Here is a 121,896-nt window from a genome sequence, read left to right as displayed (position 1 = left end):
GGCCACTGAGATGTTTAGTAGTGGAGCCTTTGCATTGAGTCCGTCTGTCCTCAGAATTTGTGCCACCAACCAAGAGATGGTTTGCCATTAGGCCTGAGTTGGTTTTGTGTGCTTTTGTTTGTTTATTTGAAATGAAATACAGAGGGGACTTCGGCCATTTTATGAATCTTGTATCTGGGAAAAGGAGTTTCTTCTACTCTTTTTTTAGCTCTTTTTTTTCTTTTTTCTATTTAAAAAATATAGCCCTGGCTGGTGTGGCTCAGTGGATTGAGTACCAGCTTGGGAACCAAAAGGCCACTGGTTCAATTCCCAGTCAGGGCACATGCCTGGGCTGTGGGCTGGGTCTCCAGTTGGGGGCATGAAAGAGGCACCTGGTCGAGGTTTCTCTGGCACATGGATGTTTCTCTTCCTCTCTTATTCCCTCCCTTCCTCTGTCTGTAAAAATAAATAAATAACATCTTTTAAAAATCCATAGTGCTTATTTACACAGAGTTTAAAATTCTCACATAAAATGTGAAAGATACTGACATGAAGAACAAGAGATTATGCATAAGCACAAAATTTTTTTGACGTAGTATATTACACTCTGATTACCTAAAGTTTATGAATTAGTCAAGTTCACAAATACATACACCCAAATGGAGTAAAGGAAAAAAGCTGCAAGGGAATAAAATTGGTCCATAAATTGTGTACTTTTAGTTATTTTTTTTTAATCCGTACCTGAGGATACGTTTATTTATTGGGAAGGGAGAGACAGCAACAGACACTGATTAGTTGTTTCCTGTATGCGCCCCTACTGGGGATCGAACCTGCAACCTAGGTATGTGTCCCAACTGGGAATTGAACCCACAACCTTTTGGTGTATGGGATGATGCTCCAACTAACTGAGCAAGCCAACCATGGCAGAATCACCTTCTTTTTTAAAGGTGAACAATATGAGGTCTGTCCAAAGAAAGTCCGACCATTGTTAACATAATGAGAACAGTTCGTAACCTGGCAGCCAGGGACTGGACTGGAATGTACATGTGTGAACAATGACGACTTCACAGTACAAGCCCTTAAGTGAGCATGTGTACCGTGTGGTCAACACATTCAAAATGTCTGAGAGAGTACAGCAACAGATCTGCATCCAATTTTGCATTCAGCTTGAACATTCCTCCATGGAAACTATTTGGATGATTCAGAAGACCCCAGATATGGGCAACTGGTGATTGGCAGCTTCATCATGACAACATACCTGCTCATTCATCACATCTCATGCAGAGTTTTTCTGGTGAAACATCCAATCACCCAGGTGACTCAGCCCCCCTACAGCCCAGATTTGACACCCTGTGACTTCTGGCTTTTCCCAAAACTAAAATCACCTTTGAAAGAGAAGAGATTTCAGACTGTCGATGAAATTCAGGAAAACAAAACAGGACAGGGCAGCTGATGACAATTGGGAGAACTGTGTGAGGGCCCAGCATGCCTACTTTGAAGGGGACTGAGGCAGTATACACAATGTTTCTTGTATCTTCTTCAGTCAACATCTCTATTTTTCATATCACATGGCTGGATACCTTCTGGACAGACCTTGTATTTCATCCTGTGTGTCACATTTTGCTTATCCAAACTATGAACATTTGCCCTCATGTTTTCTTCTGAGTTTTGTAGTTTTACAAAACTCAGGTTTAGGCCTTTGATGCACTGCAAGTTAACTTTTGCATGTAGTGTGAGGTGAGGGTCTAATTTCATTTTCTTGCATGTAGCCATCCAATTTTCTCACCATTGGTTGAAAAAGACTGGTAATGATTTTGGCAGCCTTATCACAAATTAGTTGCCCATAGGTGTACGGGTTTATTTCGGAACTTTCCATTCTATTCCCTGTGTCAGTGTCACCACTGTCATGGTTACCCTTGCTTTACAGATAAAAATTTACAGAAATTTTGATGAGGAATTGGATATATAAATACCTCCCAGACAATTCCAGTTGACTACAGAGGCATAACGGATAGCTTCGCAGTAGAGAAGCCTGGGGGATACTCTCTTAATCAAGTCATCAGAGCAATAGAGGTGAAATCATGAGCCTCTGGATTTCATGAAATTGGAAACAACACAGAATGAAGAACATCAACCAAACCCAAACTGAGGGACATTTCTGTAAAACAGCTGGCTTGTAATCTTCAACGTTTTCAGTGCGGTGAAAATTAAAGATGGGAACCATTCCAGACTGGAGAAGACTGGAAACTTGACCTAATGCAATGAATGATTCTGATCTGGAAACTTTGGTATAAGGGACCTTACAGGGGTAACAAGAAAATCTTGAATGGAGTCTGAGCATAGTTTTAATGTTATTGTGATTAACATTTAAGAGAATATACTTGCCTGTAGGAAACACAAAGATTTTTGAGTAATGGGCATGTCAGCAACATACTGCTGTCATACAGTTCAAGAAAAGAGAAAGTTTGCCGTGGCCAGGCAGCTCAGTTAGTTAGAGCATCAGTCATCTCAACATGCCAAGGTTGTGCACATGGAGGAATCAAACCAAGGAATGTGTAATGGAACAACAGCAACAAAAATCTGTGTTTATCACTATCTAAAAATTAATAAACTTTAAAAATTAAAAAAAAGTTCTTTGTACTGTACTTGCAACTTTTTGTTTGATGTTATTTCAAAATAAAAACTTTTAAAAAGTGATGTAACCATTATATATAAAATGTCCATTTTTATAATGTGCTCTTTTCAATTATTCAATTTGGGGGGATTTTCAAATGATTATTTTTAGTCTGATGACATGGAGGACTTTCCAGGGAAATACACTGGTTCTTATAAACCAGCATTTATTTTGGGTGTGAAAAGATGTGTTTCTAAAAATAAAATAGGTGTATGGTATATAACATTATTTTAGATGTTATTTGAGCAAACAAGTTGGAATATTACTGCCCTCTCCATGGCTCTGGGCATATGAAGTAGCTTTCTGAACTCCTCCAGTGCATTTTTCTCTGCTCTTCTCTAGAAAACACGTTGTACTTTGGAAGAGGGAGTGGTAGTACTCCAGGGTCTGATTCCTGGGTTCCAAAACCTGACTGATACTAGCTAGCCAGTAAACCTCTCTCTGCCTCGATATCCTTATCTGCAGGAACGTAGGTGTACTTAGCACAAGGCACCAAAAGGGATAGCACAAGTGCTCCACAAACACCAGCTATTATCATTATTTCTGGGCTCTTAGAGGGCACGCTCCACGTCATACTTATATTTTATTCTCACTATTTCTCTCCTAGACAGCTTATCAGGTTATCTTTTCTCCAGTCTTTTTTCTGATCCATCACTCATATGGTTGCAGTTGTTATTTTTCTAATCCAGCTATTTTTTTTTAGATTTTATTTATTTATCTTTAGAGGGGAAGGGAAAGAGAGAAGGAGAGAAATATCAATGTATGGTTGCCTCTCGTGCATCCCATGCTGGGAACTGGCCTGCAACCCAGGCATGTGCCCTGACTGGGAATCGAACCTCAATTCTTTGGTTCGCAGGTCCACGCTTAATCCACTGAGCTACACCAGCCAGGCTAATCCAGCTATTTTCAACCTTTTTCATCTCATGACACTCAAAAACTAATTACTAAAATTCTGTGGAACATCAAAATATTTTTTGCCCATCTGACAAAAAAATAAGTGTAATTTTCACTCATTCACACCAGATGGCTATTGTTTGTTGTGTTGGCTGTTGTCATTTTTTGGACAATCTAAGGGAAAAGAGGTATTAAAAGTTCTTGCGGCACACCAGATGAAAATCCCTGTCATAATCTGGAAGTCTCATCATGTCATTCTCTCTGTTCAAGCTGGTTTCCCACTGTTTACAGGATAAAGTCAAAATTTACTGCCACAACCATGTAACTTCTCTGCTACCATTCTGTGGACTTAAGGACAATCTCACCAAGCATGCTTTCGCACGTGAATGCCTTTGTTCCAGTTGTTTCTGTGTGTCAGAAATGTCCTTTCTTCCCTTCACATTCCATATATTAAAAAAAATTAATATATGTTTAGAGGAAACTGTAGTGTTCATTAAATTAGCAGCTTCATTGCCCTTTAGGGTCCCTCCCTGTCTTCACTTAAGGAGATGTCGGAGTGCTTGAGGAGGGAAAACTTGTAAGAATTGATGGAAATCAGAGAACAGGCCTTGGGAATCCTGGAGTGTGGTCACAGTCCAGAGTTTGGTCAGCTGGGAGGCGGAAGCCACAAAGGTCAGGAGTGACTGGGCCTCTGGCCTCTGTTCAGCTCGGCTCAGTTGCCTCTGCTTTCTGAGCCTCAGCACCAGCCACCCTACTGCTGGGCCCCCAAGGCCTCGGCTGCATTCCGTTCGTTCTTAAAACTTGGTCTCAAAATCTCACCAGACTTTCTTACAATTAGTTCAGCTACTGTTCTGAGGTCTTAGAGCATTATGTTCGTAACTCCCTAACAGCCATTCATACTTTAATAATTTAAAGCCTTTCTGCTTCTCTCTGGGCCATCCATTCATCAAATATTTATTGAACAATATTTAGATAACAGGCTCTGCTCCTGTGGACACAGGTCAAGACTAAGTTCTCAGGTAACTTATGTGGATGATAAATAAGAAAAATACCAGATCGTGGCGAGGGAATGCTACCTAGGCAATGTCGAGTGTGATTAGTCGTTCAAGATTGTTCCGTCAGGGAAGGCTTTTCTTAAGTACCTTTAAGCTATGAATTTGAAAGCGCCTAATGACAACCAGAGGGAAAGAGCTGCAGGTCTCCGGGGCCGCCGGAGAAAGGGCCCCGAGGCTCGTATAAGCTGGTGTGGCTGGAGCCACGAGGGGCAGGAAGGTGTGTGTAGACGAAGTCTCGGATGGCTGTCACCTGTGGCTGTGCACAAAGGCCGACGCGACCGCGTGGAGCGGAAGGTCGGAGGGCGAGCGATGCAGGTGAAGATTCCCATCCTGCGAGCGGGTCGTCCGCCAGCGCTGACAACCTCAACGGGCTTTCCCTTCCGAACTTCTCACACCAGCCCTTTTCTCTCCGGCGGCGGCCACCGGCGACAGAAAACCTCCATGCAGTTGTTGACCGCAGAACGATGTGACACAGGAACCCGGAGAGAGACAGTCACGCAGAGGCCGAGATGAGGTAGTTGACAGGAGAGCGGACAGCGCGAACGAGCAGGCAAGGCAGGTAGACGTACAGGCCCGTGCGCCAAACCCCCGCGCGAGGATTGCGCATGCGTGAGTGCGCGCCCACGTCGGTTAGGGCGCTGGTCCGAGAAGAGGCGGGGCCGGACGGCTGCGCCGGAAGAAGGTTGGTTGGGCGGGGCCGGGGAAAGGTGGTGGCGGCTGCGCGCGCGCGCGCGCGGGTGCGAACGGGGAACGCCGCGAGGGCTGGGGCAGGTCAGGCGGTGGGGACCACGGACGGTGACTATGGCCGCGGCAGCGGGCGGCGGCGGTCCTGGGACGGCGGCGGGCGCCGCGGGTGCGGGAGGCGCGGCGGTGGCTGTAGGCTTGGCGGTTTATCGGCGGAAGGAAGGGGGCCCGGCCAGCAAGTTTTGGGAGAGCCCGGAGACCGTATCCCAGCTGGATTCTGTGCGGGTCTGGCTTGGCAAGCACTACAAGAAGGTGGGTTCACGCGCCTGTGGGGCCCCGGAGGTCACGCGACTGGGGCCAGGGCGGCTACTGGCCTCGCGGGCCCCGGGTCTCCCCTCCCCCCCGCGCGCCACGAGGGACAACAAAGGCCGGCACCCGGCTCGCCACGCCCCCGCGGTCTGCTCGCGGAGCCCGCGCGCCTCGGGCTCCGCGGGGACCCTAGGGCCAGGCTCCCGGGGGCCCACGCATCACTAGCGAAGCACCTACTGACCCCAGTGCGCAGGAACAGTAGATCTCTGCAACCAGGAGGGTGCGAATCTTTGTCTTTTGTTAGATGCGTTAGATGTGTGAACAATGGTTATTAAAAACTGTCTGAGCCAGTGTGGAAAAGCAGCTTCTTTTTGTTTGGAGATTAGTCTTCAAAGTCAAGTGAGGTAACTAAGGTCCTTCTACCTGTTGTTGATATGCTAGAGAACGGATCTGGACAATTGTGTTCGGCAGGTTGGTTAGTATATTCACTTACAGTATTGATGAGAACTAATATTAAAAATACACAGTTTACAGAATTTTAGGTTACATGTAGTGAGAGCACAAGACTTAATGTTCGCTATACCTGTGTGTTTGTCAGTGAGGCCTTCCCTGAGAACCCCATTTCATATCATCTTCTTCGCACACTTTTTGAAAAAAAATTTATTTGTCCTACCTTTGGGATGTAAGTTACGCAGAGTCAGCGATATTGAAAGAGTGGCTTAACCCCGTGATTAGAACAAATGCTCACCTTCCCCTTACTGTAAATATTTAGGAATGTCTCCCTTAGAAAGTGTAACGAAGCAGACTGCCAAAAAATACTCCCTCTGTCCCCAAATTTCCGGAACACCTTTTTCAGATCTGGACTTCCTCATTGAAGACCATAGCAGTGGGGGAAGAATCTCGTCAGGCCTGTTCAGTACAGTGTGTCCTTGAGCATGATTGGTACTCATGGCCTCTCCTTTAGTAGTTGCTTAGTAAATGGGTGCTGAATGAACGAAAAGATAGTCTAGGAGTCTGCTTAGTTGAGGTGTGTGGTGCAGTGAGGTGTTTTGAAGTTGTTAGGCATGGGCAGGGATCTCGGGGTTTTTTTTTTTTTTTTTTTTGACATCACACAGTGGTACTTCCAGAAATGACAATTTCTTATCTGAAGTTGTAGGAAGTGAGAGACAGTATAATTACAGTATATTTTTAGGTGCTTTGGTTTTTTTTTCTTTGATGAAATTTTAGAGTCACATTTAGGATTCACTATTGCTCTTTCACATAGTGATAAACTGGTCACTTTTTTGTTTTGTATGTACTTAAATAGGGCTTATGGAAGTGGCTCAGGGAGTGGAATATATATTATGAAAGTATTGGTTATTTTTTTATCACGTGCCCTTTAGACAGTGTCTTGGGTCTTAAGTTCAGTCTGGCTTCCCCCATCCCCAGTTTTACTCAGATATAGTTAACTTATAATATTGTATTGCTTCATCAATGTAGCCTTAATGAAGAAAAATACCCAGGAGTGAGTAATACTCCTTTAGGTTATTGTTTTGTGATTCCCAAAGGACTGTTCAAATCACATATCAAGGGAAGGAAAAAATATTTCCACCTCTCTAAATTCTGCATCTGGTCCCAGGTTTTTTTTGGCACTTTAAAAAAAGATTTTATTTATTTATCTTTAGAAGGGAAGGGAAGGTGAGAGGGAGAGAAATATCAATGTATGGTTGCCTCTCATGCATCCCCTGCTGGGAAATGGCTTGCAACCCAGGCATGTGTCTTGACTGGGAATCAAACTGAGATCCTCTGGTTTGCAGGCCCGTGGTCAATCCACTGAGCTACACCAGCCAGGGCATGTTCAGTGGATAACCCCTCAGAGATTTGTTTGGGTGGGTGCGGAAATGGCAGTGAGGCTGAGTGAGGGTTCATCCCAGTGTGGGGAGACCACTAGGTTATTAACATTGACCCGTGTCCCTCAGGTCTTAAAGACAAAGTCAAAGTTAGGTTTGACTGCTCAGGGTTTCGTTTTTGTAAATTTTCCTTTTTTTTTGATTTCAGAAAGAAAAACATAGATTTGTTCTACTAACTTATGTTTTCTTGTATGTGCCCTGACCTGAGATGGACCCTCAACCTTGGTGTATAAGGTCAATGCTTTAACCAACTGGGCTGTTGGGCCAGAGCTGTCACAGTTTCTTAAAGCCATAGTACATTTCTTGGGTTTACTCAGATTCAGAATTGACTTTGTAGCCAAAATTCTATCAGTTTCTGAGAGTGGTATTGGAGTGGTGAAAGCATTGGCCAGAGGTTCTTTGCTTCTTTCGTACACACTGTATCCTGTACACATGGACGGATTTTAATGAAAAATTTTTAATTACATTTAATACTGTAGTTTCAAATTGATCTCAGCAACTATGTGAAATAAACATGACATCGATGGTCCCCTTTTTATTGATGGGTCTCTCTATGCATCCAGTGAATAATTGAGCATCCACCACGTCCAGGCATTTAAGATGTAACTCACATAAATCCTCACAATATTCCTGAATGATAGACATTATTTACTTCATTTTACACAGGAGAGGAACCTGAGGCTCCAGATTTAAGTAATTTCTCTGATACTGCAGTTAGGAGTGGCAGATTTGGCATTCACTGAATCCTGCCTTGCCTGGCTCCAAATCCCTCCACACCCACCCCCTCCTTTTTTTCCCCTACACCTGTCTCTCTTTAAGGAACTCACACTTTGTGGGAAAGATAGGCATAGACACCTACTTGTAAAACCCAGGTGATTGTAAATTAAAAGAACTTCCTTCTATTTTTGTTTTCTAAATGCCCTTGGTAGGTGTTCAGTAAATATTTGTTCAGTGAATGAACAGATTAAACCAGTCTAGGAGCCTATTCATTTAGGCTTCGTAGATAAATTTGGCTTAGCAAAACAGAGGAGAGAGTGCAGACCTCTTGATTGGGATGAGCTTCAGCTAGGCCAGAGGAGTCCAGAGGAAGTGACCACTTTAGAGACCAGGCAGCTAAAGCCTGGAGAGGTTAACTGCTTGCCTGACATTGCACTTTAGGTCTGGTAGCAGTGTGGAAGCTTGTTCATCTACCTAAGTTCCTGTCTTTGTATTGTTTACATGTCTTTCAACTTAACTTTGGTAGAGGTGAGCACTGTATTTCTGTCCACAGTTTCCGAGTGGTTGTCCAGTTATAAAACTTCACAGGTCTCACATACCTTGGAGGTGAAGTGTATCTGTAAGCCATCAACATTTCAGAAGTTTCTTCCTGAATTTTTGCTAATTCCTGATATAAGATTTGAGAATGATTTAGATTTAAGGATGATCACTAAAATAGAATATTATCTAAAAAAGAATTTAAATGCCCTTTACATGAATTATTTAACAGATTAAGACAGTTCTTTTTTATGGGACATTTGTTGCAATAGGATTGTTTAGGGACAAGTTAAACTTTATAATTTATTGTCACAGGGAATATAAAGCAGGTTTATTGATAAAATTTTAAACATGTCTTCCAAAGTTTCTTAACCAAAGTACTTTGAGACTAAAACACTCTTGTTGTCAAATAAAACATGATGTTGAGCTTTTTTTGATGAAACGATGAAATGTTTGACTGAAATAGTCTATATAATCATTAATTTCTTTTTTCATAATCAGGAGTCAGTATTTTGAAAGCTGTTAAGAACTTTTTGTTCTGAGCCTCACCCTGATTGGTGAGGCTCAGTTAGCTGGGCTGTGTCCTGCAAAGCTGAAGGTCGCCGGTTCCATTCCCGGTCAGGGTACATGCCCGGGTTGTGGGTTCGGTCCCTGGTCAGGGTGTGAACAAGAGGCAACTGATAGGTATTTCCCTCTCTTACATCAGTGTTTCCCTCCCTCTCTTTCTCCCTCTCCATAAAAAAAAGCTTTAAAAAAAAAAAAAAGAATGAAGCAGACTGACAGTGGGATATATGGCGAAAGTACCATAACCCCTCACATTTCCACAGTCCATGTCTAAGGACTCTCGTTTGATTCGAGCAACAGTCCGGTGGGAGATGGTCTGACTCCCCACTTACAAGTGGAAAATTAGAATGTGGGAATCAAGCGAACTGTTTAAGGACACCACTGATTAGCAACCAAGAGTGTTGAACTTATGTCTTTCAGCCAAATGTAATGCTCATTCCACTGTCCCATACTGGTAACCAAGTTCATTTCTACTGCTTCCAGAGATATGCCATAGAACAGTGATTTTTAATTTTTTTCCATCTCATGGCATGCATAAACTAATTACGAAAATTCTGACCCTGGCTGGTATGGCTTAGTGAATTGAGTGTGGCCTGTGAACCAAGGGGTTGCTGATTCAATTCCCAGTCAGGGCACAGGCCTGGGTTGTGGGCCAGGCCCCCAGTGGGGGGCGTGCAAGAGGCAACCACACACTGATGTTTCTCTCCCTCTCTTCCTCCTCTTCCCCTCTCTCTGAAAATAAATTTAAAAAATCATTAAGAAAAAATTGTGCAGCATACCAAAAAGTGTGTTTTTTGCCAATGTGGTGAAAAACAGGTGTATGTTTCATTCCCTCGCACCAGATGGCCAATGTTATGTTGGCTGTGTCACTTTTCTGATTTGACCATCTCGGGAAGGAGGTCCGTGCCCCTGACTAGTTGTCAGGTAGCGCGTTTTACAGGTTCGTGGCGTCCGGCCAGCAGCCCGGGGCTTTGCAGGACAGCCTGCTTCGCTCTTGTTGGTTAAGTAGAATGTCACTGTTTCTCAGTTTTTAAAAGTTGATTTAAAATCATTTGAAAGTCACACATTGACTGTCTTTTGAGTGGGTATCAGATGTAGTTAGCAGTAGCATGTTAATCTGTTTTGTTTTGTTTTTTTAAGGGAAAAAAAATTTTAAATTGTATCTATTTATCTTTAGAGAGGAAGGGAAGGAGAGAAGGAGAGAAACATCAATGTGTGGTTGCCTCTCCTGCGTCCCCTGCTGGGAACTGAACTGCAACCCAGGCATGTGCCCTGACTCGGAATCGAACCGTGATCGTGTGGTTCGCAGGCCTGTGCTCAATCCACTGAGCTGTACCAGCCAGGGCTAATCTCAGTTTTTTTTAAGAAAAAGATTTTAGTTATTGTAGAGAGGGGGAAGGGAGGAGGAGAGAGAAAAACATCAGTGTGTGAGAGATACATCCATCGATTGCCTCTCGCATGCCCCCCCTACTGGGGTCTGGCCCGCCACCCAGCCACGTGCCCTGACCGAGAATCTAACTTGTGACCTCTCGGTTCACAGGTTCAGTCCACTGAGCTACACCAGCCAGGGCTCAGATTTCATGTATGAATTAAATATCACCTCTTACATACATTTTTGTGCTTGATTATTTTTGTGGGTCATTTGGAAAAAATTAATCAGAGTAAAATATTTTATCATTTCAAAATGGATTTGAAAGTATCTAAGGTAATTGTCTCTGGGCTTTCAATTTAAAAATATTTAGTTTTTTGTTTTTTGTGAAGCTGAAGAGAGTATCAATGTTTTTGAAACTGAGAGGTTTGTTCACACAAAACCTTTCTCATTCTAAACCTTTTCTCATACACTGAATGAAACATGTATAGTAGTGAAGTTTACAATGTCTACAAAGATACGTGTATATACATCTCAAGGATTAAAAATGACGTTTTGCCCGGAGGGTTGATTTGTCTTTAGTTGAACAGCCTTCCTCCAAGTTGGTGTCTTTTTTCAGTTTTAGGAGTTGGCATTATTTTTGTTATCTATAGGTATCTGGAAAAGTTATAGTTATTAATTTTTCATATTCTTTACCATATGCAAAAAACTTGCGGTTTTTAAAATATGACCCCTTTGGGAATCCTGCACTTATTAAAGGTAGCAAAGTTATCTTGTGGGTACGTCCAAAAATCATTCTTAGCTGTGGGCCACAGAGAAATAGGCAGCAGGTGGGATTTTACCAACTTCTGGTTGAGAAGACTGCATGTAAAATATTTCAACAAAATTCGGGCCAGCCTTCAGCAAAGTTAACCACGCACTAGCTGCTTCGTTTAGAGTCGAAAGCCAATGCACCTGAACAGACCAAAACTTGAGAAGATGCTAACTAAGCTTTAAGAAGAATTGTGGTGTGTTACGCTCTCTCTTTGGCAGTAGCACAGATTGAGAGCTATTCAGCTTCATGTGTAGTAATGGTAGACTGTGAAGCCAATATTTTGCCATATATAAATAACTTAAAAATCATTTATTGTGAGAGAAACTTAACATATTACTCTGGAAATGTTGAGCGGTCCTGGGAAAGAGGGTTTCTCCAGGAGGAAAGTTTAGTTTTTTTCTTGTCTTTCGTGAAACTGAAGAAAGTATAGAATTTGTCCTGTTCAGAATTGGAGATTTTAAAAAAATATATTGAATGTTGATTTCTTACAGTGATAGTGAATATTTAATACCAAGTTCAACTTTTACATTTAATTCAGCTCCTAATTCATGCTTTCCCTGCCACGGTACCTGTTACCTCTCTCTGCTGTAGAGCAAGCTTGCTCTCTGCCACTGGTTTGGCCTTTCGACGCCCTCATCCTCTGTTTGGGTAACTTTTCACATGTATTGTTTTAAAACAGTTTTTTTATTGTGGTAAAACCCGTAAATTTACTGTCTTAATTAACAATTTGAAGTGCTGGTGTGTGTATTTTTTTCAGTGCATAAAGACAACCACTATTTTATGCTCAAAACTTAATGCCATAAAACTATTTTATCATGCTTAAAGTTCAGTGTGTCAGGAATTGGAAGGGACACAGTGGGGACAGTTGTCTCTGCTTAGTGATGTCTGGGCCCTCAACTGGGGAGACTTGATGGCTGGGGTAGTTGGACAGCTGTGGGCCGGGAGTAACTGGAACCGTCTTTACTGATGTGTCCGGTGGTTGCGTTGTCAGTCTGCTGGGACATCAGCTAGGGCTCGCGGCCATAGCATCTCCATGTCACCCGGGCTTCATCAGAGGATGGTGGGGTCAGGGTGATTGGACTCCTTCCTTATAGTTCAGGGCTCCAAAGGTGAGTATCCCAAAAGAGCTACGTGGAAGCTGTCGGACCTTTTTTGACTTACTTTCAGAAGTCACATGGCATCACTTCTGCATCCTGTTGGTTACAAGTAAGTCACTAAGGATGCTGCTGATTCAGTAGAAGGGGGCATAGACCCCACCTCTTGATGAGAGGAGTGTGGACCTGCTTTAAAAACAATAGTTTGCTCTCTGGCCACAGAATAGTTACATTCATCCCACATAACAAAATAGACTGGCCAGTAGGCCTCATCCTGTTGCAGCATCAGACTCTAGTCAAGGTCCAGAATCTTACCATCTGAGGTCCAGGTGCGATGAGCTGGGTTGTTGGATCTCTTAGGTGTGGTATTTGTTATTCTGAAGATCTGTTAACTAAAGAGACTGGTGTCTGTTCTCCCTGCCACCCCTGGTATTTGTCTTTGTAAACTCGACAGCAGGTTTGCGCATCTCAGGCATTTATAAATCTGTCCCTGTTTAGTAGGTACGAGGAAGGACGGTGATGTTCTCCCGAATGATTGTCCTCGTTTTTGAGCCCCTGCCTTTATCTTGCAGTATGTCCATGCGGACGCGCCCACCAATAAAACGCTGGCGGGGCTGGTGGTGCAGCTTCTCCAGTTCCAGGAAGATACCTTTGGGAAGCATGTCGCCAACCCGGCCTTCACCAAGCTCCCTGTGAGTACATCACCCTTTAGCTGTAGAACATCATACTGTGCTTTAACGGCATCTTCACCGCTAAATACTTGAGCGTTTATTTCCTATTCTCTTATGAACTCCAGGACTTGAGTGTTTATTCCCTTGTTTCTTGTGGTTTAGAATTGTCAAATTGGGAACTGGTTGAAGTTTTCATCATTTAAAACACTGTAATATAATACATATAGATTGTATTTTACCAGTCTATAACACTTAGGATAAAATTTGCACATAATATTATAATTTTATTTTTTAAATATTTTATTTATTTATTTTTAGACACGGGAAGGGAGGGAGAGAAACATCAATATGTGGTTGTCTTTCATGTGCCACGTACTGGAGACCTGACCTGCAACCCGGGCACGTGCCCTAACTGGGAATCAAACCAGTGACCCTTTGATTTTCAGGCCAACATTGAATCCACTGAATCACACCAGCTAAGGCAATAAAGAATTTTATATAATGTGATTTACATTATATTGGTATTAAATAACTCATGGCTTAGTGCCCGCGGGACCAAATGAACTTCTCTTCCTCTCAAAGCAGTGCATAGCATTTTCCCAGGTGAAAGGGGTTGATGTAGTATGTAGTGGAGGGAAACACGGGTGGGTAAGAGAGGATACAGTGAAGAATGTTTTAGTGAAACATGGAAGCTGTTTGCATTAAAACTTTTTGTGTGTGAATAATTAGTGCTAGTGTAGGAGTTCACTGTTTGGGCTGTTTTTTTTTTTTTTAATCAAAGTGCAACTTTAATTCTGTAAATCATACTGGATATTAAAAAGCTAGTTCAACATTGGGTATGTTCTGTCTGAAGCTAACTGAGAAGTTGTAAAAATTTGGGAAAAAGTATATTGTAAGGCTAAAAATAATATGTGGGCAAACCTAAATATGAATTCAAACAGAAAAAATAGCATTTCGGGAGGGAGGTGGGGAGCAAGGGGCGGGGGAGGCTGGGATGGGGAAAATAGACAAAAAACTGTACTTGAAAAATAACTAAATAAAATTAATTTAAAAAAAAGAAAAAATAGCATTTTTACCTTCATCACATGTATAAAATTCTTGTGGTTTTTCTCTTTACAACCCCTTTAAGGTTTGGTGCATAGCGTACATAGCGTAAATGTAATTGTGATAACGCGATAGAGCCGGATCGAGTTCTGCCTTTTTACAAAGATCATGAGCATCTGTATCTGAAAACCTCGAAGCTCTAAGAGCCTGGCGGACTCTGGAATGGTCAAGTCAGAGTCTAATGTAGCCGAAGATTCTAAACGTGTTCGTGAGATGTTCAGAATTTTGAGTTGTCATTACATCTAAGAAAATCAATCATTTAATGCACAGCCCGTCTTTTTTACAGTACTGCCAGTCTGTAAACTTCAGAGAGGGAGACTGTTTTGGGAACATGGGACTAGAAAGAGGAGCCTAAGAGGATGTGTGCTGGCCGTTGGCTTTCTCAGTGTGTAGCCCAGAGCTCTGATGCGGTGGAGCTCAGGCAGCCGTTAAGTGACGGGGTTGGGCATTGGCTTTGTGCAGCAGTGACTTCTTTCCATTTTTAAAGCTTCTTATTGTAATGTGTACACAAAATGAATAAAACTGACATCATTACAGAGAGCACTCGTTTAACCACGACCCAGGTAAGAAGTAGGACATTCCCAACTGTCCGTAAACTCATGTGTCCCTTCCACTGGGCCTGTGTGCCAGGCAGCGGGCCTGTGGGGCCACCGTGGAGCAGGGCTGTGGAACGCCCAGTGACTGCTGTTAACAGCGGGTCTGTAGTCCCAGTCACACCACGGAGGGGGGGGGGGTGTCACATGGCCAGGGAGGAACCTCAGCTCACTGGAATTGTAGTTCTTATTTATTAGGGTGATGTTTTTATTTTGTAATTTCTTTCTTTTTCTTTTTTAAAAGACTTTATTTGTTTTTAGAGACGGGGGCGGGGGGGGGAGGAAAGAGAGGGAGAGAAACATCAGTGTGTGGTTGGCTCTTGCTTGCCCCCCACTGGGGACCTGGCCCAAACCCAGGCCTATGCCCTGACTGGGAATTGAACTCGTGACCCTTTGTTTCACAGTCTGGCGCTCCATCCACTGAGCCACAGCAGCCAGGGCTATTTTTATGTTTTTTCTTAACTTCTGTAACTTTTCTCCCTCCAGTCTTACTGAGGTATAATTGATACACAACAAATAATATACATATTTAAAATACGATGAACTCAAGGTAATGAACATTTTGACCTCCCCAAAGTATCTTTGTAATCCACTTCTCTTGTACCCATGTCCCCTGGCAACCGTGGACACTACAGATTTTACAATTTCAACAAATTTATGTAAATGGAATCACAGTATTATAATCTTGTTTTCCTTGCTGCTTTAACTCAGCATCCCAATTCTGAGGCACCTGTCATCTGTGTTGTTCCATGTGTCAGTAGTTTGTCCCCTTCTATTGTTGAGTAGTGTCCCACTGCGCGGGTGAGCCACCTGCTGTGTGGTGGGAACCTGGGCCTTTCTCAGTTTTGCGGTAAAGCCTCCATCAGCGTTAACATACACGTCTTTCTGGGGATGTCGTTCCTGCTGAGCGGATATACCTAGGGGCAGAATGTGTGGGTGGTAGAGTTGGTAACATTTAACTTTTTAAGAAATTGCTAAAGTGTTTCTAGGTTTTTATATCATTTTATGTACCATCTAGCAGTGTATGAGAGTCCCAATCCTTTTGCATTCTCAATCCTTGGTGTAATCAGTATAATTTTACTCATCCTGATGGTTATGAAGTGGAATCTTATCCCACTTTTAATTTACAGTTTTACAATGACTGATGATGTTAAGCATCTCCATGTGGTTATTGACTGTGAGTCGCCTATTCAAATAACTTCATCTTTTGTGAGTTGCCTATTCAAATAACTGGTCCCCAAGACCACCCCACATTTGGAGATTGGCCGGAAGGCTGCAGGGACTCAGTGCACAGTTGTACTCGTGACTGAGGTTTGCTGCAGCTGTGCGGTGAGCATCGGTGCTGTGGGACCACAGGGAGAAGGACGCAGGTGTGGGCTGGAGGAACCCGTGCAGCGCCCCCACGAGAGCCACACGGTGAAGGTGTGGCGGCGCGTACACAGCGTTGCTGCCCATGGGGGCCCGTCAGAGACTCACCCAAGGCTTTGTGGGAAGCTGGTCCATTTTGCCTGGTGCACATGAAAATTTCAGACTCCCAGAAGGAAAGCAGGAATTCATCATAACCACAGTGTTTGCGCAGTCTGGACACAGTGGCCACCCTTCTGTCTGTTAACTTTTGATGAGCAGTACTCTGAGGGTCAGATTCCCAGACGCCAGCCAAGGCCAAATTGGTAGGCAGGCCTTACTGGGGATATTAATCTGAGGCCTGCTGCGTTAATTCTTTCCTGCAGTTTTTTTAAAAATAAAATTTTAAAATTCTTTTTTTTTTTAAAGATTTTTTTTTAGGGGGAAGGGAGGGAGAAAGAGGGGAGAGAGACATCAGTGTGTGGCTGCCTCTCATGTGGCCCCCACCAGGGATCCAGCCCGCAACTCAGACATGCGCCCTGACCGAGAATCGAACCAGCAACCCCCTCCGCTGATTCACAGCCTGTGCTCAATCCACTGAGCCACACCAGCCAGGGCTAAAAATTCTTTTTAAAAAAAATGGATTTTATTTATAGAGGGGAAGGAAGGGAGAAGGGGAAAGAAACATTGGTTGGCTGTTGCTTGCACAACCCCACCTGGGGACCTGGCCCACAACCCAGGCAGGTGCCCTGATGGGGTGGCACTGGCTTCCGCTGCCGGACGACGCCCAGCCCACTCTGGTACACAAGTCAGGGCAGCTCTTTCTAATGATTTCCTCTCTTTCTAATGATTGTCTTCTTAAAAGTGTATATTTTTTTAATTTGTTGATTTTAGAGAACGTGAGAGATTGATTCGTTGTTCCCCTTATTTGCGCGTTCATTGGTTGATTCTTGAATGTACCCTGACCAGGGATTGAACCCCTAACTTTGCTGTGTCAGGGTGATGCTCTAACCACCTGAGCTACCCAGCCAGGGTTTATGATTTTCTTGATATGTTTTCTTTACTCTGGTTGACTTTATTATTAAGAATACGGTATCTATAACGTACAGACAAAATCTGCGCTAATTGACTGTTGATGTTTTCCGTAAGGCTCCTTGTCAACATTAGGCCAGTGGTAGTTTAGTTCAGGGGAAGTAAAAGTTCAAGTGCAGATTTTCAACTGTGCTGAGCAGGGGAGGGGGGTTGGTGCCCCTGACCCATGCATTGTTCTGAGGTCAGCTGGATTGTAATTTCCCTTACTAATAACATTGTGAACTGTGTCTAGAAAGCACTGTTTTAAGCTCGAAAGCAGTTAACACGCACAAAGAAACTTGTGAAATATTTGACTGTCATCATACTTGTGAGATAACAGGGTTCTGGAGTCGAGTGTTTTCCCCCCCACAGATTGTTTTTGAGGTGTGACGGCGACTGAATCCGGGTGAACTGCGTTTCTCGGGCACGCTCAGTTTCTGCTCCGTCGTCCATGCCTCACGTTTGCTGATGCAGAGGTCGGAACGTGGCATCGTGTGTGTGTGTGTGTGTGTGTGTGTGTGTGTGTGTCCCTGTGTGTGTCCGCACGCACACGTGTGTGTGCTCGACTCACACCAAAACACCGCCCCCTCCTATAACAACTGCTCGCACTGCTACTTGTCATTAATTAATACATCAGAAAAATACTGGCACTAATTTAAAGCAGTTTTAAGCTTTGCACTTACATGTGGCTTTTCTAGGTCTTGTTCTGCTCAGCAGAGTCTTAGGTGGGCTATAAATAGGATGAGACCGCTTGCATGGGTCCAGAACAGGATTAGATCGAATTTCCAGTTTAGCTGCCAGGGATAGAACAGCTTATCAAAGGCAATGTGGTCACACAGCCTGGAATAGAAGCAGCCTGTCCGAGCTGTCCCTAACCCCCGGAGTCTCTAACTGAGGTCTGGAAGGGTCAGGTTTCGGTGCCCTGTTGTCCTTTAGTTTTTTTAATGCTAATCAAGAGGAATTTACCCACACCAATCTGTGCTTCTGCTTCAGAGAGCTGTTGAGAATGAGCCAGTCTGGTGCCAGAGCAAAGGCCCTGGGGGGGCCTTCGGGTGGGGTAGAGTGAGGAAATATAGTCAGGGCCCAGTGGGTGTCCCTGAGGCTCTTCGGTCTGCCTTCAGCACATCGTCCCTAGACTCTGGTCCATTACTTTTTTTTTTTTTTTTTAAATCGGGGTGGGTCTGATACTGAGCTTGTCCCGAGGATCGGAATCCCAAATCCATTTTTAAGCAAGCTCTAAGAGTCCTTGAATTATGGTGAGCAGCCCTCTTTACTTTTCACTCTGCCCCATCTTTGAGGATGCTTTTCTTGTCTCACTGTACCGTGCGGTGCCCGCGACAGGTGCACGAATCTCCCCCTTTTGTTCAGATCTTACCACTGGGAAAGTGAAGGCTGCAGTTTTCTACTTTTCATTCATGACTGGTCCCTTTAGTGGTTGATAGAAGTTAGTCTTAAGCCTGTATGTGATAATGATTTAATTTCTCAAATTTAATATCTGTCTAAAAATTAACCTTAATCTTAAGCTATATGTACCAATATTTTATTGTTCTGGTCTGTTCAGTATATTTCTCAGCATAGCTCTGACTTTGTAAATTATTTTAGTACACTTGAAGTATTGAGAAAATTTTTATTGATTACCTGCATCAGGCACTCTGCTGAATACTAGTGTCAAAGATTCGAGTAAGACACTGTTCTGTCCTCAAGGAGTTCACGTTACAGATAAACCGACAACTTAGTCATTTCAGCGCTGTGCTGTGTTTGTGCAGTAGTGATGTGCATACGTGGTGGTGTCAGAGAACCTGTGAGACCGAGCGGGGGTTCAGGAGAGGCCCAGGGGAGAACGAGGTCTCGTTCTGTCCTAGTAAGTACCTACCTAGCGTGCTGTTCTGATTTTAGAGGTGAATGCTGCAGAATTGTGGATTGTGCATTTTCTCATGTCGTGAATAAGAATTGCATCCGTATATATATTTGTTTAGGAATATGTAATCAGGGTTTGTGGTGTACTGGACAGAATAAATTAGGAACTCAGAACCTGTGTGTTTGAGAAACAACAGGATAACCAGGCTGGAAAAGCTCTTTTTAAAAATTTATTTATTTATTTATTTTTAGAGAGAGGGGAAGGGAAGGAGAAAGGGAGAGAAACATCAATGTGTGGTTATCTCTCGTGCGCCCCCTCTTGGGGGCACAACTTGGCTCACAACCCAGGCATGTTCCCTGAGCTGGGAATCGAACAGGTGACCCACTGGCTCATAGGCCCTCACTCAATCCACTGAGCCACACCAGCCAGGGTGATAAGTTTTGTGGGGTTTGTTTGTTTGTTTGTTTGTTTGTTTGTTTGTTTTTAATGCATGCTGATAATGACAGCTGTCACAATACATTCTAACAAAATTATTTTGAATGAAGTTAGAACTAAGCACTACTAGAGCCATCGTACAGGAAAAACTAAATGAACTTTTGGGCCAACCCAATATTTTTCAGAGTAGTTTTCAAAGAGAAAAATGCATGATGTATTTCTTGGGAATCGAAGTACCCGTTGAGCTAAAGCCAGCTCTACATGATGTATTTCTAACACTTCATCTTTTAGCACATTTGATGATGGGCTCATAATTAAATTTTCCTCCCATATTGTAGAAATCATTCGGCATTTGATTTATTTGAGGTCTTATGATTTATTTACAATCTGTGATGTGCGTATCTTAAGTTGTGCAGATTTTAGCTTTACGTTTATATATAGTTAAATATAGTGCTACATTGTTTGAGTGGTCATTAAAATATAGTCAAAATTGAGTTACAGTTTTTGATAATTTAAAGTTGAGACCCTGGTTGGTGTGGGTTCAGGGCTGGCCTGTGAACTGCAAGGTCACTGGTTCGATTCCCAGTCAGGGCACATACCTAGGTTGCCAGCTAGGTCCCTAGTTGGGGGTATGCAAGAGACAGCTGATATGGATGTTTCTCTCCCTTTCTTTTTCCCTTCTTCTCTCTCTAAGAAGTAAACAAAATCTTAAAAAAGTAAATAAACTCAGGAAACCAGATTTGAAAAATTTTTAATGCATACTAATATTTCTTATTCTATAGGGAAACCATATTGTTGGAAATTTGTTACTGAAATTTTGTTTTAAGAATCAAATTTTATACTTACCAGTGGAGTTTGTTATATATCAATATTTTAAAGAGTAATATGTTAATTGAACTTGGAAAGAAATTTTTTATCTATTTTTTAGAAAAATTTTTTATACCTCATTTGTTTCAGAAAGTACTTAAGGAGTTATTTATATCTTTGAGTTTATAGCTTAGAGTTCAGAAATAAGTAATTTTGTCAGAACTTTTATTTTTCTCATGTGTAACTTTTATCATTTTTAGGCAAAATGTTTCATGGATTTCAAAGCTGGAGGCACCTTGTGTCATGTCCTTGGGGCTGCTTACAAGTATAAAAATGAACAGGGATGGTAAGTTTCAATTTATTTACATGTTTTGAGGTAATATAGAAGTTATTTCATGTTGAATCCTGTTCCTTCTTTGTACGGTGTTAGAAAATTCTATAGATGTATTATGATCAACATGCAAATTAGTTGTCTTTGGTTTAGAGCCCTCATTTACTTTGTGCCGACACCCAAGAAAAATGCGAAACCACCGTGGTGTTTCCTGAGCAGGCGGTTTCTCAGACGCGGTTGTGGAGGGACAGTAGATGCGTGTGCGTTGTCAGCAGATTAGAAGGCAGGCACACTGTGAAGCGCATGTGTATTGTGAACTGCCAGTGCGCTGAAAGATAGAACTTTAATGTTCATTTGAGCTAGGCCTTCAGAATACGAGCCATCCAGTCGGCCTCCTCGGGCCAGAGGGGAGAGGGGTCAGGCTCAGAGGGTTCGGATTCTTGCCAGGGCAGAGCTGGAGCGGGGAGGAGAGTCCCTGCTCTGGTACCTACAGTTCTGCTTCTCCCTTCATTCCCCCTTTTCCTTTCCCTCCTCCCTCCGTCCCTCTGGCAGTAGCTTTCACACTGTAGGGATCACTTGGAGTCCTTATTAAAAATACAAACTACCAGGCCTCACGGACATGTCGTCAGCTGCTGAGAATTGGAGTTTTCCAAGGGCGCTCCATCTAAGTGGTCCTTACGCGTCACGTGGAGATGCGCTGGTCAGTCAGGTTGTCATTCTAGCACAAAGGTGGTTTAGATAGTTTAACTTCGGAAGAATTACTCATTTTAATAGTGTATTTAAAATATTTCTTCTGCTAGTCCTCCAGCTTACTTATTTTAAATATTTTATTATTTTTATTTTTAGAGAGAGGGAGAGAAACATCAATGTGTGGTTGCCTTTCACATGGTCCCCACTGGGGACCGGGCCCACAGCCCAGGCATGTGCCCTGACTGGGACTCGAACTTCGACCCTCAGCTTTTTTATTTAAAAATATAATATAGCAAGGGGCCAAACCAATTTACTTAGCCCAGAGATGCACACCCAGTGGAGTATAGTTTTTGGTTTGCCTGATAGACCTCCCTCCCCTTGTGTGCTGCCTGTTTCTAGGCTCTGATTATCTCTGTGCTGCAGGACCCCTCTGGCGGTGCTAGACCCCCCCTTCTGGTGGCCGTCTGCAGGCTTTTCTAGTTTGCCTCTTGCACCAGAGCCCCTCCCGTCGAGGTCCACTGGGGTCACTTCCCACATCGCGGTCCTTCTCTACCATTGCCTGCTCTTGGCCTTGCCCCAGTTCAGGGCGCTTTTGTTTTTCGTTTTAGAAGTTTGCCTTCCTAGAATCACACCAGATGGTGTGAAACTTATTCTCTGGGATTCATAGTTGATTATTTGTATTCAGACTGTTTTCTATACATAGCTGAGGATGCAAAGAGAACATCACTAAATATATTTACAAGGGGCTGCAAAATTGAGCAACATAGTTATTGAAGGTCCTTTCGACAGTCAGTATCATGTATTGAAAGGTTGCTGCAAAACCTTGCCCAGCAGATGCCAGAGGAGAGCAAAGCAGAAGTCTCACCATTATTGAGAGCTCACATTTAGTCCCAGTGACGCCTGGGACGGCGCTCACGCAGCAGAGCCCCCGGGCTGCCGTCGTGCATTTCTAGCTTGATAACTTCATCTGTAAATATCTCACTGTGTGTTTACTTTCAAAAAGGATTTTTAGAACATAATAGTGCTATTATCACAACTAGGAAAATTATCATTAATTTACAAATATTATTAAATATCCACTCAGTGTTGAAGTTTCCCTGATGTCATGAATGGTTTCTGTTTTGTTCACCTCAGCTCTCAGCCAAGATTTATACATTGCATTTGGTTGATATGACGCTTAAGTCTCTCTAAACAAATTTATAGTTTTCTCATCTCTCTTTGTCCTTGCAAGTTATTTTTGCAACACTGGTTGCCTTTTAGAATTGTCTTTGTTTTGACTTAACTTTGCTGTTATGTCCAAGGGGATATTGTTTAACGTAGTCCAGTAACATGGGTAGATCCAAGGCTGAGTTTGATTCAAGTTCAGGTTTGTTTTTGTTGTTTTGTTTTTGGCAGCAGCACTGTGCAGCAGTACTTTTCACTCTGCATAGTTTCCTCCTAACAACAGACTCTAACTTTGTTTATATCAGTTAGCCTCTGCTACAGGTTGTTCCTTATATGTCGTTCTCCCTAAAGTCACAGAACCTACCAGCAGCGTTGAGCGCAGACCTAGTGCAGACCTCGCAGACTGCTGCGTTTCTCCACTGGGAGGTGTGTCCTGTTGGGTGTCTGTCTGTCTGTCTGTGGTGCGTGGCCCTCAGCGCGCAGCGCCTCAAGTCACCCTGCTGTGACAGCTCTGTCACGTGGGGGTGTTCCTATTCGGACAAAACCAGATGGTAGACATTCCATTGTGTAGGTACAGGTCCTTACTGTTGCTTAGATGATATCTTATGGAACACTGTTATTCCTTCTTCATTTATTAGCTGGGATATTTTTCTGAAGAGAAACTTGATTAACAGTTGGAAAGGCAGAACAAATTCCTGATTTTTTTCTCTAGTAATGGATTTATTTAGCTCTTAATATTCAGATCAATCCAAGCTGCCCTGTTTAAATTTCTGTGCTGCTTTCAGAGCGTCCCTCAGATCTGCAAGAGAGATGCCTCCCTTCAGACCCATTATCTGCGTCAGCTACGTAGGGAGCCGTTTCTCTGAACAGTGAGCGGACTGTGGGAGCAGTTCTGTAAGCGATGCATTTATGGACCCAGCTCTTCTGTTATCAGAAGCCTGCGGGAGAGTGACCTTGTGTTGCGGAAGGGGGGTTAATTGTGGCGGAAGACTGTGGCACGCTTTCAGCTGTCAGCTGTCAGAGGGTGTTTCTGGTAGTCAGCTGTAGCCTGCCGTCCTGCCAGTCGGGAAATGGGGTGCAGTGTCTCCCCTACCACCCCCTCCTCAGGGATTAGGGAAGGAGCATCCTCAGAAACGGAAGAGTGGGATCGAAGGTTACGTGTCCCGAGGTTATGTCTGCATGGTTCGCTGGGACAGGTTTTGTCTCCTCTGTAAATGCCATTTTTAATGCTGGAGCTGGTTCTATTTTAAATTACTTCCGTCTGTGCTTTAGTGGACACTTGGCTTAATTTTTTAATTGGAATTATTTTGGGAAGCATTTCAGTCTTAGCTCATTAATGAAAAAGTCATAATAAATATTAAAACTCAGTCATAATAAATACTAATTTATTGAGTGGTTTGCTTTATGAAGACACACATTTCTACTAGTCGCTAAGACTGCTTAAGGAAAAACGTGAAGCCCAGGCCTTGCCCTCGACCTAACAAGCTAGAGTGGTGAGTGTGCGCAGGGCGTGTTGGGAGCCTGAAGGGAGACAGTCGCTGCGTAGAGGAAGTGCCTTGTGGACTGATTCCGCACGGGAATCAGTCCCGTGGATTTCATGTTTCATGGATCCGCTGAGTTGGTGGTGGCATCCTGGAGAGTTTAGAAAGAGGTTGGCAGTGCGGGGAGCATCTCCAGTGTAAAACCTGGGAGTTCGGAGCGTGCACTCAGGACTTAGACTGCTAGTGCGTGGTGGTAGTGATTTAAAAAATAGTATAACTCTCCTAACGTTTATTGACCAGTTACTTACAGCATAAACACTGTGCTAAGCTCTTAATGTATATTTCTCATTTAACCTTCATAGAATTTCACAGTGGGCCACTGTCTCATGAAGAAGTGGATTCTTGGATTAGAAAGCCACTCCACACTACATAAATAAGAATCGGGTCAGGGTCCGGGCCCAGTGCAGTTCCACTCCGCAGCCCACACTCTCAGTCATTAAACTGTGCTTTTCCCCCAGAATTAAAATAGAACAGAAGCAGAGCAAGTGCTGAACAAAAAGTATGGAGATCCCCGGCCGGGTGGCTTAGTTGTTTGGACCGTAGTCCTGTACACCAGAAAGGTGGTGGGTTCACTCCCCAGTCAGGGCACATACCTGGTTGTGGGCTCAGCCCTGGGTTGGGGCAGGCCTAGGAGTCAGCTGGTCAATGTTTCTCTCTCACAGATCCTCCCCACCCCCGCCAGATCAACAAAACCCTCTCCTTGGCTGGGGGTTTAAAAAGATGCTTAGAAAAAGCAGTCAAATATATAAACACGTAACTGTATGAAAGCAACTAATAATAGGTGAAGACAGCAAAATGTTATGCTTGTGTACTTACGGAAACAGGCATTGGGGGAAGATTTCAAGAGAAGATAACGAGATGAATTTCACCACATTAGGACAGTAGCGGCCTCAGAGAACATGGGCACTGTTGCATTTGAACAGATGACTTGTAAGCACACACAGAGTTGATGGACTGCTGGTACTTGAAGGGTGGTATAGCAGTTTACTGCCTTTGGTTGGGCTGACTGATTTTTTATATGATGTAAAACACCTTCGATTTAAGGAATATGGGATGGAACAGATACTTCATTTTGACTGGAGTGAATCTTAATGTCTTAAAATTTAGTCTTTTAGGAGTTAACGTTGCTTCCTATTACTGTTGAGAGAATATATATTTTTTAAGATTTTATTTATTTATTTTTAAAGAGGAAGGGAAGGAGAGAAGGAGAGAAACATCAATGTATGGTTGCCTCTCGTGCGTCCCCTGCTGGGAACTGAACCGCAACCCAGGCATGTGCCCTGACTCGGAATTGAACCGCGATCGTGTGATTTGCAGGCCCGCGCTCAGTCCACTGAGCTACACCAGCCAGGGAGAATATACTTTTCAATTCCCAAATCTGTCCAACTCCTTTGCATTGAATGCCACGGTCAAGTTCACTGTTGTTTAAGGTGGGAGACATTAATTATTTTTTGTCTTTAAGGCGGAGGTTTGATCTACAGAACCCATCCCGAATGGATCGCAATGTTGAGATGTTTATGAATATTGAAAAAACATTGGTGCAGGTAACTGGGAAAGTTAAATTGTTACAAATTTTTTCCTTGGATATACTTCCAGTTCTAAGAAAAGTTTTCTAAAGTCCATTGTTCTGTTATTTTTATGGGTTTTGGAAGGATTAGAGGCATAAAGTATGACTAACCTGTCATTTATAGAATATTGACCTTAAACTTTTTAAAAAAGATTTTTATTTATTTATTTTTGGAGAGAGAGGAGGGGAGGGAGAGAGAAGGGGGAACATTGATGTATGAGAGAAACATCCATCGGTTGCCTCTCATGCATCCCCAACTGGGCATCCAGCCTACAATTCAGATATTTGCCCTGACCAGGTGGGAATTGAACCTGCAGCCTTTAGATTCACAGGCCAGCACTCAGTTCACTGAGCCATACCAGCCAGGGCATTGACCTTGAACTTCTGGTGAAATGATCTGTAATATTTTTCTTTATTAATTTCACCAAACCCATTATTTGAATCTCTTACATTTAATATAAATACTGTCTCATCCTACTAGTTGCTTGTTTATACCGTGAGTTTTTTGGGATATGTTTTATGGTTGTGCCATAAATATAGATTTTATTTCCCCAATTAGATTATAACCTAGAGGAGAGAACACTAAATTTTCTTCTTTTCTTTCCTAATATTGGTATTTTTATTGATTGGTAATTTATATTGATCATTGAATTAATCTTCCGGAGGTGAGACAGCTGGTAAAAATTTAGCCAGGTATTTCATTAACTGAATGCCTAAAACTTGTCCCATGAACCGTTAGCTAGAGAAATAATGGAGCATTTTTGTTTGTTGGTTGAGTTTTGGTGACGGGTTGGGGGTTAACGCACTTTTTTTTTAAAAAAATTATTTCCATGATAATATTTGCCATTTTTATTCATTTCTTTTTCAAACATGCCTTTTCTTTCTTATCAGCTTTACTTAGGATTTCAAGTCCTTCATATATGTCTTACATTATTTTAAACCCATATATTTTATGTCTTTTGTTCTTAATACACATATTTTAATCACCACTATATGTAAGATCAGAAATGGGGGGAAAAGAGCTATAATCCACAGTCTTTATATTTTAAGTAATTTACATCATGAGCCAAAATGAGTACATGCCTCCCCTGAGCCAACGGAAGATATAGTGAAAACACTACAATGACTGTTAAGGTGAGTTCAGGTGAAATTGAGCAGGGTAATTAATATGTCCGTTTGGTACCTTAATGAAAAAGGTGATTTAACTTTTTTTTTCATTCACATTTTTCCATCACCATTTATCCCCCCTGCACTCTCTTTCATCTTTACCTGCCCTTCTCCCACTTTGATGATTTCTTGGGTCATAAATCTCAGCATCTTTTTGCCCAGCTATGCCTGACGGCAGAAAAGAGTTTTGGTGATGTCATTAGCCTCTGAACACCTAAGTTTTATGTTGACAATAAGACTTTTACATTCTTTTATATACCAGAGTGCATCTTCCCATTTTGAACAGTTGCAAATTTGAGTGCAAAACTTTTGCCATTAGATTGATGTATAAATAATGTGACATTATTTCAAAACTAAGAGAATTAAAAATCTGTTTCTTCTTTCTCAGAGCAATTGTCTGACCAGACCCAACATCTACCTCATGCCAGACATTGATCTGAAGCTGGCTAACAAATTGAAAGATATCATCAAACGACATCAGGTAATAGACGCGATCGCTTCAGAAACATCGTGTAGTGGTAAACGTCTGGTCAGACTCAGCTGTAGTGTCTTTTGTGATATCAGTTTATATCTGTGTTTAATGAAAGTTCTTTCTCTCTGGGTTCTAGGATGCCGGTTTGTTCTCTCTCCCCGCCCCTCCAGCTGTGAGCCTGGAGCAGCACACTCCCCCCCCCGCATTATTGAGATCTCCTGACTTACTCTTGTGTCAGTTTAGGTGTATTGTGCGGTGACTCAGTACCATGTATGTCCCAGAGCAGCATGTAGTGAAGTCATTGGGACAGAGTCGCCATGGCCTCATTGGGAAATGCACTCGTGTAGACTAAGACACCAGTCGGTGTGTTCTGTATCACCATGACCACAAAGTCATGTAGTGGGAGTTGGTGACACAGTTGTTGGTAGGAGATCAGATATTACTTCAAATAAACCTGGTCTTCCTTTTATTATAAGTGTTATGATGTTTGTGGCTTTTTAAAAAAGTGACTTGCAACCTGACTGGTGTGGCTCAGTGGATTGAGCGCCGGCCTGCAAACTGACAGGTTTGCTGGTTCAATTCCCAGTCAGGGCACATGCTTGGGTTGTGGGCCAGGTCCCCAGTTGGGGGTGTGTGAGAGGCAGCTGATTGAAAAAAAAAAAAAAACAGAAAAATTTAAGAAGTAACTTAGAAATTCTGTTTTCCCATAAGCTCACTACTATCTTAATTCACATGTACCAGCACTGTCTTCCAACGTCCCCACCTCTTTCCTGTAATTTTAGGTTGAGACCTTAGTCAGTTGGCTGCCATAGGTTTGTGACTACCTGGGTCTGAACTGCAGGCGACCTGTGTCACATACACTTGCTGAGGAGACCCGTGGAGAAGATGATTTTCTGAAATAATAGCATCTGAGTGACCATTTTATCGGTCCTTAAAATTAAATGAAAAGCCTCATTAAATATCTTTATTTTTTCTGCTGCAAGAGAGATCGCCAGCTAAATTACGTTTTAGCATTTAGTAAAATATCTTCCAACTTTCGAAAGCAAAGGTTTCTAGTACTGCTTACAATCAGAGACATAGTAGTTTATGTATCTCTATAAAACATTCCTACCAAAGAGCAAGGTAATATCACTGTGTTTTCGTATTAGCAGTGTGAAATCCAGTTCCCCATTTCACTAGCATTATGCGTGAACCAGTCACTTCCCCTTCTTTTCTCTTTGGGACTGTTTGTTGGCGTTGCTGTCCAGGTAGCTTTGTTACACGACAGAGGGCAGAAACAGAACAAATTAGCCCACGGGTTTTTGCCATCAAGCTGAAATTACTCACTGCTACCAAGTGATCCTGGACAAAGTTGGTATATTTTCTCGCAGTTTATACTGGACATTGAGTTGCTGTAGTTCGTAAGTAATCTGACTTTAGGGCTTGTTTTCTAGGAATGACTCCAGAGGTCTGTAAGGGTCCTCTGGTTCCATAGGTTCTCAGAGAGGAGACCTTGGAAGCTAATAATAGTGCTGCTGTTGAATGTTCTCGGTCAGCCTCCACTCAGGCATTAAAATGCATTAATAACCACACTGATTGCGCTCTTACTGTGCATCTGTCACCATTGTTAGCTCGCTGCATCTGTTAACTTAGTCCTAACAAAATTCCTGTGCAGTGGGTATTACTTGTTACCACTCTGTTTCACAGAAGACATTGAAATGCCAAAAAATTCTGCAGATACAGAAGGGTACAGCTGAGTGTAAACCCAGGCCTGTCTGACGTCTCTAAGATGCTGGAGGCCTGAACGTCATGCTGCTCTGTCTCCTCGCACATGAAGTGCTGCGTCCCCTTTCCAGCCTTTTTTGTGGCTATTCGGAAGGGTGCTCAGACGCTTCTGGTGATGGAGAATGTCTTGCCCTGTTTGGTAGCTAATTCACCTTAATGTAGCCTTAAATTTTAGAATTTTCCTCCAGCTGAAAAGAGCATTATTATATTTTTCTAATGTTAATGATTAATAAATGCTCAGGGTTGATGGCAAAATTCAGGAAATTGGTAAAGGTGCTCTTTGCACCTGATTTTAAGACGTCTCATAATGCTTATGGTCTGCAGGTGGCGCACTTCTGTGTTTACCTGGCGTCCAAGTCGCGTTCTGGGCCTACACTGTGCTGCGTTCTAGCTGAAACTTCAGCGTTTGTATCATCCACTTTTCTAACATAACTTAGAACAACAGTAACATACACGGGTGGGGCAGAAGTAGGTTTATGGTTGTCTGTGTGTGAAACACAGAATTTGTTCTCGTGTCACGTGTTAAATATTGTCTTATTTTCCATACAAACAACTGTAAACCTGTGTTTGCCTTACCCTGTGTACATGCTAGGGCCAAGCCAGCGTCCATTCTGTACGTACGTAGCCTCAGTTATGTATGTTCACGGCCATGAACCTGCATTGCGTCACTTCATATACTCATGATAATTCATGGTGACTGTAGTAACTTCAAGAATTAGAAGTATTCATATTACTGATGAGGTTAACTAGAGACAATTAGCTAAGGGCACTTGGGTTATTTTCCTACAGAACAATGTAACTTTCTGTAGATAATTTTTGTTTGCTCTTTTTTTTTTAATTTTATTTTTTATTTAATTATTTTTCAAGTACAGTTTTCTGTCTTTTACTCCCATCCCAGCCCACCCCCCCTTGTTTGCTCTTATAATCCCTATCTCTTTCCTTGACTAAAAAGAATAAAAATGTTGTAGTCTTAAAATAATACTTTAAATATGTGAGTGAAACAGTATCTCTATAATTCTTAGGCATTTTGCACCTTGCATCTTACAGTTTGTTGGCCATGGGCTTTATTTTTACATTATTTGTTTATTGCTTCTCAGGGGACATTTACCGACGAGAAGTCAAAAGCTTCCCACCACATTTATCCGTATCCTGCCTCCCAAGAAGATGGTAAGTTAGTTTTTGGTCGTGGACTGATAAACTTATCCTTCACTGGATAAGAGAAGGATTTTAAATTGTATCAGCAGAGATTTGAACAATATAACCACCTGTTTTAGAGAGAGAGAGTTGCAAGTATTAAAATCACAGGTCATTTAAATTTATGATTTTATTAAAATCAGGCTCTGTAAACTAATTTCTTGATGTCCAACTTTCTAATCATTAGACTTCTATTTCTTTGCTGGTTATTATTATCTGGATGTTAAGTCTTGGCATGCCTTGTGTTTTAACTTATTTAAGGTTTGCCATGTTCTTCTGTTCTGAAAATTAAGAAACATGGCAAGATGGAGGAGCATCTCTGGTGAGGACCGGCCTTCTGGCTCTGGTCGAAACAGGGCCCCTCCGGTGTGAGTTGGGAGAACTGATGATGGCTTAGCTTCTGACCTTCAGCCTCGCTCTCCTGTTGGTTTAGTCCGCAGCTACAGGTCACTAGACCTGTGGCAACTTTCATTCTTTCAGAGGTTGGAAAGTTGGGAAACAAAATGTGAATTATTAATGCATCAAGTGAATCACTTTAGTTTGAGGAAGTTCTCCTGTAGAGAGGTCAGTTCTGTTAAGCACAGCATATGCTTTTAGGATATTTATATAAGAAGCCAAATTATATCATATTTGAGCTGATGATTACCTTGTGCTGAGTTTTTCTTACCAGTCTGGGTATGCTAGAAGTCAGTAACAAAGATTAGCAGACACTTTTCCATATCCTTGAAAATTAAGAAATACATTGCTGTAGCCCTGACTGGTGTGCCTTGGGTGGTTGGGCATCATCCCGCAAATCGAAAGGTCGCCGGTTCAGCTCTGGTCAGGGTGCAGCCTGGGTTGTGGGCCTGGTCCTCAGTGTGGCTGTGTGAGAGGCGGCCGGCCAACGCTTCTCCCGCTCTTTCTCCCTCTCTCTAAGAATAAAAAATAATAAGTTTTTTTAAAAAGAAAGAAATATATTGCCATATAATCCATGGATCAGAGAAAAAATTACAGTGGAAATGGGGAATCTTTGGATATGAATAATTATGAAATTAATAAATTGTAAGAAAATTAACTTTTTAGAATGCAGCTGATGCTATAGCCAGAGGGTAATTTACATCTTTAAGTGTGTATATTAGGGAAGAAGGAAGACTGAGAAATCTTTGGTCCACACATCTTTCTCAAGAAATTAGAAAAATAACATCAAATTAAAGCTAAAGAATAAAGGAAATAAATATGAGCAAACATTAATGAACTACAAAATATACAACAGCAAGGTCTCAGCAGTATCAAGTGGTTCTGAGAAAGACTTATAGAAGACTAATAAATTGTGCTGCAAACAAGTAAGAGATAAGGAAGACTGTTCAAATAGTGTCAGAAGTAGAAGGGGGACATTGCTGAATTCCACAGATACTGAGAACAATGATAAGAGGTTAAGTTGGCTTGTTGGGTTGGTTGCTTGCTTGCTCGTTTGTATGTTTGGTGTCAAATCAGTCATGAAGCTTTACACCTAACTTTTCTTCTAAGAGTTTTATAGTTTTAGCTATTATATTTAGGTCTTCTTGTCATTAATTGTGATAGCTGAAAGTTGATTTTACTTGTACAGTCAGAATTTTAGCTCTGTGATTGTTACGCGTTTCTATATAAAGTGAGAAACCTCACCCTGCCTTTAGTGTTTCTGGTTTTGGCCTGTTAGGTAGTAGCCGCTGGTTGCCACTAGGGGGAGGTGGTGGATAGCTGTGTATGTTGGAATACTGATTCTGTTGCTGGCTTAACTCTCTAATAAGGTTTCTCTAATAAAGCTGATGTAAATGCTTAGATTGTGAACTTTTTGAAAATAATTGCCTTTTACAAAAGGTTTGAACTGCAGTTGTTACATCTTAGCTACTTAGTAATTCCTTATTCACGTGGGGTTTTTTTGTTTGTTTAGTACAACCTAGTTTACTGGTGTTTGCTTGGTACTGTTACCAGAAGTTGAAGTAATCATTAGGAGATAGCATTTAAATTTAATTTTTAACATATTGAAGGTTATTTTTAAATTAAAATCCTGTGGGATTTTCCTTAGAATAAATGGCAGTCAGGTAAATGAGAGTTTGCTTTGGGTAAGTGTGTAGACGGTAACAGTACCAGCCATGGCTCATTAAAAATCATGTCGTAAAACCCTTGAAAGAACAATAGACTTTTTGTGAGGATTAGTTAAAATTTAAATTAAAAGGTGGTGCTTAATCAATCTTAAGATACTAGTAAGAGTAATTTGAGTTTGGCATACCAGAAGCAGGTACCAAATAAGAAAAGCAGAGAGGGTGATGTGTTAGAAACTTGGAGAAAGAACAAATGGTAAATGAAGTTGGGCTTTTTGTCTTGAGATAGTAGGAGATGAGGGCAGGTGGGTGAGAGGACTGAGTCCACATTTAAAGAGCTTTATTTTTATTTGGTGGATGAACAGAAAGAAGACAGTATTGATCATTTTTTGTGAAGAGGAAAATTCACCTGCAAGCTGATTTCTGAGATGTTTACTGTAAGGCAGGGGTGTCAAACTCTTTTTCACCAGGGACCACATCAGCCTCATGGTTGCCTTCAAAGGGTCAAATATAATTTTAGGACTGTGTACATGTAACTGCTCCTTAACTAGGGGCAGGGAACGCGGTGCTGCTGCCGGTTAGAAACAAGGTGAATGGCTGGGTAAAACAAGGCGGAGGGCCGGACTTGGCCTGCAGGCAGATTTGCCACCTGTGCTGTAAGGAGACTGGTCAGAGGCCCACTGGAAAGCTCTGGATTAAATTGCTGAGTGAAAATTTTATCATTGGATGGGATAAATCCATATACTTGGAGAATAAAGGATCTTAGTCAAATGCAAGCCAATGTGGTCCATATCTTAAAATTCAGGGGAAAGTAAGGAAAGGAAAGCATTTCAAATGCAAGAGGCAGGCAGTGGAATTGGCCTACAGAGTGAGGCTGAGACAAGGCATTTGGATTTGCCAAGAAATAATGGATAACTTCTGATAATGAAATTCCGGTAATTTGCAAGAGAGAGCAAGTTGGTGGAAGATAACCATTATCTCAGAAAGTATGGCAAAGAAAAGAAGGTGGAAGGGGACCTCCCAGCAGGGGCCCTAGGCTTTGTCTTTCCGGTGATGTCTTTATAGTGTATTTCTGGGCAGAGCAGAAGTAAATTGAAGCTCATAATATATGAGTTGAAACCTGGAAGGGATATAGGGGATTGGTGTAAGATCATGGGTTGAATTTTGGTTTTAGCAGAAAGAATTTGTACTTTCTCCGAGATGAAAAAGAAAATTAAAAAATTGAGATATTAATTAGAAGAAGAAGACTACATTGTACTCAAAATAAATAAGGTAGATGAATGTTAAGTGTTTGAGGCTTATCTGTTCTTTATTGTTGTTCATCTGACTGGGTCATTTCAGGTGACAGCCTCTCACTTTGCTAATTCTTTCTCCTGATCTGGTCTGATGTTGAATCCTCTAGTGAAGTTTTTAGTTCGGTTGTTACCAGTTCCAGAGTTTCTATTCAGTTTCTTTTTAGTAGTTTCTAACTCTTTGTTGGTATTCTCATGTTGCTCGTGCATTTTTCTGACTTTGATTAGTTCTATTTTGTAGTGCATTGAGTCTCTTTTAAATGATTATTTTGCGTTGTTGGGCAGTCCTTAGATCTTTGATTTTGTTTGTTTTTGTTTTTTTAGGGTTGGTATTTGAGATTTATATTATTTCCCTGGGTCATTTCTCCATTTCTCTTAGTGCATCTTCTTTTCCGATGTGTTTTGTGCATTTGCAAAAACAGCCACCTCTCCCAGTTTTTATGGCCTGGCTTGAGATTCGAGGCATCTCTCAAATGTCTTCCTAGGATGCAGCTTTCAGGACTTGAGTGTATAATTTCCCAGTTAGAGAGGTTCGCTGCTCTTTCTTTCGAGAGCTTATCTCCTGCTCTCTCCAGTGTCTGCTGCTGAAGCACAAGTTCTCTGTTGGAGCGAGCTGCCAAACTCTTCTTCTGGTCTCTGCCTCCATAGTGTGCTGGTTCCCCATCAGCACTCTGAGTCCGTTGAGACAGAAATCTGCCCCTTAGGCAGCCACCCAAAAGGCCAGAGAAGGGGATGCACGTTCTACTCCTTGATTTCCTCCCATGGGAGGAGTTGGGATCTGGGTGCTTTGTCCTGGCTGCAGCAAGCTGAGCCGGGCTCTGTCCTGGGCCCTCCTGGTTTGCTGGTTCTGCGGAAGCTGCCGGGCACCCTTTTGTCCTCCGTGTTCCCCAGACGTCAGAACTAAGCCAGTTCCAGCAGTGCTCCAAGTCAGAGGAGACCAGTCAGTCCCTCACTCAGCCCTCTGAAAGGTCGGGTCTCCTGTTATCCAGCCCAGTAGGTGTCAGACGGTATCTCCTGTGGTTTTGGTTTACGTGTCCCTAGTTACTTAGTCCAAGTGTCTTTCCATGTGCTCTTTGGCCGTTTGTGAATCTTTGGAGAAATAACCTGTTCAGATCCTTTTCTCACTTTTTAGTTGTATTATTTGCCTTTTCATTGTTGTAAAAGTTACTTCTCTGTTTTAACTTTGGGCTAATTTTGACTCAGAATTGTGAGGGTTTTTATTGGTTCTGTGATCATCTCTGGGAAGAGCATGATTCACATTTCTAACCTTTAGTTACTATCTGCTGCTGCAAAGATTTTCAGGGGCAGGCAGGGCCTCAGTCTCTATCACAATCAGCTGTAGAAAGGAGGGACATTTTCATCCTTACCTCCTAAAGCCGCACGACCTTTGAGGTCGACTTCATGCCCACAGGCAGCTCTTACACGTTGGACAGCCAGTATATTTTAAACAGATTGTGTTCTGGCAGGTCCCCAGCCTTGCTCTCACTTTTCCCTTGGCCATTTTGGGGTGCAGGTTAAGGAACAGGGCCTGGTTCTTCCTTTACATGTTCGGGATAGTAAGATATAGTAAGTTGAGCAGCTGCATGCTGGACAGGGAGCTCAGGCAAGTGGACGTCGTGACGTCAGCCAGTGAAGGGGCTGATTCATGTTGAAATAAATGGTCAGTGAAAAGCCAGTTTCATTTAGCTGACTTCTCTTAGTTAAGTTTTGCTGTTTTTTGGGTTTCAAGGGACTTCATTAGGTCCCTCTTCGGATCAAATGTAATAAGCTAACTCTAGGCTGTCAGAGAAATACATCGTAACAAATGTAGTGTTACCTAAGCGTGAGTCAAGTCAGTAGGAGTCATCCGGCTGCATGAGTCTGCGCCTGTCTTAGGTGAGGAACCTTGAAAATGAAAATACCTGTCTTGATCATGTTGCTTACAGTCTGGTTGGGAGGGCTAAATTAACCAGCCATTAGAGAATGAGTAGCAAATAGTGTTGTGGGTAAAAGCTTAGATGCAGTGCCATAAAGCACTGCTGGATGCCAGAGAAGGACCTGCAGGAAGAGGAGGATCGACGGGACTCGAATCGAGGCGCTGAGGCCTGACTTCCACCTCAAAAGGTACGAGGTGACCTCGAAGCCTCAGACGAAGGGGTGGGTCCTGCAGAGGAAACTCCGCAGCGAAGACACAGCGATGGCGATCGGGTGGGAGTGGGGGCAGGGTGGGGGGCGGGGAGTGTCCTGCTGCACCTGACAGTGGTTTTGCCGAGAGTAATAGCTGATAGGCCTGGAATCTGTTCAGTCTGAGTCCATGGCTGGAAAACTTCCCCTTCACAGGTGGTAGATCACAGTCATGAGGAAACTCTGGGTGGGGCATTTCAGCAAGCGAAATCTTTGAGTAGAGGTTAAGTCTAAGTAATAGCTTGTTTATTTATTTTTGTCAGCTTGACTAACGTGTTTTCTTTTCCCTTTCAGAAGAATGGCTGAGGCCGGTGATGAGGAGAGACAAGCAGGTGCTGGTGCACTGGGGGCTCTACCCGGACAGGTAAGGTCGGCCCTGACACCCGGCAGAGAGGTGGTGTCCCTGTGAGCCAGGGTCCCTGTTATTGATCTCACCGAGTTGAGTCTTTTATCAGCTGTCTTCTTAAGTTACGGAATTCATATAGTCACATGGCTTTATCTTAATAAACTGGTGTGTTTGCTGTTCCGGAAAATTCTGGCCCTTTCGTAGTCTCATGCCTGCCCAGGGCACGTGGGAACCAGGACGAGCTTCCAGGTACCAAGCTCTTTTGACCCTCGGGGGAGCTGCTCTGGCTCCCATCTCCCTGTCGTCTTGTCGCGGGTGGGGGCCTGCCTCGTGGGGTCTCATGGCGAACCGGTCTTCTTTCACCTGGACCCACGTCCACTTCTCGGCTTCCCACGTTACTGGAAGTAAATCCCATTTCAGTAGTTTAATAAAAACTATTTTAATACATATTTCTAAGAGATAGGGACTCATTTTTGAAAAGAGAAGTAAGCATTCCATTGTCAAATATTAAAAAAATTAGCTAAGTTTTTTAATACCAAATATCCATTTGATTGATATTTCTTAGAAGTCAACCACAGTTTGTGATTAGTTGATATATTTGTTGCTTTTTAGTTTGTAGGTTCTCTCCCTACCCCCCACCCCCGACCCTGCAGTGCATTATCTAAGAAACTCGGTCCTTTGCCCTGCAGTTTACCAGAGTGTGCATTTTTTTGTGGCATATTTGTGTTTCTCTGCTCTCTGTATCCCCTTTGACTTGGGGTTGGATCTGGGGGCGGCGAGAACCCACTCCAGGGGGAGGGGGCGCCGCCCTGGTATGGCTCTGCGTCAGGGCGCACGGGGTGGGGGGGGCCTGGGGGGGGCTGCGTTTGCCTTACTCTGTTGGAGGAACCTGCTTTTTCATGCAGGTTCTTTTAAAGAAGGAAATATGTATTTATATACGTTCAGAATTTTAAGAGTATACACACAATCTTTGTACGTTTAATTAGAACTAAATCTGGTCAGCTTGATAACCTCTTTTAAACCCCAATTGAATACTTTAAATGAACAGGGTTTCTTTGAGTTTTTTTTTAAATAGTAATATTTAAATAAAATGATTTTTGTAAGACATTTCTACTCTTGAGGCTTCAAGTAGTCCTTGGCACTATTAAAACCTTTTAGTATTATAGGAACTATTATAGAAAATCAATTTGTCCTTTGAAATATTTAAATGGAAACTTAAGTTTATGATAACAAGCTACATGAGTAAAAGGTTGAAGTAAAATTTTTAAAAAGATTTGTTTATTTATTTATTTTTAGAGGAGAAGGGAGGGAAAAACAGGGAGAGAAACGTCAATGTGTGGTTGCCTCTTGTATGTCCCCTACCGGGGACCTGGCCCGAGACCCAGGCATGTGCCCTGACTGGGAACTGAACCGATGACTCTGGTTCGCAGGCTGGCGCTCAATCTACTGAGCCACACCAGCCTGTTTTATAATGTCCCCTAAGACATGTCAGCCTGTTTGCTAACCTTTTCTTCATGTGGCACAGAAGATGTGATGTAATCTCTGGCTCGAGTCTTGTTTTTCCCGGGGGCCTTTCTGGTTCACTTACTAACTGTAGTTTGTGCTTTTGTTCATGTAATGTTTTCTACTCCAGACTTTTGAAGAATGTAAGCTTACCAGTTTTTTTACCATTGTAATCTTTAGCTGATATGATTAATTTATTGGCAGAGGGACTGTTTTTCTCTTGATCATATTTAAGTGTTCCTGGCAAACTTACCGGAGTGCCGTTACTAGATTTGTAGAGCTCCAATTGTTCCAAACACTTCTGCACTGACTTTCGAGTAGTGGCCACAGGAAGCCCAGGCTTGTTGCCATCCATGTATTTCATTTAGAGGTCTCTACCCGCTGGTGTAATAGCACTGACAAAGCTGTGATTTGGTGTGTGATTTCTTGCTTACTTCAAAACCATGGAAAGATTCCTGTTGGTGAGTTGGACCTCACTGCCGAGAACCCTTGAGCTAAAAGGTGTGAAGACTCGAGGGAGTGAGCTATATGGATGTCCAGCTGGGGAGAAGCATGTTTAAAGGGCATGACGTGGCCACTGCCTGCCCTGTTTACAGAAGGGAGGCCGTCAGAACCCCAGAAAGTGGCTGGAATATACTGAGCAAGAGGACAGTGCTTGCACCCCGAGGCCGTGGCAGGCCACTGTGGGGGTTTTGACTTTCACTCTGAGTTAGGTTTCGGGCAGTGGAGCAGTGTGAACTTGGTTTTCAAAAGGCCCGCTCTGGTTGCCACGTGAAAAGTAGACTCTCGGGCTTCGGGTGGAGACAGAAGGATGATAAGTAGCTAGATTCTGGACACATTTTGAAGGTGGGGGGCTGGTGGAAGTTGTGGATGGTTTCGTTACAGGATGTGAGTGAGAATGAAGTCAAGATTGCAACCAGAATTTTGGCCAAAACAACTGGAAAGCTAGAGCTGGCATTTACTGGGGTGGGGGTGATTGGTTAGAGCAGGAGGCCCCAGCCCCCAGCCAGCCATGGACTGGTAATGGTTCATGGCCAGTTATGAATCTGGCCTGTTACGAACCAGGCCACACAGTCGGAGGTGAGTGGCAGGCTGGTGAGTGGAGCTAAGCTTGCATTACCACCTCAGCTCCACCTCCTATCTCCCTGCCACCCCCATCTGTAGAGAAATTTCTTCCAGGAAACTCATCCCTGGTGCGAGAAAGGTTGGGGCCCGCTGGGCTAGAGCACAGTGGTGGGGGTAGGGCGGCGTTACTGTGTGTGGTGAGTTTTGAGTGTGTGAGATGTCAAAGCCTCTGACACTTGCACGAGGAGTGTGAATAGACGGCTGGGTTCATGAGTCTGGCATTCAGGGGAGGCAGACACGAGGTGGTGAGTGGTCGGTTCCTGTTTGGAGCCTCGGGGCTGCAGGAGGGCACCGTGAGCGTGAGCGGCTGAGAAGGTGGGTGCTCCACAGACGGAACCGGGGGTCCTCCAGTGTCGGTGAGGTTTGGGAGAGGAGCAGCAGCTGCCAGTGGAGACTGAGCAGAGACTGGGGACACAGGCGTGCCAGGCTGATAGCACCGGTCAGAGGCCAGGTGAGGGAAGTGCTCGGAGGGGAGGGTGGCACCTTGTGAAAGTCCTGTGCGCAGTCCAGAGCCTGCCTTCTGCTGACCGGCGTGGGGGTTGCCCTAGGTCGCTGCGGGCGGCAGCCCCCGGCAGAGTGGTGGGGACAGCAGTGTGGGGGCAGTTGCTGTTACAGGATCCTGGTGGTCTCCCTGAAATGCATTTTTATGTTTTGATCAAAGTCTTTTTAGTGAATGAATTTCATGTCTAATTGATTTTTCCTCTTTTCATTTCCTTTGTAGCTACGATACTTGGGTCCATAGTAATGATGTTGATGCGGAAATTGAAGATCCACCAATTCCAGAAAAGCCATGGAAGGTGAAAGATTCTTTTTAAAAAAATTCTTTCAGTGTGGAAATAATTTTGAAAGTGTAAGAATAATACAGAAAGTACTACTTTACACTTTTCTTCCAGATTTCTGTTAATAATTTCAGGAAATTAATTCTTAAAACAGTATTAATTGCCTGCTACAGGGCCCATATTCCATTTTCACTTTTCGTCTCAGCGATACAGTGGGTTTTCCTGCGTTTTCCCATCCGAGGTTCCACGCAGGGTCGCCCACCGCTGTTGGTTGGCAGGGCTCGTCAGTCTGCTGTGGTCTGGGGTTTCTCGGCTGCACCTTCCCTTGTGTGACTGTGGCATTTTTCAGATGTACAGGCCAGTTTTTGTTTCGTTTTAGAATGTCTCTGGATTTGCATTTGTGATATTTCCTCATTATTATATTCATGCTTATGCATTTTTGGCTGTAATACTATGTAAGTGAACTGTGTCCCTCTCTGTATAGGAGGGACATAACTGTCCGTTTTTCCCATGTCGTAGGTAGTCAGTTTGATTGATTGTTAAGGTGTTATCTGTCTGGTTTTCTTACAGTAACCGTACCATTTTTCTCTTTGGGAGAAAAATGTTTTATAGAGACATACCTGGAAACTATATAAATATTCTTCATTAACTTTGTGTCCCGAAGTTTGCTCATCTATGAGTAATTCCTGCCTGGCTGAATGAGTCGCTGCTGGTGCCCTTCTGCCTGTCCGTCCATCCGTCTGTGCTCGCAGCTGACGTTCCCCAGTGGCGATGTGCCTCCCCCGCCCTTTCACGGGGGTCTGTAGTATCACTGTGCACTTGGGGAGCACAGGCGTGCCTGCTGTTCTTCATTGTTTTGAAAAAAGATTTTATTTATTTCTTTTTAGAGAGGGGAAGGGAGGGAGAGAAAGAGTGAGAAAAACATCCGTGTGAGAGGCACATCCATTGGTTGCCTCTTGCATTCCCCTAACTGGGGACCTGGCCCACAACCCAGGCAGGTGCCCGGACAGGGAATCAAACCAGCAACCTTCCGGTTCACAGGCTGGCACTCAGTCCACTGAACCACTCCAGCCAGGGCAGTGTTCTTCACTTTGACAGATCGGCTGAAACTTGGCTGGTGGGAACTTTAAGCTACCTAGTGTGACCTTTTGGCATTATTTGGTATGTGCTTACACTTCTGCTTTCTGGAATAAACAGGTGTTCCACACTCTCTTGGTCATTTTCATATCCCAGCCCTGGAACCAGCATTTCAGCAGAGAGCACTGGATATGGTCAGCCTATTTCTAAGGACGTGGCCTTCAGAAAGACTTAGCATTTTAGCTTCAGATTTCATAGGAGGAAAATGGGATTATCAAAAATTAGTCTCTCTTTTTTTATTATTGATCTGAGAGGGAGAGAGACACATGGATTTGCTGTTCAACTTATTTATGCATTCATTGATTGTTTCTTATACGTGCCCTGACTGGAGATCCAGCCTGCGGACTTAGCATATTGGGATGATGCTCTGACCAACCTAGCTACCTGGCCAGGGCCTAGTCTGTTTTTTAAAAAGTTTTTACTTGGAGTAATTTCATACTTAAGAAAAGTTACAGGAACAAGAATAGTACATGGCATACCTTTACCCATATTTGCCTGTACTTAACACTTCATTCCCTTTTGTATTTATCATTTACAATCTTCACATATATACACACACACACACATGCACACGTATGTGTGAGTAGAATTCTGACATGCTTCCAAAAAGTGTGTGTTTCCTCGTGTAGTCCTTCTGTCCCCACCATCCCTTGCAGAACAGAGTTACTGTTTTCTGGTTTATCCTCTGTTTCCTTTTGTCAAGATGTGTAGGTGTTGGCATGTCTTTTATCTCCCTCGTAAACTCTGGTTTTTCACTGACTGTGTTTCTGGACATCCTCAGTGTTGCTAACTGCCCCGTGCTTCAGTGTTACGTATGTAGGCTGCTTGCACCGGGTGCTTGTGCTCAGGGATTCCAGTAATGTGCACTGCTGTGGAGAGAGAGACAGGGGAAGCTGCGGTAAGGAACCTCAGCCATGGGTACTCTCACATTGTTTGAGGTGCATTGTCACAGTAGCTTTTTAGAAGTAGGGTTTCTGGGTTCAAGTGTGAATGAAGATGTGCAGTTTTGTTAGCATGTGCCTGTCCCGTGGGGTTCCTGCCATTCTGCGTTGTCAGCAGTGAGGTGAGAGTAGCTCCTCCTTCAGAGCCTCAGCAGGCGTGGATTGCATCAAATTGTGGAATTCGTACCAGTGCTCATGTGTGCGAAGTGTTTACTGCCTCTGTTCAGCTTGGATTTGGGTGTTTTGCTTTGTGAAGATCTTTGTTAGGAAGTCCGTACTGTCTCCTAGTGGTTGCCATGTTGTGTCTCGCTGGGCTTCGTAGGTGTAGATGCTGCTGCCTTTGCTCATGGTAACATTTTAATGGTTCTTAACCTGACATGTTAATTGCAGCGCGCACAGCGCCCACCCACGGAGGCGGCATCCAGCCCCAGTGCCGGTCGTGCTTCCTGGAGAAATACTGTTGGGTAAAAAGGAGTATTAGACAGGCTTGGTCTGTGATGTGAACATCTGCGTATCTGAATCTGTACAACATCCAGAGAACCTCTTCATTGTACCAATCTTACTCAGAAACATTAACCGAAAGTGGAAGATGGGGCTGTGCAAAAGACTGAGAGGAAACCTGGTTCTCACCTCTGTGTCCCCTCCCCGACCTGGCCTGTCCCAGAAAGGTCTCGGTAGAGCACCAGTTGTGCGTGAGGGGGCCAGGTGGTTTGTCTCCGGCAGTGTCCTCACCACTGCTTAGAGCGCTGCTGAGCGCCTACAGCAGCGACCGTCTTTGGCCGTGTGCTGCTGTTTTTATCAGGGATACTCGTGAAGGTGAAGATGCCGTGATAGGTGAAATAGGCCAAAGACAGATGCCGCATGGAAGAACATACGGGGAATCTTAAGAGGAAAAAAAAAGAATAAGTCGGGATGGAAACCACAGAAAAGTGGCTGCTGGGGGCCCGGGGAGAGGGGGGCCTGGCGAGCGGCACCAGCTGTGCAGTGACCGGGGTCCGAGAGAGGGGAAAACACGGTGCCTGTAGCTGGTGACGCTGCCCCGTGTTATGTGCAGTGCGGTCAGAATAGGGCATATGTGTTCTCACACAGAGAAAAGGGTCAGCGTTGGTGAGGTGATGGGTCGTGAGCTACCCGAGGGGCACCCTTTGACCCCGCGTGCAGGTGTCACCACCGCGGTGCACACCCTGCACGCTCTGTCACCTCAGTAAAACTGCAGTGAAAAGGGGGTGGTGTCTCCCGGTCATCGAAACCTCGCGCAGGCAAGACCCGGGAGGCTTTCTTACTCTGTTTATGCGGGAAAGGACGTGGAGTAAAACGGTTAGGGAGTCGTTCGGTGGCCCTCATGTGTCACTGTTCATCTTGTTTTTAAATGTGCATGTGTAGTTGAGGGTTTTAGAATAATAAATCAGCTGCTTCTCTTTTATTTTATTTTTAATTAATTAATTTATTTATTTATTTATTCATTCATTTATAGAGGGGAAGGAGAAAGGGAGAGAAATATCAATGTATGGTTGCCTCTCGTGCGTCCCCTGCTGGAAACTGGCCTGCAACTCAGGCATGTGCCCTGACTGGGAATTGAACCGTTATCCTTTGGTTCGCAGGCCCAAGCTCAATCCACTGAGCAACACCAGCCCGGGGTGCTTCTCTTTTAAATACTTGCAACGCACCTTTTTAATACTTTCAAGTGATTTTGTTATGTGCATATTCATGCTTTGATGTGGTTTTAGGTTCATGCCAAATGGATTTTGGACACGGATGTTTTCAATGAATGGATGAATGAGGAGGATTACGAGGTGGATGAGAACAGGAAGCCTGTGAGTTTCCGGCAGCGCATTCCAACAAAGAATGAAGAGGTATTTGGTTTGGTGCCAGTTTTCCCCACTAGATGTTCCTTCTTTCTTGGCCTGAATGCTCTCAAATATTCATTCATTCATAAACTGTCACATACAAACCGAGATGCATCAGCCATCAAGTACATGTGAAAGTCACTAAGTAGCCACAACAGCCATTTCAGGAGCTGGTATCCCCAGGAAAGGGGCACGAGAATTCTGGGCCACTAAGAGAGAAAGCGGCCCACGCAGGGTGACAGTGGCGTAGCTGGTTATGTTCCCTAGATCTGAGTTTTCACTGTGATAGACCGAATACCACCGCAGGGTGGTTTGACTTTGTTGTGGTTTTCCAAGGGAAAACTTTAGTTTTAATAGCTTTGTTAATTATACATATGATAGTTAGTACAAAGTATAGGCCTTAAAGGCCTCAGTTACAGTGCAGTTCTTTTCTGAGGTGTGAGGACTTGATATTTATCACTCTCGTGCTGTAAGAAGTCCAACCACTTACATCTTTATCCTGGATTCTTTCCAAGTCACAACTTGAGAGAGGCGTGGCACTCAGGAAGGACCTGCGGCCGAGAAGAAAGAGGCTTAATTATGCTTGCGTTGGGTTCCTGATGCTTAGGTAGAGACCTGTAATGCTAGAGCCCGTCTCAGTGGGGATATTTATGTTTGGGGGTTTTGTTTCTGCTTTAGCTTTTTGAAAAATCTTTGAGATAGATACCCTTTTAAAAATGATTTTTTATTTATTTTAGGCAGGGGAAGGGAGGGAGAAAGAGAGAGGGGAGAGAGATCGATGTGAGAGAGAAGCATCAATCGGTTGCCTCTCCCATGCACCCCAAGCAGAGGCCCGGCCGCAGCCCAGGCTCGCCTGGCGTTGCTGGCCAGGGCGAGACAGGTGTCCCCTAACCTTAACTCGGACTGCAGCTCTTCCACACCCGTTTTATCTTGTGCCTTTCTTACTAAACTCCTTTGTCACACTGTGTATATTCTTTGTTTTTAAGAATATTTTAAAACTGGGTCTTCTTTATGTCCTCTCATTTTTAGCTTGTTTCTACTTTGGAATTTCACTTTGAAAATTTTTTTTTAGCTTTCCCCCTCTGATATGCTTATGTGTATTTTTTTCCCTTAATGCATTTCAAGCCAAAACTTGTGTCATCAGAAATATTCTAATGTTCACATCAAGTTATTAAACTGTCCTATCCCTATCCTCCCCTATTCAGATTTAAATGGCTTGTTTATTCACTTATTTTTAGGGGGGGTTATATAAAAATTGATTTAATATGCCTTTAAAAATTGAACTTTAGATCAAAGATTTGCATAGTTTAGATTTTCTTCAAAACGTATAGGATCATGAGATGCCTCGGGTCTCCCATTGATGTTACAGAGTCGCTGAAAGGAAGCATGGTTGTAAAGGGTGTGAGTGAATCAGAGAAGGTTAATGTTTAATCGATATTTTATTTGATTTTTGGGGGGTGGGGACACCTCAGATGGCAATTATTTGGATCATTTTGGTTTAGTTTTTTTTCATGGTCCGCCTTGTTATATTGGTAGTTACCATCTACAGGTCAACTTGTGCGCATTGACGTGTGCCCTGCAACCCCGACGGACTTGTTGGTGAGCTCTGGCAGTTGCTTTGTGGGTTGCTTAGGGTCGTCTAATGTCTTCTGCAAATAGTGGTAGTTTTACTTCCCTCGGTTGACTTTTAAATCACAAATCACAATCTCATTTTACATCTTTTGTATCAAAGTTCTTTCTCATTTTACCTTTACTGGGGTGTTAGGAGTAGTTTCTGGTATACTTTCACAAGCTCATTCAGCCTGTCTTTGTATTTTTATTAACATTACAATAGGTTTTATGTTTTTCTCTTTTGAAGTGCTTCTTTACCCCAGGGGCTGTTCTTTTACTGCAAAAAGAGCTTGTCATCACTTTTCTGTGTGGTTCTTATAATTTATTATGAAATGAGCTTTTAGAAATTAGAAAAACTGTAAAACAAATCTAAGCAGTTGTTCCCCTGCCTCACCAGCTGACTCCAGACGCCCCTCGTGGCCGTCACTTTGCTTCACTGGAGGGCTGTTCTGCATGCCTCTCCAGATGCCTGAACAGCTCTGCAGGTGCACCTCCAAACTGGGGTTCCCGAGACCCCTTTCTCCTGGGTGATTTATTGTTACTCTGCTGAACTAATGGCTAAACTGAGATGCCCAGAGCTGAAGAGCACACCCAAGCCTCCATTGTCAAGGTTACCAGATGGGATCTTGGAGGTGCTCTTGTCTAACATCCCCTTCTGACAGATGAGGAAATTGAGGTTCAGGGTGGCTGCCATGGGCCCAGTTCACGCAAGCAAGTATTAAGTGTAGCGCATGCACTAGGTTCTCTTGGTTAGCCCACACGGTTTTCCAGTTCTCCACTTTGGGTGTTTGGGGTTCTTTTTCCCCTCATACAAAAAAAAAAACAAGACAAACCAGGAGTGCTAGTTTAAGGAACATAAGGCCTGTCCCCTTAACCCCCCCGTTTTGTGTCTTCACACACTGACGGGTCCCAGGAGTCCATACCGTGTTGTAAGGTAATTTGTGACTCGTCACTCTCTGGAATACCTTCTCTTTCTAGTCGTTACTGGACATTCTTTTCCCACCTGGGAGCCAGAGTGTGAATAGGAGCCCTTATTAGTCGTGGGGACTTGGGCGTGTCTGTTTCGTAGCCTAGTTTGAGTGCCTGAGGATAGTGCCGACGTTCCCGTTGGTGATGTATCACGTGAAAGGACAGGGGAAGAAGTCTCCAGACTTCTGGTGGCCCAGGACGCTTCGTGACGTGCCTTTGATTTGCTCTGAGCTTGTGCGTTTGTTACTATCTTCGTGAAAATTCACCTTTGGGCAAGAGTTTGTAGAGAGTCAGCAAAGCTGGCTGATATTTATTTCCATTTACTTCTTCCTAGCCAGTCAGAAGTCCAGAGAGAAGAGATAGAAAAGCATCAGCTAATGCTCGAAAGAGGAAACATTCGCCTTCCCCTCCACCTCCCACACCCACAGAATCGCGGAAGAAGAGTGGGAAGAAAGGGTAAGAATTGTAGCAGGATTCAAAGGGTAAGAATTGTAGCAGGGTTCAAAGGGCACTTAATCTTAAAATTTTAAAGTCCAAAGGCCTTTCTGGATTTTTACCTTTACAGTAGAAGTCTGCTTTGAAAACTCATCTCGTTAGGGTTGGTTACCTGATGGACCTCTCATGCTGTGTTTATACAAAGGTGCCCTGAATACAATTTTTTTTCCTGCATCTGAGTTTATATTGAGAAGCAAGGTTGGTAAGGAATTTAAGAAATTACATTCTCTGGGCCTTGGCTAGGTGGCCTTGTTGGATAGAGCATCCTCCAGATACACCAAGGTTGCAGGTTCGATCCCTGGTCAGGGTGCATACAAAATTAACCAGTGAATGCAGAAATAATTGGACCAACAAACCGATGTTTCTCTGTCTCGCTCTTAAATTAATAAATAAAAATTTTTTAAAGACTCACCATTGTTAGTGTCAATGCCTTTTTCTCTGATTTTATTACCTGTCCTATTTATGATCAAAATGATTCAAGCAGAACATGAGCCTGTAACTTACGTTCTTTATAGTGCCCAGCCCAAAGTAGATACCTAGTAAATGGTAGACAGTACTTAATAATTTCAGGGTTCTCCAGCTCGGAATATTTTATTTATTTATTTTTAAGATTTCATTTATTTATCTTTAGAGGGGAAGGGAAGAAGAGAGGGGGAGAGACATCAATGTGTGGTTGCCTTTCGTGCATCCTCTGCTGGGAACTGGCCTGCAGGGAACCGGCCTGCAACCCTGGCATGTGCCCTGACTGGGAATCAAACCGCGATCATGTGGTTCGCAGGCCCGCGCTCAATCCATAGCTCAGAATATTTTAAGTAAAATTTGTAAATAATGTTAATGAGCCAGGTATGTATTGTGATATAAACATTGATAAAAGCAGGTTTTTCTGCAGGGTTTTTAATTTTTATTTATTTATTTTTTAAAAGATTTTATTTATTCTTAGGGGAAGGGAGGGAGAAAAAGAAACACAAATGTGTGGTTTCCTCTCGCACGCCCCCTACTGGGGACCTGACCTGCAACCCAGGCATGTGCCTTGACTGGGAATCAAAGCAGCGCTCAATCCACTGAGCCACACCAGCCAGGGCTTTTCTTCAGTTATTATTGAGGGTAACCTTATTTCTTAAATTTCAAATCTGAATCTTGGTGTTCAGAAATTTCAGAGTGACCTGAGGTCCTTGCAAAGACATCTTGAAATCTGCTGTGCCCTTCTCCTCACCTGGGGACTAAGTTGTGGGGCCAGGATGCTAGTGGTTGCTGAACCGAGATGCAGCATCTTTGGCGCTCACGGTGGTGACATTTAGCCTCTGCTCTTGAGTGTAAAACCCACCAAATTGGGGTTCCCAAAATAAATGATATGTCTCCTTTCGTTGACTATATCTGCCTTTTTATTTTCAGTTGACTTGAGAGAGATTTGTTGTTTTACTTAATCATTCATTCTTTGGTTGATTCTTGTATGTGTCCTGACTGTGAATTGAACCCACGACCTTGGCGTGTTTGGGATGATGTTCTAACTGACTGAGCTGCCCAGCCAGGGCCTCTACCTGCAATCTAATGAGAAGGCCTTTGCTCATTTTAAGTTTTCCCTTAGGGAGTCTGTGTTTAACCAAAACACACTGAAACCTATTTTCCAATGTTGATTTTGTTCATCTTCTCTGCATCTTTTCTTCTATATTTTATCTCCCCACCATTTTAGGTGCATAAGCCTTTAAAAAATTGTTGTATAATGTTTATTTGAAAATTTTAACAGGTACACTTCAGACGTACCTGTGCCCACATGTTGTCCCTCTTAGAAGAGAACTGGGAGGGCCCTGATGGCGGTGTGAGGGCCCTGGTGGCGGTGCGAGGGTGTGAGGGCGCAGGCCGGCCCGTCTCATGTTCTGCACTCTGCCCCCACTCGTCCATGTACTTCAGGTTACTGCCTGGCCCCTCCCCCCCCAGCAAGGGGCTTTTTCCTACATGTTTATGCCTTTACTCATCCTCTGAACATTGCCCGAGCTGTTGTGACTTGTTACCGTTCCCAAGGTTCAGCTTCACTGTCAGCTTCAATCTGGCCTGTTTGTCCGAGTTTTGGTTTCTTGGTACTCTTATTCTTTTCTTTGCATCGGTATCAGTCACATTATATGAATTAGGTAGTAATTTCTGTCCTATGTCCCTTGTAATTCCTCACAGTAAGGAATTGTTCTATGCTTGAAATTTTTTTTTTAAGATTTTTATTTTTAGAAAGGGGAAGGGGGGCGAGAAAGAGGGAGAAAAACATGGATTGGTTGCTTCTCACATGCATTGCCTCTTCTACATGTCCCATCCAGGGACCAGAACCCACAGCCCAGGCATGTGCCCTGCCAGGAATCAGACTAGTGACCTGCGCTTTGCAGAATGACGCTCAACCAACTGAGCCTCACCAGTTAGGCCATTCTTGTTTGAATTTTAACATGCATTCTGGCATGTATTTTTAAAATAAATGCTGGTTTTATTGAATTGGTGAAAGCAATGACAATTTTTACAAAAAGAATTAGTGCCAAATTAGTATCATCCTGAGTGATTCTGCTTTGTACTTCCTGGTATTTAAATGATCCAAAGAGCTGAGAAAATACAGTTTTTTATGTCTTTGACAAAATTTTTTATCTAACTGATTGTTTATGATCTCAGGAAAATACGTGCCGTATTTCCTTAGCAGATGTTCTTTTATTACACCAATTTAAGCCTCTTTTTGGATATGGTCTGCAATATGTGTAGCTGGGTTGCTCTGTTTGTTTCTTATGCCTAATAACTCTTATTTTCCTTTTGGCTGTGATTTGGGGGGGGTGTATCTAATTTTTTATTTGTCTTTTAAAGTGATTTTGAGCATAGATTCTAAGAACAAGGAAGGTAAGCCTCTGAAATTGTCCGCTATAAATAGTATTGTTTATTTTTCATATACTCTTTGTGTCTTAGCCAATCTAGTATTTATGGGAAGCGCAGGAGCCAGAAAGAGGAAGACGAGCAAGAAGATCTTACCAAGGATATGGAAGACCCGACGCCGGTGCCCAACGTGGAGGAAGTGGTGCTTCCAAAAAACGGTGTGTACTCTCATTGAGAATGTACACTTTGGCCAAAACTTCATGTAAATTTAGTGATGCCTTAAAATTCATGTTTTTAAAATTCCAACAAAATCAGTAGATGGTTCTGTATGGGGAGAAGAAGTGAGTGCTTATGTCTGTACGGTTTTATGTGTTTAAATCAGTTAGTTACCGGGGAGAGGATGTCACATCCTTTTAACCGAGATTGGTGGTTTGTCAATTTTTCCCTTTTCTCCTGTTAAACTTTTTTATTTGCTTTGAAGCTCTGCTGAGGGCACGTGCATTTAGTGTCATGGTGCCTGCCCGGCGGCCTGCTTGTGTCCCGGCTCTGTGTGCTGTGCTGTGAAGGTGCTGGTCTTGACGTCTGGGTTCTTTGACAGTGAGGCGGCACCTGTCACACCCGTGCTTTCCTGCTTCTCGTTGTATTTTTATTAGCCCTTCGTTGTGCAACAGGCCCATGTCGCCCTGCTCACGTTTTTTCTCATGCTTTATGTTTTCCACTTACATCTCTTTTGCATCTTTTTTTTTGTTCTCAGCCTGTTTGTTCATACCATTTTTCTTCTAAACAGCATAGTACTGAGGCTTGTTTCCCCCCCCTAATTTAGACATTTTCTGTTTTAAATCAGAGTATGTAACCCGCTTAAATGTGGTATAATTATTGGTGTGGTTGGGTGTAAGTCTACTATTGAGCTGGTTTGGTTTTTTTTTTTTCCTCCTCTCTTATTTCCTCCCTTCTTTTGATTTAATCCATGACTTTAATGTTCTATTTTAGCCCCACTGTTTTTGTTTTCTTGTAAAACTTACATTTTCTTTTTTTATATATCACAGTTGTAAATAAGATGTACTTCACCATTTAAAAGTGTGCGTGTCGGTGTTTTTTTGTGTATTTATTACGTTGTACAGCCATTGCCACTGTGTTAATTCCGGCACAGTTACATTCCCCCAGAAAGAACCTCGGTACTTACTGGGGTCTGAGTTACCCCTCCCACACCTACCCCACAACCACTGCTCTGCTTTCTGTTCCCGGGTTTTCTATTCTCTGTTTGCTTCTTTAGCTACATTTTTGTGGTGGTTGTTGTGGGTGTTTTAAGATATATCCTTAATTATCAACTTTATTTAGAATAACTGCTGTGTAGTTGAGATAAAAATATGGGAAATTTATCATAATATAATTAATGCACTTGCCTGTCTCTTGTAATGAAATACAGGCATCGGTAATATGTAATAAGCATTTCTAAAAATCACTGCGTTGTATAAAATGGGGCCCTACAAACCACACAGTTGTATTTTATGGGTCATGGGAAAGAATATTTATAAAAATAATGAAAACTATTCTTTGAAATTAAAGAGCCGTGCAGGTGGCAGTGGTCCTGACAGACGCCTCGTCTGTAAAGCTATAGTAGTGTCCATAGTAAGGTCTGGATGCAGGGATGGCTGAGTCCGTCGGTGGAGTGGAGCGGCCAGTTTACATACAGACCTGTATGCATACATTCGTGAACTTCATGTACGTTGAACCTAGTGGTTCAAGTTGGTTTGCAAAGACCAAATTGTTTCATAAATACTTTTGGTAAAAGTTAGTATTCTTTGTATCATATATATAAAAATTAAATGTTGGCTTAAAATACTAAAAAAAATAAAAATACTATAAAAAAATAAAACAGAAATGTAAAAGCGATTTTTTTCAAACACCAATGTGCTTGAAAGAAGTGTGAGCCTTGGAGAAGATATTCGTTACCCATTTAGCAAGGAGTTGGAACCTTTAATAGTATGAAGAGTCGTAAACCCCAGAGTAGAGGGCGAAGTGCTGTGTCCTGGTAATGTTACACAGGTCCAGTACGTGTGAGGAGAGGCCCAGCCTCACCAACCAAGGAGAGACACGGTACTGAAGTAACTTGCACTCATCAAATGTTCAAAACTTAGAAAATAGATGATTCCTAAAGTACAAATGTTTTGAGTAAGTGGGAATTCCTGAATGTTATCGATGGAAGTATAAATTGGTGAAATCACATAACATAGTTTGGGTATATCTATTACATTTTAAAATGTGTATATCCATTAGCAGTTTTAATTTGAGAGACTCTTAAATAATTACATGCATGTATATGATAAGTGTAAAATGCTCATTGTAGAATAGTTTTGCTCAATATAGGGCTAGGTACTTTGTAATCTACACCCAGATACTGGACCTATTAGAAATGAAAGGGATGTAATGTAACTAAAAATGTTCACGTGGAACATCACACAGGCTCACTGTCACATGAGAAAGGTACAGAGCTAAGGACAGAATGAATAATGTTTATATGAGATTTGAAATCCTCAGCGTATGTGTCCAAGTACACAGATTGTATAAGACGGACCAGTTTCCCCCTCAGTTCATCTCTCTGTATGAATGGCCCCAAAATGGGAATCAACAAATGCACAAAAAACTTCATAACGTGTTTTTAGGAACAGAATTGAAAGGTTCATTTTATGTTTTGCTCTGTATTGTTTACGGTTACGATGAAATCGTTTTGGTCCATTGGTAATTAATCATAATTGCAGTATGTCAGTCACATCAAGTGAGTGGTTTGTTTTTCCACGGGGATTGTGGTTTTTATATGAAGGTGAGGACTGAGGGATGGGGCGGTTGCAGTGAGATTCATGGATTTTTAAACCTATCCTCCTAAAACAAATAGAACTTTCCCCGTGACATACTATTCTCTTTTTCTTCTAGTAAATCCAAAGAAAGATAGCGAAAATACACCTGTTAAAGGAGGAACTGTAGCCGATCTAGGTAAAAACCAAAAAATCTGTACATTTCTGTGTTTTCTATGTTAACGTATCACCTCTGGTGTCTTTGTCTTTATTGAGAGGCTGCTTTCAGATGCCCTGCCTTCCAGCAGACACCGACTGTGGCTGTCGTCTGCGCCATTGGGCTTTGGGTCGTTAACATACGAGGGAATGTGATTTCCTGTAATCCATTCTTTTTAGTGACTTGCCCCTCTCACCAAGTAATCTTTTACTGCAAATTAGCAAGTGTGATACTATTATACCTAAATCAGAATTTTTGAGTTTTAAAGAAATTGTTATAGTTAAAGCATGTTTTAAAATCTCACTGAGATACTTATTTTACATGTGCAAATTTGCATCTTTAGAACAAAAATCTGTTAATTGTTTTTTTGACTATTTATTTATTTTTATTGATTATGCCATTACATTTGTTCTATTTCCCTCCCTCCGTTCCCCTCCACCCTGCTCACCCCTCCCCCACCATTTCCCCCGTTTAGTTCATGAACACGTGTCTTAAGTTCTTTAGATTCTGTATTTCCCCTACTGTTCTTACCCTCCCCCTATCTATTTTCTATTTACTGTCTATGCCACTTATTTTCTGTACCTTCTCCCCCTTCTCCTCCCACTCCCCTGTTGCTAATCCTCCTTGAGGTCTTCATTTCTATGGTTCACTCCTGAAAACCTGTTGATTGTTAATACTTTGTAAGTCAGCCTAAAGTTTTCTATACCATGTAAAATGAAAATCCCATATTTTTCCTAGTATTTTCAAGTTATATAGTACATTTTTATAAGTAAGGTATAATTCTTGGGTGTGGTAGGAGGGAAGAAGACAGGAGTTTTTAAAAATTGGGTTAGTTTTAGGCCCTGGCTGGGTAGCAGAGCATTGTGCTGATGTGCCACAGTTTGGGGTCTGATTCCTGGTCGGGGCACGTGCACGCACCCACCAGTGATGTGCAGATGAGTGGAACACCAGAGTCGGCGTTTCTCTCTCCCTTTCTTCCCTCTCTCTCGTCCTTCCTCTGTGTCTCTTAAAATCAGTAAGTAGAAAATTAGAAATAAAAAGATTGAGGCAGTTTTAAACGTCTGTATCCCTGAGAGTTTATATATAGAGTAATAATTTAAAGACTTTTTAAATTTAAGTTTTGGAGGAGAAGGTAAGGAGAAAGAGAGAGACACACTAATGTGTGCTTGTCTCTCGTGCACCCCTTTCACTGGGGACCTGGCCTGCAACCCAGGCATGTGCCCTGACTGGGAATCGAACCAGCAACCCTTTGGGTCTCAGGCCAGCACTTAATCCACTGAACCACACCAGCCAGGGCTCGAGTAATAATTTTGATTATTCCACTTATAAAATCAAAGGAGAACCTAGTGTTTTCAGCGTATACTAAATATTTCATTTGATGGATTTTTGAGATGTCTTAATATAGAAAATCAGACTTTAAAAGATTGGTTTGACGATGGTTTAGATAAAGATGGGATTAAGTCAACAAAATGGAGGGATCCCCCCACATCCATGGAGGGATATAGTCCAGGACCCTCAGTGGTTTCTTGAAACCAGGGACGTGTGTACCTCTGTTTATACCCTCCAAGGAAGGGGTTGGCAGCCTTTTTCAGGACAGAGCCAGATAGTGAATATTTTAGGCTTTGTGGGCAGATGCGTCTGCCACAGCTAATCACCTTTGCCACTGTAATGCAGATGGAATTTCTGCGTTACGTGCAGATGGAATTACGTGTCATGGATTACACGAAAGCAAATTGTCATGGCTTATTTCAGTACAACTTCTATTTATGGACACTGACATTTGAATTTCAGTTCACTTTTGTGTGTTATGATATATCCTTGTATTGATTTTCTTTTTAACCATTCAAGAAATGTGAGAACCATTTTCACGTGCCTGTGTGATTGGCCTCCCCCAGGCCGTCATCCCCAGGTTTGGCGATTCTCTAGGACTCATGGGGTCCAAGCACGGCGGTGCACTCACAGCAGACATACATCAGCTGCGCAGGGAGCAGGGCAGTCGGGTCGCAGGGGCCAGCTCAGAGATCGGGTGCGGTTATTACGAGGACATGCGGGGCCCTCCTCCGGCAGCAGCGGGAGTGCAGCAGCCCATGGGGTCTCTCTCTTCGCCCAGGGAAGCCCCATAGAGGGCGTGTGGCCAGTGGTTTGGGGGGTCCTGGTTATGTAGGGTGTCCTCTGCTTCGCACATACCAAAGGTCCAGGCTGTGGAGGTAAAGCCCGAGTTCCTCCTAAGCTGTGCTGTTGGCGGTCTAGACACAGGGCACCCCCATGTTGGTAACCAGTGACCAGGAGGAACCAGAGGCCGGTTCCCAGGGTCCATACAAAAGGGGGTGGCCAGGTTTGGCCTGGGGGCTGTAGATCCCTGACCCCTAGTCCTGACAGCTTACTTATTAATGCTTGTCAAAGAGCAGATTCTGGGAAATATTTGTGGAATGAATACTTTTTAAAAATGACGTTCCCATGTTCTCTTTGAACTTCGCAGTGGCTAAGTCACTGCCAACAGTTATAGCAATTTTTTTAAAGGTTACCGGAACTCAGTGTAATTAATTGTGCCAGAATCTCTTACATTTATCATACTGGTACTTTCACTTTTCACAGTGGAACTCAGCTGCCTAGTTTTCTAATTGATGTTTAGAATGTATTGGGGTGACACTGGTGAACAAAATCATACAGGTGTCAGGGGCACGATTCCACAGCACATCATCCGTGTTGCATGCCTACCGGCCTAAGCGAAGTCTCCTCCCATCGCCGTTTATCCCCTCTGTGCCCTCCTCCACCCTCCCCTACCTCGGGGGCACACTGTAAGTTACACCTGGGTGCGCCCCTGTTCTTCTGTAAGGCTGGCCGCTTGTAGGTCCTGGAGTCCCCTGTCCTCAGAAGGTACTAACGCTCTTACGAGGACTCTGTCTGTAGGGAGTGACGGTAACCTCCTTTCCTCCTCCTCCGGATGCGCTTCCTCTGGGCCCAAAGTGCCGTTACTCACTTCACCAAACCTCGGGAGGAGGAGCCTTAATCAAGCTTTTACCTGTTAAGCAAGATCGTGACTAAGATAGGAGCCCAAGCAGTAATTAATTGTAAATTCCCAGTCGTTGGAGATTTTTATTTGTGCTTTGAATGTCTGCTTGTCTCTGTGCTTCTGTATATAATTCTAATGTACTGAATGATCCTCGGTGAATTCATTTTAGTACCCCATATTCTTTTCCCTGTCCATTGTCATTACTTAAGCCTTTAAGTATCCAAGTGACCCAGACAGTGTTACCTGTTTTTTAAGTGAATGTTGTGTTTTGATTTTACAGATGAACAGGATGAAGAGACAGTGACCACAGGAGGGAAGGTGAGGGCCGGGCCGGGCCAGGGGCAGGAGCGCGGGCTAAGGGTCCTCGGTTCTGAACGCTCGGGATGCTGAGTGAGAAGGGTCTTCATAAACATTCTGTTAGAAGCATTATGATTTTTAAATTCCTTTTTAACACATCCCCAAAATAATGTGCTCCTTGACCCCCAGAGTTTTACCAAAAGGAAATCTCTATCTCCCTGGCTGTGGACCATTCTTGTCTCCCTGGTGGTGCACCAGAGGAAGCAGTGATTTTGAAACTGCTGTGTTAGCAAAACCTGGTCTTTAGGTGGGGTTGTTTGCAATGCCTCCCTAATATACATTCTGATATAAATCGGAGTTAATTTTTAGCAGTGGGAGTGATGGAGTCTGTAGGTGCTCTAGCAGGGGCCACCTGCAGTTATATCTTGGTTATAATTTGTTAGTTCTGTGCATCATTTTCTCGTCCGCAAAGCGGGTGGTGAAGAGTAGTACCTGCTGCTGTTACCGCAGGAGTAGGCGAGATAAAGCACATGCAGTTAGTTGTAGCAGACACTTCGTGGTAGATCTTCCCAAGGATGGGAAGGCCTTGCAGTTATGCCTTATCAGAGTCCTTGAGCCAGCTCCTTACAAGTAACTTGGGAAGTAATCATTTAGATTTGTGGCACTAGTCAGATGAAACTGGACAAGTAAGAAGCTACTGGGAACAAAGTTTAGGGCTGTGAGTGTCAACTCCTCAGTATAGAAACAGCCTTTCTTTATCATGAAATTTAATCTCGTTGTGAGACATTTACCATATACGTGTTGTAAAGGTAAGAATAAACTCTGCTGTCACCTGGATGTCTCGTGAAGGTACCTTGAAACTTGTGGAAGGCTGTTTTCACTTGGAATTGGTGTTCCTGGTTCTCGAAGTTAGATCGGGCAGCTCTGTTGTCTGTGACACAGCATCAGAGGCATGGGAGCTGCTGTGTGTCTCTCTGTAGTTCTCCCTCCCCAGAACTCGGGCTTCTTTCCTGCAGGAAGACGAGGACTCCGGCAAAGGCGATCAGAGCCGGCCCTCCGACCCTGGTGAAGACAATGTGACGGAGCAGACCAATCACATCATCATTCCCAGCTACGCCTCGTGGTTTGACTACAACTGGTGAGTGGCCCCTCCCATCTGCGAACGTGCTCCTTAGGGGCGGCAGGCGTCCCTTCCAGTCGAGTTGAGCTGTGCCACGTGCCCCGTTGTCCCAAGTCCCACTGGACCAGGAGAGAGGGAGAGCGGTTTCATGTTCGCTTTGAAACAGTTTCTAGGTGGACAGCCAATTGTGTTGTAGGGTTGTAAAATGTTTGTAAGCTGAGCATTCAGTTTTTATTCAGATAGACAAATACTTAAATATTTAATTGTAAAATATGGATTATTGTATGATTTGAAAACTTGAAGGAGATGTGTAAAGGAGACTCAATTCACTGCCCAATAATAGCTTCATTTTAATAGGAAATATGTTAACATTGGGAGCTTTTTCCACGCGAGCCCTAGGGTGTGTAAAAACGTTCAAGGGAATGGACCTTCTTTGCCCCTCCTTGTCATCACCACGCCCTCTGTGGTGTCACTGGAGCGTGGTTGGTGACAGCTGGCGTCACAGGTATTGATGGGTTGTTTATAAGGCTGAGTTTTGTTTGCTTGGTTTGTTATTTTTAAATACACACCAAAGTTTACCCCTGCCCTCCATACAGACGTTGGCTTTGTTAAAGTACTTTCCTTGGAAGGTTGTGAACTTGAGTGAGGCTGCCCTGCTCAGAATCTGGTGGTGCTGTTTGGGTGTTCTGCTTGCTCTCAGTGATGATTTACGTTATTACTCTTGAAGGACAGGTGTGACATCAAATACGTATACATTTATACATATAGAATTTAGAAGTCTTTAAGAGCCAATTTAAAAGAAGAGGGTGGATGGTTCACTGAGCTATATTTTATTTTTTCCAAAACCACAAGGTATGGCTATAATACTGAAACTTTTTTACATGCTTTTAAAACCAACTTCGAATGTTTCTTCTAAATGTGTTGCTGTAAAGCTGGAACACAGAAGAACAATATAGCTCTTCTCTGAAGGTCGGTCTTCTTTACATTGATTATTGTGTTAAATTATTTTTAAACTTGTGACTTGGTCTCATTAGTATTTGTAACTTGGTAAGATTCAGAATGCCTAAAGACGCACTTAAGAAACCAGAATTCCTCCAAAATTAAAAAAGAGTGGAGGGCCATAACAACATACAATTGTGTAGGTTTTCATAGGTTACAGGAACGCTTTTACACGGTAACCACTGCTTGTCACGAAGCGCGCGGGTGGGTGCTAGTGGCGGGGCCAGCCACACCCCTGTTTTATGGACGCGAGGACCGTTGCCTCGCAGCAGTGCCCTCGGTTGCAGAGCTGGTGAAAGACCTCGGGCTTTGCTTCTGACCGCCCACGCCTTCCACTGACCACTCCCTCTCGGAGCCCGGAGTTCGGCGCCAGCTCTCCAGCACCGGTGCTGAGCAGACAGTGCTTGGCTCCAAACGTTCTTGAGCGTTTGTCTTGGCGAAACTGTTTTTTGTGGGCTCTTCCAAACCTGTAATGGTTAGAACGGTGAGAGGTATGCAAAACTATGTAATTAACTGCTTGTAGCAAATCTTGTTATAGTAAAACTTGGGAAGCCATTGCGTGTGCGTGCACTTATGTGTGCTCGTTCATGTTAGAAATTAACCTTTAATTTTGCAGGTGACTGTTTGGCATTTATAGTGTTAAGCACTGCAAGTCTGGTTCAGACAGTTCCCATGTTTCCAGATGACAAAAGCACGAGTGCTCTCAGTTTTGTTCCCAGGCTGTTGGTGCTCTTTCTGCAAGACTAGTGCGTGTTGCGTACGTGGGAACCAACCGGGGACTAAAATGTGTCACGAGAAAGAGCATGGATCAGTGTTAGTGTTCAAACCTTTGTGCTAGATACATTGTTGGTGTTTGTATGGTGTGTTAGGCTGATGATTTTTAATGGTCTCTACTCTGTTTATCACCCATAACATTATATAAAATTGTCAGTGTCTTTACCTAAATGTTAAAGTTACTTGTATTTTTTTTTAAAGGAGTAAATGGCTGAAATAATTTTAAAACTGTAATTCATCACAGACTTTCTGAGGGCTGGTCAAAAAGGTGAAGTGATGCTTCACAGCCTGAGAAATTGATTATTGTAAATTCCCTTGTCTTCTGCCCCACCCTACAGTCTACCTGTGTGTCGCAGTGCTAACGACTGTCATTTTTGTCAGCCAGTGTCCAAAGAACTGTTTCTGCCTGGTAGCTCTTCATCCAGTCATGATGTATTATGGCAGCAATGTCATGAAATCTGTAGCTTTCACTGTGTGGACAGCATTTTTGAGTTGGGTTGTAGGAATAAAAAACAACAGTGGGTACTGAGGGTGAGAAAGCGAAAGCTTTAATTTTATTTTAATATGCTCTTAATATATAGGAACTTTTGCACAAGCCAATTAATTTTTGCAAGTAGTACTCAGTTTTTGGATTTATCAGTTTTGCGTTGAAAAGGAAACAAGCTTAGCTCAAATTTTAAGATTTTTATTTTTCAAAGTGTTCCCCCAATCCTCTTTTTTTTTTTCCTTTCCAGTATTCACGTGATTGAACGGCGTGCTCTTCCTGAGTTTTTCAATGGAAAAAACAAATCCAAGACTCCAGAGATGTGAGTGACATGCAGAGATGTGACCTGAGACCATTACGTACTTTCATGGGGCCGGTATTTAGGGAGATGGTGTGTGTGTGTTTGGCAGGGGCTCTGAGAGCTTCGGAGTTGATGTTTGCTCGTGTGGAAGTTTGCAGATGTCTTCCTCCATTCAGAACAGTGTTCGTATCACTGCTGCACAGAATTTCTTGCCTTACAATAAATTGTTTCAGATTTCTTTTTCCTCGACCTTGAACTGCATACATGTCAGTTCTTGCAAGTAAAGTTTGAATTCAGTAACGATTTTTCCGTAACATTTGTTGAGGTTACTTCCTGTCCGCACCTGTGTGTACAGATGGATTGTGAACTACAGATATTTATATGTGATAATCTAGAGGAAATGGAATTTTTACCTTATTTTCCTGATGAATAACTAGTCATTAATAAAGAATGCCAAATAAAACGATACAGCTGCATATGAATTGCGCTTCATTGCATAAAGGATTGTTGTGCTTTTGCATTGGAAACAGAAGAACTTTTACTGGAAAAAAGTTGGTCAGGATATATTTTTGCTTTTGCCTGATAAACTGTTAAGTACATAGTTCTGAAACTCCTGCCGCTGAAATTAACCCACACCTGTTACACGTAAGTGTCTTCCCATGCGTATCTGCCTAGAGTCACTCAATCCTCTGTATGCACAGGTGACGGCAAAGCAGAGGCCTCTGGTGGGGGTTGTGGGGAGGCCCAGTTCCCACGGAGCACAGGGCGGAGCGCGAGTGACTGAGCAGTGCTAGTAAAAACGTGCTGGTGGAAGGGCGTGTGAGGTCGTTTGAGATTCTAAGTTTGGATGTCAAAGGAACAATCAGCATTTTCTAAAAGACTTTATTTATTTATTGTTAGAGAGTGGGGAGGTGGGGGAGAGAGAGAAACTGGGAACCTGGTGTGCAACCCAGGCACGTTCCCTAGCCTGGGAATTGAACCTGCGGCCCTTTGGTTCTCAGGCCCACACTCAGTCCGCTGAGCTACACCAGCCGGGGCAAACTCAGCATTTTCATTACAAAGTTGTAAGGAGTCTTTTGGAGATTGTCAAGGATTTGGCCTAAGAAGCTCTGTTAGTTCTTCTGTCTATTCAGACATGGTATATTATTCCACCTAATTTGTTCATTGCCAGCATCTATAAGTACTTATGGTCCTGGGGAGTCTTCTGTTTAAAAGAACAGCTTAGCGCTTCACCCATTTGACATTGTGAATCCACCTCTCAGTCTGTGTTTGCCCCCTGGGCCTTTGCAGGCCCCTCTCTGGGTAGCCTTTTCTGCTCCGGTGTAGCCACCCTCAACCTGCCAGACTGCCGTGGCAAGGACTTGTGCTGGTCTCTAGCCTCTTAACACTTGTTTTAAGTATTTTGTGCCAGAAATGCTTGGGTACGTTGTCAGACCTGCTTGGACCCCCAGATTTGCTTTTCTCTCCTTTAAAAAAAAAGTATCGTGTGTTACCTCTGAGTCTGGCCTCATGGCTTCTACTCGTTGCCTGGTTGGGATCTCTGAAAAACTGCCAGGCAGGAGGTCTGTAGCTGTGCCAGAGCCAAGTGCCCATGTGACCCCAGGAAGAGTACAGAGGCAGGATGCAGCACAGGTCAAGAGCCCCACGCTGTGCTGAATTCCACGTTCACCCCTCCCCCCACCCTGTGCTCTAGAACAAATTCTGTAATCCTTGGGTGCTTTATCTTCCTCCTCTGTAAGTGGGGTGATAATAAACCGTACTTCTTGGAGAGACTGTGAGTTAAATGTGTGAAAGTGCTCAGAACTGTGTCTGGCATACAGTACATGCTAGACACATAGCACAGTACCCCCTTATCTGTAAGGGATGCGTTCCAAGACCCCCAGGGATCCCTGAAACCAGGATGTGGTGAACCCTGTACAGTCGGCCCTTTGTACCCACAGGTTTTGCTTCTGCGGTTCAACTAACGGTGGATCAGAAACAGTTTTTTCCATCCGTAGTTGGGAATCCCCGGGTGCGGGGGGTCAGCTGTAGCTGGGGAGACAACATAAGGAACGGGGTGCTGCAGGCAGCTGTCTCCATCTGCACTCGTCGGCTGTGAACGCCCAGTACAACGTCGCTGTTTTTCATTGAAATGTTATGTTAGCTTTTTGTTGTATTCAGTTGTGAGGACTGTGCAGATTTTTAACTCTGTGAGTTACTGTTTCTGAAAGGATGTGTGTCTACTTTAAGAATTTTGTCTTTGCCTTTTAGATACTTGGCATATCGAAATTTTATGATTGACACATATCGCCTGAACCCCCAAGAATATTTGACCAGCACCGCTTGCCGGAGGAACTTGACTGGAGACGTGTGCGCTGTGATGAGGTAACACACCTGACGCTCAGACACATCGCAGCAGGCGGTTCCTGATACTTTTTGTTGAATGTTTCATTGAGCTGGATGTTTTCTGCTTAATAAAAAATAACTCAATCTTATGTATTTCATTTAGGGGTTGAATATTGGTAAGACTTGGGACTTGTTCCCCTTTTTAAGACTTTACAATCTTTTATCCTAGAGTCACATTATGAAACGAGCAGAGGTAGAGAGTGGGTTGCGATGGGGAGTGCCGCGGGTCGTACAGAAACACACCAAAAGGTGGCTCGCCTGTGAGCTTGGTCTGTGCGTGCCTCTCTTCACAGCATGGATCTGGCTTTTTAAAGATTCTATTTATTTTTACAGAAGGGAAGGGAGAAAGGGACAAAAACATCAATGTGTGGTTGCCTCTCATGTGTCCCCTACTGGGGCCTGGCCCACAACCCAGGCATGTGCCCTTACTGGGAATTTAACTGGTGACCCTTTGGTTCACAGGTTGGCACTAAGTCCACTGACCCACACAGGCCAGGCCTGAAATTATTAGGCTTTGTACTAGGTCTTGAGTGGCTATATTGTCAATATTACTTTGAGTTTATAGAAATTATCCCTCATTTAACAAACCAAAATTGTTATTACTTTGTGATGTTCATAGCCTACAGAGAACATGTTTACTTGTTGTTGGTTTTTTTGTTTTTTAGAGATAATGGTGGTTATAAAGGAGATGAGCTACATTCTCCAGATTTTAACTCTCAGCTTTATTCTTTAGAGTTCATGCCTTTTTGGAGCAGTGGGGGCTTGTTAATTACCAAGTTGATCCAGAAAGTCGACCTATGGCCATGGGACCTCCTCCGACTCCTCATTTCAATGTATTGGCTGACACCCCCTCTGGGCTTGTGCCTCTACACCTTCGATCTCCTCAGGTAAGTGGATGCTGCCTTCCGGTAATAGGCTGCCACATCCAGTGTTCATATTCGGGAATTGTCGTCTCACGTAACAGTGTTGTCGGTTAGCCGATGGGCTGGTTTGTTTGTTTTTACCCGTTGTAAATGTTTGAGTCCGTAAGACTATTTCAGTGTTTCAGGTAATGCTCTCCCATTAGTCCGAGACTCAGCCCCTCCTTCCATCATGTGTTAGAGATTCTCTTTCATGCTCGTGATTCTCTTAATCACTTATCATCAGAGACACTAACTGAACAAGCAGGCTGTTTGTTAAATTGTTTAAAACTTCCTCCCCTTCATAACACTTGGAAAGTGGACATCCATACAGGTGCTATTAAATACATTATGTCAGTTGCCTTATGTATAGCATTAATTTGAATAAGGTGAATCTAAGCTGTACATTGCCCTTCATTGTGAGTGGAATATAATATTTAAGTCAATTTGTTGCCTATTTTCTCTGTGACTTACAAAAGACAGAAAAATGTTTCTCATCTGTTTATTATTATCTCATCTGTTTATTTATTAGTATAAAATACTAATACTTTCACACTGCACTTCTAACAAAATTTCAATTTTGTTAGAAGTGCAGTGTGAAAGTATTAGTATTTTTTCTGTAGCATCTCTACAAGGAGTGAGTAATTTATTAAGTGCCAGCCAGTGTCAAACAATCCTTTAAAAACTCTGTGTCCTTGACTTTGCGGAGGTTACAACAGCTATTTATCATTTATCTGACTCACAGGTCCCTGCTGCTCAGCAGATGTTAAGTTTTCCTGAGAAGAACAAGGAAAAACCAATTGATTTGCAGAACTTTGGTCTCCGTACTGACATTTATTCCAAGAAAACCTTAGCAAAGGTAAGGATTTTTTTTCTTAGACACACATTGACTGCAATCCCTCGTGTCCTCTTTGTCCTCCGTCCTTCTGAGAAGCATCACTTCCCTTAAGATGCTTCATTCACTGTCTGCACTGTGAGGGGGTGAGCTCACTCCTTAATCTGATGGCATTTTATAAAATACCATCCACTTTTACCATTTTTTTAGTATAATTAGGTGATAGGCATTTAAAAAATAACTGTAGTTAATGTGTTATAAGCAAATAGAGGATGAAGTGGAGAATTTCAGCAGAGAATTGAAATCTGTAACAACCATCAAGTGAATACTGTTTAATTGAAAAATATACCTGAAATTAACTCATTGCATGAGTTTATCAGGACGTTGGATAGAGCAGAAGACAGGGTTAGTGAATTCAGGCATATTAGTAGATTTATTGAAACGGAAGGACCAAGAGAAAAAGAAACTGAATGAGAAAAGATAAAGGACCCTGGCTGATGTAGCTCAGTGGATTGAGCGCTGATTTGACTCCTAGTCAGGGCACATGCCTGGGTTGCAGGCCAGGTTCCAGGTTGGGGGCACATGAGAAGCAACCACACATTGACATTTCCCTTATTCTCTTTCTTCCTCCCTTCCCCTCTGTCTAAAAATAAACAAAATAAAAATCTTAAAAAAAAAAAGACAAAGACAGCACAGTATAAGAGGCATGTGAGATACTGTGGGAAAAAATAAACTCGTTTATTGTTTAAGTCCTGTAAGAAGGAAAAAATGGAGCAAAAGTGATATTTGAAGATGTAATGGCTGAAAATTATCCATAACTAATCAAAAGACACCAACTCAGAAAATAAGAAAGACTGAACAGATCCAAATTTGAACACAGAAAACCACATACAGCCACCTTACGCTTCAACTTGTGTTAGAAGCAGCCAAGGAGGGAAAGGGTGGGCGTGGGATTGGGGACGGACACATTAAATTATAAGAAACAGTAATAAAACTGATACCTGATTTTGTAGCAGAAATGTTAGAAGCCAAAGGACAAAGTAATAACATTTAAAATGCTGAAAAAGCCCTGGCTGGTGTGGCTCAGTGGATTGAGTGCCGGCCTGTGGACCAAAGGGTTGCTGGTTTGATTCCTAGTCAGAGCACATGCCTGGGTTGCGGGCCACGTTCCCAGTTGGGGGTGTTTGAGAAGCAACCACATGTTGAAATTTTTCTCCCTCTGTTTTTCCCTTTCTTCCCCTCTGTCTAAAACAAACAAAAAATCTTTACAATTTTTCTAAAAAAGTGAGATGACGTGAATTTGTTACAGCTGGAACCAGAAATCCTCTTGAGGACTTTATGTGTGTCGTGCAGGCTGTCCTTGAAACTTGAAAAAACGCTGCCTTCAAGTTACACCAGATATTTTCATTATGGTTGTCATACTGTAGCAGATTTATAGTATCCATTAAAATACTGTGCCTTTGTTAGCTTCACAAGGTACTTTCGTATCAAAATAATAGGAGTGTAAACTGTCTGTGAGTTACTGATGATAAGAAGTCTTTGAAAGAGATCGCCTTTTCTGTTGGAAGTTTAGGTTCCCCGAGTGTTTTCTTGCTGTTACTCAGGGACTCCTTTGGTGGCTTGCATAAAACAGCCAGGCACTTAGAAAGGAGTCCTGCTGAGCTCCATATGCAGCCGCTGAGGACGGGTTAATAATTCTGGTTTTGTTTTTCAGAGCAAAGGTGCCAGTGCTGGAAGAGAGTGGACTGAGCAGGAGACCCTGCTCCTCCTGGAGGTGAGCACGTTGATGGTGGAGCCTGTGTCCACTGTGAGCCGGTGGTGCATTTCTGTGGCCAGCGTTTCAGAGCTACCTTTGGGATATATTCTGAAATATTTTGATCCATGGAATGAATTTCAGTAGAACTTTCTTGGGTCTTTATTATTTAAATATCAAACCTAGAGGTAACATACTGGCTGTCAGTAAGGGAGATGAGGCCTGGATAAGTGTTATTTTGGCCCAGGTTGGGTTTTTTTGTTTGTTTAAAACCTGTTGCCAGCATTAAGCAAATATTGGAGCTTTGACAGAGATTTTTCACTTTCCCTCCAAAATCGGAAGATCTGGCAGTTCCGGGACCTCATTGAGCGGAGCGGTGCTTGGCTGCCCTTGAGCAGCAGATTGTGCCTTGGAGTTGAGCATGTCCCCAGGTTGCAGTTTGCCTTAACTCGGCCACCGGCTGCCGCTGTTGTAGATTAGTGCCAGTGCCCGTGTGCATTTGCGCATGTGCGGCCGCTGTGCTTCCCAGAGGGACCCCCGAGAAGGGGCTGAAGGGCCTGCTGCCATGGACAGCCCTGTTTTGTCCTTGAAAGCAGGAGACCGGTAAGCCAGTGATAATGCGAGGGATCTCTGTCAGGTTGTATTGAATTGTTACTTGGATTTCTTCGGAGATTCTTACAAATAATTGCACAAGGAGATCCTAGCGATTATTTTTCCTCTGACGAGTAGGAAATAGAGAAATTTGGGTTTTATTTTTAGCTGCCATCTCCGCAGAGGGGCCACTGGTTGGCGTTCATCTGGAAAACAGCAGCTGTCTGGGTGCTGCCTGGTGTTTGTGGTGGGGCGTGCCTGTGGGGGCTGGGTTAGGGCAGATGAGCGCTTGTGTTAAATGCCCTGGGGGTGCTTCTGCCAGTGGGTTAGACCAAGAGGACAGCGATCGGTTTTTTTGCTCAACTATGGTTCTTCAGGTGGGCAGTTCCAGGGTTCTTTCCACTGCTCAGTTCCATCACCATGATTTCACTTACATGTGGAGTCTAGTGAACAAAAATAAACTAACAAACAAAACAGACAGACTCATAGAGACCGAGAACAGAATGATGGCTCTCGGAGGAGGGGCTTGAGGGGCTGGGTGGAAAAAGTAAAGGGGTTGAGCAAAGGGGAGAAAATTCATAGACACAGACACTAGTGTGGTGATTACTAGAGAGAAAGGGGGTGGCTGCGGTAGGGGTTGTAACTCAGGGGCTGGTGATAAATGGTGCGGGAAGGAGACCTAACTTGGGGTGGTGAGCACACAGCAGAGTATGCAAATGATCGTTATAAAATCGTACACCCGAAATCTATAGGTTTTGGAAAAAAAGATTAGTGAAAAGCATGACGTTATACATTTAAGCAATTCTGTGATGTTTGGCCTAGTAGAATACAGCTGGATTTTCACATTTGCTCTCCACCTGATAATGTTGTTTAAATTTAAGCAGAGTAGGAAAATCTGGCATCACCTGGACATGTCATGGGAAAAGCTGGAGTATCTTAATGGCTTTTTCTAAAGGGATATTCTTTTTTGATTCCACATTCAAACTCTACCACTTGTAGTTTTGTAAAGGTTAGTTACAGTGTGGAATCCATTGATCTTTTGACTTACCTTCTATCCATTTATGATTGTGTAACATCTTGCATTGATAAGTTGGGAGATACTAGTTTGCTGAATTGTTCAGATCTTCCAAGTGTTGATAACAGTTCATTATACTATATTTTTAAAGTCTCATTTGGTAATACTGGTACCAAGCTCATCTCATCTGAAATTGTTCATGAAGTATTCGGACAGGCTTTTATGGCAGATGCATATTTTTCAGAATTCTGATTTTTTTTTAATCCTTGGCAGCTAACACTATCAGTTTTCCTGGAGATGACATTTGGAGAACTCTTGTTTGTTTTTCAGAAAATGTCAGTCGGATATCTGTGTCTGCACAACCAGTGATGTGTTAGCCATTTGCCCCAGTAAAAACAGTTTCCGGTGAAGAGAGTGGCTAGTTGAGCTGGAAACTGGAACAGCCTCACTGAGGCTTCCGTGCAGACAGCCACGGCGCTTTGACAGCCAACCGTTAGATCTCTGTGTGCCTCCCGTTTCACACTCCAGACATTTAAAACATGCAGGCTTAGGGGTTGAGAGTCCGTAAATTCATACTTTTCTCTGTTTCATTCGGGAAACATTTAAGTAAAGTTGGCATATTTGGTCTTTGCCAGTGTGTGGCAGTGAAGAATGAGTGACTGTGAAAACACTCGGGCGCCCCCGCGGTTGCTTCTGCCCCACCACTGCAAATGGAACACGAGAGAGGCAGAGCGCTGTAGCTCTGTGATGGAAACGGTTTTGATCTCCGTCCCCCTGAATCTAGTCCTTTTGGGTCCCAGACCACATCTTGAGATACACTGGTGATACCTCATGTTTCTGTGTTGGGGCAACTTCCTCATGAGTCCCCCCAGTTGCCACGGATGAAGAGTAATCATGACCGAGACAAGATGTGATTTGTTTGGGGAGGAGAAGTGGGCAGTGGCCAGTTTCTCAGGGGAGACAAAGGCCAGCTGCGGCCAGTTCCTCTAAGGAGAAAAAGGCCCTGAGCCCCCTGCTCTAGGGTTTTATTGGGTTGTAATACACAGGAATACTGGGCGGCAAGGATCAAACAGCAGATAACATTACAAAGAAATCTGAGGGCTTCAGAGTCTGTCAGGAACAGAGTTTTAGGGTTTCCTGCTGGAACCCTTAACATATGACTGAAAGCACTCCTAGCAGAGCAGATTTCCCAGGTTTATCAGGAAGTCTTTGTGATTCCAGATTTTTCCCCAGGACAGGCTTTAGCAAGGCAAGGAGCTGCACCCCTCCCCTGAATCAGGTATTCAGGCTTAAGGGGATTAGAGCCAGGAAGCACTTCTCCCAAAGGACAGGGGGACTCTGGCTATGTCAAAGGGGGGGGGGCATGTGGGAGAGTCCATTGCTCTTTGTTGCAGCCCCCCCCCCCAGTCCTTCCATGAAGGCCTCCCAAGTGATGGAGTCTGGCTTAGGTTGCCCCCCACCGTGAGGGGTCTTACCCGTCACTGACTTCCAACCAAGGTTTGGGGGCCGGGAGGGGAAACTGAGGCAGCATTTGCTACCAGAGACAAGCTTTGTCTCCTGCGGCTGGCATTCCAGAGGTCGTCCCTCGCCCTTAGCCACAAGGGATCGATACACAATTCCTAGAACCAGCACAGCTGTCTACAACATTTCTGTTAAGTTTTAATTTGTTTTTTCAAGTTTTTTTTAATATTTGTGGTTCCATAAGAAGTTTTAATGGTATATTAACTATTTTATTTTATTTTTTACACCTCTCTTTTCCTTGTTTGTCACAGTATCTTTCAGGATCCAAATTCAAAGAGATCGCTCCCCTCCCCTCCCCTCCCCTTTCTTCCTCTCTTTCTTTTTTAATTTCTCATCTGCCCACTCAGTAGCAGTGACATACAGAGAGCTGCTTTTCTGAGCCACTTTTTACTTATTTCAGGACTGTTTTGTCTAGTCATACGTGCCATGGGTGTTAATTTAGAAGGGCTCAGTGCTGCCCTGACTGGTGTGGCTCAGTGGATTGGGCGTCATCCCACAGACCAAAGGGTCACCAATTCACTTCCCGGTCAGGGCATGTGTGTGGGTTGCAGGCCAGGTCCCCTGTTGGGGGTGTGCAAGAGGCAACTGATCTATGTTTCTCTCACACACCGATGTTTCTCTTCCTCTCTTTCTCCCTCTCTTTCTCCCTCCCTTCCCCTCTCTCCAAAAATAAATAAGTAAAATCTAAAATTAAAAATAAAAGAGCTCAGTATTGTAGGGGGAATGTAACAAACACACTTTTCTGTTGGGTTCTGCAGAGAAACTCAGTTGTGCACCCCCAGCTGGGACAATAGGCCCTGCATCATTTCTTTTTGCTACACATTGATGCTCAAAATTTTCTCCTCTTCCATTGCACCTGGAAGACAAGTGGACAGTAAACACAGTGAGGTCAGCGTGGCTGAGTCACTGTTTACACCGAACACATAAAGAAACCTGCAGCGTCTGTACACGGTAGTGCTTATCCCTCCTGCAGGTGGAACCTGTGCAGTGGTTGGTTTTTCCTTTCAGACACACAGTTGAACTGACAGGTGTTGTCCAGGCTTACACACAGAAAAATAAAAGGCTTCCCAGCAGCATTGTTTGCCACTGACACCTGTTTACATAGTTTGTTTATTTGCTAATAGCTCAAGAGCATGAAGTCAGATGGAAAATTTTAATGAGTTTATAACCAAAAACACTGTCCATTTCTTCCTAATAAATTAGAAGACTCATTAGGGTTTTCAAAAAATTACATTATTTTATTAGATATCACACAGGCAGTATCCCAGATATTTTGGATTATTCTTGAAACCGTCCATTTTTATTTGAAAAAGATTTTATTGGGTGTGATCTCTATCCAAACACTGTTCTTATACGGAAGCCTGCTGCTTGCTATCCTGTGTTCACTCCCTTGTTTTATGATCAGTGTTGGAGACATTTCAATTTTGCAAACAAAGGCTCTACATTAGCTCTCTAAGAAAAATTTTGCAGAGGATCCATATGATGGAATGGAGGCTGTTTGAGTAAGATTGCAATTGTAAAATAAAATGTGTGAGGTGTTCCACCTGAAAATGTGTCATCAGTATAAGAAGCCACAGAAGGCTAATTCAGTCCTTACTGCAGTTTGAAATTACAGCATTGATAGAATCAGACGCCACGATGGAAGAAGAAATAGTGCTGTTCTATTCCGTAGTGTTTGAGCAGATTTTTTAAAGATGCTTTCAGAGCTTAAGTTTGCACTTGTTAAAATACTCTTCCTGGTCATTTGTCCCTGGGTTTGAAATTGACAACTTGAATCTGTGAGCTTTTGTGTTCTCCTGTATTAACTTGAGTACCTCCTGTGACTGCTTGGCTTTCTCGTGCCATGTGTTTATTTTCCCTTAGATAATTAATGGACATAAAATCTTGTACCTGCAAATGAAATTCATGAGGGTCATCAGTGTTTGTTTACCACTCACTAAGAGCGTGTCTTACGTATTTTCTGTTGGCTAGATTGTAGAAACAGTGGTATCAGGAGATACTTAGTGATCAGTGTCAAAGATTTTCTCACAGTATGCGTGCACTTAATATGCAACCCAAGAAATACTATTTTCTTTAGATGAGTATGTCTTCTGTTTGTTCGTTTTTTACATTTAGAGCCGTTAATTCCTTTACTGGTTCAGCCCAATTGCATGTGAAGTTCAGCAGAGGGGCCCTGTGTTTCAGGCACTGTGGCAGACACTTCAGATTGAGGGGGCGAGGCCATAGTCTCAATGATTAAGGAGTTCAGAGTCGATCAGGGGACAGAAACAGAGTAAAACCCAAAATGAACGCAGTGTCCTCAGCTTCACAATTGGAGACACACCAGAGCCCAAGACGCGTACAGAGAAGTGGCTGTGCCACTGGACTGGGCTGGCGAAGCTTCCTGGGAATGGACAGCTTCTCGCGCAGGGGGTCTTCTGTGTGGACCAGTGTGCACAGGGGGACTCAGGAACAGTGTTGGGGCATCTGGGTGTTCCTGGAACATTGCAGAGCAGGCAGAGAAGAGGCAGGCAGAGCCCCGATTGTGGTTGGCCTTAATTTCACAAGATAATAATGAGCAATGAAGTGGTTTTAGGCAAGAGAGAGCTGGTGTCTTGTGTGAAATGTACTTTACTGTGGCACCTGGAAGAGGAATGAATTTAAGGATAGAGAGGCAGTTTTAAGGATCCTGGTAAGTGATGGTGAAGACATGGATGACAGCCAGAGGCTGAGGTTGTGGTTCTTATGACAGGTCTGGTGGTACCTTCCCTCTCGGTGTCAGCCCTCCGTCAGTGCTCAGGCTCGGAATCTCACTGTTCTCAGCCTTACTGGCTGTTCTGAGTGTTGGCTCTTGCTTGAATTTTGCAGGTTGTAGGGTTCCTTAGCTTTATTCAGGAAAAAAAAACTTTCTGAACTTGGTTATTTTTGTCTGGCTGAAGGAGAATGTGTCAAGGAAAAAATGTTTAGATAACAGGTTGTTTGAAAAGATGATGATGGAGTATGCCCCCAGAATTCCTGCTCACAAAACTTGGAATGGTCCCAGTTACATGTTTCTGGCTCCACAGACCCTGGTAAGGTACATTGAATTTTTTTGTTTGTTTCAGTCTGGGTCTTTTTTCTCAGTAATTCCTTCTAGACTTCTCCAGGGTTGCTGACTATATAAAGGAAACCCAGAATCAGCCTTGTTTTTTAAGGAATCTAATGGGTGAGGCCATTTGCTGGCTTGGGTTTTGAGGAGTGCTCTAGAGAAACAAGGCCTGGAGCAGCATTTGGAGCCTGGGACCTGAACTTGCCGAGGCAGGCAGGCCGGCGGGGAGAGAACTGCGGTCACCGCGCTCACATCACAACATCGGCCAGCATACCAGGCACGAGAGCAGAGTTCCAGCCTTGCCACTCCAGACATTTGGGCCCCATTGTCTTTTATTGTGGGCTCTTAAGGGCATCGCGGAATGTTTAACAGCATCCATCATCTCCACCAACTGGGTGCCAGTGGCTCCTCCCCAGTTATGTCAACCAGAAATACCCCAGGCGTTGCCGAATGTCCCCGAGGAGGCCAAAGTGCCCCTGTTTAAACATCTGGCTCTAGAAGAGGCCATGCAAGGAGCCCTGGGGGGCAGCTGTCACACACACTCCTTTTCCCCAGTTGCTTCCCGGACTCCCGACACTGCGTGTATTTCTCATTTCTTTATGCCAGTCTATCCCTCCCCCTTTTGGAAGAGATTGTTAACTTTTTTTGTTGACATTTTTTCAGCATTTTCTGTGAAAAATCATAAATTTTCAAACTAGAAATTTGTGTTCTTTATAAATTGTAGTATCAGCTTCTGAATTTCTAACAGAAAAGGCGTGGAGTTTGAGTGGCAGTGGGCTGAGTCGGGTTCAGTTTGGAGAGAGCAGACGCCCTGCCAGCGCTGAGGCTTCTCGCCGGTGCACATGGGCGGGGGGGGGGGGTGGGGGGGTGGGGCTGGCTTTATTTAGGCCGTCGGTTGCCCTTGGCACGTTTTCTCCCGCATGTTGGCCTTGCATATTCGTCAACACACTTATTCCTGAGTATTTCGTTTTTGTGCTATTTTAAATATTTTAATTTCACGCAATTAAAAAAAGTTTATTGCTGGTGTAAAGAGAAATATAATTGAGTTTTTCTGTTCCCTTCTCTCCCGCAACCTTGCAGAACTTTGTAGTTTTGTGCCCTTCGTGTAGACTCCGTGGATTTTCTATGTAAATAACTCTATGTATGGATAAAACACAGTTGTTTTTCCTCTATAATGTGCATTCCTTTTAATGAAAAGTATAACCGTTTTGACTTTTTTTTTAAAGCTACGTAATAGCTCTGGTTGGTGTGACTCAGTAGATTGAGTGCTGGCCTGCGAACCAATGGTTACTGGTTCAATTCCCAGTCAGGGCACATACCTGGGTTGGGCACGTTAGAGACAACCACACATTAATGTTTTTCTCTCTCTTTCTCCCTCCCTTCTCCTCTAAGAATAAAATCTTAAAAAATAAAAAATCCTGTGTAAAAAATAATCGCAGGCTTCTGATGTTGCCACAGAGCACTCCTTGTTGCCTGCCATTAAAGCGCCTGCTCTGTTTCTGCCGTAGGCCCTGGAGATGTACAAGGACGACTGGAACAAAGTGTCCGAGCACGTTGGGAGCCGTACGCAGGACGAATGCATCCTCCACTTTTTGAGGCTTCCCATCGAGGACCCCTACCTCGAGAATTCAGATGCTTCCCTGGGACCCCTGGCGTACCAGCCTGTCCCCTTCAGTCAGTCAGGAAACCCGGTCATGAGCACCGTGGCCTTTCTGGCATCTGTGGTGGACCCTCGGGTGGCGTCTGCCGCAGCAAAGGCGGCTCTGGGTAAGGACTGGCCTGGGCCGTCTCACCCGCAGACATTGTCAGATAATGGTTTAATACTGTCTTTCATATTAATATTACCCCAGATTTAAATGTTATGTGTTGTATGCATTTCTGTTACTTAAATAACAAAAATTAAATAGTACACCTTAGATGCTATTTAAAAGTATTATAACAATTTAGACTAAAGCACCTAAAGTGTTATTAGTTTTAAAATTAAGAGTGTCAAGAATTGATGGGGACAAAAACATTTTATGGTATATTTTGTAATTCATTTGAAATTTTATATAACTGGCAAAAGGAGTCATTTGACATCATTGGATTATAATACTAATTATGATTCGAACTTTATCATATCATAGAACTTTTTTTTGGCTTTCTGGTTGTTTATCCTTGCAATTTTCTTTATTGTCAGTCTAGCTGAGCAGATAAAATCTGGACAGCAGTTTTTGTTGTTACTGTTAGATATTTAAAGATCTCTCTTATTTATGTAGCAAGATAGTACAGCATGTAAGGTAAGGTGCAGTCACAGGTCTGCGTTACTGTGCACAGGTTTTTGTTTGGTCTCGTTGTTTTACTGGAACAGATAGGACTGAGTCCCTAGAAAGGTCACTACACATAGGACACTGATATGTGTTAGATGGCCGAGTGGTTTACGATGAAGCAAATGTTGGTGTAAAACAAGGCCACTGTTCCATTTTCATTCTTGAACAGAGGAGTTTTCTCGGGTCCGGGAGGAGGTACCCCTGGAATTGGTGGAAGCTCATGTCAAGAAAGTACAAGAAGCAGCTCGAGCCTCTGGGAAGGTGGATCCGACCTACGGCCTGGAGAGCAGCTGCATCGCGGGCACGGGGCCCGATGAGCCAGAGAAGCTTGGTGAGTCGCTGCCGCGTCCCAGGACAGGGCTGGCCCACGTTGTGTTTTCCTGCGAGTGCAGTGATCAGTGTAAACCCGTCTCTTAGGATTAGTGTATGGCCTTTTTTCTCTTGTCTCTTTTTTTTTTTTTTTTTTTTAGATTTTTATTTATCTTTAGAGGGGAAGGGAAGGAGAGAGGAGGAGAAACATCAATGTATGGTTGCTTCTGGTGCATCCCCTGCTGGGAACTGGCCTGCAGGGAACCGGCCTGCAACCCAGGCATGTGCCCTGACTGGGAATCGAACCCCGGTTGTCTGGTTCGCAGGCCCGAGCTTAATCCACTGAGCTACACCAGCCAGGGCTCTCTTGTCTCTTTTTTTAATAGTGGTTAGAACTAAAATAGTCTCTCATGATTGTCGACAGTACTCCAGTTGTAAACTTTCTGGTGCCTGTTTCTAGATCTAGATTTTGAGCAAGTAGACACGAGAATACTGAAGGGACTCGACATTATTTTAATTCGCATGCTGCTGTGTAGGGTTAAATTAATTGTTGTTTCGATTATTTTTAAATTGAGATTAAATTCATATCACATAAAATTCTCTATTTTAACCACTTAAAGGTATATGGTCCAGTGGCTTCTAGTATTGTGTTGGCCAAAAAGGCCGTTTAGTTTTTTTTCTGTAAAATAAAAGACACATTTTTTTGTTTTTACCAGTAACTATTGATTTAGATATTTTGAGTATGTTGGCTATCTTCCTCTATTGGCTTCTAGTGGGTAGAGGCTGGGATGCTGCTAAACATCTTTCAATATCAAATTCTTTTCTCAAAGAATTATTTGGCAAAAATGTCAATAGTACAAGGAATTTTGCAAACCACTTTTGACACATTTGATCAGTCACAGCATCTTCTGCATACATTGCACAAATCTTTTGTGTTTCAGTTGAGTTTTTACCTTTCTTGAAATAACAAAGCATAGTACACCAATAGTGGTGGTGTATTGGAACACTGACAATGTTCCGTATCTTCTTCCATCTTCAATATTAACATGGCTGCACAAAAATTCACCAATTCTGGTAAATTTTTTCAGTGTATGCTGATTTGACAGCTGGAATCAGCACCACAAGGGCCCAGTCTGCTTGTGGGTAAGGGGAGAACTGACTGAAAGCCAGTCGAGAATTGAGCAAACTTCACTGTTCCCTCTCAGACCCCTCCCCCACATACAGTGCCATAACACAGTGCCAAAACCCTGGTGAATACCTAAGGCTCTGCCCCTTACTACCTAACAGGCCCACTGAGACAAAAAAAATGTGGCCCAGATGAAAGGACATTTCAAAGCTACAAAAACTAAGGGGTGAAGAGATAGCCAACCTATGAGATGCAGAGCTCAAAACACTGGTAATCAGGATGCTCACAGAAATGGTTGAGTATGGTTGCAAAATAGAGGAAGGAGTGAAGGCTATACAAAGTGAAATAAAAAAAGTACAGGGAACCAACAGTGAAGGGAAGGAAACCGAGAATTAAATCAATGATTTGGAGAAGGAAGAAACAAACATTCAACCAGAACAGAATAAACAAACAAGAATTCAAAAAAATGGAGAGGCTTAGGAACGTCAGGGACAACTTTAAACCTTCCAACATCCGAATCATAGGGGTGCCAGAAGGAGAAGAGAAAGGGCAAGAAATTGAAAATATTTGAAAAAATAATGAAGGAGAACTTCCCCAATCTGGCAAAGGAAATAGACTTCCAGGAAGTCCAGGAAGCTCAGAGATTCCCAAAGAAGCTAGACCCAAGGAAGCACATACCAAGGCACATCGTAATTACATTACCCAAGATTAAAGATAAGGAATCTTAAGAGCAGTAAGAGAAAAGGAGACCATTATCTATAAAGGAGTTCCCATCAGACTATCAGTTGACTTCTCAAAAGAAACCTTGCAAGCAAGAAGGGACTGGAAAGAAGTGTTCAAAGGACTGACATCCTAATGACTCTTATCCTGCAAAGCTTTCATTTAGAATGGAAGGGCAGATAAAGTGCTTCCCAGATAAGGTCAAGTTAAAGTTCATCATCACCAAGCTCTTATATGAAATGTTAAAGGGACTCACTTAGAAAAAGAAGATAATCAAAAATTTGAACAATAAAATGACATAAACTAACAACTGTCAACTTGCTGATATTATATCTTTTTAGCCCTGGCTGGTGTAGCTCAGTGGATTGAGCGCGGGCCTGCGAACCACACGATCGCGGTTCGATTCCCAGTCAGGGCACATGCCTGGGTTGCAGGCCGGTTCCCTGCAGGCCAGTTCCCAGCAGGGGGCGCACAAAAGGCAACCATACATTGATGTTTCTCTCCCTCTCTCCTTCCCCCCTTCCCCTCTAAAGATAAATAAATAATAAAATATTTAAAAAATATATATATCTTTTTAATGGATTGACCTTTTTACATTACACACTGTCCATTTCCCCTTGGCTTAAAGTAGGTTTTATCTGATACTGGCATACCACTGCAGCTCTCCTTTGGCCATAGTGCTTGCGTGGAAGATCTTTTCCCATTACTTTATTTTCCGTCTGTTTATATCTGTTTATCTGAAATGGGTCCCTTCCAGACAACATATTGTCAGTTGGGTTTTAGGATTTTGCAGGCATAGGTTCCAGCTTTGGTTCTGCTGTGTAGAGCCCCAGGGCTTTAAAGAGCTGTTGGCCTTGGCTAGCTCGTCTGTGCCATGGAAGAGCTAGTCAGGTGTCCTCTCGGATGTGTGGTTTAACTATGCTGCTCTGCGATATTGACAGATGATGTTTTTGCTGTTGAGGACTTTCAGTTATCTGTTTTTGCCTAATTGGTTTTGAAGAGGAGTAAAATTTTAATACAGTATCTTCATAATCAACACCCGGCTTCTCAAATAGGAAATGTTCTATTTAAGAGGCTTATTTACACACCAAGTAAAAATACTATTTTATATACAATTGTTGGTAGTGCATTCCCAATGTCTCTTACATTGTTCATGTGTTTTCCTTGTCATTCATTATGAAACAGTTTCTGGTAAATAACTCAAGCTAAAGATTGTTGTCATCTTGCCTGATTAGTACCATCTTTGTCTTAATTGTGTGCAGTTTATATACCCTGTGCTTCAGCTGCAGTAATTTTATTTTGTATTTTTATTTATTTTTTAGAATAAAAATAATATGAAGTATAAAATAAAACTGCAGCCAGTTCTCCACACATCTTACAACCTGAACCTGTGGGGCTTTGTTCTCGGCGATTTGAGTAGATACCAGTGAAGTCTCTTGAAGCCTAAAGTGTACGGTTCCCATGCATTTGCATAGGGCCTGCCCTGTGAAGTGACGATCCAGCAGTCTCATTTTGGAGATAGGAAAACAGATTTTCAGATGAACCGAACAGCTCACTCTGTCCCTCAGGAAAAATTATTGACCTAATTGTTCTTAACCTTGATTACTAATCCAGATAGCAAGCCTGTCGATTAAAAATCAACTTAGAGTTCTCACAGTATTTCTTCATTTGAAAACTCACTGATCTTCCTTTCTCTTAGATGGAGGCTGAAATTAGCACGCTGGGCCACATCTCTGCTTTTTGCTGATTCTGCACCACAAGGCAGGGCCCAGCTCAGGGGGGCAGACCTGGGCCTATTGAATGCCTGGGAAAAGCGTTACTTCCCTCCACTTTTTTGTGTGGTTTTGGTTCATTTGTTGTAGGGTCTTTTGGTTTCCTGTGGTCATGGAATTGAAAAGGGTTGGCAAAGCCTTCGTACTTAATTCAAAGAAGTTTCTGTACTTTGCAGAATTGGGCACATGTTTTTACATGTAAATATGTCTTTAAATTTTTGGTAGATGATACCACAGAGCATTCATGGCCAAGAAACGGGTTGCAAATTTAGTCGTTTCTGGTTTAGTGAGATTTAAAACAAAGAGGGCCAAAAAAAATCTAGCAACCATATCCTTTCAGGCATAGCTCTGATTGACAGTGAATGCGTGGTTTCCGCAGTGGGCAGAGCGAGGGGCAGACCGCTGCGGGAAGGGCTGCAGACTGCGGGGGTGGTTCTGTGCACCGCACGGGCTGTCAGATCTGTTCCTTGTATCTGCCAGTAGTCTGTCAGGTAACCTCCCAGAAGTGCAACTGTACTCAGTAGTTGTTGCAGCAGAATTTGGGTCTTTTTCCCATTTAATAAGGCTAAGGAGCATACGAGCATAATACAAATCATTTTGAATGAGTTGTAAACAGCATTCTGTAACTAATGCTGGCTTATTATAGTTACTAGGGTTTATATTGTGCTGTGACTAATGGAATAAATCAGGAAGCAGCAAATGGTCCTCGACGTGGAGTAGGCTCAGCGACGTTGTGGTGGGAAGTCGGTGCTGTGCTTCCTTTCCTGTTGAGCCACAGTCTGAGTAGGGAGTTCAAAGAAAGGAAATACTACGTTTGCATTCAAACTGACATTTAATGTAACAAAATAGCACCTTATGTAATAACACACTGAATTGAATAGAATAATGTAGGATTTTCCTTATTGAGAGAATATTGTAGTTAGGTGGTATGTTCATCATACTTTTTATTATGCTTATTTATTATGATGCTTATTATTTATTGTGTTATACCTGTTAAGTATTATAATAGTCAAATAACAATATAGGAAAAAACTTAATGTTTCCTTGAGAAATACAATACATTTTTGGATTTTTCTCCCTAACCTATCTTAACTTTTCATTGTGGATTTGGGTTGGGGAAAGTATTTGGTGAAACAAAAGTATGAGCACCAGACTTGAAACAGTTGATTTTCATTTATTAGGAGACTTTTCATAGGAAGTATTTAGGAAATGAGCATTTGCTTATCAAAAGGGCTTCTTCAATCAGTTTAACTCTAGTCGTTCATCCACTGATTCTCTAACCTTGCACAGTTTTTGTTTTCTTTGGCTAGAGAGCATCCTACCAGTATAAAAAGTAATATTGGTATTTGAGACTCTTTGTATTGAAAAAACCTAGTATTACTAGGTTTTATTTTCTGTGAGTTATAGGAGAAGGTGGGAGGGGTTAAGGCAAAAGATACTAAAGATTTTATTATTTATTTTTAGAGTGGAAAGGAGGGAGAAGGAGAGAGAGAAACATCAATCAATTGCCTCTCACATGGCCCCCAACTGGGGACCTGGCCCTCAACCCAGGCATGTGCCCTGACCAGGAATCGAACTGGCAGTATTTCAGTACAGACACTAGCACACAGTTCCCTGAGCCACACCAGCCAGGGCTGACAAGAATTTTTAAACATTTCTCAGAAGCTGTTGGAAACCAGCATTTCTTTTTTGGTACCCGTGTTTGTGACATAGTACAAAGGGTTTTTCTGATTGGTCGCAGACTGCTTCGGAAGGAGTGACGTTTTTATTGTAAAAGCAAGGAGTCTATGGTGTGCACAGGTTACATAGGCTTGTGAAGATCCAGGATATAGTTCGAACTTCAGTCTCTCCGACCCCTCTCAGAGTCCAGCCTCCTCTCACTTGTAGCACACCGCCAGAAGCACAGTACGTGGTGTGCCTGCGCTTCTCACTCATTGAACAGGGTGACTAAGGTCCTGATAGATAGCTCCCGGTACCGCACTGCCTTAGGTACTGTGGGAAGTACAACGAAAAAAGACCCAGGCCCTCCCGACAACCTAGGCTCTACGTAGGAAAACAGGCAAGTGTACCAGAAGGAGCAGCTGTGGGTGACTCATTTACACGAGGTTAGATGCTGAGACACTCAAACTGGAGCTCAGTCATGGAGACTCAGGGTGCGAGCCTACGAAGCAGCGTTCTTGGATGGAAGGCCATTCTTTTTTTTTTTTTTACTATGTTTTATTGATTATGCATTACAGTTGTCCCATTTCCCCCCTTCATTCCCCTCCATCCTGCACACCCCCTCCCACCCACATCCCCCCCCCTTTAGTTCATGTCCATTTGTCTTAAGTTCTTTAGCTTTTACATTTCCCATACTATTCTTGCCCTTCCCCTGTCTATTTTCTGCCTGCCATATGTGCTACTTATTCTCTGTACCTTTCCCCTCCCTCTCTCCCCCTTCCACTCCCCTGTTGCTAACCCTCCATGTGAACTCCATTTCTGTGGCTCTGTTCCTGTTCTAGTTGTTTCCTTAGTTTGTTTTTATTTTAGCTGTGGTTGTTAGTAATTGTGAGTTTGCTGTCATTTTAGTATACATGTCTTTTATCTTCTTTTTCTTAGGTAAGTCCCTTTAACATTTCATAAAATATGGGCTTGGTGATGATGAACTCCTTCAACTTGACCTTATCTGAGGACTTTATCTGTCCTTCCATTCTAAATTAAAGTTTTGCTGGATAGAACAATCTTGGATGTAGGTCCTTGTCTTTCATGACTTGGAATACTTCTTTCCAGCCCCTTCTTGCGTGTAAGGTCTCTTTTGAGCAATCAGCTGACAGTCTGATGGGAACTCCTTTGTAGGTGACTGTCTCCTTATCTCTTGTTGCTTCTAGGATTCTCTCCTTCATTTTAATCTTGGGTAGTGTAATTATGATATGCCTTGGTGTGTTCCTACATCCAACTTCTTTGGGACTCTCTGAGCTTCCTGGATTTCCTGGAAGTCTATTTCCTTTGCCAGAATGGGGAAATTCTCCTTAATTATTTGTTCAAATAAATTTTCCACTTGTTGCTCTTCCTCTTCCCCTTCTGGTATCCCTATAATTTGGATGTTGGAACGTTTAAAGATGTCCTGGATGTTCCTAAGCCTCTCCTCATTTTTTTGAATTCTTGTTTCTTCATTCTGTTCTGGTTGATTGTTTCTTTCTTCCTTCTGGTCCACTCCATTGATTTGAGTCCCAGTTTCCTTCCCATCACTATTGGTTCCTTGTGCATTTCCCTTCATTTCACTTAGCTTAGTTTTCATTTTTTCATCTGATTTGCGACTAAAATCAACCAGTTCTGTGAGCATCCTGGTCACCAGTGTTTTTAACTGTGCATCTGATAGGTTGGCTATCTCTAGGTCAAATAGAAGTATTGGCTCTGGGGCTTTGAGCTGTTCTTCTGCTTGAGCCAGAATGTTTTGGTCTGTTTGTGGGTCTGTTACGTCTGAGGGGCGCAGCCTTAGGTTTTCACCAAGGCAGGGCAACCCAAGCCGCTGGGTTGTGACGCTGTGTGTGCAGGCGGGGTCCAAGAGGGGAAAAAATGGTGCTTTGCTCCGCTCCCTGTTGCACCTCAGTTTCTTCCACTGCTTCCCCTAGTGAACTGGGCCTTTCTGGTGCTGATTCCCACGTGGGTGGGCCTGTGTGTGTTCTAGGACCCTGTGGGTCTCTCCAATGAACTTTCCTGTGAGGGTTGGAGTCTCTCCCTGCGCCTCAACCCCCACAACTGTTTCCAATCAGTGTTTTGAGGCTTTATTTTCCCGGCGCTAGGACCCTGGGTTACATGGTCTGGCTCGCTCCCCAGTTATCTGCGCAGGCGTGAATGTGGGACCGCTGCCTGGTCAGCCAGCCGCGATGCGCACGGTGCCCTGCTTCTCATTTGCCGCCTCACTGGGTCTGCCTGTTGCCACCTGGGTGCCCAGGGTCTACCCGGTGCCTCCTTACGCGCCCAGTGTCACCGCTTCCTGTGCCACAACTCCTCTCAGCTGGGCTGCCCAACTCTGCCCCGCCTACAGGTCTGGATGAATGTGCCTATTTTAACTCCTTGGATGTCGGACTTCCATATAGTTCAATTTTCTTTCAGTTTAGGTTGTTACTTTGTTTCTGAATTATTGTTGTCCTTATTTTGGTTGTTGGAGGAGGCACGGTGTGTCTACCTATGCCTCCATCTTGGCCAGAAGTCCTGGAAGGTCATTCTTAAGCTAGTCTTTCTTTTAATCTCTGGCATAAATAAGACAGTAAATGTGTAGTGTTACCATGCCTTTCATGTGTTCTGAGTGGCAGGGTGCTGCTGAACAGAGCAGACCAAATTCCTTCCCTTGTGTACTTAATATTGTAGAGATAGAATATGCACAAGGATCTAATATGTACAACTTTTAGGGTGTAAAAATTAAATATGCAGAAAGAGTATGTTGCCTTATAAGTAGTATGCTGAGAAATTAAGTAGGGATGGCAGGGGCGATAAGAGTGACGTGTTAGGAATTGTGGTTTTAAATGGTCAGAGAATGTTTCACCAAGAAAGTGACGTTTGAGCAGAGGTGTAAATGAGGCGAGGAATTGAAACACGTAGACATTCAAGGTCAGAATGTTCTAGGCATTGGCAACAGTCCGTGTACACACCCCTGGATAGGGGCTGCCTGGCATAGTTGAGGAAATGCAAGGGGGGCCTTGGACAAGGAGCCAGGTTGGGGGGTCTCGGAGGTCATGGCAGGCGCGTGGGGCCTGTGGGCCACTGTCTGGCTGTGGTGCTCACTTGCAGTGAGGCGGAGCCAGGGGAGGGGTTTGAGCCCAGCGGATCAGGGCCTGACCTGCATTTTTGAAGTTTTGTTCTATTAGGTTGAGAGTAGACCCCTTCTGTAAGTTGTTAAATTTATGTATTCTTTAAATAACTTATGATTATAATATATTTGAGTATCAAAGGTAATTTCCTTACTGTATTGCTGAGGCTTCTATTAAAGAACTTTACTTGATTTGGAGTCTGAACAAAATAGCCTTTGTCTTTTTATTTTTTTATTATTCCATTTTTCCAATTACAGCTTACATTCAATACAAAATAGCCTTTCTGGTAACCTGTTTTCTTGTAGCCAAACACCCTGAAATGCTGATAGAATAAGCACAATGAAATCCCATATGCCTGCCCTTAAGGTTCACCTTTGCCATTGTTATCTATCTAGCAATCTAAACAAATGATTTTTATTTTATTATTTTTGGTGAATGATTGCAAAATAAGTTGTAGACATCACAGTTCTTTGCACCCTAAATAATTCAGTGTGCATCTCCGAGGAAGAAGGACATTTTTCTGTGTAATTTTATAAGGCGATGACTCTGTCTCTGTTTAGGTCATTAGCACCTCCTGCACGAGCTGGTGTGTGCATACGTATTCAAGGGCTGGTCACACACCTGTGAGACTTACCATTATACCATCTTCCATTCTTAATTCGCGCCTTCTCTTTTTTCTTTACTTTTATTTGTCAGGTATAATTTATATTTAATATTATTTTGTCTTGGTTTCAGGTGTACAGCATAATGGTTAGACAGTCGTATACTTTACGAAAGAGTTCCCCCTGATATTTCCAGTGCCCACCTGGTACCGTACAGTTACTACAGTGCAGGGTGGGGCAAAAGGAGGTTTACAGTCATGAGTGCTTGGAGCCCAGACCTTACTGTTGAATTATTTTTATTACTTACTGTATTGCTTCCGTATGAGCAACTGTAATCCTCCTCTGCCCCACCCTGCATCATTGACTATCCCCTGTGCCGTGCTTTACATCCCCGTGACTGTTCTGTGCCTGCCAGGCTGCACTCCTCGATCCCTTCCCACTTTCGCCCAGCCTGGCCCACCTTCCCTGTGGTGCCCGCCAGTCTCTCTCTGTGTCTGTGAGTCTGTCTCTGTTTAGTTTGTGCATTTATGTTGTTCCTCCGGTGCCTGACCCAGAATATACGTACTCGTCGCTTGTTAAATAAAAACAAAATTTTCTTCTTATTTTACTTAAAATTATTGTCCATCTTCTAATTTTTGTGCAGACAGAAGAGTGGAACCTCTCAGCAGGCAGCTCAGCGCCGCCTTCACAAATCGAGCAGCCCTGGCGGTCTCCGCGGTGTAGTGGTCATCCCATCCGCCTCACAAATTGAACAGCCCCAAGATTAAAACGCAGATAGCACCCAGGGCCTCCCCCCACCCTGACTTCACTGGTTTTCTGGTTTTGCGCCCTTCCCTGGTTAGCAGCTGTCCTGATTTCCAACACCTGTTTTTGCACTTTAAATTAATAGACTCATAAAGTGTGTGTTTAATGCCATACTTTTTAAGCCAGCTGTGTGGTTGTGAGCTCCGTCCATACTACTCTGTATACTAGTATTTCAGACTCTCACAGCTATGTAATTAATGTCTTTTACTTTTTTCCATATTGTATTACTTGCTCTTTTTCTTCTGTTTGTAGAAGGAGCTGAAGAAGAGAAAATGGAAATGGATACGGATGGTCAGCAGCCTGAAAAGGTGAAGTCTGTTTGAGTTCTCTCATCACAGAGAAGCCACAGAGGGCGCACCTTTCAAAGCAGTGTGGTTTGGGCTTACACGGATCCTCCAGTCCCTCTCAGGGGACTAGAAATAATTCTATCGGCCAGTTGGACTTTGCTGATCTAAAGTGTAGTTCTCAGAAAGCACAGCGCGGGACATTGTTCACTTAATCATTCGGTGCAAATGTCCTGAATTCTTCTTTTGTACCCCTGTGAGCACAGTTGGGAATATGAATATAAGAGTTGTAGTTCTTTGAATTGTAGGGCTTAAGTCCTAATCTTGAGCCCAAACAGAATTTTAAAATGTTGGGGGTTTTCTGAGAGTGAACCTTCAGCAGAAAAATATTTAGAAAAGACTTAATGAGAAGGTGATGTTTGAGGTAGATATCGAAGGACAGGAAGAGCTGGAAAGAATGAAGTGGACGGTAGGGGATCAAAGTCTCCAGCTGGTGAGGAGGGGAGATGCCATTGCCAGTGTGCCGAGGACCTCACAGTGACCCGACGCCTGTCTCGGGCTGGACGCTGGGGGTGCCGGGCAGGACGGGGCTCTACGGCCTCCGCAAGGTGGGGGCCGTGCTGAGAGGTCAGTCCATGTTTGAATAAATAGGTACAAGGAGAGATTTAAGGTCTCAGTTTCAAGTGGTGTTCGAAAATTACATATAGACAATGAGAGGATGAAGATGATAGTAAAATTGTTTCTTACAGTGTTCCAAATATTGTGCTTTGTTTGCTATATTTATGAATTCATCTAATTCCTAAAAGAGCCTCATCAAATCACTGATAGTCTCTTCATTTTATAGACGTTGACAAACTGGTCCAAGGCCACAGGGATTTCAGAATTACTACATGATACCTAATGCTGACCAGAGGGACTGCAGGTGCTGGTCCCCAGAACATGCTCACTGATGCTCTGTTGTGGCTTTTCCTGCAAACCATTGGCAGACATCCCAGTTAAAGGGCTCCGTCAACTTTTCATTTTGGCAGCATTTCGTGTTCTTGGTTGATAATGTGCACTTTAAATGCTGCTGGTCCTTTTGGACAACAGATTATGTATCTTTTACCTGTTTCTCTATATAACTAGTAAATAATATAAACGAACCCCCCGAATTTCATTCCTGTGGACGTTGTGGCCCCGTCTCTAGCAGGGTGCGGAAAGGGGCTGTGTCCTTCGGGGGCGTGTTGCCTTGCAGGCTCTCGGGGTTTGGGGCCCGGACAGTGTTTCTCTGAATTGACTGATTTCTTTCCAAGGCCCCTCTGAACCTGCACTGCCTCTTGTCAGAAATAGTACAGCCTGTAGTTGCTCCAGGATAATATCACTCATAAATGGCCTTTAAAAGTCTTTTCCTCACTCTCCGTTGTCGTCCTTGGTACCCTATTCAGGCAGAAAACAAAGGGGACAGTGAACCAGTTGAAGGCGATAAAGCACAAGACGGCGACAATGAAAAAACGAGCGAGAAGGAACAGGATAGTGAAGTTAGTGAGGACACCAAATCAGGTAATTTGAGGAAACTTTTTATACTTTATTGTGTGAAACTGTAAAAACTGGTGGAGAATTGGGGCCTGTTTAATTGTGTCGTTTGAGTTTGTTTCTTAACAGGGCAGTAAAGGTGCAGGCGGAGTTTTATAGTTTGTGGGTAGGTGCCAGCGCTCCTGCCAGTGACCGCCTGGTTCGCAGTCGTGCACAGACAGACGAGCTGTTCAGTGTCACTGAGGCCGCCACACAGGCCTGCCATTCAATGTCAGCACCAGCTGCTGGCGGCTCTCCTCTCGGAAAGCTGGCGGAAGTGCTGCTCTTGGTTCTCATTTCCTTCCAACCCTGGGGTTTCCCAGAGCGCCTCACTGACTGGTGAACAAGCATGTTGGTCTCAGGGCTTCGTTCCCCTGAATTTTCCTTTATATCCAAAGGAACTACACACAGAGAACTGAGAGAAGTGAAGGCAAGACTAAGTGTACTATTTAGAAAATTCATCTCAGCAGAGGCAGGCTGCAATGCACGGAATGTTTCTGCAAAAACCTTACGAGGAAGGAAAGGCCCTGAGTCCTCTTTGTAGCGTCAGGCCTGGGCACACTGCTCATCAAGCTCCCTGGTTTCTTTCAGAGGAAAAGGAGACTGAAGAGAACAAGGAACTCACTGATCCTTACAAAGAAAGAGAAAGTGATACCGGGAAGAAGAAAGTAGAACATGAAATTTCTGAAGGAAACGTAGCCACAGCCGCAGCAGCTGCTCTGGCCTCAGCTGCAACGAAAGCCAAGGTCTGCCCGCCAGCCCTTCCCCAGAGCTCACTTGGTGAATGGGCGTGTTGTTCTCGGTTCCCGGGGACACTTAGGATACAGAGCCTCACACCCGAAACGAGGTGGCTGTTGGCCTGAGTGGTATTCTAGGTGAAGCATCCCACAGCGGGAGGGTGGTAGCAGGTGGGTCTGGTCCTGAGGGTGACGCCTTCAGCACAGCCGGCCCAGAATGCAGGTTGCAGGCGGAACGGGAAGTCTCTCTAATTGCTTGCAGAACTTGACTTGGACTGTTCCCGTTTCATCCAGATTGAAATATTTGCGATTTTTAAAACAAAAATCTGTTTCCTTGTATAAATACTTCATCTTGATCTCATAAACTGAAAGGAGAGAGGAGGAACCTAAAATAGCTCTTTTTCTTCTTGAATTTGCCAGCTCTTCTGGGGGTGGTTTTCTCTATTTATAACACAGTATTGGCTTCACAGCATCTTTAAGAAGAAGAGAAAACCATTTTTCTCGCTTTGTGTTAATTTAGCATTTCAAAGCATTGCAGGCATGAATATGTAGTTTTAAAAACCTTTTCGCCCCTTCTCCACTTCACCCTGGGAGGTAGTTTCCTTCCACTGCAGGTCGCCACGCTTGGAGCAGCGCCTCCTGGAACAGACCTGCTCCTTTTGTCTGGAGCTGTTCCCTCCATTCGGGCACGGCCTGTAGTTCTCCCAGGCCAGTCAGCTGCTGGGAACGACTTCTCTGGGTGTTTCCTCTGTGGGGCGTGATTTCTAAGAGACCTGTGGATGACCCAGTTCAAGCCACAAGACCATTGTTTTCAGTGTGCACCGTGGAACGTAGGAGAAGGGGTGTTTATGGGCCACACTTGTGCTCAGCTGGCTGTTACTATTACAGTAGCTTGACGTCTTGCATATTCATACTTGCTAGTCTCTTCCAAAGATGCTTCTCGTCCTCATAGTACTGGAGCACAGCTCTAAGTCATCTCTTCACCTCTCCCACCCCCACCTCTAGGACTTTTTGAGGTACACTTTTTTTTTTTTTTTTTTTTTGAGTCTCCTTATCTTCTGCCAGGTTGTACTCTTTGGCCTCTCTTTGTCTCTGAGCTATTCAAGTTCTCATTGTTGGTGTAATCATTAGATCTTCAGCATTGTCTTGGCTAGACTTTCTTGTTTTCTAAGTGAGGAACCGAAGGCCAGGTCCCTGCTTTATGTCCTTTATCAGGGCCTAGTTCAACCATCTGCCCAGTCTGGGGACCTGCAGCCTCGGCTCCTTACCTCCCACCTTCGCTTTTTTTTTTTTTTTTTTTTTTTTTTTTTTTTTTTTAGTTTTTCTGCCTCCAAATCAAAATTTCTGTGTGTTGTTTCACTTCATCTAATAATGCCTGGCCCCTTGGCTATCCTGTAGGGTTGCCTCCCATTCTGCATCCTTCAGCCAAAACAATCTCTTTTGTTTTTTAACTTTTTATTGTAGTATAATTTACTTTCAAATGAGTGGATGTAAGTGTCTACAGCTTGTGAATTTTTCACAGATGGAGCACCCACATCAGTCAGCATCCCCTAGCCAGCCCCCCGGAAGCTCCCTCGCGTTTCCTTCCAGGGGCTGGGCCTGCCTCATGCGTCCTTGCTGGCCCGTCTCTTGCACCATGGAGAAGTTTCTCCCATTTTTGATTTCATATCGATAGAATCATTTAGGATGCAAAAGAGGTTTTTACAAATATGAGCATGGTACTAGATTTAATAACCTCCCTCTCTCAGGCTAAAATTTCAGACCCCAGACTGGGATTCCAGGGTTTTCATGATCAGGACCCGCCTTGGTTCCCAGGCCCCAGCTCTGCCTGCCTGACCTTGCATGCTCCCCGCAGTCCTGGTCAGACCCTCGTCTCTCTCATCTCCAGCTGGGATTTTTGGACACCTTCCCTCTCTCAGAGCATGGTTCTCTCTTGCTTCCCATTATTCCTCCACTCTGTGCCGCTGTGCAGCCTTCACCCAGGTTGCCAGAGAAGAAGCTGAAATGGCAGATTTAGTTTTGTGAATGCTTCCTGGTGTTTTCATAGCCCAGGAAGACGTGATGACCTCAGAGCTGTCAGTTCGTGTGTGTTCTGCACACTACTGGCTGCTGAGCCACAGTTGTGACTCCTTCTTGCAGAGAAACTGCTTTTATGGATCTGTGTCCCTGGCCCTTAGATATCCCCTGCAAGGCTCGGAAGAGTGTTTCCAGAGCATTCCTTTCCAGGTCACTGAGTTTTTACACTTCCTCTTACTTATGTCACTCTTACTTCTAATTACCGGGAACTTCGACTTTATTCCCTGCTGGTCTGTGAAAGCAGTGCTAGGCTCCATGGCGGGGGAACCCACTCCCAGCAGCTCTGACAGTTTCACAGCACACGTCATTTCTGTGCTCCGAGGTAATTAAGGGATAAGGAATCCACTTAAATTACTGTAATTAGTACAGTTATCTAGCCGATCCAAGTTTTTGTTACTCTCTTTTTGTTCTGGGTCTATAAACAGCTTTGTTATTCCGAGTTTTTCTTGATACGTTTTAACTGTTTGTCACATTCTGACAGGGAGTGGGAATTAGCAGTTCTGGGTGGAGGTCCAAAGCGCATAGCCTGGCCTGCTCCCTGGCTTGCCGGTGAGAGACTCGAGGTGGTGCATCCAGTTTGTCATTCACCTCCTGACGAGCTGGGTGCTCTGGACCCCTTCCATTTAGGCATTTAGGTTTATCTGGAAGGAAGAGTTCAGAACTATTCTGGAATAAACTGGGTCCTCCAGAACCAGCAACAGGAAACTGCAACATGCTATCCTTTTCGGCAGTGGCAGGAGTTCTTCCAAGGTAGCAGAGATGGCATTTTCTTAAGACCACAGACATTTCCTTCAAATCGACTCCGCTACCACCCGTGCCCACGAACCCGCAAATGGGCATGGTGGGTTTGCCTTCCTGGTGATAGGGGGCTGGTTCTGGAGCAATGGAAACATTCTTTTTCATGCCTCAGAACCACCTTCCTTTACTGGCTTCCTTATGCCTGAAATTCTTTCTTAATGAGTTTTGCCTAGTGCTTGGTAACATTTATCTAATACATGTGGGTCCTGTGAAGGTTTCTAATTTCCTTAAGAATCTGTGACTTCTGCTGGATGGGCTTGGTATGTGCCCGTCACCAGATCCCTAAGTTTTCTGAGAGCCTTGGTAGCAGGAAATATGCTGTTCTATGGTAGAAATCACTGTGTTGCCTTCTCCCAGATGAGACTCTTCCCAGTGAAAATATCAACAGTCGTGGAAGGTAAATTGGCAGAAAGGAGGCTCTTCCTGTCACTGTGGAAATGCAGGCAGTAGAGATACAGCATGTTAACTGATCCACTGGGGTCGGGAGCAGGAAGTACTGTGGAGCCTTGGACAGGCATGTTTTCTTCCCACTTTTCATTTTGAAATAACTACAGATTCACAGAAGTTGCAAACATGTTATTACAGAGCCACCCTGTGTGTTAGTTACCAATTTCATCCCGTGTAACATTTTACTTTTAATCAATCCAATATTTTACATTCTTTTTTCTCCTCTGTGATCTTGGGAACTCTGTTACTTCTCGGAACCTCGTGTAGAGGCAAGACAAGCACACACAGTCGGTCCCTGTGACCCCCCCTGAGGCACAGCAGTGTCGGGAGGCGGTTAGTGTGAGCTCTCGGGTGGGGTCTGGAGAAGGTGGCGTGGCTCCCCTGCTGGGTAATCGGGCCTTGTCCGCATAGGGGATCCTCATCTTTTCTGGGCGATGCGCTGTCATCCTCTGTGTGCTGCTGAGTGGGCAAGAAGCATGAATGGGACACGTCATCAGTTCTGGGGCAAGCGGGTGGCACGTTCTTCCAGGGGAAGTGCGTGTCTTGTACTGTATTTGTTTTTCACGCCCTGGACCCTCTCCTCAAATTAGGTGGGACTGTTGTTCCCCTCTCTCTGTGCACAGTTTCCCTCTGAGTGTTGGGTGTGGATGGAGACCACTGCGTTCTTGGCCCTGGACAGTTCATCAGAGCGGAAGGCTAGCATGGGGAGGGGCAGAGTACAGGGTGAGGGTTGGGGGTGAGGGGCTGGTAAATGGGGACCTGCCCCCAGGCCACCTGGGGCCTCCTCGTTGGGTTCTTTGAAGGGAGGAGTTCACCACAGGGCGGGTTTCCTTTCATCCTTTAAAGGGGCTGATTTATAACTGTAAGGACCGGAATTTGGGTAGTTGGGGTGAATTGAGATGTGTTTGGTACAGAGAGGACATCGGGGCGCCACTCTTTGCCACATAATCCCCACTTTGAACAACCACTTTAGCGTGATGTTACTCTTTTTAAGCAAATGTTTAAATAATTTGAATGGTCTTTTGCACTTAGCACCTAGCTGCCGTGGAAGAGCGAAAGATCAAGTCTCTGGTGGCTCTCCTGGTTGAGACCCAGATGAAGAAACTAGAGATCAAACTGCGGCATTTCGAGGAGCTGGAGACGATCATGGACCGAGAGAAAGAGGCGGTAAGTTGGGGTCTTCGGGCGGCTCTTCAACTGTTGCGCTCTGGCCACCCTCCGTGAAGCACAGGCTCGATGAAATCGGGGGAGCCCCCTCTGTTGGCCTCAGACCGTCTCCTGTCCCTCTTCTGCGCTGGCTTCGCCCCTCAGAAAAATTCTCAGGCAGTGGTGATAAACAGACGAACTCGCCTCACAGTCTGAGCTGTTGTCTAAGTCCCGACTTTTCAGACCTTCGATTTCTAGATCCGCAATGGCAGCAAATTCCCCTTTTGGACTTGCTTTTTTTACCTACTTATTGTCGCGTTCAAGGGTTTTCTTCAGTTCTGTCTTCCATCTAAATACCAGCAAGAAGGAGCTTCTCATTCTGAGTTAGGGGCTTCATCCTGTGATCCATTTCTTAAGCCCTCCTCAGACCCGGCCCCGGCTTGTCCCCCTTCTCTGCTCTCTGGAGAAGGGAAAGGTGACCCTTTCCTACAGAGCATTCTCCAAAGTGACACTTTCCCTATTTGGACGTGGCCAAAACAGGACCAAGAGAATTACAAAGTCCAAAAATGAGGAAGGAAGTAAAAACAAACAAACAGTGTACATGGGGAAACGTTTGGTATCTCAAGGGAAGTTTTGGAAAAACAGAGATTAAGCTCTTTAGATAAAAATTTTAATGAGTTTACCAGAAGAGGAATTGGTGACTTTCTGAGCAAAGGGCTAAATTTGAGGAGTTAAGGTTATTTCTTTCTGATTATTGTCACTTTTTTTAATCTACATATGAGGTACTAATATCTTTAAGTGATAGAATCTTAAGATCAGAAAAGTTTTAATGTTAAGGATCTGTTTATATTTATTAAGCTATTTCTTAGTGGTCAGTCCAAGCAAATCCTGGCAAATTTTTCAGGATGAGAAGCCCGGTAACTATCAGAATGGCCCATTTTTATTTTTGTCCTAAGACCAGCTGGACCACTTACCCAGGCATCCTGGCCCTGCAAGGACAGAGAGGCCGCTCCAAGTAACTGTCTCGCCAACAGCCTGTACCATCATGCCCTCTTCCCCGACCTCAGACGCGTCCCTAACATCACTGGCCCTCTCCTCCCCATCACCAGCACCTTCCTCATGGCCTGCTCTCTCTGCCACCTGTGTGCCCTGCCAGCAAGGCTCTTCCCCGTCTGCCTCCCTCCTCCGTCCCTCGGCTCTGCACCTGGGGATGACGTGCCCTCCCCACTTGCTGCCATGGCAGCCTAACAGAGCCCTCACTGTATTGTAATTGCTGATTCCTGTGGCCACCTCCCGTACCAGAGCAGAAACTTGGAGAGCAGAGTTAATCAGAACTGGCACATCATTGGGCCCCTGTTTAACTGTTGAATGAATGTAGACCAGTATCAGAGTCAGAAGCTGGAAAAAGGGAAAAGTCCCTTTTAGAGACCCTAATTTAGTTTAGTGGGGAAGACAGTCGATAAAACAAATGATAGTACACTGTGCTCCGCCCCTGTGGAATGGGAAGGAAGACGGCCTGGAAGATGGGGGGTGAGGGAAGGGAATTGGAGAAAGCTTCCCGGAGGTGGGCTGGAGCTCCGAAGGGATGTTTGTGTTGCACATCTAACCCCAGTAAGCCGCCCTCTGTCATTTCTTATGTTTGTGCAGGGGACTTGGGATGGCTCTAATACAGTGGACATTGGTGGGGTAGTTCCCCTTGGCAGCCAGACGTAGTTCCCCTTGGCCTGCTGTCATTCGTGAAAAAGAACTGGCATGTGAGCCTGGGACAAGGGCATGACCCTGACCAGGCACTAACAGAACCCGAGATCGGCAGGGGCTCTGTTCTCAGTTCTAGGTCGCTCTCCCTTCAGAGGTGGGCCTGCAGATCTCCCAGTCTTCTCCCTTCTTTGATGGAACTGTCGCCTGGGGCAGTGGAGCCCCGCCCCTTCGCAGTTCTCTCACTGGTGCCTGGGCACTCGGGCAGCAAGGGGCGACTCTGCTTCTCCTGACCATTCAGAATTTGCCTTGTGCTGTGGATTTTGAAAGATTACTTATCTCAAATAATAACTCCACTGTGTTTTTCTTACTTGAGTAAGTTTTTGTGTGTGTTAAATTCAAATCAGAGCACAAGAAACATTTCACAGGGCAGTCTGATAAAACAGCACATTCTCTGGACTCGGCTGTGCAGGGTGGGTCTGCTCAAACTCCTCGGCAGTCGGCCTGCCTTTTCTAAGTTAGTCTTTGGGGTGGGAGAGTTCTCTGTGCTGAAAAGTCCCCAGCTGTAGCCACCGGATGTCAGCAGTACACCTGAATTCGCTATTTCTGTGCGGAAGCTACCCCACAGTCTAGGGACCAAAAACAGAAAATGTCTCCATGTGGTTTCTGAGGGTCAGTGTTCTGAGAGCAGCTTCGCTGGGTGGTTCAGGCTCAGGGTCCAAAGTTACCTTGCAGTTCAGCAGGGGCGGGAGGATGTGCATTAAGCGTAATTATGAGGCTACTGGCAGGAGGCTTCAGTTTTTTGCAACATGAGCCTTTTCCTTGTGCTGCTCTTTTTTTTCCCTTTAGGATTTTACTTATTTTAGTGGGGGGAATGGAGAGGAAAAAAGAGGGAAGAAAACATTGATTGGTCGCCTCCGGCACATGCCCCAACCTGGGACCAGGCCTGCAACCCAGGCATGTGCCATGACCAGGAATCAAACCTGCAACCTTTGGCTTAAGTGTCATTTATTCATTTACTTATTTTAAATTACAGTTGACATTCAATATGATGTTAGTTTCAGGTGTGCAGCATAATGGTTAGACGTGTGTAACTTACAAAGTAATTCCCTCCTCCCACCCCCAAGTATAGTTACCCACCTGGCATCATACAAAGTCAGTAGAGTATCATTGACTGTATTTCCCATCATGGTATCTTTTTTATTTAAGATTATTTTAGAGGGGAAGGGAGGGAGAAAGAGAGGGAGAGAAACATCCACGTGTAAGAGAAATATCTATCGGTTGTCTGTAGCACAGCCCCCAACCAGGGACCCAGTCCGCAAACCCAGGCATATGTGCCCTGACCAGGAATTGAACCAACAACCTCTCGGTTTAATGAGACAACATCCAATCCATTGAGCTATACCAGTCAGGGCTCATGGTGTCTTTATAACCTAAACTTGGAAGTCACATCCCTTCACTTGGTCTCACAGACCAACCCTGGATCCAGGTTGGGATAGACAGGCTTCAGTAGGGAAGGTGTACATAGGAGATTGTTGGGGGCGAGCTTGGAGGCTCGCTTTCTAAACCAAAGAGAATCTCATGAACTTCAGTGTCTCTTGCTTATGTCATGCACAGTTGTGATATAACCTACTTTTCTCCACCCGAGCACTAGTGTCCTGTCCTTCCCTGGGGGCAGACAAAGCCAGGGCTGCTTCTCTGCTGGTGGTTTGTGTGCAGGACTGTTAGGAGGATGGAGTGAGGGAAGTATGGCATGTCCCTGGCACGGCATCTGGAACACGTAAGTGTTTGGTAAATGTTTGTATGGCCCCTTTATGCAAACCAGTAAGCAGCCATTGTATAGTAAATTCTCAATACTTGCAAGCCTTCCTTGGCTTTATGAACATTCATTGGACCTGTCGCTGCGCTAAACCACCTTTTTTGGGTCTTCTCATTTTATCTCTCATACAGCACATGGGAAAGCCACTAGCAAGAAAATACTGGTTGTGTTAAACATCCGAGGACAAGAGTCCAGCGGTGATACCGGGTGGGAGTGTAAGGCCGTCTCTTCCTTAGCCCTTCTCACAGGCGGAGAGACTGGGTGGAGCTTGCCGAGGCTGCATTCCACAGCTCCGATGGCATGGCTCACAGACAGCCGGACCAGCTCTGAAACCTCATTGTGCAGCTCTGTGTTTTTAGCCAGAACACTGTGGTTTATCAGGAAATGAGCCATTCTTACCCTGCTTTAGCCCAGAGACTCTGAGATGTGCAGGGTTTTAGCATTCCTGGATTATGACTCGAGAAGGTCAAGACAGGTGGGAGCGAGCCTGTCACCCCGGCCTGGTGCCCCCTGCTCACCCCCTGCTTCCGCACACTTTGGGGGGGGCGCGCCTGCCATCTTCACCTGAGCAGCTCTTCATCTTCAGGGCATGCTCTTCTGAATTAAATATTGCTTTTGTTTATATAACATTAGATTTAAAATATCTTAGACATTAAGAATCAGGTATGTCTTTAGAACGAATATTTCTCGGAACAAAATACGAAGTGTCCTTTTTTTCTAATGGCTTGAAGTGAAACATTCTCTTAAGTGTTTACTGTTTAGTAGTTCAGCGTGCATACATGAAAATTTGAAATCCTGGAAGATACCATGGGTATAGCTATAAGGAGAGTTCAGTGGCGATTGCAGCCCTCTTACAAAGCACTCCTGTTGGACGAAGGCAGTGATGGAGCCTGCAGTGTCTGTCTGGGAAGTGACATGATAAATAGGATTGACTCCAGTTCAAGTGACGGTGCTGAGCTGGCACTGGGTTCGCAGCTTGGAGGGGCCGCTTGCCGGGCAGCCTTCAGTGCCAGGCCGATCGTGTGCCAGTCAGGAGACCTGCTCTCGGCCAGGCCATGCTGGGGCCTGGCACCCCCTGGAGAGAAGAGGAGGGCCCAGTCCCTCCCCAAAGCATTCTTGTTTGGGTTCAGAACAATGGTGTCAAAGCCCATGAGAATGGATCTGCGAGCTGATCTAGTTTATAGCTTCTGGACTCAGTGCTTACTCAGTCTCTGAAGGTCATTTGGCTGTGCATACTTTAGAAAAGAGACATCATCTGAAACCCAGAGCTGTGAGAAACCCAGACCCTGTCTTTCAGGAGGTTAGAGGGTGGGCGGGAGCAGGCACTCGGAGGTCACGGAGCTGTGCGGGGAGGGGAGGCCGGGCTGGCTGTGGCCATCAGGGTGGGTGCCCTGGCGGAGGAGGCACTGACCTGAGCTGTAACAAAGGCCCAGGTCTAGAAGTGTGGGGAGGACGGCATGGTTACTGAGGAGGCTGAAGGGCCTGCCTGACCAAAGCTAATGGTGTTTGCACTATAGGCAACAGATTGAATCCATTTGCTGATTGGGCAAATGTTTATTAAGCACCTACTTAATAGGTGTCTGTCTAATAAGCCTGTAGGTACTGGGAAGACAATAGTGACTAAAACCCAACAAAACTGCCTCAGTAGGACTCAAATAGTTAGTTAATGATGGTAGGCATTACGTGTTACATGTGTGTGTGCATACATATATGAGGTCTGTCTAGAAGGTGTCCAGCCATGTGCTATGAAAAATAGAGACATTTATTGAAGATAAAAGAAACATTGTCCATAGGACAGTGATGCCTCAGTCCCCTTCAAAGTAGGCACCTTGGGACCTCACACACTTCTCCCAGTTGCCATCAGCTGCCCTGTCATATTTTCCTGAATCTCATTGACGGTCTGAAATCTCTTCTGTTTCAAAGGTGATTTTTTGGGAAAAGCCAGAAGTGTCGAGGTGCCAAATCTGGGCTATAGGGGGGCTGAGTGACCTGGGTGATTTGATGTTCCACCAAAAAACCACGAGGTGTGATGCATGAATAGGCATGTTGTTGTGATGAAGCCACCAATCTCCAGTTGCCCATAGCTGCGGCCTTATGAATCATCTGAATAATTTCCACCGAAGAATGTTCAAACTTAATGCAAAATTGGATGCAGATCCGTTGCTCTACTTGCTCACTCGTTTTGGATGTGACAGCCATGTGGTACCCATGCTCACTCAGTGTCTACCACCCCCACTGATTAGTACAGTGAAGTCGTCATTGTTCACACGTGTGCGTTCCACTCCCCTCTCCTTGGTTGCCAAGTTACATCAAGTCATCCAAACCATTCTCATACTAGCAATGGCTGGACTGTTTCCAGACAAACCCTGTATTCTGTGTCTGTACATACCTGTTTGTTACAGGCATGGGAGGGGACGTTGGAGGAGGGAAGGGATGGATTCCAGTTTTGAAGGTCAGCAGCAGAGTGGGCCTGTTTAGAAACTGATAGTTGAGCTGGCACTTCTGAGCGTGAGCGGCAGCCTGCACAGGGCCTCTGAAACAGGGGGAGACTGAAGCATGGGAGCTGAGGAGGAGGCGGGTGGGCCCCAGCAGAGACGGAGGAGGTGGAAGCACTGAGTCCGAGGTGATGGTGGCCAAATCCCAGAGGTTCCCGTGAGCCGAGCCGAGGCCTTCAGTTTCCTCAGATTCGAATGAGTGATCACGGGCCTGGTGCGTGCACTGGGTAGAAATGCGGACTGAGTGCAGAGGGCTGGCCTGGTCTCCCCTGCTCTTCAGCAGGGGTCAGTCACCTGCCGTGTTGTGGAGGGTAAGTCACACGGGTGGCGTGGTGAGGGGCTGTTGTAACCATGTGCTCTTCCAGGTACTGCAGCCCTGAGGGGAGAGAAGAGGTCAAGTTCTGGATAGATTTTAAAGTTATTGCTAACTGGTTATCGTCATACGTAGGATGTAGGGTTCGAAGAGTTTGTTGTGATTACTTGGGACAAACTCAGAAAGAAAGATAAGGATCCAAAAAGTGAGTTTCATTCTGCCGAGGGAGAATTGTGTTTAACTCTGTTTCTGCGTATTTGTAGTAGCTCCCCTCTGCTGCCTGTCATGTCACTAACTCTGTTGTCAGACACACACCGTTACGTCCTGGGCATTTCCGTCCGAGATGAGAGAAGCTGTACCCGGGAGTAGGTTTGGTTGGGAATCAAAGGACATGCACGGCTTCGGGGAGCAAGCACACCGCAGCGAGGACAGTGACCCGTCACAGCAGTGGTGCTGCTGCCCCTTGGGTCTCTGCCCCTGAAGCACACGTGGAAGCAGTGGGACAGTTTGTCTTGTCCCCACAGGTATGAGAAGGAGTAGGTCTGTCTCTTCAGGATTTGGTGGCTCTCAGTGGAGGTCTGGTCACTGACACCAAACATTTCAGCAGAAGGCGTGATTATTTACTTCTGTTCCGAGGCCAAGTCTGGAGGCCTCCAGCCTCAGCTGTTAGTTCCCTCTCAGCAGTGTGGATGGAATTTGTGGTCCCTAACATCTTTTACTCCTTTCAACCCGCCACCCTGCTTTATGCAGATGAAGTCAGGAGAAGAGCTTTGTGTGAACTTCAGCTGCACTTGCAGCTGTGTCTGTGTTTGGTGCCTCCGTGTAGAGAAGTGCTCTGTTGAGCTCAGTTCCGCTGGGGCTCCTAGTGTGGGAGTGAGTGGGGGCCGGAGGAGGGTTTGAATGCCATGGGCGGATGTGTCTTCGAGCAGGGCCACAGGCAGCTCTGTGTACAGCCAGTCCCGAGGGCCAGATTGCAGCCAGGAAAGAGTGAACAGATTCATTCACACCCGCTTTGGGGGAGTAATTTGTTCAGTTTGCCTGTTAGGACTTTATCCATAGTCCTAAGGAAATGGAAAGGGGAGAGAAGAAATGGAAATGTCTGCAGCATGTAACTCGGGCAGTCTTTAGCATTTTGGTTTTTGGTGACAAAAATAGTGCGTATGATCAAAACTTTTTTTCAAGTAATAAAGACATGAATAAATTACAAAGTCTCTCCTACCTTCAGTTTTATTCCTAGGAATAATTACTGTTTATAATCTACTATCTTCCTGAACATTTTCTGTGTGTATATGTTTATAGGTGGACACAATTTTTTTAGTATAACTGGGGTTGTGTTATAAATATTGTTGCAACTTGCTTTTTTCTTTTATTTCACTCAGTATATCTTAGAAATAATTGTACATCAAAAAATAATACTTTAATGACTGTTCTTATATACACATTCAGTTTTCTGGGATGGATTTTTAGATGTAGGATCACTGGGTCATTGGTTAATAAGCACATTTAAAATTTTCTCAGTACTGTAATGCTCTTCTGAAAAATTCCTGGTTCCCATTCTTTCTGATTGCCACAAAAGTGGATGCGACCTTCAGCTGGGTTCAGCAATGGTGAGGTGTCCACATGAGACCGGGATCTTTATTGCGCGACACCAGGGCGTGTCCATAACTCAGCTCTGCCGGCCCCAGAGCGGAGCTGGCCTTCCTGGAGCCAGCCGGTCGCTCTTATCTCCGGGGACCCGTTTGCCTCACATTGGAGCTTAAACTGGGTTCTCTTTGTGGCGGGGGGAGTATTTAATCACTCATTAATTTTAATTCTTGTAATTACTTTCTTTTAATTATCTTCTGTGTTTTGAAATGACAAAATAATCTCATTAAAAAAACAGTATAATTGGGGTTAGTTCATTTGTAGGCAAGAAAAATGAGTATTTTTCCTCAAGGTTAACCCAATCCAGGGGTGCTGCTACACGTCTTCTGGTATTGGGAGCTACCCTTGATACTAAGATGAGCTTCCGAAGAAAGGCGGGTTTGGCTTTTGCACAGTAATACAGGTAACACAGAGACTGGTGTCCCCTCGAAGACCCATGCTCCCCCCAGTAGCAGTGCGTCGTCTTCACGCAGCAGGCCTGACCCGAGTCCCACGGCTCTGGGTCTCACTCCCTCCTGGTAACTCACACCCACTCACAGAGTCGTTTCAGATCTCCTCCCTAAGGAGGCTCTCCGAAAGCCAGCCCACCAGCACCAGGACTGAGCCTTACCACCTCTGTCCTTCCTCCTCCTCCTCTTCCTCACCTGGTCGTGTGAGCTCATGCCACGCCCAGGGCCTGTCTCCCTGCACGCCACCTGTCCGTGCACGGTCCCTCGCTGCTACGCCCCCGGACCAGTAGTGCCTCCCCACGGTTGCCCGGCACTTCTCTGCCAGCAGCCCAGGTCCTCAGGCTGATTCCTGTGCATATCCCACCTGGTCTTACTCCTGAAGCCAGAGCGTTACTGGGTTGGCCAGAAAAGACTGTTTAGTTTTCTGTAAAATAAAAGACACATGTTTCATTTTCACCAGTAACTTTATTGGTTTGATTACGTTGAGTATGTCGGCTCTCTCCGCTATTGATTACTAGTGGGTAGAGGCCAGGGGTGCTGCTACACGTCTTCTAACACATAAGACAGCCCCCAGCAAAGAATTCTGTGGCCACAGGGTCAGCAGCACCAGGAAACTTCGCAAACCACTTTTCACACAGTCAGTCAGTCACTGCACCTTCTCCATACACTGTACAAATCTTTTTCTGCATTTCACTTGCATTTTTACCTTTCTTGAAATAATAAAGCAAGTCAAAATGTTGCATGCGTATCTCCCATCTTCAGTATTAAAATGGCTACACCGGAATTCACCAGTTTTGATAAGCTTTTTTAAATGCACGCTGATAGGACAGTTGTCACGATATAATGTTAACAAAATTGTTTCAAATGAAGTTAAAAGACATCTAAGTACTACTACAGCCATAGTACAGAAAAAAGATGACCATTTTGTCCAATCCAACGCATTTGCTTAATCTGTTAAGTCCCTTGTGGAATGGAGCTAACCAACAGAAACATAGCATGAGCCATATATGTAATTCTCAATGTAATTTTTTTTCATACTGAGCCTTTGAAATTCAGTGTGTTCTCTACACCACTGGCGCATCAGGTCCTCATTAGCCACAGTGCAGGTGCTTGGGGCCACTTGTGGGCAGGGCTGTGGCGGTGGGGCCGCGGCTCTAGGGAGCACCTCCCGGTGGCTCAGGTCTCGCTGTCAAACAGCGGGATGGGGCGTGAGTGTAAAGAAATAGATGTCAGTTCTCTTCAGAATCTTTATTCCACTTGCTTCCAGAAATCTGGATTTTTATTTCTCTTCTTTTTCATGTTGATACTCTTTTTAAGCCCTGAATTAATTTTGATAGCATTCCATTCTCTGAACTGTCAGACATATGGTTTCTGAATTTCTTGGCACATAAGATAATGTTTTTCTCTGTATTTTAATTTAGGTTTCAGAAAGATTATCTCGAATGTTGAAATGCTTGTATTCCTCAGGCCAAGGTGAATGCAAACTTTTATGTAGACTTCTAAAATACACTGTGAATTTGTCACCCAGTATAATTGAGGGTACTTGAAAACTGGGGTTTACAGAGGCACTACCAAAGTTCCGCAGAGAAAACGGATACCTTTGCAGCTAAGGTTACATCCACACATTCAGAAGATACTAGTCTGGTGTCACATTCTAAAATAGTCACCCAGAGGGTCCCATCTGGAAGAGGGCATCTGGGAAGGTTGAGATACTTGAAATACTAGCTCTGAGGGACTCCTACAAGGACAGAAGGGCTTGTTTCTCCTGGAGAAGATAAGAATGGGTATAGAAACTTCTTAAATACCTGAACACCTGTCATATAGAGAAAAATGCACATATCCTGATTGGACCCAGAGAACAACAGCCCAACTGAGTGAAGGTCATAAGGAAAGACAGACCTTATACTTGACTCAGAGACCATTGACCCCAATAACAGGCATCCAAAGGAAGATATGCTACTTAAGAAATAATGCTTTTTTTCTCGCTGTCCCTATTGCAGAAGGAGAGGTGGCTGTGTTACTGTGGAGAGGAATAGGGAATTGGGGGGTCAGGTGATGGCCTGGGTGTCACGCATTCCTTAGTTGGAGCCTCTCCTGGTATCATTTCTCTTCCCCTTGCTTTTCTTAACAGTTGGAGCAACAGAGGCAGCAGCTGCTTACTGAACGCCAGAACTTCCACATGGAGCAGCTGAAGTACGCGGAACTGCGAGCCCGCCAGCAAATGGAGCAGCAGCATGGGCAGAACCCTCCGCAGGGGCACCAGCACTCGGGAGCACCTGGCCTAGCGCCACTGGGGGCCACAGGGCACCCGGGCATGATGCCTCACCAGCAGCCGCCGCCCTACCCTCTGGTGCAGCACCAGATGCCGCCGCCCCAGCCAGGTGAGAGGGGGCACGCTGCTGGTGACATCTGAATAGAGCTATTCAGGATGTCTGTTGTCATCCAGGAAGCTGGAAACAAGCAAGAGCTGGTCTTGTAGCTGGTGCTCTTAAGACCACACTCAGACCCCCCATACGACATTTTCAGTGAAGTGCTCGCAATGCCGTCCATCTTGGAGACAGTCACGTGCCCTGCCAGCCACACTCAGGCAGGCGTTCCCTCCGCCAGACCCTGGGTGTCCCCGAGTGCTTTAAAGATGCAGCCTTAGACTGACTGTGCTTTTTTTTTTTTTTTTTTTAAATTTAAAACACATCTTTAAAGTAGATACACAAAGAATAGGACAGTGAACTCTATGCCCCAGCTTCCATAGTCATCCCCTTTCCACCATTTCTGACTTCGTTATGGAACCGTTCAAGTAAGAAGTGGAGAGAATGGTGTGATGGTCCCCCAGCACCTGGTGCTCGGCTGCGAGATTATCGATGTTTTGTGTGTTTTGCTTTGGGGTGAGAGAGAGAGACTCCAAAATGTACCTCTGACCAGTGGAAATCTTGTTCTTTAACGTAATGTTCTATCATCACACCCAAAGAAAGTAACCCAAGTTCCTAACATCATTGGTTAGATGTCTTTGAATGCGCCACATGATTGAATCAGTATTCAAACACGGTCCAGTGTTGCATTTGCTGATAGCTCCCTTAACTCTATTTTAATGTGTTAACAATTTCCCTTCCTTTTCTTTTTTATTTTTATAATGTCATTCATGATGGAAGAAACCAGGGTTTACACCTGTCGCTGTGCCCAGTTGTGTACTCAAGATGCACAGTGTCATTGCACCTGCCCTCCCTTCACCCTCCCACATGGCTCCCAGGCACCAGGGGTTTGCTCTGGATATTTTAGCAGGTTCGGGTTCACTTTGTGGGGGCTGGCACTTCTACACCGTCAGTGACTCTGTGAGTGACGTTAATAGTCAGCGGTGGTTTCGGTGCTGCTGGGCTGACCCGTCCATTACCGAGTTCCCCTCATGTGTCACCCACGGTTTCACCTGCCGTAGAGAGCACTCTCTGTACCCAGGTTTCTACCTGCCATTGCAGCACCGTGAGATGTCTACCTGTATTGCCCGTTCTTCACTCAGTCACTTGCATTTCTTAGTAATTCTTTTATTTAAATTTAAAAAAAAAGCCTTTCTCCCTTAAACATTTACTTCTCCTGGAAATCAGTCCTTACAGGAAAGTCTGGGCAAGTGCATCACTCTTTGCCTTTACTTATCAGTTATATGAATAAAGAGTTATTCCCACCCTACCACCCCCTTCAAAGATGACCAGTAGGGGTTTTTTTTCTGTTGTGTGTGCGTTTTTAGTATTTCCGTATGTTTCTGTATGTTTCACATGTTTCGGCTCATTATAGGTGTTACTCTTCTCAGTGCTCGAATCGTCCTGTCTTTAGCTCGTGGGAGCCCTTTTAGGGCGACTGTTCTTCCTGACACTTGACCACCTTGAAAGCTGAACGCACACTGCTTTTAAACTGAACAAGCAACATGATTAAAACTAAAATGTACTTTTAATCCCACCTTTTCTATTATCCCACCATTGTTTTCCCTTGAAGGGCAGTGTCACTTGTGGCGTTGCTCCAGTAACCATCATCCTGTGAGACTTTTGTCATGACCCTGCAGCGATGTGCTGCGGTTGTGCTCCCTGGGGTGGGATGCAGACTCTGGGCCAGGCGTGCAGAGGTGCGCCAAGGCGAAGAGACACAGACCCTTGCCAGCGAGAGAAGGGCCTGACCTGACCAGTGTCAGATGGCCTGACCCCCTCAAGTAGCAGATGCTCTGAGACTTCTTGTGGAAATATTCGGCCATGTTTGCCTGAGGAAGCCACAGTGGCAAAAACTGTGATCTGACAACTTGTATTATCAACATGAATCTTTTAAAAAATAATTTATTTGTTTGTTTATTTTTAGAGAGCGGGGAAGGGAGGGAGAAGGAAAGGGAGAGGAAACATCCATCAGTTGCCTCTCACATGCCCCCAAATGGAGGCCTGGCTTGCAACCCAGGCATGTGCCCTGAGCAGGAATCAGACCAACGACCTTTCAGTTCACAGGCTGATGCTCAATCCACTGAGCCACACCAGCCAGGGCTCAACATGAATCTTTAATTCATAATTCCAGATATGTTTTAGATGCTCATTTTTGTTGGCTATACTTAAAGGTGAGGCTGGGTTTACTGTGCTTGGGAAGCATTCGGTCTCTCTCTCTCTCTCTCTCTCACACACACACAAACACACACACAACCACAACTGTTAAGTTGCAGTTGTGGCATTTACTAACCATCATTAGACTTGCCACTTGGTCTGAGTGGTGTCTGTGGACGCAGAGTTGGTGGTCAGCCAGGCCCACCATACACCGTGTTCTCTTCCTCAGCCCTTCTCTTGTCTGTTTGAGTGGATATTAATTTCTCTGTATGAAATCTTACTTTCTTCAAAGTTAAGCTATCAAAAGATACGAATTCCCAACAGAGTAATGATGGTAGAGTGACTTTTTAAAAACAGTATTTATTTTAGAAGTTTGCTTCCTAAAAGTATTGGGGTAGATATTTAGGATGAAGTTCAGTGTAGCTACTTGGTATTTGGTGCCAGAGGGTGTTGGACCACCACTGTCGGCAGTCACAGTTCACAGAGAACTTCTAAGGAGCTCCAGCATCTGCGATTAGCTTGTGATGGGTGGACAGAGAGATGCTCTGCCCTTTCCCCTAAGTTACATCCTGGCCCACCCACGCATTCTCGTCCTCACGTCATAGTTGAGGAGCTGAGGCATCGTGCGCCTTGCTGCATGGTGGAGCCAGGGTTCGTCCATCCGAGGCTCCGTCTGACCCCGAAGTGATGTCCCAATGCTGCCCCCCTGCCGCAGGACTGACAGGCTCAGGTACAGCTGTTCTCTTAGTAAGGCAATGCAAAAAAGGTAGAGTTCATAAAAGTAGGTCATTTCTCTCTTTTTCCTTTCGCACTGAAATTAGCTTAAGTGACTATGTAAAAGGTCATCGCATGCATGAAACCATTTTTTTTTTAATCTGAGGAAATATTTGTGGAATCGTTTTTATTGAATTAGAGTGTACATATGGAAAACTACGCAAATCAGCCCTGGCTGGTGTGGCTCAGTGGATTGAGTGCCAGCCTGCGAACCAAAGGGTCGCCCATTCGATTCCCAGTCAGAGCACATGCCTGGGTTGTGTGTGGGCCGGGCCCCCAGTAGGGGCTCATGCGAGGCAACCACACATAGGTGTTTCTCTTCCTCCCTTCCCCTCTCTCTAAGTAAAACGTTATAAAGAAAGAAAAGAAAAGAGAACTGTACAAATCATAAATGATTTAGGGTGATGAGCTTTAACAAAGAGACTCTGCCTGTGTAGCCGATGCCCGGAAGCCCCATCACACCCCCTCCTGAGGGTAGCTAACACCTGTCCCGTTTTCTGACAACACACACTCACGGGGCTGGGCTGGCTGGGATGTTCTCTGGGTGCAGCGAGCCAGAGAGTCTGTGTCGGACTTCTGCACTGCACGCGGTGTGCGTGGCGTGTGTTTGCATTGTTGTGAGTGGTCGTCTCGTCTGTGGGCCCCACTGCAGTTCACCCGTCCCTCATCCCGTTGGTGGTTTCCGTGGTCTGAAGAGTACGTGCACGTGTGGAAGGCCTCAGAGGCCTTCAGGCCAGAAGTAAGGTGACTGTGTGATTGAGTCCAAAGGAGACGACCAGAGTCCGCGTGTAAGTGCACTGCAGGCTCTGCCCTCCCTGGGCCTTTGCAGCTGAAGGTGCGCCCCCCACAGCTCTCATGCCCCGGGGGTGCCAGAGCCTGTGGCATCAGGGGGGCCTTGGTCTGTCTCCCCGTGTGAAAGCAGAGGGAGAAGGACACACCAGTTCAGGTCTCTCTGGTTTCCTTACTGTTGATTTATAAGAATTGTTAGAAATGTTAAAAATTAGAATAGGAATTGATCTGATTTGATGAAAACTCAGACACGGATAGAGGTGATGTTTTACTGATAAAACTAGAGCATTTTGCCCTGGCTGGTGTAGCTCAGTGGATTGAGCCTGGGCCTGCAAACCAAAGGATCACAGTTCAATTCCCAGTCAGGGCACATGCCTGGGTTGCAGGCCAGTTCCCAGCAGGGGACGCACGAGAGGCAGCCATACATTGATGTTTCTCTTCTTCTCTCCTTCCCTTCCCCTCTAAAGATAAATAAAATAAAAATTTTTTTTAAAAACTAGAACATTTTGCATCAATTATTAAAATATTAGTTCAAGGAAGTTTTTAAAAATTTCTATTGATTTTCGAGAGAGAAGGGAAGAGGGGAGCGGAGAAGTGTTGATTTGTTCCACTTATTTATACGTTGATTGGTTGATGCCTGTATGTGCCCTGACCAGGCATCAAACCCACAACCTTGGCGTGTTGGGATGATGCTCTAACCAGTTGAGCTATCCAGCCAGGGAAGTTCAAGGGTATTTACCCAAGGCATTAGGCACTTGGCTTTTTAAGCCCGCAGGGTGGACCCACTTCCACAGCCCTAGCCGTGGGAAAGAGTGCTCACGGGAAGGGGGAGCCAGTCCTCGCAGCACCCCAGCCCACACTGAAAGCAGGAAGGAATAGCTCATCCCCTCGGCCAAGGTTTTCTTATCTGTGGCGCCTCCAGTCCTGCCTGCATTGAGGGGTAACGGGGCAGCCGAGCCGCTTTCCGGAGTAGCAGGTTGCGCTCACAAAGAGAGCAGTGAGGGCTTGGTCGTCCACAAAGAGCGCCTGTGGCAGCCGTGCCGGAAGCCGCTGGGGAGCATCGGTCTCGGAGGAGCTCGGGCTTCCCCTCACTTGGCCTGGATCAGGTTGCTTCCGCTCTGCGGGGGACTCAGCCAAGGGAACGCGAGGTGGGAGGTTAGAAATTCACAGTTCCCTTTCCTCCTCTCCGGGTTTCCTGTTCTCCCACCTGCCTCTGCCATCCTAACAGTAAAATTAAATCCTTAAATAATCTTCCATTAGGCATGATGGGTGTAACACGTTAGTAAAAGAGCTAATAAACCTGAGAGAGTATGAGGGATTTTTCCACTAGTCTGCACCTAAATTTAGCAACCCTTTCCATTTTTTAGGCTTCAGATGCCTGCTGTTTTTAAAAAAATGGGGGAAAAAGCTTGTATGTAGGTCAGACTCCCACCACTTAGGCTCCGATGGTGCTGTTGTGAGAATCCATGGCTCTCCCATGCCCTCTCTCTCACCTCTCCACCGGGGAAGGAAATACCTGGGTTTTGTAAAGTGGAAAACATATACAGAAGCACTTTGCTTGTAATTTTACTTACTGATTTTAGAGAGAGAAAGAAACACCTGTTTGTTGTCCCGCCTCCTTACGCACTCATCGGTTGCTTCTGGTGTGCGCCCTGGCCGGAGATTGACCCTGCGATTTTGGCGTATCGGGATGACACTGACCAACTAAGCTACCAGGCCAGGGCTGTAAACGCTTTTTATTTTGTTTGGTTATGGCCTGCTCCTGTGCATTTCAGGCTCATGAGGGCCAGGCTGCTTCATGTTTAGTAAGAACTAATAGAAATGCTCAGACATTGTCATCCACTTAAAAATGGTGAGACCTATATCGGACCAGCAGAGCCACAAGGATGGTTAGATTTCGAAAGGATAGGAGTTGCTGTACAAGAAATTGATCTGTAGTTTCCCCCTATTGTCTTAAGTACTGTCCCGAGTCAAATTTGAGCCTTAGAAATCTGCTTTTCCGAGGAACGATCCCCCTCTCAGGCAGGCTGGCTTGAATGAGAGAATGAGCCTCGGGGTCAGACACACTTGGGTTTGCATCTCAGCTTAGTCTTAGTTCCTGTGACTTGGGCCAGGTGACAGACCCCTTGTCACTGAGTTCTTGATCTTGAAGCTGGGCTTGTCTTCCTACCAACCTGGAGGATTCAGTGAGGTGACTGCCACTGCCTGGCAAGCGCAGGCCCAGGCTCAAGCGAGACAGCCTCCTCCCCTCCCCGTCGGCTCTCTGAGCACAGTGCCCGAGGCACACCGGCGCTGAGGCCGCGGGACCTCTGGGCGGCACGGGACATCATTCCCTCTTGTTGCCCCGTGCTTCCCTGAGACGTGTCTCTCCACACACGGCCCCACCAGCAGGACTTCTCTGTGCTCCTTCCGTTTGCTGCCACCTCTCCCAAGGAGCCATTGTTGCTCATGCCCTGAGCACGCGTGTCCCAGTGACATTGCTGCCCTGCTCGTGGCCAGAAGATAGGAAAATGGTGTTGTTCAGAAGGCTCTGGACTCACCAGCAAGAGACAGGAGGGGTTTTTTTAGTTGTTGGGCTGACAGCCTTGGGAAACCCTAAGCTGACCTACCCCAGGTCTAAATGTCTACGCTGAGTCTCATACAGTTGACCTTACATAGATAGTAAAGTCCTTAGATTTTAACACAAGAAAAAGCTGCAGCGATTCTTTCTCCTCATTCTGCAGAGTGTAGCTGTCCTTACATGAAAGGGCTATACCCTTGGTGTGTGCCTACTGAACTACCCTCTTTTGTCTATAGCTCTTTAAAACTAAGCCCAGCACCCTGGTTGGTGTGGCTCAGTGGATTGAGTGTGGGCTGCGAACCAAAGGGTCACTGGTTGATTCCTAGTCAGGGCACATACCTGGGTTGCAGTTCGGGTCCCTAGTAGGGGCCATGTGAGAGACAACGACACATTGATTTTTCTCTGCCTCTCTTTCTCCCTTTCCCTCTTTCTAAATAAATTTAAAATTTTTTAAAGATTTTACTTATTTATCTTTAGAGGGGAAGGGAAGGAGAGAGGGAGAGAAATATCAATGTGTGGTTCCCTCTCATGCGTCCCCTGCTGAGAATTGGCCTGCAATCCAGGCATGTGCCCTGACTGGGAATCAACCAGCGACCCTTTGGTTCGCAGGCCCAGGCTCAATCCACTGAGCTACGCCAGCCAGGGCTAAATAAAGTCTTTAAAAACAAAACAAAAAAACAGTCCAGCAGCCAAACCACTGAGCTCAAAGACTAACAAACATCCACCATCGTACTGGAGTAGGATTAGCAAACTTGAACCTGTAGGCCAGACTGGCCCAGCTCCTGTTTTTGTATGGGCCATGGCTAACGTTTTATACAGACAAAGTAGCTGAGGAAAACTCAAAAGGGAAGGAATAGTGGTGTCACATGAAAGTTGCGTGAGTTCGGAGTCCATAAATAAAGGCGTGTGGGGACACAGCATCTCTGCCTGCTTCAAGCTGCAAAGGCAAAGAACGGTGAGCAGCAGTGACAGCGACTGCATGGCCTACAGAGTCTGAATATTCATTGTCTGGCTTGTTACAGAAAACGTTTGCTGAAATGCTGAGGGCTCAGTGCGAAGCTGAGTGCAGAAGGTATTTTACTGTTCCTGCGTCTAGCGTCTCCTGTCATTAATTCCAAAACCATAGGAGGAGATGAAGAAGTTGTCTTGTACACTCTCTCCATCTCCCACCCCACCCCTTTGGTTCTCCAGGGCTGAGGGGCCTTCGTGGTGGGGGACAGGGAGAGATTTCTTTTGTGACCAGGACCTGGGGATTGCGGTCAGAATCCCTTTTGAATGGTGATTTCACAGTAGTGACCAGAACCCTTTGGGGTGCACCTCCCCTTGAAGCGTGTGGGTGAAGCTCGGTCTTGACTTTGGCTGTGCTCCACGGGTGGGGCACCGACTTGCCAATAGCACCCTCCCTCCATCCCCTGTGGTCTCTGCGTGGCACTCGGGATCCTCGGGAAGGTACTCGAGAATTCACTCTTCGTCCAAACTGACCTGAGCGACTGCTTTTTTTTAGGATGCTTTTTTTTGGAATCACATCTTACAGCTACCTGCCAGGATTTAGGGTAGTCATTCACTCCACTAACCTGCTCCATTATCCTTCCCACCCCCCAGAAAAAATTCTTTACGTGGGCATAGAGGTTATTGAAGAAGACACAGCTGTGTTGGCGTTTCAGGTCTTTTGGAGAGCTAGGTTTTCGTTTACACTTAACAGTCCTGGGTGGTGGTTGACCCCTTTCTCCCCAGCACACTTACCTTAGGCCTTTAAATCTCCCTCTACAGGTCAGATGCCAGGTCCGGGTTCCATGATGCCAGGGCAGCCCATGCCAGGCCGCATGATTCCCACCGTTACAGCCAACATCCACCCCCCCGGGGGTGGCCCTCCCCCTCCTGGTATGCCGCCAATGCCGGGAAACATCTTGGGACCCCGGGTAACCCTCACGGCACCTAACGGCATGTGTAAGTAGCATGTGGGGGGATGCGTTGCCCAGGGAACGGTCTCTCCGGAAAGGCTGTGGACAGGGGAGGGGGGAGGCTTCGTCTCTGGTTCGGCAGGTCCCCAGACCAGTGCAGCCTGTGGCAGTGGGTTCCAGAATGTCAGTTTTTGGCTGTGCTCTTCAGCACCCCCGATGGGCTCAGATTTCTCCCTGTCGCTTGGATGATGAGTACACAGTCCCTCCAGCAGTCGGGCTCATGCACTGTGGCCTCCCCGGCGTGCGCTTGTGAGCCCCAGCTCTGGGGAGGCTGAAAGGACACTCCTCGCCACTCCTGCCTGTTTGAGCCTGTCCGGTTTGAGTCACAGTAAACTACTGAGCTGCTGGTGGTTATTTTTTCTGTAGGAGCTTTTTATCAATACAGGGTTCAAAAGTAGTGGGTAAGAAGGAAAGAACAGGAAATCAGTGTAAGACAGGAATAACGAAGTGGTTTCTTGTAGCCACTCTGACACATTGGTGGGGGCTGCTTAGACCAAGGAAGGAGTTTTCAGCGGCTGTGTTGTGAAGGGTGTGAGGACCCAGTGGGCTCAGTGGAGAAGGCACAGGTGCTGCCGAACAGTCGGTCTGACAGTGTGTGGGCAGCCAGGCCATTTCTCCCAGTGAGCCCTTGCTCTGCTCCAATCTTGGCCTCCAGACAGTTGCTTCAAGGCTCTGCCTTGTTTTTTGAGAAGTTAATGGATGTGCCGAGGAGCTAGCTCCCATTTACAGCAGAGGGAGCCAGGATGCAAGAGAATCCGGCCTCCCAGAGCTGCAGTGGGAAAATGCGAAGTGCACAGCTGGATGGTAGCATAGGGTTTCCTGTAAGGCCACGAGGCCCTGCAGACCGTCCCAGGGCCGGGAGGCAGGCTGCGTGGGTGGGTAGAGTCGAGGCTCTGCCCGTCCTGTCGAGACCCCTAGGAGCTGAGACACGCTGGGTGCACAGAAGAAAGACGGCGGTTTTGCTGGGTGTGTGTGTAGGGTCACGGTAATAGAAGAAAGTGTGATCTGTTTGGAGTCGGTGGTTAGAGGCTGCAGGTTAGCAGGCACCCTCTTTCCTTGGCAAGAACGTGCTGCCACCTTCCAGGCAACACACCAATATGCCAGCCTGCCAAGAGAGTTGGCCAGTTTGCCATCCCTGTCGCAGAAATGATGTCATTGCTCTCTGCCACTGTCATATCCTTTGTGATCCCAATGGGCTCTCAGTGGAGCACCTTGAGAATAGGGGGACGGGTTGTAAGTCCCCCTTGCCCTCTTTCTTCCTTCCAGAAATGAGGGTTTCGGGGCTTCTGAGCTGCCAACTTGGCTCTCGGGTGGCGGTCAGGCTCCATGGGCGAGGGCTTCCCTCCTCGGGCCTTAGTGTTCTCCACTGAAAGGCCGCACAGGGGCTCGGAGCAGTGGGCTTTAAATGCCTTGCAGAGCCTTGGTGGTTGGATGGAAACCTCCTGCGGGGAGGGGTGGGCGAACTGACTCGTAAATAAGTGAGGCTTCACTTTAATTACTCGTTTCATGTGTTTTCATTTCTGGCAAAATTTTGAGGTTTAAAAAAAAACATTAAATGATCTCTAGGGCTCCTCTGTATGCTAAAGCAGCTGAAGTTGAAACAGGAAGGAGCCCTAGACACTCATACTAACATTCCCTTCAGGACCTGACCCAGTTTTGGCCAAAAATCCAAGAACTGCAGTTCAGGCACGGGGCAGTGCTGGCACGGGGCGGTGCTGCCCAGGGCTGGCCAGCCTGTCAGCAGCTGCCTTGAGGGGAAGTCCCCTGGCCTTGGCCAAGACAGATAAGCCATTTTGTGTCCAGCTAGTCTAAGCACAGTGAGAGAGAGAAGAGACACAGAACTTGCCCAGGAAAGAGCTTAACCGAAGAACTAAAACTGGAGAGCCTGTTAACGTACATAAAATGAAAAAGCAGTTAAGCTCTGAGAAGGTCTGGAGTAATTCATGGAAGAGGTGGGTCTTGGGGGGCGTAGATTCAAACACCTCCCACACCCCAGCCACACCTGGGTTGGGAGCAGCGGCAGAAGCAGGGGGACCTGGGAGTTCAGGTGGGCCCGGCCCGGCCCGCACCGACCACGGCTCAGCAACGCCTCCCTGGTTGCACTGGCTGCCTGCCGTGGAGAAGATGACTTTCTGTGTCCTTTTTCTTTTCCAAGCCCCTGTGTTTCCACAATGACAAGTGACTCTTGGATGTGTTTTCAGATCCCCCTCCGCCACAGCAGCAGCCGCCACCACCGGCAGATGGAGTCCCTCCACCTCCTACTTCAGGCCCACCTGCCTCCGCAGCGCCCTAGCCTGGAAGATGCTGGGGATGTCCACACCCGGCGCCACCAGCTGGGGTGGGGATGGCAAGACTCACGTTCCTCGGCTTCCTTGGGTTTCTTTCAGGGTTTTTCTTCTCGCATCCCCAAGCTCGTGTCCCGTCTCTCCCCACTCCTCTTGCCGCCCCTGCCCATGCTCTGACGCCCCTCGAGTTAGGTCCTCGGCCAGCGCTCGGGGGTGCCTTAGTGACAGTGTGCCCTGGTCATTCTCAAAATCAGCTGCGTCTTCCCTGTCCTGGTGTGGATATTCTATGTCTTTATCATTTTTGCTCTCCTGTAGTTTTTTACTTTGTCTTAGGCCTCTGTGGATGTTTTATAATCATATCCCCCCCCCCATCTTTTGGTTATTTTTGCTTTAAAGGAGAGCATCCGAAGTTAATAGGAACCAAAAAATGGTGATGGGCAGAAGGGATAGCCAGCGGGGACAAACCTTAAGGCATTATAAGTGACCTTATTCTGCTTATCTGAGCTAAGAATGGTGCTGATGGTGACGTTTCATGAAGCTTTTGCCACACGCAGATGCGCCTGAATCCACAGTCGTGGGGAAAGGGCCTGCGCTGATGGTTCTCCCTAGTGAGGACTGCACGGGCCTCCACCCTGCCTGGTGGAAGGTGCCCCGTCAGCACCCGGGTGGGGAGGGCAGCAGCATCGGCACAGACGCCTGCTCAGGCCCACAGGTCCTGGAGGTCTATGCAGACGGTTTGTCAGATTGGGGCTGGTGTTTGTGTCTGTCTGAAGGCAGCGTGGGCTCTGAGGACTGCTGTTTAGAGAGGCCTTCCTCAGTTCCCAGGACTAACCAGGAAGGTTGTAGGGGCCGAGGGCAGTGGCCAGCCAATGAATCTAGCCCACTATTTACTGCTTGTATGCATTCTTTTTTTCCCTCCCTTAAAAAAAAAAAACTTTAAAAAGAAAAAAAAAAGTAAGTAGATAGTGCTGAACATTTTAGCTCACGGAACTTGGTTCGGACGGCGGGGTGCAGGTACACTCACTACCTCTTGCAGCAGCCAGGGCACGTGGAATTCAGTGAAGCGGTACTTCTGGCTTGGGACGGGATCTGACAGGTGGGGCTGGACGGAGGCTTCATTCCTTCTCCCTTCCTGTCTGAGACCTCACATTCCGTCTATCACAAGGCTGCCAAGGAGCTGCTGGGTGTGTATTGAGGAGCTCCCTTGGCAGTCGGAGCATCATGCTTCAAGGGCCGGGGTTCGTGGGCCGAGAGAGCGGAATGCTATTCCAGAGGAAGAGCCACAGAAATGCCTTAATTTGAGCCCATTTCTAGCCCTGCTGATGAGTGACTTGAGAGCTCTGGGTTTTCTCCTCTGGTCCCTGTCACCTCCCCTCTGTCCTTCCGTGGGTGTGGAAAGGGCATTTCTGGTAGAGCTGAGCCCAGAGCACCCGACCTCGTCACTTCACAGCCTGCAGCGGCAGTTTCATGGAGAATGCCAAGTGAGACATCTTTGGAGTATCTTTTCTATATATTTTATAAAGCTTTACATGTGAAAGGGTCTAGGTCGGTGTTTGTAAAACACCTTAGAACTTTTTCCTTAATATCAGAAAGCAAAAAATAATAATAATAAAACCACAATTAAGATTTGCCTTTCAAACCCTCAGGTGTTGCCTCTACCCAGGTGGCCCTGGTCACCCTCGGAACACTGGAACCAAGGCGACCTTGTTCCTTTGCGCTTGTGTTCAGGACTCCGGGAGGAGAGATGAGCTTGCCCCTCCCGGAGTTTACTTCCAATGCGATGGCTCCAGAAAGACCCCCGTGCCTCTGACAGTGGCCAGGGCTGTTTCTGTTTCCTGCTGGTTTTTCCAAAAGGAAACTCATTCCAAATACTTAACCTTTTCCACTGGGGTCTTAGAAGGAAAATGAAATTCTGGTTCATACTGTGGTCCCTGTAACCTCAGGTTTTTAATGCGATCACTTTCAAATTTAAAAGGTCCAGGTGGAAATATTTTTGCTATGCTGGTAGTAATCCTACAGGATACCTGAATCGTTAGCCGTGTGTGTTTCCGTGTAAGTGGCGGCTTTCTCTTTTCATGTCTTGGGTCTGGTTTCATTCCTGTAACACAGCCACTCGATTTTGTGCGGGGGAATAATATGTGGTTTTTGTACAAACGTGTTTCTCACTGTGTTGTTATTTCGGAAAAATAAAGGGAGGGAGTTTGGGGAGCTTGGAGGAAATTGATCCTGGAGGCCTAACGTTCCTGTTTTTCAGCGAGTAAACGGAACGTCATTTCTGGATTCTAGTCCATTCTCTGCATTCCTAGGCCAGTTTCTTCACGTGTTCTGTGAAGAACCTGAATATTCAGCCCCATCTGGTCCTGGGCAGCAGTTACAGTTCAGTGACTTGGAGCTTCCTGGCTGACCGACCACCTTCCTGCTGCCTAAGGAACATACTGTTGACTGTCCCTCACCTGCTGTTTATTTCCACGGCCAAGGTGAAGAGAGATGTAGAGGTTCTTCAGAAAGGGTGGACAGTGCCCCAGCACCTCCCGGAGAGGCCCAATTTTTTATGGTGACATAGAGTGTCCATCAGGGTGCAGCTTAGCCAGCCCCTCTGTGTACTCTTAAGGATGGCTTTTGAGCACCCACTGCTGCAAACCTGTTCAAGAAACAAGCTGTTGTCTTCAAGGTGCTTGTGAACCAGTGCGGCAGAAGGACCTGGTCTGTACCTGCCTGGCGGAGAGCACATGGTTCTGCACTGCGGTGCTGGGCCGGCTGGGCTTTGCCCTCTGACCTGGCCCGCCTTATCCTCCAGTGAAGAGTCCTGGGGCCAGCAGGGCCCCTGGGGGTCTTGCACTTCCTGAGAGGGGTTAGAAAGGTTAGTTCTTGGTCCAAACAAAAGAGTGGTTTATAATCTTCGGTGTGAATTCTTTCTAGAGCCTAACAGGATATGTACGATCAATTAGCTTTCCACCACAATTCCTCAGACCCTCACTGGAGAACTCCCTGTGAATGCCATTAAGAACAGTGGTTTTTCATCCTCCGTGTGTGTCAGGACCACCTGCAAGATTGCGGGCTCTGCCCACAGAGGTGGTTGAGTGGGTCTGGGTGAGTTCTGAGAGTTTGCATTTTTAACCGGCTCCCAGGGGATTCTGGTGCAGGTCGTCAGGGGACCACCCTTTAGAACCAGGGGTTGAGGGAGTTGTGTGGTAGGTAGAGCAGGTTTCCTGCGGTTCCTGACAGTCCATCCTGGGGGAGCCCATTAATCCCGTGAACACCGGGGGGGGCCTGTCGTGTTTTGGGCATTGGAATTTGTATGCAGCGGAGTCGTAATGACAGGTAAGGTAGGCAAAGCCCCCGCAGTCCAGGTTGCTTAGTTCTTGTAGGGTGGGGCATACCAGACCATTTCATAAATAGTTAACAAATACTATTCAGACTCTACAAGTGTTCATAAAGACTGGATTCAAGAGTTTTCTAGGGGACAATGTGTATGATCTCAACTGGGGGTTCTTCCATGGTTTCTGCCCTGCTGGGTGTGGTAACCGTGAGGGCTGACCTTCATTCCAGGAAACCCTTCATGTGCGTCCTCAGATTTGAGCACTTTAATCTGTATATGCAGTACCAACTCCCAATATTTCCTTCTGCAAACCTCTCTGCCTGTGACTTTTATTATGAAGTCCCTGCTTTCTACAGTGCCAAGAACATAGCTGTTGTTCACTTGCTCCTGTTGAAGGGGGACTTCTTCCCAGGAACAGGGTGAAAGCACCTTGATCCCCTGATAATGGATTCTCCACTTGAGGAAGTCGTCTTCCAGAACAGGGTGGAAGGGCCCATCCTTGAAGGAAGTGCTGCCTTCTTTCCAAGCCCAGGGCCTTCAGTGTTGGCTCTCCTCCTGAACATCCCCCTGAACATTTCCCTGTGGCCTGCCACCGCTCTTGTCATTAAAGAGCACCTTGGATCCTGAACCCCTCGGAACAGCTGAGACAAACCTGCCGTAGCCAAAGGACAACCCAAGGGAAAGGGAGTCCAGTGAATGAGCCCACACAGGGGTTCTGAAACCAGTCATCGCTGTCTCTTTCCTGGCCTGCCCAGCACCGTTCGGAGAAGGCAAGCCCTGTCTTCCTGCTCCTGGCCCGCCTTGCAGAACTGGAGCCATCTCTATGCCCTACTGACCCCAGAGGCCTTTCCAGGCCCTTCCGAACCCATGGTGAGCAGCCACATTACCACCGCCTGCCCTTCGGGTACAGCTTTCTCAGGCCTCAACAGAACAGTCGGGCCTTAGTACAGGACAGTGGCCGCCACCTTCAGAAAACAGAAAGAAAATTCCTCCCCCTCTGGTTCTTTGGTTCCACCACCTGAAGTACCCTCACTGCCAGGCAGGCCAGGAAGCATTAGGAAGTGGCAAGGTTCTTGGGCGGTGGTGTGCCCAGTGCACAGGACTCTTGATTTCTGTGGCTGCTTTGGCCCTGACAGTGGATTAACCATGGCTGTCCAGATTGCGTCGCTTTTTATCTGTTCAACATTCTGCAGTCACTGGGGGTTTACGGAGAAACGGGTGACATGCTGAGGCAGCAAGATTCTCGGCAGGGAAGCTGAGTTGCTCCACACCTGAAGGTCTCCATGTTGGCTTCTATGTGGCCTTCTCCCAGCTGAGTTGATGTTGGGGGCATGAAAAGCAGGGACTTTTGTGCCTTGGCCAGGTAGCTGCATTGGTTAGTGTCATTCCAATACACCAAGGTGGTAGGAAATCCCCAGTAAGGGTGCTTACAAGAAACAATGAATGCTTAAATAAGTGGAACAACAAATTGATGTTTCTATCTCATCTCTCTCAAATCATTTTTTTAGAAGAAAAAGGGGGCCTTTGCAGTCTTGTAGCAGACTGCTGCCCAGACAAGATGACCGTCTCCAGGTGTTACATCCTTTCTAGGAATAGCACACTTAAGCAGTTGAGAATTCAGAGTTCCCTGCAGCAAGGAGGTGACAGCACAAAGAACTCAGGACCCTGACCCTTGGCTCACTCTTCTGTCAATGGTGTAAGAAGGCCCCAGCCAAGCAGCCCGTCACCAAAAGTGTCACAGAGCCAAATGCCCTGGCTCTCGGGCATCTCCACCCAGCACAGGCCAGGAGAGGCCATTCACATGTCCATTCTGACTGGTCTAGAATATTCTGGGCTTGTTACTATGTTGTACCCTGTTAAGAGATTATGGCATTAACTCTTAAATGCCCAGGTGGAACTGGTGGATTGGAAGGAGAGGCGGGACTTGAATTCTGCTAAGTAAGGCCCTGCCTCTGCATCCTAATTCCTCTTCTGAAATTAAAATACAAGAACGAAAAGCCTCCATGTTGAAATGAAAAGGTTTGAAGTCAAGATAATTAGCCCTGGCTGGTGTTGCTCAGTGGACTAAGTGCTGGCCTGCAAACCAAAGGGTTGCTGGTTCAATTCCCAGTCGGGGCACATGCCTGGGTTGCGGACTGGGTCTCCAGTTGGGGGCGCATGAGAGACAGCCACACATTGATGTTTCTCTTCCTCCCCTTCTCTCTAATGAATGAAATCCTTATTAAAAAAAGAAATGAAGATCATTGGTCATGGACTTAACGTATTAGCATGATCTTTTGTGAGTTTGCAAGTGTGTAAAAAGAACAGTAAGATGTTTGTAGCATAATTGTGAGGAATAAGACAGTCTTGCTCGGGTAGCTCAGAGCACTGTCCTGTTACATTAAGGTTACAAGTTCAATCTTCAGGACAAAGACGAGAATCAAGCAATGAATGCATCAATCAGTAAAACAAACAGTAGGTGTTTATCATCATTAAAAAAAATGTTTAAAAGGAATTAGATCATCAGGAAAATGAAAAATTCATAGAGGTGTTAGTAGCTCTCACTGAGGATCTAAAGCCAGGTGCCACCCTGCTTGCTGTGCAGACTGCAGTGTCTCCCCCGCCACGGCATCTGGAGCACTCCTGCCCGGGGTGGCAACCCCTTGTGAAACCACAGGGTTTCTATGCACAGGGAAGCTGGCTGTAGCCATGGCAATGGGCCTTGTGCCGGCCTTGGTACTGGAGACAGGTTGCCAAACCCATTAAGAACCTCAGAGGCACGTGGAAGCCATTGTCTCACAAAGCATCCCTGAGACCCAAATGCAGGGATGTGTGAGGTCAATTTCCTTCTCACTTTCTAGTTCCTCTATCTTCCTCTTTTGCCTGTTCTTGTAGCCCTTACACCTAGAAAAAAAAATTACATGTCATTGGATACTGTGTGGTTACCACTTACATGCATGAGATTCAGGTCCCTGACACTCCCAAGGTCACACACATGCGATGCTGAAGCACACTGTTCCCATCCCTACCTGCATGAGCTCATGTCCATCTCAGGATGTCGCCCAGCCAGGTGTGCTGTGCTCAGTTCTGCTGGGGAGGATCGGGATGAAACTGAAGGGCAACAGTTGACTTAAAATCTCAAAATGAAGAAAGTTGTAATAGAACTTGACTCCAGGGAAAGGAAGAAGCTTCAGGAAGGAAACATCTCGTATTTTATGCCATATGCTTGCTTGCTTAATTCAAGAAGTGAATATTTAAAAATTCATTTATTTAACAAAATTGTTAAAATGAGAAGTAGGTAACTTGAGGATTTTAAGAGAGGAGTGGGAGAAGGGCCCTGATCCAGACTGGTGAAAAACGATAGGACTGGTCGCCATGCCCCAGATGTCAAAGGACCCATCAAGGAGGTGGCCTTCCCACACGGGCTGGCCCCAGTGAGGAGAAGGTGGGTAGGCATCTTTACCAATGCCCTCACCTTTGACAACCACCACCCAGGGGCCCATAAGATGACAGATAAACTACAGACAAGGGGAGCAGAGATGGGGTTGGAGGGTGCCTCTGGTTAATAGGCAAGTGCAAAGCCCTACCCTGCCTTCTGCTCCGAGGTGGTTGTATTTCAACCAGGCTTTTATTGTCCCCAGAGGCAGCATGAAACCAGGGCAAGATCAATACGGTATGATTTCACTTATTCGTGGAACCTAGTGAACAAACCAAATAGACTGATGGCTGTTAGAGGGAAGGGGGTTGGGAGGCTGGGTGAGAAAGGTGAAGGGGTTAAGAAAAAAACCCATAGACACAGACAACAGTATGGTGATTACCAGAGGGCATAGGAGTGGAGAGAGGTGAATGGGGAAACGGGGTATAAAGGATGATGGAAGAGACTTGACTTTGGATGGTGAACAGAATACAGTGTACCAATGGTGTGTTACAGAATTGTACACTTGAAACTTATGTCACCCCAATAAATTCAGTAAAACTTTTAAAGGGGAAAAAAAGCCCTTTTCAGGAAGCTCAGATCCATGGCTGTGGGGTGTGAATAGATTGTTGCCATTCATTCATTTGTGCCTCCAACTGGCCCTTAGAAAACCTCCTCTGCTGGGCTCTGTGCACTAAAGCTCCTTGTGGTCCAATGAGATCAGAGCATGAGTGTCTAACTGGGGCAGGTTGAGAAGGCTTCCCGAAGGGAAGGTGCTAGGAACTGAGCATTCTGGGTTAGGGAGTTTGCCAGGCAGACCTAGAGAGAAGGAAACACCAGGTGGAGCAAAAAGACTGCAGCAGTAGTTCCAGTGAGAGAAACAGGCTTTGAACCAAAACAACCCCATCCAAAGACACGTACCACAGAGACTGGGCGATCGAATCTCCGTTTTAGTCACCTATGTGGTTCCCTAGGGACAGAAATGGGTGTTTCAAGTAAAGATTGCCACATCTCAGGCTGTGGCCCCAAAAGTCATAATCTGGGTCAATGACACCCCAGGAGGTTGATGTTCAATTTGGTGGATAAACTAGGTGACTAGGCTGTGACTCCCCACCAAGCAGGGCCCCAGGGTTGAGTGGTCCTGGGCAACACTTTGGATGGGCCCCACGGACGACTCTTAACTCCTGGCCTGGCGTCTGCGTGTCCCTAGGCTGTGATATAGGCCTCCCGGGTCTACCCAGGAATCCGACTTTTGGTGACCCGGGACACATGAGGCGATGTATCCTGGAAAGAAGGAATAGCCCGGAATTAAAAATCGCTACCCAGGTTACCAGGAGGAGGGCAGGAGAGAGGGAAGGCGAAGTGGTCGCAGTCTCAGGAAGGTCTTGCCCCCTGCCCCGAAATGCATTCCGGCGGGCCTGGCTGCGCAAGGTCTAGCTAGGCTTTGGCTGCGACGGATTAGTCCTGATCCGATTAGAGCTTGGGCCCACGACTTCGCCCCCTGCCTGGCGCTGCCAGCGCCCGCCCGGGCTTCGTGGAGACCTGGAGACGTCCCCGAGACCCTTCCCCGCACCGAACACGAGGTTGGCGCAAAAATCCGAGAAGCTCCCTGCGCCCCGGGTTCCGCTCATTGCCACAGCGCCGGCTTTGGAGCCCCGCCCCGAGTCTGCGGGAATCTGGGCCCCCGCCTCCGTTCTTGCCATGTGGCGGAAGGGTTGCTCACGGGTGGGGGTCCGGTGCCAGCCCTCCACAGGGAGGGCGGGGCCGCGGCCCGGCCCCGCAGGTCTCCCGCTAGTGCACCTGTCAGCTCAGGCCGTGCGCGGCGCTGTGCGCCTTGCAGCCGCGCCACTCCACGTCCGTTTGTCTCTGCGTCTCGAGCCTAGGGTCTGTCTGTCCCTCCCGCAGGCGGACTGAACAGACCAGGCGTCAGAGCTACGTGCCGCGGGGCGGGAGCGGCGGGCGGGGTGGGGGCGGCGCTGAGCGCGGCAGCGGCGGCGCGGGAGGTGGGGAGGCGCGGCGCGCCGGGGACAGCGGCGGACGGCGGCGGCGGCGGCAGCAGCATGCGGCTTCTCGCGCTGCCCGTCGTGGGCTGAGACGGCCGCAACACGGGCAGGAGGCGCGGCGGCCGGCGAGGCGAGGGCGCAGCTAGCGGGGCAGACCGTGGACAGCGGTCAAGGCGCCGCGCCATGGGCCGAGCTGGAGGTGGGGGCCCGGGCAGGGGGCCGCCGCCACTGCTGCTGCTTCTGGGGGCCACGCTGGTTCTCGTCGCCGGGGCCGCGCCAGGTAGGTACCGACTGCCACCAGGACCCCCGCGACCCACGCCCGTGCACCCTGAGCCACGGCCCCGCTGGCTTCGGGTACAGGTGGAATCCGCGAGCTGGAGGCAAGGGGGCGGGGCAGCGCCTTGCCTGCAGCCCAGGCGGGGTAGGGGGCGCGGAGAGGTGTGGGATCTCAGGGGAGGCCGAATGGCGGGGGTGACCCCGACCACGATGTACGGACCTAGGTGTGGGCTGGGGAGGGGTCGGGGTGGGCGGGTCTGAGGATGAGACTTCAGCGCGGGATTTGGAGATGATGAGGAGAAATGAGGATGCGAGTTCAGGGCGGGATCTGGGGTGGGGCGGGGCCCTACGGTGCGATATCGGGGTGGAGCCTAGGAGTGTAGCCCAGAAGGTTAGGTCTGTTCCCCACGCCGCCCGGGGGCCGCCCGGGTGGACTACGGGTCTTCACGGGGGCGGGGCCTCACGTTTGAGGGGTGGGGCCTGAGAGGGCAAGGCTAAGTCGGCTGCGTATCCCGGCTTGGGGGCGGGCTCAGGACGGCCTCGGGGCGGGGCTTAAATATGGGCGTGGC

At 45.3% G+C, this 121,896-nt stretch overlaps 2 protein-coding genes across 4 annotated transcripts in view; both read left to right on the top strand.

Annotated features, from left to right (window-relative positions):
• Positions 1-5,309: 5,309 nt before the first annotated feature.
• SMARCC1 (SWI/SNF related, matrix associated, actin dependent regulator of chromatin subfamily c member 1) lies at positions 5,310-114,489 on the top strand. Its single transcript, XM_037130408.2, has 28 exons — positions 5,310-5,598; positions 13,152-13,271; positions 20,723-20,808; positions 25,651-25,732; positions 27,311-27,403; positions 30,256-30,325; positions 36,162-36,231; positions 39,563-39,638; positions 43,426-43,551; positions 46,460-46,581; positions 49,549-49,673; positions 52,387-52,446; positions 55,758-55,795; positions 56,791-56,912; positions 59,402-59,473; positions 61,703-61,816; positions 62,571-62,724; positions 63,482-63,595; positions 65,286-65,345; positions 73,027-73,285; positions 73,997-74,158; positions 84,203-84,258; positions 85,659-85,773; positions 86,377-86,531; positions 90,876-91,010; positions 101,536-101,785; positions 109,860-110,036; positions 112,252-114,489. Exons 1-28 carry the CDS (start codon positions 5,404-5,406, stop codon positions 112,341-112,343), a joined length of 3,300 nt encoding a protein of 1,099 aa, XP_036986303.2. The 5' UTR covers positions 5,310-5,403; the 3' UTR covers positions 112,344-114,489.
• Positions 114,490-116,375: 1,886 nt separating this feature from the next.
• Positions 116,376-121,896, top strand: part of CSPG5 (chondroitin sulfate proteoglycan 5) — a 17,326-nt gene continuing 11,805 nt past the window's right edge. The window contains exon 1 of one of the 3 annotated variants that reach the window (XM_053669584.1): positions 116,376-116,524. Coding sequence is in view for 1 of the 3 variants with exons in the window: in XM_037130386.2 (XP_036986281.2) it covers positions 121,235-121,331 (97 nt within the window). In the remaining 2 variants the exon portion in view is untranslated. Of the gene's footprint in view, positions 116,525-120,546; positions 120,632-121,075; positions 121,332-121,896 lie in introns of those variants that run through there. The other 2 variants (XM_037130396.2, XM_037130386.2) reach the window with 2 other exon arrangements.

Source organism: Artibeus jamaicensis, unplaced genomic scaffold (genome assembly GCF_021234435.1).
Source record: "Artibeus jamaicensis isolate MK-2021 breed Jamaican fruit bat unplaced genomic scaffold, CSHL_Jam_final contig_519, whole genome shotgun sequence".
NCBI lineage: Eukaryota > Metazoa > Chordata > Mammalia > Chiroptera > Phyllostomidae > Artibeus > Artibeus jamaicensis.
Note: the sequence above shows the minus strand (reverse complement) of the source record. Positions and strands in the feature narration are given on the sequence as shown.

What these genes read in the sequence shown, in the direction of transcription:
- SMARCC1 (XM_037130408.2), top strand. Translation starts at nt 5,404, where the DNA reads ATGGCCGCGGCAGCGGGCGGCGGCGGTCCTGGGACGGCGGCGGGCGCC. An exon ending in TTGAAAAAACATTGGTGCAG is followed by an intron (nt 25,733 to 27,310) that starts GTAACTGGGAAA and finishes CTTCTTTCTCAG; the next exon opens with AGCAATTGTCTGACCAGACC. An exon ending in GACGTGTGCGCTGTGATGAG is followed by an intron (nt 61,817 to 62,570) that starts GTAACACACCTG and finishes TTTATTCTTTAG; the next exon opens with AGTTCATGCCTTTTTGGAGC.